This window comes from Coregonus clupeaformis, chromosome 7 (assembly GCF_020615455.1).
Source record: "Coregonus clupeaformis isolate EN_2021a chromosome 7, ASM2061545v1, whole genome shotgun sequence".
Classification (NCBI taxonomy): domain Eukaryota; kingdom Metazoa; phylum Chordata; class Actinopteri; order Salmoniformes; family Salmonidae; genus Coregonus; species Coregonus clupeaformis.
The window spans coordinates 72,884,912-73,016,334 of NC_059198.1; the positions used below are offsets into that span (position 1 = coordinate 72,884,912).

Genomic DNA, 131,423 nt, shown 5'->3' on the forward strand with positions numbered 1-131,423 from the left:
CTCCCAACTTCCACCTCAGAAAGTTCCACCTCACTTTTTAAGAGATCTGTGCCTCAAGTGGGGGGTGCCAAGCATTTTTGGGGGTGGGCCCGGCCCCCTATGGCCCGCCCATAGCGACGGGTGTGGTCCTCTTAAGCACGTTATTTCAATATTTCCTAGCTCTGAATTGACGCAGGTTACACTTTTGCAAAGCTACTCGGTTAAAAATAAGAGCATGAATGACAATAAAGGTATGACTTGAATTATATGCATAATGATGTAGTAAACAATATCGCTCAGCGTGGGAACTTTTGGTGGGGGGGGGAAGTAGCCTTTATAAGTCTCCATGGCGGGTAAAGACCATCACTTCGTTGTCTTGTTGGGAATAGTAATAATTCATGACAGTACGCATTGTATTAGTCTAACAGTTGTTTTTCATTTTGTTTCCCACATTAAACAGACATTTGAGAAGGATTTTGAGAAGCGAATTGCTTTCAGTTGTACCAATGATGCACAGACACACTAAAGCTGTACAGTGTAGTTAGAAAAGTCAGTTTACATTATTTGCAGATGTGTTCCCTTTTATTTACAAATCGAAAAATGTAACATTTGAAATGAATGTGGCAGAACAGTTAAGCCAAGAGTTCCTGTGGGAGTCTTCTCCTTCAGTCTTTTTTGCCTCCTATGCCTCGTTTCCCATTAGATGGGATTTTCCCAATGCCAACTTCACCTGAGACAGCCACTATCCAGTGTCATGTGTTGCTGAATTACAGATCTCGCTATCCCAATGTCGCTGCTGTACATGGTGCTGAAATATCCCATCTCGGCTATTTGCATACATAGGACCATCCACACTTGACACCACACACACAAGTTAATGCTTTTTCTCTCACACACTTTTGAACATTGCACAACCTGCAACAAGACACTGAAACAACACTTAATTTCAAGTTTGTTTTTTTCTGAATAAGATGAAATCAATGTGTGGAAGGAGATTGGACAATGTATAGGCATTCCCTATAGCTGTTTTTGACTGGAGCATGATCAGATTGCTTTGTTTGAGCCAGAATGGAAATTTGGTCTGAGAAACGACGCCCATTATAGCATGACTATTTCAGACAGAATTCATTTTATGTTATCTGTAAAAATATAAATAAGGCAATGTTTATATGACCCCATTTCAAACAGTCACTTATTTATCACTTTCTTGCAGATATACAGTGCATTCAGAAAGTATTCATACCCCTTAACTTATTCCACATGTTGTTTTCTTACAGCCTGAATTCAAAATTGATTCAATTATAATATTTTCTCTCACACAGCTACACACAATACCCCATAATGACAAATTGAAAACACGCTTTTGACATTTTTGCAAATGTATTGGGAATTACATACAGAAATATCTCATTTACATAAGTATTCCCACCCCTTAGTCGATTAAAGCTGTGTGACGACCCTCCCACTCTGTCTGCCGTATTCTCTCTTTGCTCTTGTTTCTTTATTAGGATGCCGGTGGGCGGAGTTGGGAGGGTCGTCAGCTACATGGGAAACACCTGGGCCGGGTGTGTCCCAGCATAAATGGACCTCTTCCACATTCATGAAAGAGACTCTCTCCAGGCAGATACTTTGACTTTGGTTGTGGTATTTTTGTGGTCTTTTTGGTTGTTTGCTTTGGCACCTCTCAACACTTTTCCATATTACATTTATGCAAGCAAACACTCACTTACACTACTGATTACTGATTACACACCCCATTGTTATTTCAGTTAGTTTACTTTAGTTAATAAATATATACTTTAAGTATTCCTTGTCTCCACGTGTCTCCCTTTTGTTACGAACTTGAGCCGGTTCGTGACAGCTGTGTCTTACTTGGTAAATCTCCAAGAGCTTTGCACAACTGGATTGTAAAATGTATGCATTATACATTAAATAGACAGCCATTTTATTTTTTGCCATAGGTTTTCAAGCCGAATTAAGTCAAAACTGTAACTAAGCCACTCAGAAACATTCAATGTCGTCTTGGTAAGCAACTCCAGTGAATATTTGGCCTTGTGTTTTAGGTTATTGTCCTGCTGAAGAGGGAATTTGTCTCCCAGTGTCTGTTGGAAAGCAGACTGAACCAGGTTTTCCTCTAGGAATCTGCCTGTACTTAGCTCTATTCCGTTTCTTTTTATCCTAAAAAAGTCTCTATTCCTTGCCAATGACATGCATACCCATAACATGATGCAGCCACCACCATGCTTGGAAATATGAAGAGTGGTACTCAGTGATGTGTTGTGTTGGATTTGCCCCAAACATTACGCTTTGTATTCAGGGCATAAAGTTCATTTCTTTGCCACATTATTTGCAGTTTTACTTTAGTGCCTTATTGCAAACACAATGCATGTACAGGTTTCCTTCTTTTACATTTACATTTTAGTCATTTAGCAGACGCTCTTATCCAGAGCGACTTACAGTTAGTGAGTGCATACTCTGTCAATTAGGTTAGTATTGTGGAATAACTACAATGTTGATGATTCATCCTCAGTTTTCTCCTATCAAAGCATTAAACTTTCTAACTGTTTTAAAGTCACCATTGGCCTCATGGTGAAATCCCTGAGCGTTTTCCTTCCTCTCTGGCAGCTGAGTTAGGATGGACACCTGTATTTTTGTGGTGACTGGGTTTATTGATACACCATCCAAAGCGTAATTAATACCTTCACCATGCTCAAAGGAATATTCAATGTCTGCTTTATTTGTACCCACCGCATTCTTATTGGCAGACTAAATAGCCTTGGTTTCTCAAATGACTGCCTCGCCTGGTTCACCAACTACTTCTCAGATAGAGTTCAATGTGTCAAATCGGAGGGCCTGTTGTCTGGACCTATGGCAGTCTCTATGGGGGTGCCACAGGGTTCAATTCTTGGGCCGACTCTTTTCTCTGTGTATATCAATGACGTCGCTCTAGCTGCTGGTGACTCTCAGATCCACCTCTACGCAGACGACACCATTTTGTATACATCTGGCCCTTCATTGGACACTGTGTTAACAAACCTCCAAACGAGCTTCAATTCCATACAACACTCCTTCAGTAGCCTCCAACTGCTCTTAAACACTAGTAAAACTAAATGCATGCTCTTCAACCGAACGCTGCTTGCACCCGCCCACCCGACTAGAATCACTACTCTCGACGGGTCTGACCTAGAGTATGTGGACAACTACAAATATCTAGGTGTCTGGTTAGACTGTAAACTCTCCTTCCAGACTCACATAAAGAATCTCCAATCCAAAGTTAAATCTAGAATCGGTTTCCTATTTCGCAACAAAGCCTCCTTCACTCATGCTGCCAAACATGCCCTCGTAAAACTGACTATCCTACCGATCCTTGACTTCGGCGATGTCATTTACAAAATAGCCTCCAACACTCTACTCAGCAAATTGGATGTAGTCTATCACAGTGCCATCCGTTTTGTCTCCAAAGCCCCATATAATACCCACCACTGTGACCTGTACGCTCTTGTTGGCTGGTCCTCACTACATATTCGTCGTCAAACCCACTGGCTCCAGGCCATCTATAAATCACTGCTAGGCAAATCCCCGCCTTATCTTAGCTCATTGGTCACCATAGCAACACCCACCCGTAGTCTGCGCTCCAGCGGGTATATCTCACTGGTCATCCCCAAAGCCAACACCTCCTTTGGCCGCAGTTCCTTCCAGTTCTCTGCTGCCAATGACTGGAACAAATTGCAAAAATCTCTGAAGCTGGAGACACTTATCTCCCTCACTAACTTTAAGCATCAGTTGTCAGAGCACCTTACCGATCACTGCACCTGTACACAGCCCATCTGAAATTGGCCCGCCCAACTACCTCATCCCTATATTGTTATTTATTTTGCTCATTTGTACCCCAGTATCTCTATTTGCACATCATCTCTTGCACATCTATCATTCCAGTGTTAATACTAATTGTAATTATTTTGCACTATAGCCTATTTTATTGCCTTACCTCCATAACTTGCTAAATTTGCACACTGTATATTATATGTATTTCTGTTGTATTTTTGACTTTGTTTTGTTTTACCCCATATGTAACTCTGTGTTTGTTTTTATCGCACTGCTATGCTTTATCTTGGCCAGGTCGCAGTTGTAAATGAGAACTTGTTCTCAACTGGTTTACCTGGTTAAATAAAGGTGAAATAAATAAATAAAATAAAAATCTACCAAAAGGTGCCCTTCTTTGTGAGGCATTGGAAAACCTCCCTGGTCTTCATGGTTGAATCTATGTTTGAAATTCACTGCTCGACTGAGGGACCTAATAGATAATTGCATGTGTGGGGTACAGAGATTATGTAGTCGTTCAAAAATCACTATTATTGCACACATAGTGAGTCCATCTAACTGATTATGTGACTTGTTAAGCACATTTTTACTCCTGAGCTTATTTAGGCTTGCCATAACAAAGGGGTTGAAAACGAATTGATTAGATTACTAGATACTAGACTCTGTCAATATGTTTTTGGAAGTGGCTCTGCATTTCTTGCATACATATCATATTTATGTAAGGATTATGATGACTTTCTAAAAGGACAAAGCTGTTTCTGTGTGTTCCCTTGTCTCCACTGTCACCACATCCCTCGATGCGTGCAAACAGAGCATCTATATCAGGGATGGGCAACTCCAGTCCTCGGGACCTGATTGGTGTTACACTTTTTCCCCAGCCCCAGCTAACACGTTTGACTCTAATAATCAAGTGCTCATGGGTTTCAGTTTAGAATGCAATAAGTTTAATCATCTGTGTTTGCTAGGGATGGGGAAAAAGTGTGACACCACTCCGACCCCCAAGGACTGGAATTGTCCATCCCTGATCTATATGGTAGGACCAGTACCAGACCTGAATGAATGTGTCTGTTTTGAATATTCACGGAGACAGAATGATGTGGTTGATAGCAGAGACGTCACGCCCAAAGGGGGCACAGGGTCACTTGCCCCCTCAGATTTGTGATGTTTAAATTTGTCTTGTTATATTTTCTCTGTCATACTACTAACCATGAAGTTGGCTTTAGCTAGCCCAGATAATATCCCAATCTCCCAACCTAATAACTACACTGAACAAAAATATAAACGCAACATGTAAAGTGTTGGTCCCATGTTTCATGAGCTGAAATAAAAATCCCAGAAATGTTCCATTCTCACAAAAAGCTTATTACTCTCAAATTGTGTACACAAATTTGTTTACATCCCTGTAAGCGAGCATTTCTCCTTTGCCAAGATAATCCATCCACCTGACAAATATGGCATATCAAGAAGCTGATTAAACAGCATGATAATTACACAGGTGCACCTTGTGCTGAGGACAATAAAATGCCACTCTAAAATGTGCAGTTTTGTCACACAACACAATGCCACAGATGTTTTGAGGCAGCGTGCAATTGGCTTACGGACTGCAGGAATGTCCACCAGAGCTGTTGCCAGATACGTTTATGTTAATTTCTCAACCATAAGCCAAGGCGGCTTTAGAGAATTTGGCAGTACTTCTAACTGGCCTCACGACTTCAGACCACTTGTAAAGCAGCGTATGGGCGAGCTGTTGGCTGATGTCAACGTTGTGAATGCTCCATGGTGGCAGTGGGGTTATTGTATGGGCAGGCATAAGCTACGGACAATGAACACAATTGCATTTTATCGATGACAATTTGAATGCACAGAGATACCTTGGGATAGTGTACGTGCACAAAGTGAGTTTGTAACATGTATATCATTCTTACTTGTTGTTCTTTATAGTTACTACCATTGCCTATTGTAAGTTGCCTCTCTGTGTTTTACTGTGTTGTGTAATACTCCGCAGGTAGCATTATGCCATTAATACAGCCCTTCCTTTGTTAATAGCGTTGTTGCTCTACTTGTGCTATCAGTTATTGTGCATATTCATTACCCCTGTTATCTGTCCATTACAGGACCACTATCATTCCACTACCTTTCCATGTCCATTTCATCCGTGTGTGTCAATAAAGTATCCTTGAATGTAACTCTGAGGTTGCCTTATTCCATTCTTACCGGGGGAGGTGAAAGCGCAACCTGGTCTCAGAACATTTCGTATTATTCTGTATGTACAAAGCTGTGATCAAGGCAAAGGGTGGCTACTTTGAAGAATCTCAAATCTGAAATATATTTTGATATGTGTAACACGTTTTTGGTTACTACATGATGCCATATGTGTTATTTAATAGTTTTGATGACTTCACTGTTATTCTACAATGTAGAAAATACACAAGACACAGAGGAGGAGAAACTATCCAACACCCTGGGAGAGAGAACGAGTGACCTCAGTCGAACTCACAGCCAGAAAGATGGGTTAGATACAGGAGAGGAAGAGGTTACCCTGGATGCCATCACCCCTGCTCCTGTGAGCAAGGAATGAGAGGGGAAGCCTTCTAATCAGGCCAACGGGCAGGCTGAGCAAGAGGTCATAGTGATAATGATTCACACCCAGAGAGAGACAGACAACCCATACAACCTCTTGGCTGAGATTAACCACACAGAGGTAGAGGCAGAGGGCCTTCAGGGCAAGCCAGTCAGCCTGCCTGCTCTGATCCTCAAGTCAATTGTATTTAAATTCATATTCATTAAAGATTTTTAGTCAAGACTTGAAAAGTGCCATTTATTTCAAATGATAATTATTCAGTGTCTGCAACCCTCAAGAACCAGGGTGAGTCTGGGTCCCCCTTTAACTGGGCAAACACAACTTGCATATCGTCATAGACTAGGCCTAAACGTTAATCTTTTAACCTTGCTTAAATAAAACAATGCATTTTTAATAGTGAGAAAGAGTTGCGCTTTTCCTTTTATATTATGATTAAGGTTTTTGGTTGCACCTCGACTCAACGTTGGTTGAGCGCCCTCCACTTTTTTGTCAAATAATACATCTAAAAAAAATGTAATAAGTAAATCATTAAAAGCATTAAAATTGGGATTGGATGTTTCCCACTTATTTATACAACCTACTCCACAAAGTTTAGAGAAATGTTCTGAAATTAATTAAGAATTAAAAAGAAGAAAATCAGAATTGAAGGCAACTATAATGCAAAGAATTTAATGGTCTATGGTTCAATCCTGTTTCTGGTCTAATGAATAATTAATATTGTTTCTCCTCTTCCTTGTGGCAAGCGCAGCAGCACACTGCCCTCCAAAGCCTGCAAAAAAAACGCCGGACTGCCCCTTTCCTCGCCCTGCATGGAACATCCAGGGTCACGTCCTTGGTGACGTGTGGGGTGACGTCCAGGGTGACCACAGCAACATCCTCTGGAAAGGGACAAAAGCGGGGCAGAATGTAAATAAATGCAAACCGTAGGTTCTAAACACTGGCCAGTTGAATGGGATCTTTTATTTCAGCTCATGAAACATGGGACCAACACTTTACATGTTATCATGATGAACGGCACCTGTCAGAGTGCTTTCTATAAGTCTTACTCACCTGCTTGGATGTCAGATGGCAGAGTGGCGTAGACGGCCACCATGAGAGGCTTTTCTTCAGGTGTGACGTCCGCAACCTCCAAGAGTGAAGAAGCAGGGTATTTATCTGTGTTAGGGGTGAGGTCCAAAACCTCCAGCTGAGAACAAGCCGGATCTGCCTCTGTGTTAGGGGTGATGTCCACAACCTTCAGGTGGGTAGAAGCCGGGTCTGCCTCTGTGTTAGGGGTGATGTCCACAACTTCCAAGTGGGACGAGACGGGTTCTGCCTCTGTGTTAGGTGTGACGAACACAATCTCCAAGTGGGAAGAGACGGGTTCTGCCTCTTTGTTAGGGGTGATTTCCACAACCTCCAGGTGAGAAGAAGCCGGGTCTACCTCTGTATTAGGGGTGATGTCCACAACCTTACGGTGGGAAGAAGCCGGGTCTGCCTCTATGTTAGGGGTGATTTCCACAACCTCCAGCTGGGAATAAGCCGGGTCTGCCTTTGTGTTAAATGTTATGTCCACAACCTCTAGGTGGGAAGAAGCAGGATCTGCCTCTGTGTTAGGGGTGATGTCAACAAGCTCCAGGTGGGAAGAAGCAGGATCTGCCTCTGTGTTAGGGGTGATGTCAACAAGCTCCAGGTGGGAAGAAGCAGGATCTGCCTCTGTGTTTGGGGTGATGTCCACAAACTCCAGGTGGGAAGAAGCCGGGTCTGCCTCTGTGTTAGGGGTGATGACCACAAACTTCAGGTGGGTAGAAGCCTTCTTAGCCTCTGTGTTAGGGGTGATGTCCACAAGCTCCAAGTGGAAAGCAGCCAGGTCTGCCTCTGTGTTAGGGATGATTTCCATAACCTCCTGGTGGGAAGAAGATGGGTCTGCCTCTGTGTTAGGGGTGATGTCCACAAGCTCCTGGTGGGAAGAAGCCAGGTGTGCCTCTTTGTTAGGAGTGATGTCCACAACCTCCAGGTCGGAAGAAGCAAGGTGTGCCTCTTTGTTAGGGGTGATGTCCACAACCTCCAGGTGAGAAGAAGCCGGGTCTGCCTCTGTGTTAGGGGTGATGTCCACAACCTCCAGGTGGGAAGATGCTGGGTCTGCCTCTGAGTTATGGGTGATGTCAACAACCATACGGTGGGAAGAAGCCGGGTCTGCCTCTGTGTTTGGGGTGATGTCCTCAAGCTCCAGGTTGGAAGAAGCCGGGTCTGTCTCTGTGTTTGGGGTGATGTCCACAAGCTCCAGGTTGGAAGAAGCCGGGTCTGTCTCTGTGTTAGGGGTGGTTTCCACAACCTCCTGATAGGAAGAAGCCGGGTCTAACTCTGTGTTAGGGGTGATGACCACAACCTCCAGCTGAGAAGAATCCGGGTCTGCCTCTGTGTTATGGGTGATGTCCACAACCTCCAGGTTGGAAGAAGCAGGGTCTGACTCTGTGTTAGGGGTGATGTCCACAACCAATGGGTGGGAAGAAGCTGGGTCTGCCTCTGTGTTATGGGGGATTTCCACAACCTCCAGGTGGGAAGAAGCCTGGTCTGCATCTGTGTTTGGGGTGACAATTAACATCCTGATTGGCTCTACTACTACAAGGCACCAGGATGTCATGACAAAATACATCTGTCAGAGTGCTCTCTATGAGTGCTACTCACCTGCTTGGATGTCAGCTGGTAGTGTGGCGGAGACGGCCACCACTAGGACAGGGGGAACTGGCAGGGTGTCTGCAGTAGGCTGGAAGTAGCTTTTCACCTCGTCCGCCACAAAGGCACAGACAGAGCTCATAAAAAAAGGGGTTGTGAGGTCATCCAGGGAGAAGGACTGGCTGATTCTCCCGAGGATCGACCTCACAGAGTCAAAAGCAGCAGCCCGGGAGAAAGGGGTGTGAGGAGAAGAGGCCTTCAACATGCTGGAGAGCTTCTCCCCTACGGCCACCACCATGCTCACAGCCATCCCGCTTAGGAGGATGGGGTGATCTGAATGGCCTTCCTCTGGCTGAAGCCACAGGGCCAGGAGGATCCTGGGCACCAGCTCCACCACCACCTGGGATGGGCTGAGCAGGTTGCTACAGGGCTTATTGGACAGCTTGTCCAGAATGCTCCTCACAGCTCTCTCCACGATGCTGTGGACCTTAGGGTCGCTGAAATCAACAAAAAGCAGCAGAGAAAGCTAAAAGATGTGCAATGTTCACACAGAAAACACTGCCCTAGTTTTTTTCTGCATAGCTCCAGATGTGTAGATGAATGGAGCAAGCCGTATGCAGGGCAGTACATGGAACTCACATGTCAGCGCCAGCTGGAGAGGTGGGGTGCATAGAGCGGCGGAGCTTGCAGACAGCCTCGTGCTCCATGTCAATCATTTTTAGGCAGGTGTTTACTTCCCAGGTCTGCCGTAGGAAACAGGAAGTCCCATTAGTGTAATTTCACAACAGATATATTCTGCTGTACTAACTAGTTGTTGAAAGGCTAGAAAAGAGCTCACTGACTGATAGTCTAAGTCTCTAACTCTCATTCTCTTACCAGCCGAGCGAGTTCGTTCCCCTCCTCCAGGGTTTCCTTCCACACCCTTCAAATAAAACACAAAGCATTTCAACTTTCCTGGCTTCCTATTTATCTGTTGTTTATTTTACCCACACCTCCTGGAGTGCTGCTGGTGACAGAGAATGGCAGTGAAGGTGAGAGCTGACGTGGTACTCACCTCTCCCTAAGGGATTTTTTGCCCTGAGACACCAGCCAGTCGCTCATGTGCTCCATGGTGACATGGGGCGAGACCTGGCCTCGACTCTGGAGCAGCAGATAGTGGACCATGAGCTTCTTCTGCAAGATGAGGTAAGGTGTGAGACCGTGCCACTAAAGACCATATAATGTGCTTTCAGAAGGGCCTCTCGCAACATTTCACAACTGCTCACAATTTGCAAGTGATATTAAAGGACTCTTATGACCATCTTCTCTAAACTGTCTTGAAATAAAACTCTTGTTTTGGGATTAAATCTATCTCTTTTTTTCTGTGGTTACTGTTTTTGTGGGATGAATCTTACCTGTTTATTGTAATATGCTTCCTCCCAGCAGGCCTGCAGAGTCTGAAAATAAAGGCTGCTTCTACAGAATTCCTTTGAAGATAATTAAAATAATTATGCTTTATTAGGTACATTATGCACAGGCATTTACAGTATGCCAAAAGGAATATCTCCTAAGATTACCTTAGTGGGACCATAAGTGAACTCAGGAATGCTCCCAACCCTATCCATGGTCAGAGGGGGACGAAATGCAGCGCTATAAATATACGGGATGCTCTAGAGATAACAGGAATGACTTAAAGTCGCGAATGATCAATGCCTGTGGTGTTGTCCAATATGCTGCGCTGAGAATTGAGTTGTAGGCGATATTTGGATATGTTTGGCGCAATATACATGTTTACATTCTATTGCCATGGAGAAATTGAGTTTCTAGAACCTGTTTTCTTCTATGTCTTTATTTCGTGAAATATTAAGATCTTTATTTTGTCATAATGTGTATATGAGGACGTTGGAGCCCGTTCCGATTCATGACGTGGTTATCCAGGTGCATGTTGCATAGACCTACTAATCCAACCTTGCCTTACAAGTTAAATTAAATTAGTATATATGCCTATACAAATCTATTGACCACATCCATTTAAATCAATGATTGTCAATTGAAAATGTGGTTGTTGTGTTATCCTGTTGTGCGTGTCAGGTGTCCTCTTAAGCACGTTATTCCAATATTTCCTAGAATTGACGCAGGTTACACTTTTGCAAAACTACTCGGTTAAAAATGAGAGCATGAATGACAATAAAGGTATGACTTGAATTATATGCATAATGATGTAGTAAACAATATCGCTCAGCGTGGGAACTTTTGGTGGGGGGGAAGTAGCCTTTATAAGTCTCCATGGCGGGTAAAGACCATCACTTCGTTGTCTTGTTGGGAATAGTAATAATTCATGACAGTACGCATTGTATTAGTCTAACAGTTGTTTTTCATTTTATTTCTCACATTAAACAGACATTTGAGAAGGATTTTGAGAAGCGAATTGCTTTCAGTTGTACCAATGATGCACAGACACACTAAAGCTGTACAGTGTAGTTAGAAAAGTCAGTTTACATTATTTGCAGATGTGTTCCCTTTTATTTACAAATCGAAAAATGTAACATTTGAAATGAATGTGGCAGAACAGTTAAGCCAAGAGTTCCTGTGGGAGTCTTCTCCTTCAGTCTTTTTTGCCTCCTATGCCTCGTTTCCCATTAGATGGGATTTTCCCAATGCCAACTTCACCTGAGACAGGCACTATCCAGTGTCATGTGTTGCTGAATTACAGATCTCGCTATCCCAATGTCGCTGCTGTCCATGGTGCTGAAATATCCAATCTCGGCTATTTGCATACATAGGACCATCCACACTTGACACCACACACACACAAGTTAATGCTTTTTCTCTCACACACTTTTGAACATTGCACAACCTGCAACAAGACACTGAAACAACTCTTCAAACAAACAATCACTTATTTATCACTTTCTTGCAGATATACAGTGCATTCAGAAAGTATTCATACCCCTTAACTTATTCCACATGTTGTTTTCTTACAGCCTGAATTCAAAATGGATTCAATTATAATATTTTCTCTCACGCAGCTACACACAATACCCCATAATGACAAATTGAAAACACGCTTTTGACATTTTTGCAAATGTATTGGAAATTACATACAGAAATATCTCATTTACATAAGTATTCCCACCCCTGAGTCGATTAAAGCTGTGTCTTACTTGATAAATCTCCAAGAGCTTTGCACAACTGGATTGTAAAATGTATGCATTATACATTATATAGACAGCCATTTTTTTTTTGCCATAGGTTTTCAAGCCGAATTAAGTCAAAACTGTAACTAAGCCACTCAGAAACATTAAATGTCGTCTTGGTAAGCAACTCCAGTGAATATTTGGCCTTGTGTTTTAGGTTATTGTCCTGCTGAAGAGGGAATTTGTCTCCCAGTGTCTGTTGGAAAGCAGACTGAACCAGGTTTTCCTCTAGGAATCTGCCTGTACTTAGCTCTATGCAGTTTATTTTTATCCTAAACAAGTATCTAGTCCTTGCCAATGACATGCATACCCATAACATGATGCAGCCACCACCATGCTTGGAAATATGAAGAGTGGTACTCAGTGATGTGTTGTGTTGGATTTGCCCCAAACATTACGCTTTGTATTCAGGGCATAAAGTTCATTTCTTTGCCACATTATTTGCAGTTTTACTTTAGTGCCTTATTGCAAACACAATGCATGTACAGGTTTCCTTCTTTTACATTTACATTTTAGTCATTTAGCAGACGCTCTTATCCAGAGCGACTTACAGTTAGTGAGTGCACTTCCTTCCTCTCTGGCAGCTGAGTTAGGATGGACACCTGTATTTTTGTGGTGACTGGGTTTATTGATACACCATCCAAAGCGTAATTAATACCTTCACCATGCTCAAAGGAATATTCAATGTCTGCTTTTGTCACGATCGTCTGAAGGAGGAGACCAATGCGCAGCGTTGCGAGTGAACATGATGACTTTATTAACTTAAAGCAACCACGAAGAAAACAACAAATGACGATCCGTGAAGTTCTATACTGAATACTACTAACAGCAACAAAGAAACAATAACCCACAACACAAAGTGAACTCACACAGTATAAATATGGCTCCCAATCAGAGATAACGAGCCGACAGCTGACACTCGTTACCTCCGATTGGGAGTCATACGACTAATCAAGAACAATTAACCAAACATAGAAAATGCACAACCAGAAATCCCCAACATAGAAATACACCCAAACAATGAAACTAAACAACCCTGGCTCAAATATCAAGGTCCGTGGAGCCAGAGTGTCACATTACCCCCCTAAAGGTGCGACCTCCGGGCGCACCAGCCTCCCAGTCTCGGGGAGGGTCTGGGTGGGCGTCTGTCCCTGGTGGCGGCTCTGGCCCAGGTCGTGGTCCCCACCCCACCTTAGTCACTATCCGCTTCCGTATTCCCTTCCTCATGACCACCCCCCAACTAAACCCCACTGGATTAGGGGCGGCACCGGACTACGGGGCAGTACCGGACTAAGGGGCAGTACCTGACTAGATGGCGGATCCTGGCTGGCTGGCTCTGGCGGATCCTGGCGGGACGGCTCTGGCGGATCCTGGCGGGGACGGCTCTGGCGGATCCTGGCGGGACGGCTCTGGCGGATCCAGGCTGGAACGGCTCTGGCGGATCCTGGCTGGACGGCTCTGGCGGATCCTGGCTGGACGGCTCTGGCGGATCCTGGCTAGACGGTTCTGGCGGATCCTGGCTGGACAGCTCTGGCGGATCCTGGCTGGACGGCTCTGGCGGATCCTGGCAGGACGGCTCTGGCGGATCCTGGCTGGCTGACGGATCTGGCGGATCCTGGCGGGCTGACGGATCTGGCTGCTCGTGGCTGGCTGACGGATCTGGCTGCTCATGGCTGGCTGACGGATCTGGCTGCTCGCGGCTGGCTGACGGATCTGGCTGCTCATGGCTGGCTGACGGATCTGGCTGCTCATGGCTGGCTGACGGGTCTGGCTGCTCATGGCTGGCGGACGGGTCTGGCTGCTCATGGCTGGCTGACGGATCTGGTTGCTCATGGCTGGCTGACGGATCTGGCTGCTCATGGCTGGCTGACGGATCTGGCTGCTCATGGCTGGCTGACGGTCTGGCTGCTCATGGCTGGCTGACGGATCTGGCTGCTCATGGCTGGCTGACGGATCTGGCTGCTCATGGCTGGCTGAAGGCTCTGGCTGATCCTGTCTGGCGGAAGGCTCTGGCTGATCCGGTCTGACGGAAGGCTCTGGCTGCTCCTGTCTGGCGGAAGGCTCTGGCTGATCCTGTCTGGCGGAGAGCTCTAGCGGCTCCGGTCTGGCGGACGGCTCTGAAGGCTCATGGCAGACGGGCGGCTTTGCAGGCTCAGTACAGACGGGCAGTTCAGACGGCGTTGGGCAGACGGGCAGTTCAGACGGCGTTGGGCAGACGGGCAGTTCAGACGGCGTTGGGCAGACGGGCAGTTCAGGCGCCGTTGGGCAGACGGCCAGTTCAGGCCGGCTGGCGACGCACATCGTGGACCTGGTGCGTGGAGTAGGAACAGGCCGGACCGTACCGGGAACACCCACCACTGGCCTTAACTGGGGATCAAGAACGGACCGGACCAGACTGGGAACACACTTCAGTCTCTCATGCCGTGCCACAACAACTTCCCTCCCTCTACTCGCCAATGGCTCCCGTAATCCGATAGCCTTCTCTCCTTTTCTCCCTGTGGCAGCCTCCTGCTGCCCAGGCGCCCAAACCATGTGCCCCCCAAAAAATTTTTGGGAGTAACCACGGGCTTCCAGCCTCGACTCCGCGCTTCCTCTTCATACCACCTCCTCTCGGCTGCAGCTGCCTCCAGCTCTTCACGAGGGCGGTGATATTCCTCCTCAGACCACCTCCTCTCGGCTGCAGCTGCCTCCAGCTCTTCACGAGGGCGATGATGTTCCTCCGGTTGTGCCCAAGGACCCTTTCCAGCCCGAATCTCCTCCCATGTCCAAAAGTCCTTAGGAGGCATCCATAACTCCTGTGTCCAGACCCCTTGCTCCTGGACGCGCTGCTTGGTCCCTTTTTTTGGTGGGTTATTCTGTCACGATCGTCTGAAGGAGGAGACCAATGCGCAGCGTTGCGAGTGAACATGATGACTTTATTAACTTAAAGCAACCACGAAGAAAACAACAAATGACGATCCGTGAAGTTCTATACTGAATACTACTAACAGCAACAAAGAAACAATAACCCACAACACAAAGTGAACTCACACAGTATAAATATGGCTCCCAATCAGAGATAACGAGCCGACAGCTGACACTCGTTACCTCCGATTGGGAGTCATACGACTAATCAAGAACAATTAACCAAACATAGAAAATGCACAACCAGAAATCCCCAACATAGAAATACACCCAAACAATGAAACTAAACAACCCTGGCTCAAATATCAAGGTCCGTGGAGCCAGAGTGTCACAGCTTTATTTGTACCCATCTACCAAGAGGTGCCCTACTTTGCGAGGCATTGGAAAACCTCCCTGGTCTTTGTGGTTGAATCTATGTTTCAAATTCACTGCTCGACTGAGGGACCTTATAGATAATTGTATGTGTGGGGTACAGAGATTATGTAGTCGTTCAAAAATCACTATTATTGCACACATAGTGAGTCCATCTAACTGATTATGTGACTTGTTAAGCACATTTTTACTCCTGAGCTTATTTACGCTTGCCATAATAAAGGGGTTGAAAACTAATTGATTACACTACTAGATACTAGACTCTGTCAATATGTTTTTGGAAGTGGCTCTGCATTTCTTGCATTTCTTGCATACATATCATATTTATTTAAGGATTATGACGACTTTCTAAAAGGACAAAGCTGTTTCTGTGTGCTCCCTTGTCTCCACTGTCACCACATCCCTCGATGCGTGCAAACAGAGCATCTATATCAGGGATGGGCAACTCCAGTCCTCGGGACCTGATTGGTGTTACACTTTTTCCCCAGCCCCAGCTAACACGTTTGACTCTAATAATCAAGTACTCATGGGTTTCAGTTTAGAATGTAATACGTTTAATCAGCTGTATTTGCTAGGGATGGGGAAAAAGTGTGACACCACTCCGACCCCCAAGGACTGGAATTGTCCATCCCTGATCTATATGGTAGGACCAGTACCAGACCTGAATGAATGTGTCTGTTTTGAATATTCACGGAGACAGAATGATGTGGTTGATAGCAGAGACGTCACGCCCAAAGGGGGCACAGGGTCACTTGCCCCCTCAGATTTGTGATGTTTAAATTTGTCTTGTTATATTTTCTCTGTCATACTACTAACCATGAAGTTGGCTTTAGCTAGCCCAGATAGGATCCCAATCTCCCAACCTAATAACTACACTGAACAAAAATATAAACGCAACATGTAAAGTGTTGGTCCCATGTTTCATGAGCTGAAATAAAAATCCCAGAAATGTTCCATTCTCACAAAAAGCTTATTTCTCTCAAATTGTGTACACAAATTTGTTTACATCCATGTAAGCGAGCATTTCTCCTTTGCCAAGATAATCCATCCACCTGACAAATATGGCATATCAAGAAGCTGATTAAACAGCATGATAATTACACAGGTGCACCTTGTGCTGAGGACAATAAAATGCCACTCTAAAATGTGCAGTTTTGTCACACAACACAATGCCACAGATGTTTTGAGGCAGCGTGCAATTGGCTTACTGACTGCAGGAATGTCCACCAGAGCTGTTGCCAGATACGTTTATGTTAATTTCTCGACCATAAGCCAAGGCGGCTTTAGAGAATTTGGCAGTACTTCTAACTGGCCTCACGACTTCAGACCACTTGTAAAGCAGCGTATGGGCGAGCTGTTGGCTGATGTCAACGTTGTGAATGCTCCATGGTGGCAGTGGGATTATGGTATGGGCAGGCATAAGCTACGGACAATGAACACAATTGCATTTTATCTATGACAATTTGAATGCACAGAGATACCTTGGGATAGTGTACGTGCACAAAGTGAGTTTGTAACATGTATATCATTCTTGCTTGTTGTTCTTTATAGTTACTACCATTGCCTATTGTAAGTTGCCTCTCTGTGTTTTACTGTGTTGTGTAATACTCCGCAGGTAGCATTATGCCATTAATACAGCCCTTCCTTTGTTAATAGCGTTGTTGCTCTACTTGTGCTATCAGTTATTGTGCATATTCATTACCCCTGTTATCTGTCCATTACAGGACCACTATCATTCCACTACCTTTCCATGTCCATTTCATCCGTGTGTGTCAATAAAGTATCCTTGAATGTAACTCTGAGGTTGCCTTATTCCCCTCTTACCGGGGGAGGTGAAAGCGCAACCTGGTCTCAGAACATTTCGTATTATTCTGTATGTACAAAGCTGTGATCAAGGCAAAGGGTGGCTACTTTGAAGAATCTCAAATCTGAAATATATTTTGATATGTGTAACATGTTTTTTGGTTACTACATGATGCCATATGTGTTATTTAATAGTTTTGATGTCTTCACTATTATTCTACAATGTAGAAAATACACAAGACACAGAGGAGGAGAAACTATCCAACACCCTGGGAGAGAGAACGAGTGACCTCAGTCGAACTCACAGCCAGAAAGATGGGTTAGATACAGGAGAGGAAGAGGTTACCCCGGATGCCATCACCCCTGCTCCTGTGAGCCAGGAATGAGAGGGGAAGCCTTCTAATCAGGCCAACGGGCAGGCTGAGCAAGAGGTCATAGTGATAGTGATTCACACCCAGAGAGAGACAGACAACCCATACAACCTCTTGGCTGAGATTAACCACACAGAGGTAGAGGCAGAGGGCCTTCAGGGCAAGCCAGTCAGCCTGCCTGCTCTGATCCTCAAGTCAATTGTATTTAAATTCATATTCATTAAAGATTTTTAGTCAAGACTTGAAAAGTGCCATTTATTTCAAATGATAATTATTCAGTGTCCATTACAGGACCACTATCATTCCACTACCTTTCCATGTCCATTTCATCCGTGTGTGTCAATAAAGTATCCTTGAATGTAACTCTGAGGTTGCCTTATTCCATTCTTACCGGGGGAGGTGAAAGCGCAACCTGGTCTCAGAACATTTCGTATTATTCTGTATGTACAAAGCTGTGATCAAGGCAAAGGGTGGCTACTTTGAAGAATCTCAAATCTGAAATATATTTTGATATGTGTAACACGTTTTTGGTTACTACATGATGCCATATGTGTTATTTAATAGTTTTGATGACTTCACTATTATTCTACAATGTAGAAAATACACAAGACACAGAGGAGGAGAAACTATCCAACACCCTGGGAGAGAGAACGAGTGACCTCAGTCGAACTCACAGCCAGAAAGATGGGTTAGATACAGGAGAGGAGGAGGTTACCCCGGATGCCATCACCCCTGCTCCTGTGAGCAAGGAATGAGAGGGGAAGCCTTCTAATCAGGCCAACGGGCAGGCTGAACAAGAGGTCATAGTGATAGTGATTCACACCCAGAGAGAGACAGACAACCCATACAACCTCTTGGCTGAGATTAACCACACAGAGGTAGAGGCAGAGGGCCTTCAGGGCAAGCCAGTCAGCCTGCCAGCTCTGATCCTCAAGTCAATTGTATTTAAATTCATATTCATTAAAGATTTTTAGTCAAGACTTGAAAAGTGCCATTTATTTCAAATGATAATTATTCAGTGTCTGCAACCCTCAAGAACCAGGGTGAGTCTGGTTCCCCCTTTAACTGGGCAAACACAACTTGCATATCGTCATAGACTAGGCCGAAACGTTAATCTTTTAACCTTGCTTAAATAAAACAATGCATTTTTAATAGTGAGCAAGAGTTTTCTATGATGATTAAAGTTTTTTGGTCGCGCCCTCCACTTTTTTGTCAAATAATACATCTAAAAAAAATGTAATAAGTTAATTATTAAAAGCATTAAAATTGGGATTGGGATGTTTCCCACTTATTTATACAACCTACTCCACAAAGTTTAGAGAAATGTTCTGAAATTAATTAAGAATTAAACAGAAGAAAATCAGAATTGAAGGCAACTATAATGCAAAGAATTTAATGGTCTATGGTTCAATCCTGTTTCTGGTCTAATGAATAATTAATATTGTTCCTCCTCTTCCTTGTGGCAAGCGCAGCAGACACACTGCCCTCCAAAGCCTGCAAAAAAAACGCCGGACTGCCCCTTTCCTCGCCCTGCATGGAACATCCAGGGTCACGTCCTTGGTGACGTGTGGGGTGACGTCCAGGGTGACCACAGCAACATCCTCTGGAAAGGGACAAAAGCGGGGCAGAATGTAAATAAATGCAAACCGTAGGTTCTAAACACTGGCCAGATGAATGGGATCTTTTATTTCAGCTCATGAAACATGGGACCAACACTTTACATGTTATCATGATGAACGGCACCTGTCAGAGTGCTTTCTATAAGTCTTACTCACCTGCTTGGATGTCAGATGGCAGAGTGGCGTAGACGGCCACCATGAGAGGCTTTTCTTCAGGTGTGACGTCCGCAACCTCCAAGAGTGAAGAAGCAGGGTATTTATCTGTGTTAGGGGTGAGGACCAAAACCTCCAGCTGAGAACAAGCCGGATCTGCCTCTGTGTTAGGGGTGATGTCCACAACCTTCAGGTGGGTAGAAGCCGGGTCTGCCTCTGTGTAAGGGGTGATGTCCACAACTTCCAAGTGGGACGAGACGGGTTCTGCCTCTGTGTTAGGTGTGACGAACACAATCTCCAAGTGGGAAGAGACGGGTTCTGCCTCTTTGTTAGGGGTGATTTCCACAACTTCCAGCTGGGAATAAGCCGGGTCTGCCTCTGTGTTAAAGGTTATGTCCACAACAACTAGGTGGAAAGAAGCCGGGTCTGCCTCTGTGTTTGGGGTGATGTCCACAACCTCTAGGTGGGAAGAAGCCGGGTCTGCATCTGTGTTAGGGGTGATGTCAACAAACTCCAGGTGGGAAGAAGCAGGATCTGCCTCTGTGTTTGGGGTGATGTCCACAAGCTCCAGGTGGGAAGAAGCCGGGTCTAACTCTGTGTTAGGGGTGATGTCCACAAGCTCCAGGTGGGTAGAAGCCTTCTTAGCCTCTCTGTTAGGGGTGATGTCCACAAGCTCCAAGTGGAAAGCAGCCAGGTCTGCCTCTGTGTTAGGGATGATTTCCACAACCTCCTGGTGGGAAAAAGATGGGTCTGCCTCTGTGTTAGGGGTGATGTCCACAAGCTCCTGGTGGGAAGAAGCCAGGTGTGCCTCTTTGTTAGGGGTGGTTTCCACAACCTCCAGGTTGGAAGAAGCAGGGTCTGACTCTGTGTTATGGGTGATGTCCACAACCAATGGGTGGGAAGAAGCTGGGTCTGCCTCTGTGTTATGGGGGATTTCCACAACCTCCAGGTGGGAAGAAGCCTGGTCTGCATCTGTGTTTGGGGTGACAATTAAAATCCTGATTGGCTTTACTACTACAAGGCACCAGGATGTCATGACAAAAGGCATCTGTCAGAGTGCTCTCTATGAGTGCTACTCACCTGCTTGGATGTCAGCTGGTAGTGTGGCGGAGACAGCCACCACTAGGACAGGGGGAACTGGCAGGGTGTCTGCAGTAGGCTGGAAGTAGCTTTTCACCTCGTCCGCCACAAAGGCACAGACAGAGCTCATAAAAAAAGGGGTTGTGAGGTCATCCAGGGAGAAGGACTGGCTGATTCTCCCGAGGATCGACCTCACAGAGTCAAAAGCAGCAGCCCGGGAGAAAGGGGTGTGAGGAGAAGAGGCCTTCAACATGCTGGAGAGCTTCTCCCCTACGGCCACCACCATGCTCACAGCCATCCCGCTTAGGAGGATGGGGTGATCTGAATGGCCTTCCTCTGGCTGAAGCCACAGGGCCAGGAGGATCCTGGGCACCAGCTCTACCACCACATGGGATGGGCTGAGCAGGTTGCTACAGGGCTTATTGGACAGCTTGTCCTGAATGCTCCTCACAGCTCTCTCCATGATGATGTGGACCTTGGGGTCGCTGAAATCAACAAAAAGCAGCAGAGAAAGCTAAACGATGTGCAATGTTCACACAGAGAACACTGCCCTAGTTTTTTTCTGCATAGCTCCAGATGTGTCGATGAATGGAGCAAGCCGTATGCGGGGCAGTACATGGAACTCACATGTCAGCGCCAGCTGGAGAGGTGGGGTGCATAGAGCGGCGGAGCTTGCAGACAGCCTTGTGCTCCATGTCAATCATTTTTAGGCAGGTGTTTACTTCCCAGGTCTGCCGTAGGAAACAGGAAGTCCCATTAGTGTAATTTCACAACAGATATATTCTGCTGTACTAACTAGTTGTTGAAAGGCTAGAAAGGAGCTCACTGACTGATAGTCTAAGTCTCTAACTCTCATTCTCTTACCAGCCGAGCGAGTTCGTTCCCTTCCTCCAGGGTTTCCTTCCACACCCTTCAAATAAAACACAAAGCATTTCAACTTTCCTGGCTTCCTATTTATCTGTTGTTTATTTTACCCACACCTCCTGGAGTGCTGCTGGTGACAGAGAATGGCAGTGAAGGTGAGAGCTGACGAGGTACTCACCTCTCCCTAAGGGATTTTTTGCCCTGAGACACCAGCCAGTCGCTCATGTGCTCCATGGTGACATGGGGCGAGACCTGGCCTCGACTCTGGAGCAGCAGATAGTGGACCATGAGCTTCTTCTGCAAGATGAGGTAAGGTGTGAGACCGTGCCACTAAAGACCATATAATGTGCTTTCAGAAGGGCCTCTCGCAACATTTCACAACTGCTCCCAATTTGCAAGTGATATTAAGAACTCTTTTGACCATCTTCTCTAAACTGTCTTGAAATAAAACTCTTGTTTTGGGATTAAATCTATCTCTTTTTTTCTGTGGTTACTGTTTTTGTGGGATGAATCTTACCTGTTTATTGTAATATGCTTCCTCCCAGCAGGCCTGCAGAGTCTGAAAATAAAGGCTGCTTCTACAGAATTCCTTTGAAGATAATTAAAATAAGTATGCTTTATTAGGTACATTATGCACAGGCATTTACAGTATGCAAAAAGGAATATCTCCTAAGATTACCTTAGTGGGACCATAAGTGAACTCAGGAATGCTCCCAACCCTATCCATGGTCAGAGGGGGACGAAATGCAGCGCTATAAATATACGGGATGCTCTAGAGATAACAGGAATGACTTAAAGTCGCGAATGATCAATGCCTGTGGAGTCGTCCAATATGCTGCGCTGAGAATTGAGTTGTAGGCGATATTTGGTTATGTTTGGCGCAATATACATGTTTACATTCTATTGCCATGGAGAAATTGAGTTTCTAGAACCTGTTTTCTTCTATGTCTTTATTTCGTGAAAGATTAAGATCTTTATTTTGTCATAATGTGTATATGAGGACGTTGGAGCCCGTTCCGATTCATGACGTGGTTATCCAGGTGCATGTTGCATAGACCTACTAATCCAACCTTGCCTTACAAGTTAAATTAAATTAGTATATATGCCTATACAAATCTATTGACCACGTCCATTTAAATCAATGATTGTCAATTGAAAATGTGGTTGTTGTGTTATCCTGTTGTGCGTGTCAGGGGTCCTCTTAAGCACGTTATTCCAATATTTCCTAGAATTGACGCAGGTTACACTTTTGCAAAACTACTCGGTTAAAAACAAGAGCATGAATGACAATAAAGGTATGACTTGAATTATACGTGTAGTAGTGTGATGTTTCCCCTAGATTATGCACCAAATTGCACACAAGGACAGTTCAAGTAGGCCAGGTCAAGAGGGGATGTTAATAAGTTAATAATAATAATAATTAAATGTGGTTTCTTTATTTAATTACAGCTCCATAGCTAATGTTATTTTTTGGTGTACAAACATTTCTATGTATCTATATTGTAAATACACCTAATTGTAAAAGTTGTGTATATTTTGGTTTGGTCCATCGCGGGTTATCTGTATTTATGTACCCTCTTATTGTTCTCTTTTGCCTGACCTTCAACTAGCAAGGTATGTTGTCCTTGGCGCCGTAATTTGTCAATATAAAACTGTGGTAAAGTTACACAAAGTGCTGTTACGCAACTACAGGTTTTGTTACAATGTGGACAATATAAAGATTTATGTTAACAACTTTCACCGAGCTCGCTAATTAGGGTACCTATTGTAACTCGGGAGTATTTGGGGCAGTGTTTGAGTGAGTTTCTATGTGCTCACGCAGGTGCCCGAGAGCTGTGGCTGCACCAAGGGCTAACCTATTGTGTGTTGTCTCTTCGTGTGCAGGTATGTCTTTTATTTTGTCAGAATTATGTTGTATATCATTTTACTTGTATTGTATAGTGTGGTATTAGGCACTGAATCTGTGCATGCAGCACCTGTTCTCTTTTGCCTGACCTTCAACTAGCAAGGTGCCCGAGAGCTGTGGCTGCACCAAGAGCTAACATATTGTGTGTTGTCTCTTCGTGTGCAGGTCGAATAAAAATGATCCAACCATCAGAATTCCAGTTGTGGCAGTGTCCTAATTACGTGACCTGCCGACTGGTCAGCTCAAGCCGACCGCCGGAGCTGTGCATGTGGATGAGGTGCACGACCTGCGCATGTGAATTTGTTGATGGTTTACTGTAAGTGAATATATACTGTAAACAGTGAAAGTGAATGTAGATATTCATTAGATACAGGTATTCGTGCTTATTTGTATGTTTTGGATGAATTTGTTTATTGCATTTATTTTTTGGGGTATTTGAATGCACTAAATTACATTGTATTTTAGTGCTCTGTTGAGCCATGGAAGATTCTCAAATCCATAAAACGTGTTATGCTGGGGATTCTAGTGTGGGTAGAGGGAGGGGTGTCCTTCCATTTACACCAATTGTACACCTGGGAGTAGTGCGTTTGCTAGTCCTGAGTTTGCAAGCACTGGGAGGGGTAGGCTGTTTGTTCCACCTGACCAGGGTATCCCACCTCTGTCTTTTGATGTACCATCATCCACAGTACTCGGTGATAATAGGGTGGCAGGTAGCTTAGTGGTTAAGAGCGTTGTACCAGTAACCGAAAGGTCGCTGGTTCTAATCCCCGAGCCGACTAGGTGAAAAATCTGTCGATGTGCCCTTGAGCAAGGCACTTAACCCTAATTGCTCCTGTAAGTCGCTCTGGATAAGAGCGTCTGCTAAATGACCAATTATTTATTTATAATGGGACGCCTCCGAGTCAGCTCAGTGACCTTATTAAGCAGATTGGTTCAGAGATAGGAGAATCTATCAGAGCGAGTTTACTGCAGCCTGGGGTTTCAAGTCTTTCTCCTGCCCGTCCCCCTCACCAACCCCAGCAGTTTCCCCTGCCTGAGCAGTGTGGGTCAACCTTTATTGATGCGTCCAAACTGAATCTGGTTGTGAAGTCAGATGTTAGTGCTCCACCTCTTTTTAGGGGTGATGGCTCAGATAAGTACTCTGTCCTGGAGTGGGAGGAGTTAATGGAAGTCTACCTAGAGAAGAGGGGTTACACTGGGTCTGGGAATGTTGGGGAGGTGATGTCTAGGCTCATGGGGAGGGCACGGGATGTGACCAAAGTCTGGAAGCGTAACAACCTTGTTGTCACAGATGTTAAGGCGGTGTTCAGTGTTTTCAAGCAACACTTTGGGGATACTGTCTGCTCAGGTATGCCATTAGCTGATTTCTATTCAATCAAACCATATGCTAATGAGGGTCCAATAGATTTCTGGATTAGGCTTAACAAAGCTGCAGAGGCAGCCGAACAGTACCTTGTGAGTGAGGGCAGGACCTTACCCAATCAGTGCTCAGAGTTGGCAGTCATGTTTGTACGCAACTGTCCTGATAAAAGAGTTGGCCCAGATCAACTAGATCAACTACTAGATCTCTATGATGACAGTGCCTCAGACAGAAAGACAATAATCCTGTCACTGTCGGACACCATGCCTTTACATTTCCCTGAAGCTGTACTTAAATAAAAACAAAGCATTGAAGAAAATACAATCTTTGGAGTTTTGAGTGCATACACTGCTGAATATATGAATTATAAGATGATACAAGATAAAAAACATGTCATAACTGACAGGCTAAATTACATGGCTAGAATGCAAGCATCAAAAGGGAGAACAGCTTTTAAATAGAGAAAATATGTTTATTTATTGCATTATTATTGATCCATTCCAGATTATCTACAATGTCAATCAAACTGTGCTGTATGAATCATATTGCCTCCCAGACTCTCAGGCTGTACTCCGAATGGCACCCTATTCCCTATGGGTCCTGGTCAAAAGTAGTGCACTACATAGGGAAAAGGGTGCCATTTGGGACACAAGCAGCCAGACACACAGGACTCAGGACATGTCAATCACATTACATACATACACAGGCAACAGCATATTGTTCAACAATACTGTATCATGAGGACAGTTACCACATGATGACGTAACATCATTACAGCATTACTGTCAAAGTTAAAGGGACAGACTGCTAAAAAAAAAAGGCTACTTAATATCACTAGACACTGAAATCTTACAGTACTTTTTTATGTCCAGCAAGCAATACTAATTTAGCAGTATTCCATCTTATTATTCTTAATTATGCATTTAATAATCATTTAATTCATGACTAAAGGCATTTGAATTAGAAAGAAGAGATTATGCCATGAAAAAAAAGCCTGGGCCTGAGGCATATCCCCCGTGACCTAGAGATGGCGATAATGAGGCCCTGTCTGGTCAAGTCGGCCGTTCCCTCCCAGCGGCCCTACCAGCCGTGGGACGACGAGGACGAGGTGGACATTTGCGCCCTGAGGCGCACCGCCTACATGTGCCCCATGTACGACCAGGAAGAGAGAAGCGGCAGGGGCAACAAGAGGGTGGCAGTGGAGGCCCTGGACAACATTCCTTTCAGAAGGAAAAAAAAACCCATAATTGAATGCATGAATTTAGCTAAAAACTATAAACCATCATAAAAGCCTTTGGAGTCATACAGTAAAGCTCAGATGAAAGACACCTTGGAGATCCTGATATCTAACACATTGTAATGTTGCTCCTTCTAAACAAAATGGCTGTTTCACCTAGTAGTCCAACACATTGTAATGTTGTTCCTTCTAAACAAAATGGCTGTTTCACCTAGCAGTCCAACACATTGTAATGTTGCTCCTTCTAAACAGAATGGCTGTTTCACCTAGTAGTCCAACACATTGTAATGTTGTTCCTTCTAAACAAAATGGCTGTTTCACCTAGCAGTCCAACACATTGTAATGTTGTTCCTTCTAAACAAAATGGCTGTTTCACCTAGTAGTCCAACACATTGTAATGTTGCTCTTTCTAAACAGAATGGCTGTTTCACCTAGTAGTCCAAGACAGAAGTAGGTGGTCAGTAATGGTTCTTGTTTTACAATTAAGCCAACTGGTTCAGTAAGTCTCAGATTGCATCTAAGATATGTGACTTGAAGGTTATTCCTGAAACAGTGTCCATCCATTTCCAAAAGTGAAAACCCAGCCCACATTTAATAGTAGATACTTGATGTGTTTGTAGACCAAAGAGTGATAAGTTATGAAGAGAACAATGTGGAAGTTGATTCCATTGTCTTCGTTCATCCATCCTTCAGCAGCCAGCCAGTCAGTCTCCACTTGATTCATCAACATCCTGCAATGTCATATTTCGACCAGCAGAGGTCACTGATTCCACTATCTGAATTGTATCACTGTTCAAAAGCGCCAATGTCTTATCCAAGGTTCTTCCTCCATTTCATGGCTTAAGGTAAACAGACATACACATGCATATGGATCCAGAGTATTATTTTATTAAAGCCTTTTATAAAACACATCATCCACAGGCTGATAGTCTTCCATGGTCCCATTGCAAAGTCACGTCCTTTGGAATACGTATAGGAGATACTGGATCTTTCCACGGTCAAAGAAAGCATGTTTCCTTTTGCATAGAAACACTATAATGTTCTCTTATAAGACACTGAAGAAGAATAAAACATCTAAAAGCCCTTTCATGGTTCTAGAACTGTTGTCCAAATAAGCACAACTTTGGCGGTGGGGCCTGCCTCATTGGACACCCAAGTGGACTACCGAAACAAATGGAACCCACCTCCATCATTGGCAGGGAGATAAGAGAGGAGGCTGCAAATAAATATAAACGGGAAAATGGACATGCAATCTTCACAATAAATGATGAAATTAAAAAAAACAAAAAGCGCTATGATGAGGTGATGCAGGAGAAGGACGACTTTGTGACCTATAACACCTCCTTCTTCCATGGATCTTCTGGCTCTCCAGTCTTCGATGACCTTGGTCGAGTGTTTGGCATGCATACTGGTGGCTTTCCCTATGAGGATAAGCGAACACAGAGCACCCAGAGTGTTCTAGAGTACGCCGTCCCACTGCTCAGCATCTTACAGAACTTTGTCATCCATTTGAAGGAGGACAACAATCAGGCAGTTTTGAAAAGAGTTCAGGAAGTGGCACAGAAAAACCTCTTCCTGTTTGAAGCTCTTTTCAAGACAGATGGTGATGAGCCTATGGATGAGTCCTAGGAGATTGTTGCAAATACAGTTAATACAATGCCACCCAGTGGTTATCCTGGGAACAACACAACAATGCCACCCAGTGGTTGTCCTGGGAACAACACAACAATGCCACCCAGTGGTTGTCCTGGGAACAACACAACAATGCCACCCAGTGGTTGTCTTGGGAACAACACAACATCTATTAAGAATTCAGAGATAGGCCGCAAATACTGTAATGTCAGTATTTATGTTCAACCATTGCACTAGTGCCTTTTGGGCATTTTAGGTTATTGATAGATGACCTGTTCTCAGACAAATGTACATGTTTTTTTTTAAATTTTGTATTGTTTTATTTCTCCTTTGTCTGCTGTAATTCTCATCACTGGTTCCTTATTATGTCCTCTGGAATTCTGTGAAGCAGGGCTTTCTTTGAAAAAGAGACTTTGGTCTCAGTGGGCCTTCCCTGCAAAAATAAACGTTTCAGTAAATAAACAGATGAAGACAACTACCTGGATCAGATTGCAACAATCAAACTATTGTTTTATTGTGTTCTACATTTTGATGACTTGATTCAGTTTTCATCACTTGTCTTTGCTTTAACTCGTCTCAATAGATCATGTTGAATAGAGTAATAGATCAATACTTTTGTACTCTTCTTTGTAGTTGCTCGACCAACTCATCAGTTGGTCGGTTCGATTCCCGGGACCACCCATAAGTAAAAAAATAAAATAAAAATGTTATGCATGTATGACTTGTTAGGTCTCTTTGGATAAAAGCATCTGCTAAATGGCATATTATTATATTACTTCATGGACCCGTCATTTTTGCTTTCTTGGTTTGACAGCTTGTAAAGGTTCATCATGAGTACAAGGTGGTAACTGTTATTACATTGGCACACTGTATCATTTAGAAATTGTTACAAGTCATGAAATGAAAACAACCATGCATAAAACCAGTGACAGACTAATCAATAAATATGTCGACAATTACAGCTTGCTTATTGCTTCTTATTGCAAGTGGACCACACAACGGTGTGTCTGATCATTTAACCGGCACAGACCATGGAACTTGAGGAGAGAGAAATAACGTGAATCCGTCACGTGATCTAATGTCCTGGCTGTAGAGCTTGTGATTTATATAGAAATATTTCTATGGTGATTTAGCCCTCAACCTACAGCAGAAGAGGCAACCCTCTCTTCAACATTAGATTGGATGGTCTGCTCCAAACAGTACAGGGTGAGACAGTGGTACATGACTTTTACATAATCTAGTTTCAGTAAAGTGATAAATTAGCAGAATAATGCATACAAATATCATGTCAGTTTTTCAGACAAGAATAGAACAGAAAATTATTGTTATTAATGACAAGTAGTTCAACGACCATTAAATCAGACTTTATTTATTTTGGTGATGTGTTTTTAAAAACCAAAAGAGAATGCACTTAATAATCTAAGCGATTTAAAAATAGATTTAAAAATTTCAACATTTCTTCTCATCAATCACATCTGGATTGATCAGTTTTGCTTATTTCCTGATCATATCTAAGAGAAATGCCTACATAGCTTGGGCCTACTGTATTGGCTGACAAATGACAAGCCTGGCTGCAATTAGGTTGTTCTCCTCTGGTGCAGATTTACAATCCCACAGATATGAGCTTCATTACTTACACACATCAAATACCACACAAATCAAGCACTGTTCAAATAAAATTAAATGTATGTTCAATATCAATGACAAGTCGCAATGTGCAGAGACGGAGTCATCACAGATTTCACCTGCAGAATTTTGATAGGACAGTGTTGTGAAGAGGAGTTTTGATAGGACAGTGTTGTGAAGAGGAGTTTTGATAGGACAGTGTTGTGAAGAGGAGTTTTGATAGGACAGTGTTGTGAAGAGGAGTTTTGATAGGACAGTGTTGTGAAGAGGAGTTTTGATAGGACAGTGTTGTGAAGAGGAGTTTTGATAGGACAGTGTTGTGAAGAGGAGTTTTGATAGGACAGTGATCTGAAGAGGAGTTTTGATAGGACAGTGTAGTGAAGAGGAGTTTTGATAGGACAGTGTTGTGAAGAGGAGTTTTGATAGGACAGTGATCTGAAGAGGAGTTTTGATAGGACAGTGATCTGAAGAGGAGTTTTGATAGGACAGTGTTGTGAAGAGGAGTTTTGATAGGACAGTGTTGTGAAGATTCCCAGGAATATAGACAGCATCTGGAGTGGAGATTCTCGGAGGCTGGTGGATTCTGTGGTTGTCAACAACAACAACAACAACAAGAGGTCATTCATTCCATCCACATTTCATTTCCACAATGGTTCATGCTTACTTCATTAAATCTTACATATACAGTGTGCAGTACTCGGCCTGGGCGGTATATCATATTTGACTATATACCGGTATTGATGCACAGACCGGTTTGGGTTTTTACGTTACCTTCTATAACGGTATTTCAACGTTAGGTTTGTTAAATGAGACGCTATTCCGCCGTGTGTAACGTCCGTTTTTATACTTTCCTCCGCTACTTGAGTCGTCTCTCTCCTCTCCCGCTCTCTCCATGGCGCTTTCCACACAGATCTAGCCCCGCCCCCTGTCACTCAAGTAGCGCAGTTGTTGCTCGACCAGGAGGAGACCACTTCCCTCGTCTTGCGTTCAGACTGCATGGTCAATACAGCACATAGCAACAAGAATTCGATGACAACTATGCTGCTGTTGTATAATTCCACTATTAGTTTGTGTATCTTACTGTTTGCAAACAGCTAGTTTTGTATTTTCTTAGAAAATTGTGGCTAAAATAAATTGTTAACCGCTAATCGCTAGTTGGCTAAACGTCAGGCCAAACGTAGCTAGCTAATACAGGCTGGTACCAGTGCAGGTGTAGACCTAAATCAGCATGTTGTTTGTGCAACAGTATCTTCTAAATCAAAGAGGAATTACGCAAAGCATGAATATGTTAGCTACTTGAAGTAAGAGAAAACATTTCATGTAGCCAAAGATTATAGGGTGCCGCCTGAAAACACTGACCAACACTTTGGTTCCTACCCTGTCAAACAACACTGTATTCAAAGTGCCCACTATTATATTCTAACTACAGAATTAGAAGAATCATTCTATTTCCATGATTCCAACAGTTCACCCAGGTGTTTTGATCTAAATCGCAATATTTGGTAAAAAAATAAGGCTGCGATTGTTTACCCATATCGTGCTGCCCTACATGGCAGTGTGGAAATTATCTCAAATGAGGAAATGCAGAAATGTATGAACATACTGAAGATGGTTATTTTTGGTTGAAGTTTTATTGAACAGTATAAACCAATCAGAATGGAGAAAAACCCATTGAAATCACTTAGAATGTCTGTGTTGCCTCCCTAGGGATGGGCATTTGAAATGATTTCACTATTCAAATAATATCATGCATTTTTCCCAGCTATCCAGATAATGGTTGTTAGGGTGCTATTCAGACATGTGAGTTTTTGGCTAACAGTAGCCTGGCTAACAGCAACAGTGTTTTGGCTAACAGCAACAGTGTTTTGGCTAACAGCAACAGTGTTTTGGCTAACAGTAGCCTGGCTAACAGCAACAGTGTTTAGGCTAACAGTAGCCTGGCTAACAGCAACAGTGTTTTGGCTAACAGTAGCCTGGCTAACAGCAACAGTGTTTAGGCTAACAGTAGCCTGGCTAACAGCAACAGTGTTTAGGCTAACAGTAGCCTGGCTAACAACAACAGTGTTTTGGCTAACAGTAGCCTGGCTAACAGCAACAGTGTTTAGGCTAACAGTAGCCTGGCTAACAGCAACAGTGTTTAGGCTAACAGTAGCCCGGCTAACAGCAACAGTGTTTAGGCTAACAGTAGCCCGGCTAACAGCAACAGTATTTAGGCTAACAATAGCCTAGGCTAACAGCAACAGTGAAAGAGATGTCATAGAACTGATTCTGTTTCAAAATACGTTTTCTGGTGAGTGTTTTGCATTGATCTGTGTCAGTGTTGTGGCCCCTCCGTTGGTGCGCGTCTGTAGACTAACCGCTATTTGAAGTGGGGAAGATAGCGCTTTTAGCCCTCCGGTCAACCCTGACAATGGTATGCTATGATAGTAAAATGCCTTTTCATGTAAAATTAACCCACATCCCATGAGAGACAAATTAGCTTGAAGATATAACAATGACTATGTCCTCAGAACTGTAGGCTCCATTTAAAGTGGCCCAACTGGAAACAACGTTCTGTCAAAGCCACGTGACGTCTGAAGCAGCAGTAGCTCAATGCGCCGTACATAAACACTGCATTCTAAAGTTTGATGTTTTATTAAATTAAGCATTTCAAATGTTATGGTATATCCTTGTGTGTAACAATGTAACATGGATCATTTAATTTATTGTTAAAATAACCGTGCTCATCACTACACTACTCACGAAGCACATTTAGAACTTTTATTATTAGAAAACATCAAATACCGTCAACAATACTGTGATATGATATTTTGGCCATATCACCCATCCCTACCATATCACCCAGCCCTATCATATCGCCCAGCCCTATCATATCACCCAGCCCTATCATATCACCCAGCCCTATCATATCGCCCAGCCCTATCATATCACCCAGCCCTATCATATCACCCAGCCCTATCATATCGCCCAGCCCTATCATATCACCCAGCCCTATCATATCACCCAGCCCTATCATATCGCCCAGCCCTATCATATCGCCCAGCCCTATCATATCACCCAGCCCTGTCATATCACCCAGCCCTATCATATCACCCAGCCCTATCTTATCGCCCAGCCCTATCATATCGCCCAGCCCAATCATATCACCCAGCCCTATCTTATCGCCCAGCCCTATCATATCGCCCAGCCCTATCATATCACCCAGCCCTATCATATCACCCAGCCCTATCATATCACCCAGCCCTATCATATCGCCCAGCCCTATCATATCACCCTGCCCTATCATATCACCCAGCCCTGTCATATCGCCCAGCCCTATCATATCACCCAGCCCTATCATATCACCCAGCCCTGTCATATCGCCCAGCCCTATCATATCACCCTGCCCTATCATATCACCCTGCCCTATCATATCACCCAGCCCTATCATATCACCCAGCCCTATCATATCACCCAGCCCTATCATATCACCCAGCCCTATGCAGTTCTCTATACAGTAGTACAATAAAAACCATCAGTTGTTAGTAACCAAAGCTAAAGAACTGCCATCTAAATAGACTGTTTCTCTACAAATGAAATGATCAGACATACACACCTGCAGGGATGAGCACCGAAGCCTCACATATCTGGTTCTGTAGAGGAAATAGGAAAGGTTGCTTTCTGTTAGTCAAGGGCACTTATATATATATATATATATATTATGATTAACTCTCACTCACACACACACACACACACACACACACACACACACACACACACACACACACACACACACACACACACACACACACACACACACACACTTACAAGACCCCCCACACACACACTGAAGTCAGATTCTGAAAGAGGGAACGTAGCAGTGTGTGTGTGTGGGGGGGGTCACCCCAGGTTTGGAACGTAGCAGTGTGTGTGTGTGGGGGGGTCACCCCAGGTTTGGAACGTAGCAGTGTGTGTGTGTGTGGGGGGGGTCACCCCAGGTTTGGAACGTAGCAGTGTGTGTGTGTTTCCAGGCAATTGTTAACATTTTGTTATTTTTTAAAACGTTTTTATTTGTTTGTCCTACAACACATGCTGACTCTCCTCCTCCACTCTGCTGTTCTGGGGCGCGTTCAGCGGAAAGCAACGTTTTGGAACGTTCAGATAGATATATGCTATGTAATAATAATGTATTACATTTGCAAAAGCGCTTTCCATTATACAAGAAAAATCTCAAAGTGCATAAAATTAAAGATCAACTAGATTTATTTATTTTTAATCACAATTAATAAGATTACAGGACAGAGGGGGGACCTGGGCACTTATCCACAAAGAGTCTCAGAGTAGGAGTGCTGATCTAGGATCTTTCCATATAATATTATTCATTACGATCTAAAAGACAAAACTGAACCTAGATCAGCCCTCCTACTCTGAGAGGCTTAATACATACATCCCCAACAGAACACAGACCAACCCCAACAGAACACAGACCAACCCTAACAGAACACAGACCAACCCCAACAGAACACAGACCATCCCTAACAGAACACAGACCATCCCCAACAGAACACAGACCAACCCCAACAGAACACAGACCATCCCCAACAGAACACAGACCAACCCTAACAGAACACAGACCATCCCCAACAGAACACAGACCAACCCTAACAGAACACAGACCATCCCCAACAGAACACAGACCAACCCTAACAGAACACAGACCATCCCCAACAGAACACAGACCAACCCCAACAGAACACAGACCATCCCCAACAGAACACAGACCAACCCCAACAGAACACAGACCATCCCCAACAGAACACAGACCATCCCCAACAGAACACAGACCAACCCCAACAGAACACAGACCATCCCCAACAGAACACAGACCATCCCCAACAGAACACAGACCAACCCCAACAGAACACAGACCAACCCCAACAGAACACAGACCAACCCCAACAGAACACAGACCAACCCCAACAGAACACAGACCAACCCCAACAGAACACAGACCATCCCCAACAGAACACAGACCATCCCCAACAGAACACAGACCATCCCTAACAGAACACAGACCAACCCCAACAGAACACAGACCAACCCCAACAGAACACAGACCAACCCCAACAGAACACAGACCATCCCTAACAGAACACAGACCAACCCCAACAGAACACAGACCAACCCCCAACAGAACACAGACCATCCCTAACAGAACACAGACCAACCCCAACAGAACACAGACCAACCCCAACAGAACACAGACCAACCCCAACAGAACACAGACCATCCCTAACAGAACACAGACCAACCCCAACAGAACACAGACCAACCCCAACAGAACACAGACCATCCCTAACAGAACACAGACCAACCCCCAACAGAACACAGACCAACCCCAACAGAACACAGACCATCCCTAACAGAACACAGACCAACCCCAACAGAACACAGACCAACCCCAACAGAACACAGACCAACCCCAACAGAACACAGACCATCCCTAACAGAACACATACCATCCTCAACAGAACACAGACCATCTACAACAGAACACAGACCATCAACAACAGAACACAGACCTCCCCAACAGAACACAGACCATCTACAACAGAACACAGACCATCCCTAACAGAACACAGACCAACCCCAACAGAACACAGACCAACCCCAACAGAACACAGACCAACCCCAACAGAACACAGACCATCCCTAACAGAACACAGACCAACCCCAACAGAACACAGACCAACCCCAACAGAACACAGACCATCCCTAACAGAACACAGACCAACCCCAACAGAACACAGACCAACCCCAACAGAACACAGACCAACCCCAACAGAACACAGACCATCCCTAACAGAACACAGACCAACCCCAACAGAACACAGACCAACCCCAACAGAACACAGACCATCCCTAACAGAACACAGACCAACCCCAACAGAACACAGACCAACCCCAACAGAACACAGACCATCCCTAACAGAACACAGACCAACCCCAACAGAACACAGACCAACCCCAACAGAACACAGACCAACCCCAACAGAACACAGACCATCCCTAACAGAACACAGACCATCCTCAACAGAACACAGACCATCTACAACAGAACACAGACCATCAACAACAGAACACAGACCTCCCCAACAGAACACAGACCATCTACAACAGAACACAGACCATCCTCAACAGAACACAGACCATCCCCAACAGAACACAGACCATCCCCAACAGAACACAGACCATCCCCAACAGAACACAGACCATCCCCAACAGAACACAGACCAACCCCAACAGAACACAGACCATCCCCAACAGAACACAGTTTATCAGTGAAGAGTAGCCTACACTGTACAGAACAAGGAATCAAAGGGAGGATCTCAATTGCATTTGTGACGCACGTGAAATGTATGGTCACGTTTGTTTTTTTATTTGTGTTTTTATTTTGTTTAAGAGGAATATTTAACGTTCTGATTCATTCTAGGTATTACTTGAGGCCTCCCAATGGTTTCCAATTGAAATGTACTTATACCTATTGTTGCCAGTAGAAGGAGATAACGGTTCGTTTTGTCTTCACATGTGGAACGGTTTTGAACGAACTGCTGGAACTTCCTCATTCTTCTGAGAGAAGCCTAACTGGAAAGAAGCGAACGTTATCCTGTCGCAACTTTGCTCCTGTTTTACAGGTTGGTACTGTAAACAAACATAATGTTACAAAATAGTATTTGGACAATGTTATCTATATGTAGACGAGTCTGTATAAGAGTTGTGAAGTGTGTACTGGTTAATATAACCGAGTAATTGTGAAATTACTGTATTATAGTGGGGGGGGACTGGTGGCAAGTAGAAACAGTGAGCAGGACACGATGTCGAGAGCAGGACACGATGTCGAGGGCGGGAAGTGAAATGAAAGTGAGTGAGGGAGGGTTAAGTGGACTGGAAGGTGTAGTGAAGAGCTCGGAGCCCGAGCCTTGCATCGAAGGACATGTTATAGAATAATCCGGTCCAGTAGGAGTGACATTTTTGGAGAGTGGATCCTGGCCTTTTTAGCGGATCCACTTGTGGTTTCAGCGTGGGTGGAAAATGAGTTGAGTCAGTGAAGGGAATCTGTAGTGGGTTTGTTCCGCATAGAGGGAGCTGGGAAAATGTATGCACTCACTAACTGTAAGTCGCTCTGGATAAGAGCGTCTGCTAAATGACATACATGTAAATTGTGTTTTGAGAGAAATGTCTGAGTTTGACAGGTGTTGCTCGCGGTTTGAGCAAGAAAACAATAACTGATTCGATAAATTGAACGAAGTGCTGCCCAAAAGCCTATATATGAATGTATGTATCAACGTTCACAGTGAATGCTTTTGTTCATATGTTTTGTGATTTGAATATTACCAAATACATCAGTAAAAAAAATATTGAGCCTATTTAATGCAACCCTTGCTGTTAATAGATCGCAAAGCAGCATACAACTGAGCTAAGCGTTTGGAAATGACAAGTTCACTTTCTCGTCCATAGCCTAAAAACACATATCAAGTGCAAGTACGCTGTTTAGCTCACATCTGAAGGCTGGCGGCCATTTAGGACGGCTACTGCGGATCGCTAAAATATCCTAATGATTTATGATCACGCTTCCTCAATTCAAATATCATGGCGACACTATACCGAAGATGGTTTGGGATGGTTTAGAAACTTGGGAACAAAGCTCGAGTTAATAGTGTAGGCCGTTATCGCCCGGACTTGTTGAAGCAATGTAATAAGAACAATGTGGACCGCAAAAAATGTAAAACATATTTAGCAAATATGGGCAGGCTATTTAACAAACTAGGCTATAACGGACAAACATTGGAGTTGATGACAACGCAATACATAAAAGACCGTAAGGACACAACTTGAAGCAACCACATATTTAGCCTTGGAGCACGTTCTGATTGGCCAGTGTGGGGCCAAGCGTCCACACCCATAACTTGTTTATTCATCAAAACCCAGCTCTTTAGTGAAAACCCTGCCCTTTCAGGTTGTGAAAATATAAAAAATATTTCGGCCACCACCCCCGAACCTATAAGGCTAACGCCAGCGCTAAGATGTACCATTGTGTTAGGTTTGTTAAAATAGGGCCCTGAATGTCACATTAAGGGTGCGTTCGTAAATTCACTCTGGCTATCTACTCCGATTTCAGAGCACTCTCGTCTGTGTACCAGCGCGCAGAATAACTGATGAATTTACGACCGCTCAACACCCGTTGAATATGGCCTGTGTCAGTAAACGTCGGCAACAAACGCGTAATTAAAATGACAACGCTCAGAATTTACGAACGCCCAGAGCGCACTCTGGCACTCCAGATTGCATTTACGAACACACCCTGTACATAATAGTATCGTGGGAATAACACAAGTTTATCAATCCAAAACCTTTCGAAAATTGACCACTGTCTTTTGAACATACCTGTTGTAGGTACTAGTCATGTCATCATAAGAGACTGTTTGGTTCACATTACAGTAATCATTTGGGATTTTCACATATGAATGTACTCAACCAAATTGTAAAATGTAAAACAAGGACATTTTATAATAATTATTATAACTATATCTCTCCCTCTCTCCATTGCCTTCTATAGCTTGACCAAAAAGCCAGTTGCTTTATTAATTTACAACCATTTGGTTTAGCCAGGGCCTATCCAGAAGTTGAGGGTGGGGCAGGTATGCTAGGCTCGCTGCGTAGGGGGGCATTTCTACATTATCTGGTTTAGATGTGATTACCAAAGCAGTAGGCTACTGTACAATCACTTTTGCTAGTTGGATTCATTCAACCAAAACTTAACTGGTCATTGAGTGCCATTGGATCTGGCAATAGGCTCCACTGGTGGGGTGTCCTATTTTACAAGCCAAAGAGAGAAGGTACTGGTTTATCTTGTAGTATTTGGGTCTTTATTGAAAGCCCTCTCTGGGCCCTCTGCTTCCTTGTTCTTCTGCAGTCTACCTGTTCTCCGTCGTTACACAGGTGGAGTGCCTTTTGCCCTTTCGATATTTTAAGTAGAAATGTGCAACAATATTGCATTTTAAAAGACTGTTATATTAAATTAACTGTGCTTTGATATAGTCCCAAATGGAAAATTCAATAAATCCGATTTTTAATATGAATAAAGACTTGCTAAAATAAAGACAGCATTTTACATGTCCCTCCTTATGTTTTTTTCTATTTCTAGGAAGATTTGAACCCACTTAACCCAAACATTTCGCCACTTTTTGACCATCATTGTAAAGCCTAATTACTTTGTTGCTTTGACAGTCATTTTTTGAAGATTTCTAATTATTTAACGTGATGAAATTTACATTTGTCCCTCATTTTAAGATCATCTCTGTTACGTACGTGAACTGAACTCTCATTTTAATACGGTGAAACTTCCTTTATAAATTATTTTTTCAAAAGAAACATTAAACATTTAATATTGAATTCATAGTGTAAAAGCAGATGAGCTGGGGAAAGGGGATCCCTAGTCAGCTGCTCCTAGCTAGGTCATTTCACTGAGTCGACCTTCAACCTCTTGAGATGGGAAAACATGTTTTTTTTATTAAGTTGAACGTGCTCTTTATGACACTGTTACAATTAGCCCGAATTACCCAAAAGGCACTATTGATGGAATGACCCTCTTATCAACCACAATGGACTTAATAAATAACGTTGAATAATTTCACAGGTCATTTCACAGGTCCAATGGCAGCCATGGTGAAGTCTGAGCCGCTTGAGAGCAATGTAAGTGAAGTTATTTTTGTTTTAGTTTTAAGCGTGACTTTGATGGGTCACATAGTAAAAGTATCATCAGCATCAATGACAGAGGGATCTTAGTGGTAGCTTAGTGGTTAAGAGCGTTGTGCCAGTAACCGAAAGGTTGCTGGTTCTAATCCCGAGCCGACTAGGTGAAAAACCTGTCGATGTGCCCTTGAGCAAGGCACTTAACCCTAATTGCTCCTGTAAGTCGCTCTGGATAAGAGCGTCTGCTAAATGACCAAAATAATTTTTATTTATTTATCTTGTTTGTATATATTTATCCTGTTTATTAATATGAGGACTCTGCATGCCAAATATCTCAGAGTACTTTATGCTCACCATTTTAGTAACGTCAGTAACAGAAGAATGTCGATGCCAAAATCAATATTAGATTTTATTTTATAGGTTTATCCACAAACGGAACACTGTCACTCATTCTCCTTCAGTTGCCCAACTCATAACATACTCAAAGAGGAAATCACCTGCACCAAACCTGGAACAATACTGAGAGCACTTGAAACTATTGACACATTCAAGGACCAAATGGACAAGAAGACAATGAAAGGGAAAGACATTGTCATCAAGAGTTGTAAGGGGTACATAGTGAAGCACTTTCCATGTTGGCTGATCAAAGAGGATGACCTTCTCACTATTGAGACTATCACACATGCCACAGGTGAAACTGCAGGGGTCACGGATGAAGAAACAGACAATTATGTAACTTTCTCTGTTGAGACAACAGGAGGGAAAAACAGCAAATCAAAACCAATACTTATAAAGAATTATTGTCAGTCCTACGGACCTCTATGTATCTATGCAAAACAGAAGGAGGAAGTGGAGAAGGCTCTACAAAATGATGGACGCTTCTCAAATATTGTGTTTGAACAAAAATGTCAGCTCTCTGAGCGATTAACAGGGAGCAAGTTTTCAATGGGGCAAATAGCTAAAAAACTGAACGGTCGAAACTTTGAAATCTGTCTGACAAAATATAAGGAGAAAACGGCAACTAAGATGGAAACATCTGACTCCACAATAAAACCCCTTGTAACCTCTGAAGGAGACACCACACAAACATCTCTGTTCGACCCAAGCCCTGTCTCTAAAGGAGACAGCACACAGATGACTCCATCGAAGCTAAGAACTGAAACATCAGATGTAGGGGAGTCCTCTTCGAAAAGAAAGCAGAAACGGAAATGCAGTCCCATGCCAGACCATGGTGAAATATTGAAGATCCTTCGCAACCAGTTTGAGGGTCTGGTGAAGCATATGGAAAGTAGGGGGGAGGACAGCCAGAAGAAGACATTTCCTGAAGAGTTGCATCGGATGAAGCAGGAATTCGGGAAAATCAGACAGACGTTCTCGGAGGTTCACAGACTGAAGAAATTGATTAAACTTGGTGCCGCCGTTTGTCAGGTGATTGTTGGCGGTGTTCAGGACAAGGATGGGAATGTTCAGAGTATTGTGGGGACAGGCTTCGTGCTGTTTGATAACTTCATCCTAACAAATGCACATCTGTTTGGTGAAAATGTAAGCGAAAACATGCAGCTGCATGTTGATGTGTCTGTGAAGTTCAACTACGAAGATCCGACTGGATTGGATGCGAACGTGTTCAAAGCCAAAACCCTGCTGATCGACTTTGAATATGGAAATCAGAAAAAACATTACATGGACTATGCCATACTGGAGTTGTGTCCTCTGAAAAAGAAGCAACAGAAAAAGGTCCATCCTGGTCTCCTCCGTGAATATGGCAAAGTTCCACCAGGCGGTGGGGCCTGCCTCATTGGACACCCAAGTGGACTACCGAAACAAATGGAACCCACCTCCATCATTGGCAGGGAGATAAGAGAGGAGGCTGCAAATAAATATAAACGGGAAAATGGACATGCAATCTTCACAATAAATGATGAAATTAAAAAAAACAAAAATCGCTATGATGAGGTGATGCAGGAGAAGGACGACTTTGTGACCTATTACACCTCCTTCTTCCATGGATCTTCTGGCTCTCCAGTCTTCGATGACCTTGGTCGAGTGTTCGGCATGCATACTCGGTGGCTTTCCCTATGAGGGATAGCGAACACAGAGCACCCAGAGTGTTCTAGAGTACGCCGTCCCACTGCTCAGCATCTTACAGAACTTTGTCATCCGTTTGAAGGAGGACAACAATCAGGCAGTTTTGAAAAGAGTTCAGGAAGAGGCACAGAAAAACCTCTTCCTGTTTGACGTTCTTTTCAAGACAGATGGTGATGAGCCTATGGATGAGTCCTAGGAGATTGTTGCAAATACAGTTAATACAATGCCACCCAGTGGTTGTCCTGGGAACAACACAACAATGCCACCCAGTGGTTGTCTTGGGAACAACACAACAATGTCACCCAGTGGTTGTCTTGGGAACAACAACATCTATTAAGAATTCAGAGATAGGCCGCAAATACTGTAATGTCAGTATTTATGTTCAACCATTGCACTAGTGCCTTTTGGGCATTTTAGGGTATTGATAGATGACCTGTTCTCAGACAAATGTACATATTTTTTTAAACATTTTGTATTGTTGTATTTCTCCTTTGTCTGCTGTAATTCTCATCACTGGTTCCTTATTATGTCCTCTGCAATTCTGTGAAGCAGGGCTTTCTTTGAAAAAGAGACTTTGGTCTCAGTGGGCCTTCCCTGCAAAAATAAACGTTTCAGTAAATAAACTGATGAAGACAACTACCTGGATCAGATTGCAACAATCAAACTATTGTTTTAATGTGTTCTACATTTTGATGGCTTGATTCAGTTTTCATCACTTGTCTTTGCTTTAACTCGTCTCAATAGATCATGTTGAATAGAGTAATAGCTCAATCCGTTGTACTCTTTCTTTGTAGTTGCTCGACCAACTCATCAGTTGGTCGGTTCGATCTCGGGACCACCCATAAGTAAAAAATAAAATAAATGTTATGCATGTATGACTTGTTAAGTCTCTTTGGATAAAAGCATCTGCTAAATGGCGTATTATTATATTACTTCATGGACCCGTCATTTTTGCTTTCTTGGTTTGACAGCTTGTTAAGGTTCATCATGAGTACAAGGTGGTAACTGTTATTACATTGGCACACTGTATCATTTAGAAATTGTTACAAAGTCATGAAATGAAAACAACCATGCATAAAACCAGTGACAGACTAATCAATAAATATGTCGACAATTACAGCTTGCTTATTGCTTCTTATTGCAAGTGGACCACACAACGGTGTGTCTGATCATTTAACCGGCACAGACCATGGAACTTGAGGAGAGAGAAATAACGTGAATCCGTCACGTGATCTAATGTCCTGGCTGTAGAGCTTGTGATTTATATAGAAATATTTCTATGGTGATTTAGCCCTCAACCTACACAGAAGAGGCAACCCTCTCTTCAACATTAGATTGGATGGTCTGCTCCAAACAGTACAGGGTGAGACAGTGGTACATGACTTTTACATCATCTAGTTTCAGTAAAGTGATAAATTAGCAGAATAGTATAAAATATAATGCATACAAAATATCATGTCGCTTTTTTTAGACAAGAATAGAACAGGAAATTATTGTTATTAATGACAAGTAGTTCAACGACCATTAAGTCAGACTTTATTTATTTTGGTGATGTGTTTTTAAAAACCAAAAGAGAATGCACTTGATAATCTAAGCGATTTAAAAAATAGATTAAAAAAAGTTCAACATTTCTTCTCATCAATCACATCTGGATTGATCAGTTTTGCTCATTTCCTGATAATCTCTAAGAGAAATTACTACATAGCTTGGGCCTACTGTATAGGCTGACAAATGACAAGCCTGGCTGCAATTAGGTTGTTCTCCTCTGGTGCAGATTTACAATCCCACAGATATGAGCTATGACCACACAAATCAAGCACTGTTCAAATAAAATACAATTTATGTTCAATATCAATGACAAGTCGCAATGTGCAGAGACGGAGTCATCACAGATTTCACCTGCAGAATTTTGATAGGACAGTGATGTGAAGAGGAGTTTTGATAGGACAGTGTTGTGAAGATGAGTTTTGATAGGAACAGTGTTGTGAAGATTCCCAGGAATATAGACAGCATCTGGAGTGGAGATTCTCGGAGGCTGGTGGATTCTGTGGTTGTCAACAACAACAACAACAACAAGAGAGGTCATTCATCTCATCCACATTTCATTTCCACAATGGTTCATGCTTACTTCATTAAATCTTACATATACAGTATGCAACTCGGCCCAGGTGGTATATCATATTTGACTATATACCGGTATTGATGCACAGACCGGTTTGGGTTTTTACGTTACCTTCTATAACGGTATTTCAACGTTAGGTTTGTTAAATGAGAGCGCTATTCCGCCGTGTCTAACGTCCGTTTTATACTTTCCTCCGCTACTTGAGTCGTCTCTCCTCTCCCGCTCTCCCACGGCGCTTTCCACACAGATCTAGCCCGCCCCCTGTCACTCAAGTGCAGCGCAGTTGTTGCTCGACCAGGAGGAGACCACTTCCCTCGTCTTGCGTTCAGACTGCATGGTCAATACAGCACATAGCAACAAGAATTCGATGACAACTATGCTAGCTGTTGTATAATTCCCACTATTAGTTTGTGTATCTTACTGTTTGCAACGGCTAGTTTTGTCTTTTCTTAGAAAATTGTGGCTAAAATAAATTGTTGGCCGCTAATCGCTAGTTGGCTAAACGTCATGGCAAGCGTAGCTAGCTAATACAGCCTGGTACCAGTGAAAGTGTTGACCTAAATCAGCATGTTGTTTGTGCAACAGTATCTTCTAAATCAAAGAGGAATTACGCAAAGCATGAATATGTTAGCTACGTGAAGTAAGAGAAAACATTTCCATGTAGCCAAAGATTATAGGGTGCCGCCTGAAAACACTGACCAACACTTTGGTTCCTACCCTGTCAAACAACACTGTATTCAAAGTGCCCACTATTATATTCTAACTACAGAATTAGAAGAATCATTCTATTTCCATGATTCCAACAGTTCACCCAGGTGTTTTGATCTAAATCGCAATATTTGGTAAAAAATAAGGCTGCGATTGTTTGCCCATATCTTGCGCCCTACGTGGCAGTGTGGAAATTATCTCAAATGAGGAAATGCAGAAATGATGACGAGTACTGAAGATGGTTATTTTTGGTTGAAGTTTTATTGAACAGTATAAACCAATCAGAATGGAGAAAAACCCATTGAAATCACTTAGAATGTATGTGTTGCCTCCCTAGGGATGGGCATTTGAAATGATTTCACTATTCAAATAATATCATGCATTTTTTTCAGCTGTCCAGATAGTGGTTGTTAGGGTGCTATTCAGATATGTGAGTTTTTGGCTAACAGTAGCCCGGCTAACAGCAACAGTGTTTTGGCTAACAGTAGCCTAGGCTAACAGCAACAGTGTTTAGGCTAACAGTAGCCTAGGCTAACAGCAACAGTGTTTAGGCTAACAGTAGCCCGGCTAACAGCAACAGTGTTTAGGCTAACAGTAGCCTGGCTTACAGCAACAGTGTTTAGGCTAACAACAACAGTGTTTAGGCTAACAGTAGCCTAGGCTAACAGCAACAGTGTTTAGGCTAACAGTAACCTAGGCTAACAGCAACAGTGAAAGAGATGTCATAGAACTGATTCTGTTTCAAAATACGTTTTCTGGTGAGTGTTTTGCATTGATCTGTGTCAGTGTTGTGGCCCCTCCGTTGGTGCGCGTCTGTAGACTAACCGCTATTTGAAGTGGGGAAGATAGCGCTTTTAGCCCTCCGGTCAACCCTGACAATGGTATGCTATGATAGTAAAATGCCTTTTCATGTAAAATTAACCCACATCCCCATGAGAGACAAATTAGCTTGAAGATATAACAATGACTATGTCCTCAGAACTGTAGGCTCCATTTAAAGTGGCCCAACTGTAAACAATGTTCTGTCAAAGCCACGTGACGTCTGAAGCAGCAGTAGCTCAATGCGCCGTACATAAACACTGCATTCTAAAGTTTGATGTTTTATTAAATGAAGCATTTCAAATGTTATGGTATATCCTTGTGTGTAACAATGTAACATGGATCATTTAATTTAATGTTAAAATAACCGCGCTCATCACTACACTACTCACGAAGCACATTTAGAACTTTTATTATTAGAAAACATCAAATACCGTCAACAATACTGTGATATGATATTTTGGCCATATCACCCATCCCTACCATATCACCCAGCCCTATCTTATCGCCCAGCCCTATCATATCGCCCAGCCCTATCATATCGCCCAGCCCTATCTTATCACCCAGCCCTATCATATCACCCAGCCCTATCATACCGCCCAGCCCTATCATATCGCCCAGCCCAATCATATCACCCAGCCCAATCATATCACCCAGCCCTATCTTATCGCCCAGCCCTATCATATCGCCCAGCCCTATCTTATCACCCAGCCCTATCATATCACCCAGCTCTATCATACCGCCCCAGCCCTATCATATCGCCCAGCCCTATCTTATCACCCAGCCCTATCATATCACCCAGCCCTATCATACGCCCAGCCCCTATCATATCACCCAGCCCTATCATATCACCCAGCCCTATCATATCACCCAGCCCTATCATATCACCCAGCCCTATCATATCACCCAGCCCTGTCATTCACCCAGCCCTATCATATCACCCAGCCCTGTCTATATCACCCAGCCCTATCATATCACCCAGCCCTATCATATCACCCAGCCCTATCATATCACCCAGCCCTATCATATCACCCAGCCCTATCATATCACCCAGCCCTATCATATCACCCAGCCCTATCATATCACCCAGCCCTATCATATCACCCAGCCCTGTCATATCACCCAGCCCTATCATATCACCCAGCCCTATCATATCGCCCAGCCCTATCATATCGCCCAGCCCTATCATATCGCCCAGCCCTATCATATCGCCCAGCCCTATCATATCGCCCAGCCCTATCATATCGCCCAGCCCAATCATATCGCCCAGCCCTATCATATCACCCAGCCCTATCATATCACCCAGCCCTATCATATCACCCAGCCCTGTCATATCACCCAGCCCCTATGCAGTTCTCTATACAGTAGTACAATAAAAACCATCAGTGGTTAGTAACCAAAGCTAAAGAACTGCCATATAAATAGACTGTTTCTCTACAAATGAAATGATCAGACATACACACCTGCAGGGATGAGCACCGAAGCCTCACATATCTGGTTCTGTAGAGGAAATAGGAAAGGTTGCTTTCTGTCAGTCAAGGGCACTTCTATATATATATATATATATATTATGATTAACTCTCACTCACACACTCACACACACACACACACACACACACACACACACACACACTTACAAGACCCCCCACACACAAACTGAAGTCAGATTCTGAAAGAGGGAACGTAGCAGTGTGTGTGTGTGGGGGGGTCACCCCAGGTTTGGAACGTAGCAGTGTGTGTGTGCGCGCTCACCCCAGGTTTGGAACGTAGCAGTGTGTGTGTGTGCGCGTCACCCCAGGTTTGGTCTTGAGGTTCTTCAGGTGAGGGACTCTGCAGGTGTACACTAACTACTAACTGCTACTAAATACTAATTATAAACTGGGTGACAGACGTGGTATATTTAAGAAATAAGGCACGGGGATGTGGTATATGGCCAATATACCACTGCTAAGGGCTGTTCTTAACACGTGACGTAACGCAGAGTGCCTGGACACAGCCCTCAGCCGTGGTAAATTGCCCATATACCACAACCCCAGAGGTGCCTTATTGCTATTATAAACTGGTTACCAATGTAATTAGAACAGAGAAAAATATGTTTTGTCATACCCATGGTATACGGTCTAAACTGGGTGGTTCGAGCCCTGAATGCTGATTGGCTTACAGCCATGGTATATCAGACCGTATACCACGGGTATGACAAAACATTTTGTAATTCTCTGATTACGTTAGTAACAGTTTATAATAGCAATAAGGCACCTCGGGGTTTGTAGGATATGGCCAATATACCGCTGCTAAGGGCTGTATCCAGGCACAACACAACAAACAACCCTTAGCCATGATATATTGGCCATATACCACAAACCCCCTGAGGTGCCTTATTGCTTAACTATACTAGTAACACACCCCAGCTGTACTCTCTAACTACTAACTATACTAGTAACTCACCCCAGGTGTACTCCTCTAACTACTAACTATACTAGTAACTCACCCCAGGTGTACTCTCTAACTACTAACTTATACTAGTAACTCACCCCAGGTGTACTCCTCTAACTACTAACTATACTAGTAACTCACCCCAGGTGTACTCCTCTAACTACTAACTATACTAGTAACTCACCCCAGGTGTACTCCTCTAACTACTAACTATACTAGTAACTCACCCCAGGTGTACTCCTCTAACTACTAACTATACTAGTAACTCACCCCAGGTGTACTCCTCTAACTACTAACTATACTAGTAACTCACCCCAGGTGTACTCCTCTAACTACTAACTATACTAGTAACTCACCCCAGGTGTACTCCTCTAACTACTAACTATACTAGTAACTCACCCCAGGTGTACTCCTCTAACTACTAACTATACTAGTAACTCACCCCAGGGTACTCCTCTAACTACTAACTATACTAGTAACTCACCCCAGGTGTACTCCTCTAACTACTAACTATACTAGTAACTCACCCCAGGGGGTACTCCTCTAACTACTAACTATACTAGTAACTCACCCCAGGTGTACTCCTCTAACTACTAACTATACTAGTAACTCACCCCCAGGTGTACTCCTCTAACTACTAACTATACTAGTAACTCACCCCAGATGTACTCCTCTAACTACTAACTATACTAGTAACTCACCCCAGGTGTTCTCCTCTAACTACTAACTATACTAGTAATACACCCCAGGTGTACTCCTCTAACTACTAACTATACTAGTAACTCACCCCAGGTGTACTCCTCTAACTACTAACTATACTAGTAACTCACCCCAGGTGTACTCCTCTAACTACTAACTATACTAGTAACTCACCCCAGGTGTACTCCTCTAACTACTAACTATACTAGTAACTCACCCCAGGTGTACTCCTCTAACTACTAACTATACTAGTAACTCACCCCAGGTGTACTCCTCTAACTACTAACTATACTAGTAACTCACCCCCAGGTGTACTCCTCTAACTACTAACTATACTAGTAACTCACCCCAGGTGTACTCCTCTAACTACTAACTATACTAGTAACTCACCCCCAGGTGTACTCCTCTAACTACTAACTATACTAGTAACTCACCCCCAGGTGTACTCCTCTAACTACTAACTATACTAGTAACTCACCCCAGGTGTACTCCTCTAACTACTAACTATACTAGTAACTCACCCCAGGGTACTCCTCTAACTACTAACTATACTAGTAACTCACCCCAGGTGTACTCCTCTAACTACTAACTATACTAGTAACTCACCCCAGGTGTACTCCTCTAACTACTAACTATACTAGTAACTCACCCCAGGTGTACTCCTCTAACTACTAACTATACTAGTAACTCACCCCAGGTGTATTCCTCTAACTACTAACTATACTAGTAACTCACCCCCAGGTGTACTCCTCTAACTACTAACTATACTAGTAACTCACCCCAGGTGTATTCCTCTAACTAACTAACTATCCTAGTAACTCACCCCAGGTGTACTCCTCTAACTACACTAGTAACTCACCCCAGGTGTACTCCTCTAACTACTAACTATACTAGTAACTCACCCCAGGTGTACTCCTCCTAACTACTAACTATACTAGTAACTCACCCCAGGTGTATTCCTCTAACTACTAACTATACTAGTAACTCACCCCAGGTGTACTCCTCTAACTACTAACTATACTAGTAACTCACCCCAGGTGTACTCCTATAACTACTAACTATACTAGTAACTCACCCCAGGTGTACTCCTCTAACTACTAACTATCCTAGTAACTCACCCCAGGTGTACTCCTCTAACTACTAACTATACTAGTAACTCACCCCAGGTGTACTCCTCTAACTACTAACTATACTAGTAACTCACCCCAGGTGTACTCCTCTAACTACTAACTATACTAGTAACTCACCCCAGGTGTAGGTCTTCTAGATTCTTCAGGTGGCTGGACTCTGCAGGTGTACTCCTCTCCGCTGGCTGGTTTGAAGGCAACACTCTTGGTGAGGTGGAACTGCCAGCCCTGTTCGAAGGCCAGGTCTGTCTGCTTGGCGTCGGGGATCTCCACGCCGTTCTGCAGGAGCTGGATGCTGATGTCAGGGGGGTGGAAGCCACTCACGTGACAGATCAGGGTGTTGTCCTTCCCATAATCCCCTGGGTTACGGCTGTACACCTGCACCTTGGGGGGAGCTACAGGAGGGAGGAGGGAATGGTACACAGTCAGGCAGTCAGGTAGTCAGGTAGGTATGCAGACAGAGACACACACACAGTCAGGTAGGTATGCAGACAGAGACACACACACAGTCAGGTAGGTATGCAGACAGAGACACACACAGTCAGGTAGGTATGCAGACAGAGAAACACACAGTCAGGTAGGTATGCAGACAGAGAAACACACAGTCAGGTAGGTATGCAGACAGAGAAACACACAGTCAGGTAGGCACACACACACACACACACACACATGCAGTATCACAAAAGTTGATTATCTTATTCTCACTATAAAAATAAAATAGTCATCTCTGCTCAATTAACATTTGCTTAAAAGCGTAACCCATGTAAAGTACAAATTTGCTGTCGACTTAAGACATTTGCCAGTCGGCCGGCCGGCCAGGTAGATAGGGAGAGTCGAAGGTCGAGAGCCATGCGTCGTCCGAAACACGACTCTGCCAAGCTGCACTGCTTCTTGACACACTGCTCGCTTGACCCGGAAGCAAGCCGCACCAATATGTCGGAGGAAACACTGTCCAACTGACGACCGAAGTCAGCTTGCAGGCGCCCAGCCCGCCACAAGGAGTCGCTAGAGCACGATGGGACAAAGACATCCCAGCTGGCCAAACCCTCCCCTAACCCGGACGATGCTGGGCCAATTATGCACCACTCCATGGGTCTCCCAGTCAGGGCCGGCTGTGTAAAACCAATTTTGATGGGATTTCTCTTCCTCAAACACCAAGACAATATAATTATCATAATCCTGAACCAGCTCTCTGGATTCTGTTGAATGGCTTTCTTTGAGCCCGTCCTTTGGGAAAGCACCTGGTTTAACCAGTACCTTTCCACTGGGTGTGTCTTTTAATATTCAACATTGCGCATGTGTAAAAACATACGTACTTATGCAAATACGTACAGCTATGAAAGCAATGATCACTGACAGAACTTCCTCTTTCAACACAGGTCTCAGATCAACCAACGCAGTAACACAGGTAGGTTACTAAACATTTATATAATACTTTTGAATAGAACATTAACAAACAGGCTATGTTGCAATTTCAATTTAATCCTCCAGAAACGACAGAACAAATAATGCAACAAATATTGTGGTTAAATTCAAATATACTAATTGACAAAAAACCTTTATTTTTTGACAGAATGTTTAAAAAAAGGTATAATCTTCGTAAATGATATCATAGGTAGGACTGGTGGAGTTATGCGCACATGCAGCTAACAAAAACATATGGAAATGTCTGCTCTACCCAAAATTACAACCAAATAATTGCAGCCTTACCGCAAAAGTGGAAGAGGAAAGTGGAAGGGGGAGAAAGTAAGGAACTTGTCTGTCGGCCTTTTTTATAACTGGCTCTACATTGTCACTGACAGTAGGACTGTTATCGTAGGCTGTGAGGTGAACTAGTCTACATTGTCACTGACAGTAGGACTGTTATCGTAGGCTGTGAGGTGAACTAGTCTACATTGTCACTGACAGTAGGACTGTTATCGTAGGGCTGTGAGGTGAACTAGTCTACATTGTCATGACAGTAGGACTGTTATCGTGGGCTGTGAGGTGAACTGGTCTACATAGTCACTGACAGTAGGACTGTTATCGTAGGCTGTGAGGTGAACTAGTCTACATTGTCACTGACAGTAGGCCTGTTATCGTAGGCTGTGAGGTGAACTAGTCTACATTGTCACTGACAGTAGGACTGTTATCGTAGGCTGTGAGGTGAACTAGTCTACATTGTCACTGACAGTAGGCCTGTTATCGTAGGCTGTGAGGTGAACTAGTCTACATTGTCACTGACAGTAGGACTGTTATCGTAGGCTGTGAGGTTTCTATTATAAAGATACAATGAGAAGGGAAAGGTTGGCATGAGGATGTCCAGTTGATAGTCTATCATAAAGTGTTAGTAATGAAGGCAGTAGTTGCTAACAACAAATGTTGACCTTGGTTTAGCCAGTACCTTTCCACAGGGTGTGTCTAATAATATGTATCATTGCGCAGGTATAAAACATACATACGTACGTACAGCTATGAAAGCAATGATCACTGCCACAACTTCCTCTTTCAACACAGGTCTCAGATCAACAACGCAGTAACACAGGTAGGTTACTAAACATTTACATAATACTTTTGAATAGAACATTAACAAACAGGCTCTACATTGTCACTGACAGTAGGACTGTTATCGTAGGCTGTGAGGTTTCTATGATAAAGATACAATGAGAAGGGAAAGGTACAGGTACAGGTTGGTGTTGTTAGTGTTTATGTATTTTAATTTTTTTGTGAGAGTAAACCATGATAATATGAAACATGTACAGGGAGGAAAGTGTGTTTGACTAAATGTTCTAAAACAAAGGGAAAGAGAGAATCCAAAATGTGGTCCCCATTCAAATCACATTTGACCTGTCATGACAAGTGAAAACTAGTCTACTGATGTAGTGAGAACCCATGAGTAGACGACCATCCTGACCCACCATCCTGACCCACCGTCCTGATCCACCATCCTGATCCACCATCCTGACCTACCATCTTGATCCACCATCCTGACCCACCGTCCTGACCCACCGTCCTGACCCACCGTCCTGACCCACCATCCTGATCCACCATCCTGATCCACCATCCTGACCCACCATCATGATCCACCATCCTGACCTACCATCTTGATCTACCATCCTGATCCACCATCCTGACCCACCATCCTGACCTACCATCCTGACCCACCATCCTGATCCACCATCCTGATCCACCATCCTGACCCACCATCCTGACCCACCATCCTGACCCACCATCCTAATCCACCATCCTGATCCACCTTCCTGATCCACCGCCCTGACCTACCATCCTGACCCACCATCCTGATCCACCATCCTGACCCACCATCCTGATCCACCGCCTGACCTACCATCCTGATCCACCATCCTGACCCACCATCCTGATCCACCATCCTGACCTACCATCCTGACCCACCATCCTGATCCACCATCCTGACACACCATCCTGACCCACCATCCTGACCCACCATCCTGATCCACCATCCTGACCTACCATCCTGACCCACCATCCTGACCCACCATCCTGACACACAATCCCGACCCACCATCCCGATCCACCATCCCGATCCACCATCCTGATCCACCATCCTGACACACCATCCTGACCCACCAGCCTGACCCACCATCCTGATCCGCCGCCCTGACCTACCATCCTGATCCACCATCCTGAACCACCTTCCTGATCCACCATCCTGACCTACCATCCTGACCCACCATCCTGATCCACCATCCTGACACACCATCCTGACCCACCATCCTGACCCACCATCCTGACCTACCATCCTGACCCACCATCCTGATCCACCATCCTGACACACCATCCTGACCCACCATCCTGATCCACCATCCTGACCCACCATCCTGATCCACCATCCTGACACACCATCCTGACCCACCATCCTGATCCACCGTCCTGACCTACCATCCTGACCCACCATCCTGATCCACCACCCTGAACTACCATCTGACCCACCATCCTGACCCACCATCCTGATCCACCATCCTGACCCCACCATCCCGATCCACCATCCCGATCCACCATCCCGATCCACCGCCCTGACCTACCATCCTGACCCACCATCCTGACCCACCATCCTGAACCACCATCCTGATCCACCATCCTGACCCACCATCCTGACCAACCATCCTGATCCACAATCCTGAAACACCATCCAGATCCACCATCCTGACCTACCTATCCTGACCCACCGTCCTGATCCACCATCCTGACCCACCATCCTGACCCACCATCCTGATCCACCATCCTGACCCACCATCTGATCCACCATCCTGACACACCATCTGATCCACCATCCTGATCCACCATCCTGACCCATCATCCTGATCCACCATCCTGAACCACCATCCTGATCCACCATCCTGAACACCATCCTGATCCACCATCCTGATCCACCATCCTGACCCACCATCCTGATCCACCATCCTGATCCACCATCTCTGATCCACCATCCTGACCCACCATCCTGATCCACCTTTCTGATCCACCATCCTGACCCCACCATTCTGACCCACCATCCTGATCCACCATCCTGACCCACCATCCTGACCACCATCCTGATCCACCATCTACCTACCATCCTGATCCACCATCCTGACCCACCATCCTGCCCTACCATCCTGATCCACCATCCTGACCCACCATCCTGACCTACCATCCTGATCCACCATCCTGACCCACCATCCTGACCCACCATCCTGATCCACCATCCTGATCACCTTCCTGTTCCACCGCCTGACCTACCATCCTGACCCACCATCCTGATCCACCATCCTGACCCACCATCCTGACCCACCATCCTGACCCACCATCCTGACCCACCATCCTGACCCACCATCCTGACCCACCATCCTGATCCACCTTCCTGATCCACCGCCCTGACCTACCATCCTGACCCACCATCCTGATCCACCATCCTGACACACCATCCTGACCCACCATCCTGATCCACCGCCCTGACCCACCATCCTGATCCACCATCCTGACCCACCATCCTGACACACCATCCTGACACACCATCCTTACCCACCATCCTGATCCACCATCCTGTCCTACGATCCTGACCCACCATCCTGATCCACCATCCTGACCCACTATCCTGATCCACCATCCTGACCTACCATCCTGACCCACCGTCCTGATCCACCATCCTGACACACCATCCTGACCCACCATCCTGACCCACCATCCTGACCTACCATCCTGATCCACCATCCTGATCCACCATCCTGACACACCATCCTGACCCACTATCCTGATCCACCATCCTGACCCACCATCCTGATCCACCATCCTGACACACCATCCTGACCCACCATCCTGACCCACCATCCTGATCCACCGTCCTGACCCACCATCCTGACCCACCATCCTGATCCACCACCCTGATCTACCATCCTGACCCACCATCCTGACCCACCATCCTGATCCACCATCCTGACCCACCATCCCGATCCACCATCCCGATCCACCATCCCGATCCACCGCCCTGACCTACCATCCTGACCCACCGCCCTGACCCACCATCCTGACCCACCATCCTGACCCACCATCCTGAACCACCATCCTGATCCACCATCCTGATCCACTATCCTGATCCATCATCCTGATCCACCGTCCTGACCCACCATCCTGACCCACCATCCTGATCCACCACCCTGAACTACCATCCTGACCCACCATCCTGACCCACCATCCTGATCCACCATCCCTGACCCACCATCCCGATCCACCATCCCGATCACCATCCCGATCCACCGCCCTGACCTACCATCCTGACCCCCGCCCTGACCCACCATCCTGACCCACCATCCTGACCCACCATCCTGACCCACAGTCCTGATCCACCATCCCGACCCACCATCCCGATCCACCATCCCGATCCACCATCCCGATCCACCGCCCTGACCTACCATCCTGACCCACCATCCTGACCCACCATCCTGAACCACCATCCTGATCCACCATCCTGACCCACCATCCTGACCAACCATCCTGATCCACCATCCTGAAACACCATCCAGATCCACCATCCTGACCTACCATCCTGACCCACCGTCCTGATCCACCATCCTGACCCACCATCCTGACCCACCATCCTGATCCACCATCCTGACCCACCATCCTGATCCACCATCCTGACACACCATCCTGATCCACCATCCTGATCCACCATCCTGACCCATCATCCTGATCCACCATCCTGACCCACCATCCTGATCCACCATCCTGACACACCATCCTGATCCACCATCCTGATCCACCATCCTGACCCACCATCCTGATCCACCATCCTGACCCACCATCCTGATCCACCATCCTGATCCACCATCCTGACCCACCATCCTGATCCACCTTTCTGATCCACCATCCTGACCCACCATTCTGACCCACCATCCTGATCCACCATCCTGACCCACCATCCTGACCCACCATCCTGATCCACCATCCTGACCTACCATCCTGATCCACCATCCTGACCCACCATCCTGCCCTACCATCCTGATCCACCATCCTGACCCACCATCCTGACCTACCATCCTGATCCACCATCCTGACCCACCATCCTGACCCACCATCCTGATCCACCATCCTGATCACCTTCCTGATCCACCGCCCTGACCTACCATCCTGACCCACCATCCTGATCCACCATCCTGACCCACCATCCTGATCCACCATCCTGACACACCATCCTGACCCACCATCCTGACCCACCATCCTGACCCACCATCCTGATCCACCTTCCTGATCCACCGCCCTGACCTACCATCCTGACCCACCATCCTGATCCACCATCCTGACACACCATCCTGACCCACCATCCTGATCCACCGCCCTGACCCACTATCCTGATCCACCATCCTGACCCACCATCCTGATCCACCATCCTGACACACCATCCTGACACACCATCCTTACCCACCATCCTGATCCACCATCCTGTCCTACGATCCTGACCCACCATCCTGATCCACCATCCTGACCCACTATCCTGATCCACCATCCTGACCTACCATCCTGACCCACCGTCCTGATCCACCATCCTGACACACCATCCTGACCCACCATCCTGACCCACCATCCTGACCTCCATCCTGATCCACCATCCTGATCCACCATCCTGACACACCATCCTGACCCACTATCCTGATCCACCATCCTGACCCACCATCCTGATCCACCATCCTGACACACCATCCTGACCCACCATCCTGACCCACCATCCTGATCCACCGTCCTGACCCACCATCCTGACCCACCATCCTGATCCACCACCTGAACTACCATCCTGACCCACCATCCTGACCCACCATCCTGATCCACCATCCTGACCCACCATCCCGATCCACCATCCCGATCCACCATCCCGATCCACCGCCCTGACCTACCATCCTGACCCACCGCCTGACCCACCATCCTGACCAACCATCCTGACCCACCATCCTGAACCACCATCCTGATCCACCATCCTGATCCACTATCCTGATTCATCATCCTGATCCACCGTCCTGACCCACCATCCTGACCCACCATCCTGATCCACCACCCTGAACTACCATCCTGACCCACCATCCTGACCCACCATCCTGATCCACCATCCTGACCCACCATCCCGATCCACCATCCCGATCCACCATCCCGATCCACCGCCCTGACCTACCATCCTGACCCACCGCCCTGACCCACCATCCTGACCCACCATCCTGACCCACCATCCTGACCCACCGTCCTGATCCACCATCTGACCCACCATCCCGATCCACCATCCCGATCCATCCGATCCACCGCCTGACCTACCATCCTGACCCACCATCCTGACCCACCATCCTGACCCACCATCCTGATCCACCATCCTGACACACCATCCTGACCCACCATCCTGATCCACCATCCTGACACACCATCCTGATCCATCATCCTGATCCATCATCCTGACACACCATCCTGATCCATCATCCTGACCTACCATCCTGACCCACCATCCTGATCCACCATCCTGATCCGTCGTTTCAGAAACGAGAGCACAAAAGTAAAATGAGTCCTCAGTATGTCCACAAGACATTGAAAATACACCTTTTTGGTTGAAAAGATAACTCTTAACCAATCTTGCTCACTGGGCTTTCTCTTCTTCAAACACCAAGACAGTATCATCATCATGAACCACAACAGTAGAACATCAGTGGTCTGTACATCAGGTGAACACAACAGCATTACATGAATGGTCAACAGAAGTTGAGCTTGACTTCAATAAAGAAACACCAGAATCAGAATTAGAACAACGTAGCACTCCTAGTTTGAAGAAAGCAAAGTCTCAAGTCTTTGGCATTGTGGTGATGCTGGTCCCACTATGATGGTCATCGCAGGCCTCTGTTTATCAATCAATTCCTTTCTTGAAATAATTGTTTTCACTTGTTTGTGCCAGTCACTTCTAATTGCAGAATAAATAAACCTATACATGTAAATGGATGCCATAGTTGTAGACAATCTACAATCACAATTTACTTTGCAACTAGTTGGAGTCATTCAATTTAACTCATTGAAAGAGAGAAGAAAGGTACTGGTTTATCTTGTTGTATTTTGTTCTTTATAAAAAAATCGACCTGTTATTATCAATCGTAAAATATTAAATAATATTTGTTGATTAATGATTTCACAGGTCCAATGGCAGCCAAGGTGAAACCAGAGCCTCTTGACAGCAATGTAAGTTAATAAGTTAATGTGTTTATCTTTTAATCATGTTCATGTTCGTTATCTTATGTAAGCTGCACTACAATTCAGTTTTCTTTACTGTAAACTGACAAAGTGCTCCATTGTGTAAAATACATTATTTTAGTTTTAGTTTTTGATGGGTCACATTAAATAAATAAAATAATAATAAAAGCATCATATTTACTTTTTTTTTTGTTCAAAAATCTAAGTTGTTGTTCAGGATGACTAATATGAATGACAATTATGGGAGAATGTAATTGATACGCTACATGATCAAAAGTATGTGGACACCTGTTCATCAAACATCTCATTCCAAAATCATGGGCATTAATATGGAGTTAGTCCCCCCCTTTGCTGCTAAAACAGCCTCCACTCTTCTGGGAAGGCTTTCCACTAGATGTTGGAACATTGCTGCAGGGACTTGCTTCCATTCAGCCACAAGAGCATTAGTGAGGTCGGGCACTGATTTTGGGCGATTAGGAATGGCTCGCAGTCGGCATTCCAATTCATTCCAAAGGTGTTCGATGGGGTTGAGGTCAGGGCTCTGTGCAGGCCGGTCAAGTTCTTCCACACCGATCTCGACAAATCATTTCTGTATGGACCTGGCTTTGTGCACGGGGGCATTGTCATGCTGAAACAGGAAAGGTCCTTCCCGAACTGTTGCCACAAAGTTGGAAGCACAGAATCGTCTAGAATGTCATTGTATGCTGTAGCGTTAAGATTTCCCTTCACTGGAACTAAAGGGCCTAGCCCGAACCATGAAAAACAGCCCCAGACCATTATTCCTCCTCCACCAAACTTTACAGTTAGCATTATGCATTCGGGCAGATAGCGTTCTCCTGGCATCCACTAAACCCAGATTTGTCCAGACTACCAGATGGTGAAGCCGGATTCATCACTCCAAAGACGCGTTTCCACTGCTCCAGAGTCCAATGGCGGCAAGCTTTACACCACTCCAGCCCGCGCCCGACATTGCACATGGTGCATCCTGTAGCTCAGTTGGTAGAGCATGGCACTTTGCAGCGCCAGGGTTGTGGGGTTCGTTTCCTACGGGGCCAGTATGAAAAAATGTATGCACTCACTAACTGTAAGTCGCTCTGGATAAGAGCGTCTGCTAAATGACTAAAATGTAATCTTAGGCTTGTATGCGGCTGCTCGGCCATGAAAACCATTTCTTGAAGCTCCGCGAACAGTTCTTATGCTGACGTTGCTTCCAGAGGCAGTTTGAAACTCTGTAGTGAGTGGTGCAACCGAGGACAGATTATTTTTACGTGCTACGTGCTTCAGCACTCAGCGGTCCCGTTCTGTGAGCTTTTGTGGCCTACAACTTCGCTGCTGAGCTGTTGTTGCTCCTAGACGTTTCCACTTCACAATAATAGCGCTTACAGTTGACCGGGCATAGCCCAAATCCACTCATTTGAAGGGGTGTTCACATACTTTTGTATATATAGCGAATGTGTATCCATATTATCATGATAAACATGGTATTTCATGTTCTAAAAGTCAATATTTTATTTTCTTTAGAACCTTCAAATTCCTGTTATTTTTCTGTTTCAGAGTGATTCACCGTCAGACCAAATGGCTCCAAAGATGGAGAAGATGAAGATGCCTGAGCCTAACGATAGCATGGTCAGTATAATGTTTATAACACATTCATTTTAAGTATTGATCAATACATGTTTTGTTTTCAGCTAATAATAAAAGTAATAGATAATTATTGACAGCTTTATGCATTATTTTTTAAATGAGAGAAATGTATCTTTTGTGGATAAAAGTGTCTGCTAAATGGCATATATTATATTATAAAAGCACATGCTATATTGCTATGCATGAGCTGGAAACATATACAGAGCCTTCAGAAAGTGTTCAGACCCTTTGCTATGACGCTCCAAATAGAGCTCAGGTGCATCCAATTTCCTTTGATCATCCTTGAGATCACTAGAACTTGATTGGAGTCCACCTGTGGCCAATTCAATTGTTTGAACATGATTTAGAAAGAAACACATGTCTATATACAGTACCAGTCAAAAGTTTGGACACACCCACTCATTCCAGGGTTTTTCTTTATTTTTACTATTTTCTACATTGTAGAATAATAGTGAAGACATCAAAACTATGAAATAACACATATGGAATCATGTAGTAACAAAAAAGTGTTAAACAAATCAAAATATATTTCATATTTGAGATTCTTCAAATAGCCACCCTTTGCCTTGATGGCAGCTTTGCTCACTCTTGGCATTCTCTCAACCAGGTTCAAGAGGTAGTCACCTGGAATGGATTTCAATTAACAGGTGTGCCTTCTTAAAAAGTTAATTTGTGGAATTTCTTTCCTTCTTAATGCGTTTGAGCCGATCAGTTGTGTTGTGAAAAGGTAGGGGGTGGTATACAGAAGATAGCTCTATTTGGTGAAAGACCAAGTCCATATTATTGCAAGAACAGCTCAAATAAGCAAAGAGAAATGACAGTCCATCATTACTATAAGACATGAAGGTCAGTCAATACGGAACATTTCAAGAACTTTAAATGTTTCTTCAAGTGCAGTCAAAAAACCATCAAAGCGCTATGATGAAACTGGCTCTCATGAGGACGGCCACAGGAAAGGAAGACCCAGAGTTACATCTGCAGCAGAGCATAAGTTCATTAGAGTTACCAGCCTCAGAAATTGCAGCCCAAATAAATGCTTCACAGAGTTCAAGTAACAGACACATCTCAACATCAACTGTTCAGAGGAGAATGCGTGAATCAGGCCTTCATGGTCGAGTGCTGCAAAGAAACCACTACTAAAGGACACCAATAATAAGAAGAGACCTGCTTGGGCCAAGAAACACAAGCAATGGACATTAGACCAGTGGAAATCTGTCCTTTGGTCTGGAGTCCAAATGTGAGATTTTGGTTCCAACCGCTGTGTCTTTGTGAGACGCAGAGTAGGTGTACGGATGATCTCTGCATGTTTTGTTCCCACCGTGAAGCATGGAGGAGGAGGTGTGATGGTGTGGGGGGTGCTTTGCTGGTGACACTGTCAGTGTTTATTTAGAATTCAAGGCACACTTAACGAGCATGGCTACCACAGCATTCTGCAGCGATATGCCATCCCATCTGGTTTGCGCTTAGTGGGACTATCATTTGTTTTTCAACAGGACAATGACCCAAAACACACCTCAAGGCTGTGTAAGGGCTATTTAACCAAGAAAGAGAGTGATGGAGTGCTGCATCAGATGACCTGGCCTCCACAATCCCCTGACCTCAACCCAATTGAGATGGTTTGGGATGAGTTGGACCTGAGTGAAGGAAAAGCAGCCAACAAGTGCCCAGCATATGTGGGAACTCCTTCAAGACTGTTAAAAAAGCATTCCAGGTGAAGCTGGTTGAGAGAATGCCTAGAGTGTCACGTCTACTCCCGCTCCCCCTCTCTGGCGCTCGTTGTCACCAGTTCACTCATCATTACGCATACCTGCCACCATCGTTACGTGCACCTGCACTTAATTATGGGACTCACCGGGACTTCATCACTGTTTAATGACCTCCCCTATATCTGTCTGTTCCTCAGTTTGATGTTGTTTTGTCCATTGTCTTCCGTCCATTCTTGCTTCTCGTCTCCCAGCGTCCTTACAAAGAAATAGGGCTATCTTCTGTATACCTTGTCACAACACAACTGATTGGCTCAAACATATTAAGAAGGAAAGAAATTCCACAAATTAACTTTTAAGAAGGCACACCTGTTAATTGAAATGCATTCCAGGTGACTACCTCATGAAGCTGGTTGGGAGAATGCCAAGAGTGTGCAAAGCTGTCATCAAGGCAAAGGGTGGCTACTTTGAAGAATATAAATTCTAAAATATATTTAGATTTGTTTAACACTTTTTTGGTCACTACATGATTCCATATGTGTTATTTCATAGTTTTGATGTCTTCACTATTATTCTACAATGTAGAAAATAGTAAAAAATAAAGAAAAATCCTTGAATGAGTAGGTGTGTCCAAACTCTTGACTGGTACTGTAAGTTCCCACAGTTGATAGTGCATCTCAGAGCAGAAACTATACCAGGAAGTCCATGGAACTGTCCGTAGATCTCCGAGAATTGTAATGAGGCATATATCTATCTGGGGGAGGGTATAAAACAATTGCTAGAATGTTGAAAGTTTCCAAGAGCACAGGCTCCATCATATGGAAATTGAGGTGACCAAGAACCCAATGACCACTCTGCCAGAACTACAGAGTTCCTTGGCTGAGAAGGGAGAACCTGCCAGAAGGACAATAGTCTCTACAGCGCGACACCAATCTGGGCTTTATGGGAGGGGTGCCAAACAGAAGCCACTCCTGAGAAAAACGCACATGAGAGCACGCCTGGAGTTGGCAAAAAGGCACGTGAAAGACTCTGAGATCATAAGGCAAAAGAATATTATATATATATATACTAAGACAGAGACACACACACAGTCAGGTAGGTATGCAGACAGAGAAACACACACAGTCAGGTAGGTATGCAGACAGAGAAACACACACAGTCAGGTAGGTATGCAGACAGAGACACACACAGTCAGGCAGGTATGCAGACAGAGAAACACACAGTCAGGTAGGTATGCAGACAGAGAAACACACACAGTCAGGTAGGTATACAGACAGAGAAACACACACAGTCAGGTAGGTATGCAGACAGAGACACACACAGTCAGGTAGGTATGCAGACAGAGAAACACACACAGTCAGGTAGGTATGCAGACAGAAACACACACAGTCAGGTAGGTATGCAGACAGAGACACACACAGTCAGGCAGGTATGCAGACAGAGAAACACACACAGTCAGGTAGGTATGCAGACAGAGAAACACACACAGTCAGGTAGGTATTCAGACAGAGAAACACACACAGTCAGGTAGATATTCAGACAGAGAAACACACACAGTCAGGTAGGTATTCAGACAGAGAAACACACACAGTCAGGTAGGTATTCAGACAGAGACACACACACAGTCAGGTAGGTATGCAGACAGAGAAACACACACAGTCAGGTAGGTATGCAGACAGAGACACACACACAGTCAGGTAGGTATGCAGACAGAGACACACACACAGTCAGGTAGGTATGCAGACAGAGACACACACACAGTCAGGTAGGTATGCAGACAGAGAAACACACAGTCAGGTAGGTATGCAGACAGAGAAACACACACAGTCAGGTAGGTATGCAGACAGAGACACACACACAGTCAGGTAGGTATGCAGACAGAGACACACACACAGTCAGGTAGGTATGCAGACAGAGACACACACACAGTCAGGTAGATATTCAGACAGAGAAACACACACAGTCAGGTAGGTATTCAGACAGAGAAACACACACAGTCAGGTAGGTATTCAGACAGAGACACACACACAGTCAGGCAGGTATGCAGACAGAGAAACACACACAGTCAGGTAGGTATGCAGACAGAGAAACACACACAGTCAGGTAGGTATTCAGACAGAGAAACACACACAGTCAGGTAGGTATTCAGACAGAGAAACACACACAGTCAGGTAGATATTCAGACAGAGAAACACACACAGTCAGGTAGGTATTCAGACAGAGACACACACACAGTCAGGTAGGTATGCAGACAGAGACACACACACAGTCAGGTAGGTATGCAGACAGAGACACACACACAGTCAGGTAGGTATTCAGACAGAGAAACATACACAGTCAGGTAGGTATTCAGACAGAGACACACACACAGTCAGGTAGGTATGCAGACAGAGAAACACACACAGTCAGGTAGGTATTCAGACAGAGAAACACACACAGTCAGGTAGGTATGCAGACAGAGACACACACACAGTCAGGTAGGTATACAGGCAGAGACACACACACAGTCAGGTAGGTATGCAGACAGAGAAACATACACAGTCGGGTAGGTATGCAGACAGAGACACACACACAGTCAGGCAGGTATGCAGACAGAGACACACACACACAGTCAGGTAGGTATGCAGACAGAGACACACACACAGTCAGGTAGGTATGCAGACAGAGACACACACACAGTCAGGTAGGTATTCAGACAGAGAAACATACACAGTCAGGTAGGTATTCAGACAGAGACACACACACAGTCAGGTAGGTATGCAGACAGAGAAACACACACAGTCAGGTAGGTATTCAGACAGAGAAACACACACAGTCAGGTAGGTATGCAGACAGAGACACACACACAGTCAGGTAGGTATACAGACAGAGACACACACACAGTCAGGTGGGTATGCAGACAGAGACACATACACAGTCGGGTAGGTATGCAGACAGAGACACACACACATTCAGGTAGGTATACAGACAGAGACACACACACAGTCAGGTGGGTATGCAGACAGAGACACACACACAGTCAGGTAGGTATGCAGACAGAGACACACACACAGTCAGGTAGGTATTCAGACAGAGAAACACACACAGTCAGGTAGGTATTCAGACAGAGAAACACACACAGTCAGGTAGGTATTCAGACAGAGAAACACACACAGTCAGGTAGGTATGCAGACAGAGACACACACACAGTCAGGTAGGTATGCAGACAGAGACACACACAGTCAGGTAGGTATGCAGACAGAGACACACACACAGTCAGGTAGGTATGCAGACAGAGACACACACACAGTCAGGTAGGTATGCAGACAGAGACACACACACAGTCAGGTAGGTATTCAGACAGAGACACACACACAGTCAGGTAGGTATGCAGACAGAGAAACACACACAGTCAGGTAGGTATGCAGACAGAGACACACACACAGTCAGGTAGCTATGCAGACAGAGACACACACACAGTCAGGTAGTTATGCAGACAGAGACACACACACAGTCAGGTAGATATTCAGACAGAGAAACACACACAGTCAGGTAGGTATTCAGACAGAGAAACACACACAGTCAGGTAGGTATTCAGACAGAGACACACACACAGTCAGGCAGGTATGCAGACAGAGAAACACACACAGTCAGGTAGGTATGCAGACAGAGAAACACACACAGTCAGGTAGGTATTCAGACAGAGAAACACACACAGTCAGGTAGGTATTCAGACAGAGAAACACACACAGTCAGGTAGATATTCAGACAGAGAAACACACACAGTCAGGTAGGTATTCAGACAGAGACACACACACAGTCAGGTAGGTATGCAGACAGAGACACACACACAGTCAGGTAGGTATGCAGACATAGACACACACACAGTCAGGTAGGTATTCAGACAGAGAAACATACACAGTCAGGTAGGTATTCAGACAGAGACACACACACAGTCAGGTAGGTATGCAGACAGAGAAACACACACAGTCAGGTAGGTATTCAGACAGAGAAACACACACAGTCAGGTAGGTATGCAGACAGAGACACACACACAGTCAGGTAGGTATACAGGCAGAGACACACACACAGTCAGGTAGGTATGCAGACAGAGATACATACACAGTCGGGTAGGTATGCAGACAGAGACACACACACAGTCAGGCAGGTATGCAGACAGAGACACACACACAGTCAGGTAGGTATGCAGACAGAGACACACACACAGTCAGGTAGGTATGCAGACAGAGACACACACACAGTCAGGTAGGTATTCAGACAGAGAAACATACACAGTCAGGTAGGTATTCAGACAGAGACACACACAGTCAGGTAGGTATGCAGACAGAGAAACACACACAGTCAGGTAGGTATTCAGACAGAGAAACACACACAGTCAGGTAGGTATGCAGACAGAGACACACACACAGTCAGGTAGGTATACAGACAGAGACACACACACAGTCAGGTGGGTATGCAGACAGAGACACATACACAGTCGGGTAGGTATGCAGACAGAGACACACACACAGTCAGGTAGGTATACAGACAGAGACACACACACAGTCAGGTGGGTATGCAGACAGAGACACACACACACAGTCAGGTAGGTATGCAGACAGAGACACACACACAGTCAGGTAGGTATGCAGACAGAGAAACACACACAGTCAGGTAGGTATTCAGACAGAGAAACACACACAGTCAGGTAGGTATTCAGACAGAGAAACACACACAGTCAGGTAGGTATGCAGACAGAGACACACACACAGTCAGGTAGGTATGCAGACAGAGACACACACAGTCAGGTAGAGTATGCAGACAGAGAAAACACACACAGTCAGGTAGGTATTCAGACAGAGAAACACACACAGTTAGGTAGGTATGCAGACAGAGAAACACACACAGTCAGGTAGGTATGCAGACAGAGACACACACACAGTCAGGTAGGTATGCAGACAGAGAAACACACACAGTCAGGTAGGTATGCAGACAGAGACACACAGTCAGGTAGGTATGCAGACAGAGAAACACACACAGTCAGGTAGGTATGCAGACAGAGAAACACACACAGTCAGGTAGGTATGCAGACAGAGAAACACACACAGTCAGGTAGGTATGCAGACAGAGACACACACACAGTCAGGTAGGTATGCAGACAGAGAAACACACACAGTCAGGTAGGTATGCAGACAGAGACACACACACAGTCAGGTAGGTATGCAGACAGAGAAACACACACAGTCAGGTAGGCACACACACACATGCAGTATCACAAAAGTTGATTATCTTATTCTCACTATAAAAATAAAATAGTCATCTCTGCTCAATTTACATTTGCTTAAAAGCGTAACCCATGTAAAGTACAAATTTGCTGTCGACTTAAGACATTTGCCAGTCGGCTGGCTATCGTAGGCTGTGAGGTGAACTAGTCTACATTGTCACTGACAGTAGGACTGTTATCGTAGGCTGTGAGGTGAACTAGTCTACATTGTCACTGACAGTAGGACTGTTATCGTAGGCTGTGAGGTTTCTATGATAAAGATACAATGAGAAGGGAAAGGTACAGGTACAGGTTGGTGTTGTTAGTGTTTATGTCTTTATATCAGGTAATTCATAAAATTATAATGATGAGTTGGTACATATACAAGGAGGAAAGTGTGTTTGACTAAATGTTCTAAAACAAAGGGAAAGAGAGATCCAAATGTGGTCCCCATTCAAATCACATTTGACCTGTCAAGACAAGTGAAAACTAGTCTACTGATGTAGTGAGAACCCATGTTATAATTGATATGTGGTTGTGTTTATTTTTGTTCAAACTGTAAACTTTCTTTTGTTGAGTCCATTAAATGATGTTAAATTCATTGGGACAGTAAGTTCTAATAACATTGAGGGCTAAAGCGGTTTCTAGCACCTGTTCAGCTGACTTTATGATTCATGCTCAGGGAAGTGACCTAGCATGTTTACTCTATCGATTAGGACTATGATGAGTATGGAAGGTATTTGAATAGTACGCCAGCTGTCTTATCACATTGAAACAGGTTGGCATGAGGATGTCCAGTTGATAGTCTATCATAAAGTGTTAGTAATGAAGGCAGTAGTTGCTAACAACAAATGTTGACCTTGGTTTAGCCAGTACCTTTCCACAGGGTGTGTCTAATAATACGTATCATTGCGCAGGTATAAAACATACATACGTACGTACAGCTATGAAAGCAATGATCACTGCCACAACTTCCTCTTTCAACACAGGTCTCAGATCAACAACGCAGTAACACAGGTAGGTTACTAAACATTTATATAATACTAGTATTGTGGAGTAACTACAATGTTGTTGATCTATCCTCCATTTTCCTTATTTTAAGTAGAAATGTGCAACAATATTGCATTTTAAAAAGCCTGTTATATTAAAATAACTGTGCTTTGATATAGTCCCAAATGGAAAATTCAATAAATCCGATTTTTAATATGAATAAAGACTTGCTAAAATAAAGACAGCATTTTACATGTCCCTCCTTATGTTTTTTTCTATTTCTAGGAAGATTTGAACCCACTTAACCCAAACATTTCGCCACTTTTTGACCATCATTGTAAAGCCTAATTACTTTGTTGCTTTGACAGTCATTTTTTGAAGATTTCTAATTATTTAACGTGATGAAATTTACATTTGTCCCTCATTTTAAGATAATCTCTGTTTCGTACGTGAACTGAACTCTCATTTTAATACGGAGAAACTTCCGGAAAAAAAAAAAAAAAAAAAAAAAGTGTAAAAGCAGGTGAGCTGGGGAAAGGGGATCCCTAGTCAGCTGCTCCTAGCTAGGTCATTTCACTGAGTCGACCTTCAACCTCTTGAGATGGGAAAACATGTTTTTTTATTAAGTTGAACGTGCTCTTTATGACACTGTTACAATTAGCCCGAATTACCCAAAAGGCACTATTGATGGAATGACCCTCTTATCAACCGCAATGGACTTAATAAATAACGTTGAATAATTTCACAGGTCATTTCACAGGTCCAATGGCAGCCATGGTGAAGTCTGAGTCGCTTGAGAGCAATGTAAGTGAAGTTATTTTTGTTTTAGTATCATCATCAAAAGTATCATCAGCATCAATGACAGAGGGATCTTAGTGGTAGCTTAGTGGTTAAGAGCGTTGTGCCAGTAACCAAAAGGTCGCTGGTTCTAATCCCCGAGCCGACTAGGTGAAAAACCTGTCGATGTGCCCTTGAGCAAGGCACTTAACCCTAATTGCTCCTGTAAGTCGCTCTGGATAAGAGCGTCTGCTAAATGACCAATTTATTTTTATTTATTTATCTTGTGTCTATATATTTACACTGTTTATTAATATGAGGACTCTGCATGCCACGTATCTCAGAGTACTTTATGCTCACCATTTTAGTAACGTCAGTAACAGAAGAATGTCGATGCCAAAATCAATATTAGATTTTCTTTTATAGGTTTATCCACAAACGGAACACTGTCACTCATTCTCCTTCAGTTTCCCAACTCATAACATATTCAAACAGGAAATCACCTGCACCAAACCTGGAACAATACTGAGAGCACTTGAAACTAATGACACATTCATGGACCAAATGGACAAGAAGACAATGAAAGGGAAAGACATTGTCATCAAGAGTTGTAAGGGGTACATAGTGAAGCACTTTCCATGTTGGCTGATCAAAAAGGATGACATTCTCACTATTGACACTGTCACACATGCCACAGGTGAAACTGCAGGGGACACGGATGAAGAAACAGACAATTATGTAACTTTCTCTGTTGAGACAACAGGAGGGAAAAACAGCAAATCAAAACCAATACTTATAAACAAACAACTTCAGTCCTACGGACCTCTATGTATCTATGCAAAACAGAAGGAGGAAGTGGAGAAGGCTCTACAAAATGATGGACGCTTCTCAAACATTGTGTTTGAACAAAAATGTCAGCTCTCTGAGCGATCAACAGGGAGCAAGTTTTCAATGGGGCAAATAGCTAAAAAACTGAACGGTCGAAACTTTGAAATCTGTCTGACAAAATACAACGAGAAAATGGCAACTAAGATGGAAACATCTGACTCCACAATAAAACCCCTTGTAACCTCTGAAGGAGACACCACACAGATGACTCCATCGAAGCTAAGAACTGAAACATCAGATGTAGGGGAGTCCTCTTCGAAAAGAAAGCAGAATCGGAAATGCAGTCCCATGCCAGACCATGGTGAAATATTGAAGATCCTTCTCAACCAGTTTGATGGTCTGGTGAAGCATATGGAAAGTAGGGGGGAGGACAGCCAGAAGAAGACATTTCCTGAAGAGTTGCATCGGATGAAGCAGGAATTCGGGAAAATCAGTCAGAAGTTCTCGGAGGTTCACAGACTGAAGAAATTGATTAAACTTGGTGCCGCCGTTTGTCAGGTGATTGTTGGCGGTGTTCAGGACAAGGATGGGAATGTTCAGAGTATTCAGGGGACAGGCTTCGTGCTGTTTGATAACTTCATCCTAACAAATGCACATCTGTTTGGTGAAAATGTCAGAAAAAACATGCAGCTGTTTGTTGATGTGTCTGTGAAGTTCAACTACGAAGATCCGACTGGATTGGATGCGAACGTGTTCAAAGTCAAAACCCTGCTGATCGACTTTGAATATGGAAATCAGAATAAACATTACATGGACTATGCCATACTGGAGCTATGTCCTCTGAATACGAAAAAACAGAAAAAGGTCCCTCCTGGTCTCCTCCGTGAATATGGCAAAGTTCCACCAGGCGGTGGGGCCTGCCTCATTGGACACCCAAGTGGACTACCGAAACAAATGGAACCCACCTCCATCATTGGCAGTGAGATAAGAGAGGAGGCTGCGAATAAATATAAACGGGAAAACGGACATGCAATCTTCACAATAAATGACGAAATTAAAAAAAAAACAAAAAGCGCTATCATGAGGTGATGCAGGAGAAGGACGACTTTGTGACCTATAACACCTCCTTCTTCCATGGATCTTCTGGCTCTCCAGTCTTCGATGACCTTGGTCGAGTGTTCGGCATGCATACTGGTGGCTTTGCCTATGAGGATAAGCGAACACAGAGCACCCAGAGCGTTATAGAGTACGCCCTCCCACTGCTCACCATCTTACAGAACTTTGTCATCCGTTTGAAGGAGGACAACAATCAGGCAGTTTTGAAAGAGTTCATGAAGAGGCACAGAACAACCTCTTCCTGTTTGAAGCTCTTTTCAAGACAGATGGTGATGAGCCTATGGATGAGTCCTAGGAGATTGTTGCAAATACAGTTAAGTCCTGGGAACAACACAACAATGCCACCCAGTGGTTGTCCTGGGAACAACACAACAATGCCACCCAGTGGTTGTCTTGGGAACAACACAACATCTATTAAGAATTCAGAGATAGGCCGCAAATACTGTAATGTCAGTATTTATGTTCAACCATTGCACTAGTGCCTTTTGGGCATTTTAGGGTATTGATAGATGACCTGTTCTCAGACAAATGTACATATTTTTTTAAACATTTTGTATTGTTGTATTTCTCCTTTGTCTGCTGTAATTCTCATCACTGGTTCCTTATTATGTCCTCTGCAATTCTGTGAAGCAGGGCTTTCTTTGAAAAAAGAGACTTTGGTCTCAGTGGGCCTTCCCTGCAAAAATAAACGTTTCAGTAAATAAACTGATGAAGACAACTACCTGGATCAGATTGCAACAATCAAACTATTGTTTTAATGTGTTCTACATTTTGATGGCTTGATTCAGTTTTCATCACTTGTCTTTGCTTTAACTCGTCTCAATAGATCATGTTGAATAGAGTAATAGCTCAATCCGTTTGTACTCTTCTTTGTAGTTGCTTGACCAACTCATCAGTTGGTCGGTTCGATTCCCGGGACCACCCATAAGTAAAAAATAAAATAAATGTTATGCATGTATGACTTGTTAAGTCTCTTTGGATAAAAGCATCTGCTAAATGGCGTATTATTATATTACTTCATGGACCCGTCATTTTTGCTTTCTTGGTTTGACAGCTTGTTAAGGTTCATCATGAGTACAAGGTGGTAACTGTTATTACATTGGCACACTGTATCATTTAGAAATTGTTACAAAGTCATGAAATGAAAACAACCATGCATAAAACCAGTGACAGACTAATCAATAAATATGTCGACAATTACAGCTTGCTTATTGCTTCTTATTGCAAGTGGACCACACAACGGTGTGTCTGATCATTTAACCGGCACAGACCATGGAACTTGAGGAGAGAGAAATAACGTGAATCCGATCACGTGATCTAATGTCCTGGCTGTAGAGCTTGTGATTTATATAGAAATATTTCTATGGTGATTTAGCCCTCAACCTACTGCAGAAGAGGCAACCCTCTCTTCAACATTAGATTGGATGGTCTGCTCCAAACAGTACAGGGTGAGACAGTGGTACATGACTTTTACATCATCTAGTTTCAGTAAAGTGATAAATTAGCAGAATAGTATAAAATATAATGCATACAAAATATCATGTCGCTTTTTTTAGACAAGAATAGAACAGGAAATTATTGTTATTAATGACAAGTAGTTCAACGACCATTAGGTCAGACTTTATTTATTTTGGTGATGTGTTTTTAAAAACCAAAAGAGAATGCACTTGATAATCTAAGCGATTTAAAAAAAAAAATAGATTAAAAAGTTCAACATTTCTTCTCATCAATCACATCTGGATTGATCAGTTTTGCTTATTTCCTGATCATATCTAAGAGAAAAGACAACATAGCCTGGGCCTACTGTATTGGCTGACAAATGACAAGCCTGGCTGCAATTAGGTTGTTCTCCTCTGGTGCAGATTTACAATCCCACAGATATGAGCTTCATTACTTACACACATCAAATACCACACAAATCAAGCACTGTTCAAATAAAATACAATTTATGTTCAATATCAATGACAAGTCGCAATGTGCAGAGACGGAGTCATCACAGATTTCACCTGCAGAATTTTGATAGGACAGTGATGTGAAGATGAGTTTTGATAGGACAGTGTTGTGAAGATTCCCAGGAATATAGACAGCATCTGGAGTGGAGATTCTCGGAGGCTGGTGGATTCTGTGGTTGTCAACAACAACAACAACAAGAGGTCATTCATCTCATCCACATTTCATTTCCACAATGGTTCATGCTTACTTCATTAAATCTTACATATACAGTATGCAGTACTCGGCCTGGGCGGTATATCATATTTGACTATATACCGGTATTGATGCACAGACCGGTTTGGGTTTTTACGTTACCTTCTATAACGGTATTTCAACGTTAGGTTTGTTAAATTGATACGCTATTCCGCCGTGTGTAACGTCCGTTTTTATACTTTCCTCCGCTACTTGAGTCGTCTCTCTCTCTCCCGCTCTCTCCACACAGATCTAGCCCCCGCCCCTGTCACTCAAGTAGCGCAGTTGTTGCTCTCGACCAGGAGGAGACCACTTCCCTCGTCTTGCGTTCAGACTGCATGGTCAATACAGCACATTGCAACAAGAATTCGATGACAACTATGCTGGCTGTTGTATAATTCCACTATTAGTTTGTGTATCTTACTGTTTGCAAACCGGCTAGTTTTGTCTTTTCTTAGAAAATTGTGGCTAAAATAAATTGTTAGCGCTAATCGCTAGTTGGCTAAACGTCAGGCCAAACGTAGCTAGCTAATACAGGCTGGTACCAGTGAAGGTGTTGACCTAAATCAGCATGTTGTTTGTGCAACAGTATCTTCTAAATCAAAGAGGAATTACGCAAAGCATGAATATGTTAGCTACGTGAAGTAAAGAGAAAACATTTCATGTAGCCAAAGATTATAGGGTGCCGCCTGAAAACACTGACCAACACTTTGGTTCCTACCCTGTCAAACAACACTGTATTCAAAGTGCCCACTATTATATTCTAACTACAGAATTAGAAGAATCATTCTATTTCCATGATTCCAACAGTTCACCCAGGTGTTTTGATCTAAATCGCAATATTTGGTAAAAAATAAGGCTGCGATTGTTTGCCCATATCTTGCAGCCCTACGTGGCAGTGTGGAAATTATCTCAAATGAGGAAATGCAGAAATGTATGAACGTACTGAAGATGGTTATTTTTGGTTGAAGTTTTATTGAACAGTATAAACCAATCAGAATGGCGAAAAACCCATTGAAATCACTTAGAATGTATGTGTTGCCTCCCTAGGGATGGGCATTTGAAATGATTTCACTATTCAAATAATATCATGCATTTTTTTCAGCTGTCCAGATAGTGGTTGTTAGGGTGCTATTCAGATATGTGTTTTTGGCTAACAGTAGCCTGGCTAACAGCAACAGTGTTTTTGTCTAACAGTAGCCTGGCTAACAGCAACAGTGTTTTGGCTAACAGTAGCCCGGCTAACAACAACAGTGTTTAGGCTAACAGTAGCCTGGCTAACAGCAACAGTGTTTAGGCTAACAGTAGCCTGGCTAACAGCAACAGTGTTTAGGCTAACAGTAGCCTGGCTAACAGCAACAGTGTTTAGGCTAACAGTAGCCTGGCTAACAGCAACAGTGTTTAGGCTAACAGTAGCCTGGCTAACAGCAACAGTGTTTAGGCTAACAGTAGCCTGGCTAACAGCAACAGTGTTTTGGCTAACAGTAGCCTAGGCTAACAACAACAGTGTTTAGGCTAACAGTAGCCCGGCTAACAGCAACAGTGTTTAGGCTAACAGTAGCCTGGCTAACAGCAACAGTGTTTAGGCTAACAGTAGCCTGGCTAACAACAACAGTGTTTAGGCTAACAGTAGCCTGGCTTACAGCAACAGTGTTTAGGCTAACAGTAGCCCGGCTAACAACAACAGTGTTTAGGCTAACAGTAGCCTAGGCTAACAGCAACAGTGTTTAGGCTAACAGTAACCTAGGCTAACAGCAACAGTGAAAGAGATGTCATAGAACTGATTCTGTTTCAAAATACGTTTTCTGGTGAGTGTTTTGCATTGATCTGTGTCAGTGTTGTGGTCTGTAGACTAACCGCTATTTGAAGTGGGGAAGATAGCACACCATTGTCAGGGGTTGGACCGGAGGGCCATTAAGCGCTATGATAGTAAAAAATGCCTTTTCATGTAAAATGAACCCACATCCCATGAGAGACAAATGAGCTTGAAGATATAACAATGACTATGTCCTCAGAACTGTAGGCTCCATTTAAAGTGGCCCAACTGTAAACAACGTTCTGTCAAAGCCACGTGACGTCTGAAGCAGCAGTAGCTCAATGCGCCGTACATAAACACTATTAAATTAAGCATTTCAAATGTTATGGTATATCCTTGTGTGTAATAATGTAACATGGATCATTTAATTTATTGTTAAAATAACCGTGCTCATCACTACACTACTCACGAAGCACATTTAGAACTTTTATTATTAGAAAACATCAAATACCGTCAACATTACTGTGATATGATATTTTGGCCATATCACCCAGCCCTATCATATCGCCCAGCCCAATCATATCGCCCAGCCCTATCATATCGCCCAGCCCTATCATATCGCCCAGCCCTATCATATCGCCCAGCCCTATCATATCACCCAGCCCTATCATATCACCCAGCCCTATCATATCACCCAGCCCTATCATATCACCCAGCCCTATCATATCGCCCAGCCCTATCATATCACCCAGCCCTATCATATCGCCCAGCCCTATCATATCACCCAGCCCTATCATATCACCCAGCCCTATGCAGTTCTCTATACAGTAGTACAATAAAAACCATCAGTGGTTAGTAACCAAAGCTAAAGAACTGCCATATAAATAGACTGTTTCTCTACAAATGAAATGATCAGACATACACACCTGCAGGGATGAGCACCGAAGCCTCACATATCTGGTTCTGTAGAGGAAATAGGAAAGGTTGCTTTCTGTCAGTCAAGGGCACTTTTATATATATATATATATATATATATATATATATTATGATTAACTCTCACTCACACACTCACACACTCACACACACACACTTACAAGACCCCCCACACACAAACTGAAGTCAGATTCTGAAAGAGGAAACGTAGCAGTGTGTGTGTGTGCGCGCTCACCCCAGGTTTGGTCTTGAGGTTCTTCAGGTGAGGGACTCTGCAGGTGTACACTAACTACTAACTGCTACTAAATACTAATTATAAACTGGGTGACAGACGTGGTATATTTAAGAAATAAGGCACGAGGGGATGTGGTATATGGCCAATATACCACTGCTAAGGGCTGTTCTTAAGCACGACGCAACGCAGAGTGCCTGGACACAGCCCTTAGCCGTGGTATATTGCCCATATACCACAAACCCCAGAGGTGCCTTATTGCTATTATAAACTGGTTACCAATGTAATTAGAACAGAGACAAAATATGTTTTGTCATACCCATGGTATACGGTCTAAACTGGGTGGTTCGAGCCCTGAATGCTGATTGGCTTACAGCCATGGTATATCAGACCGCATACCACGGGTATGACAAAACATTTATTTTTAATTCTCTGATTACGTTAGTAACCAGTTTATAATAGCAATAAGGCACCTTCAGGGGTTGTGGGATATGGCCAATATATCACGGCTAAGGGCTGTATCCAGGCACAACACAACAAACAACCCTTAGCCGTGATATATTGGCCATATACCACAAACCCCAGAGGTGCCTTATTGCTTAACTATACTAGTAACTCACCCCAGGTGTACTCCTCTAACTACTAACTATACTAGTAACTCACCCCAGGTGTAATCCTCTAACTACTAACTATACTAGTAACTCACCCCAGGTGTACTCCTCTAACTACTAACTATACTAGTAACTCACCCCAGGTGTACTCCTCTAACTACTAACTATACTAGTAACTCACCCCAGGTGTACTCCTCTAACTACTAACTATACTAGTAACTCACCCCAGGTGTACTCCTCTAACTACTAACTATACTAGTAACTCACCCCAGGTGTACTCCTCTAACTACTAACTATCCTAGTAACTCACCCCAGGTGTACTCCTCTAACTAACTATACTAGTAACTCACCCCAGGTGTACTCCTCTAACTACTAACTATACTAGTAACTCACCCCAGGTGTACTCCTCTAACTACTAACTATACTAGTAACTCACCCCAGGTGTACTCCTCTAACTACTAACTATACTAGTAACTCACCCCAGGTGTACTCCTCTTACTACTAACTATACTAGTAACTCACCCCAGGTGTACTCCTCTAACTACTAACTACACTAGTCACTCACCCCAGGTGTACTCCTCTAACTACTAACTATACTAGTAACTCACCCCCAGGTGTACTCCTCTAACTACTAACTATACTAGTAACTCACCCCAGGTGTACTCCTCTAACTACTAACTATACTAGTAACTCACCCCAGGTGTACTCCTCTAACTACTAACTATACTAGTAACTCACCCCAGGTGTACTCCTCTAACTACTAACTATACTAGTAACTCACCCCAAGTGTACTCCTCTAACTACTAACTATCCTAGTAACTCACCCCAGGTGTACTCCTCTAACTACTAACTATACTAGTAACTCACCCCAGGTGTACTCCTCTAACTACTAACTACACTAGTAACTCACCCCAGGTGTACTCCTCTAACTACTAACTACACTAGTAACTCACCCCAGGGGTACTCCTCTAACTACTAACTATCCTAGTAACTCACCCCCAGGTGTACTCCTCTAACTACTAACTATCCTAGTAACTCACCCCAGGTGTACTCCTCTAACTACTAACTATACTAGTAACTCACCCCAGGTGTACTCCTCTAACTACTAACTATACTAGTAACTCACCCCAGGTGTACTCCTCTAACTACTAACTATACTAGTAACTCACCCCAGGTGTACTCCTCTAACTACTAACTATACTAGTAACTCACCCCAGGTGTACTCCTCTAACTACTAACTATACTAGTAACTCACCCCAGGTGTACTCCTCTAACTACTAACTACACTAGTAACTCACCCCAGGTGTACTCCTCTAACTACTAAATATACTAGTAACTCACCCCAGGTGTACTCCTCTAACTACTAACTATACTAGTAACTCACCCCAGGTGTACTCCTATAACTACTAACTATACTAGTAACTCACCCCAGGGGTACTCCTCTAACTACTAACTATACTAGTAACTCACCCCAGGTGTACTCCTCTAACTACTAACTATACTAGTAACTCACCCCAGGTGTACTCCTATAACTACTAACTATACTAGTAACTCACCCCCAGGTGTACTCCTCTAACTACTAACTATACTAGTAACTCACCCCAGGTGTAGGTCTTCAGATTCTTCAGGTGGCGGACTCTGCAGGTGTACTTCTCTCCGCTGGCTGGTTTGAAGGCAACACTCTTGGTGAGGTGGAACTGCCAGCCCTGTTCGAAGGCCAGGTCTGTCTGCTTGGCGTTGGGGATCTCCTCGCCGTTCTGCAGGAGCTGGATGCTGATGTCAGGGGGGTGGAAGCCACTCACGTGACAGATCAGGGTGTTGTCCTTCCCATATCCCCCCTGGGTTACGGCTGTACACTTGCACCTTGGGAGGAGCTGCAGGGGGAGGAGGGAATGGTACACAGTCAGGTAGTCAGGTAGGTATGCAGACAGAGACACACACACAGTCAGGCACACACACACACACACACACACACACACACACACACACGCAGTATCACAAAAGTTGATTATCTTATTCTCACTATAAAAATAAAATAGTCTCTGCTCAATTTACATTTGCTTAAAAGCGTAACCCATGTAAAGTACAAATTTGCTGTCGACTTAAGACATAAGTTAAGGAAATATATAATTGTTTTCCACGAACGTCGTGGGTGAGGCCTTTCAAATGAAGTTCGTACACAAGACAATCCCATCAACAGGCTAATTAATCATAATGACCAAGTCATAGTTTTACTTTACTTACATTCTTTTGCGTTTATGTTCACCAACACGACGCAGAAAGCAACTACGGACAAACCGTTTTCATGATTTCTTTTCCCAAGTCTTTCCAATGCTGAAAAATATATCAAACTGCACCAAACGGACAAGTCGCAAACGGTGAGATGAAACTGAAAGTAAAATAGATATTTTACTGCGACGCAGTGAAGCCGCACCCACACGATTTATGCACCAATTGAAAATCGTACTTCACAGTTGCTACGTCGTCTTTAGATGTTTCTTTAGGAAGCCTGATGCAGTCAGTTACAAAGTTGATGCAGTCTTCATTTTATCAGTTACAATGTTGCACACGTAATGCATTGAGAGAAAGTATGGTGAAAGGCCATGTACAGTATAGCCATAATAAAGTATGGTGTATGTATACTGAACAAAAATATAAACACAATATGTAAAGTGTTGGTCCCATGTTTCATGAGCTGAAATAAAAGATCCCAGAAAATGTTCCATACGCACAAAAAGCTTATTTCTCTCAAATGTTGTACACAAATTTGCAAGATAATCTATCCACCTGAAAGGTGTGGCATATCAAGAAGCTGATTAAACATCATGATCATTACACAGGTGCACCTTGTGCTGGGGGTAATAAAAGGCAACTCTAAAATGTGCAGTTTTGTCACACAACACAATGCCACAGATGTCTCAAGTTTTGAGGGAGCGTGCAATTGGCATGCTGAATGTCCACCAGAGCTGTTGCCAGAGAATTTAATGTTAATTTACTACCATAAGCCGCCTCCGTCGTTATAGAGAATTTGGCAGTCCTTCCAACCGTCCTCACAACCGCGGACCATGTGTAACCACGCCAGCCCAGGACCTCCACATCCGGCTTCTTCACCTGCGGGATCGTCTGAGACCAGCCACCCGGACAGCTGATGAAACTGTGGGTTTGCACAACCAAATACTTTCTGCACAAACTGTCAGACACCGTCTCAGGAAGCCCATCTGCGTGCTCGTCATCCTCACCAGGGTCTTGACCTGACAGCAGTTCAGCGTCGTAACCGACTTCAGTGGGCAAATAATCACCTTCGATGGCCCCTGGTACTCTGGACAAGTGTGCTCTTCACGGATTAATCCCGGTTTCAACTGTACCAGGCAGATGGCAGACAGCGTGTATGGCAGACGTGTGAGCGAGCAGTTTGCTGATGTCAACGTTGTGAACAGAGTGCCCCATGGTGGCGGTGGGGTTATGGTATGGGCAAGCATAAGCTACGGACAACGAACACAATTGCATTTTATCAACGGCAATTTCAATGCACAGAGATACCGTGACGAGATCCTGAGGCCCATTGTCGTGCCATTCATCCGCCACCATCACCTCATGTTTCAGCATAATATAATGCACTGCCCCATGTCGCAAGGATCTGTACACAGTTCCTGGAAGCTGAAAATGTCCCAGTTCTTCCATGGCCTGCATACTCACCAGACATATCACCCATTGAGCATGTTTGGGATGCTCTGGATCAACGTGTACGACCGCATGTTCCAGTTCCCGCCAATATCCAGCAACTTCGCACCATTGAAGAGGAGTGGGACAACATTCCACAGGCCACAATCAACAGCCTGATCAACTCTATGCGAAGGAGATGTGTCGCGCTGCATGAGGCAAATGGTGGTCACACCCGATACTGACTGTGTTTTCTGATCCACGGCCGTATTTTGTATTTATTTTTGCATCTGTGACCAACAGATGCATATCTGTATTCCCAGGCATGTAAAATCCATAGATTAGGGCCTAATGAATTTATTTAAATTGACTGATTTCCTTATATGAATTGTAACTCAGTAAAATCTGTGAAATTGTTGTATGTTGCGTTTATATTTCTGTTCAGTGTATGATCTGAAATGTCAACATTGTATCATTATTTATTACTATGCTGTGTACCAGTGGTCATCGGCTGGTCGATCTCTAAGCCATTCCTAGTCGATCACCAAACATTTCTGTAAAAAACCCAATGATAAAGCCACAGATAGAACAATGAGACAGATATTTCACCAGATGTATAAATGTGAAGCATCCGTTTAGTGTTTCTTCTCTACCCTATTTGGCCGGCAGCGGGAGAAGATGGAACGAGATGGATTTTGGCCGAAATTCTGCAAATTTTCTCATTGATGAAACATTTGATCTCAATACAGTTTTCTGTTCAAAAACTAGAATATGTTAAGAACAGAGTGGGCTACGTTTTGTAGATTTTACCTTTTGCTAAAGTTTTTTTGTTGTTGTTGCATTGTTTAGGAGTGCAAAGGCGAATTGAGTTATTGCACATGCGCACTTCACAGAGTAGGCGTTCCCTAACGGAAATATGCAGATGCATTCTAGAACACGCCAATAGGATCTTGCTCCCGTGCTTGGCTCTGCCCATCTCCTTGCTTGTTCTGCCCACTAGGACTCATTTGTTCCCATTGGAAACGACAGGCTGTAGTCCATCATGGTTTAGTTATACAAATATTTGATAAAGCCTTGTGTTCCTATTTTTATTGATTCGTTTCGTGCGGTTAACGGTAGGTGCACTTGATTCAGCAAAGTGTTCCCATTTTGAACCATTTCATGTGTCTGACGGTAGGACTCCGCCTACCCGGAAGGTCCAGAGATTTGGGCCTTACTGTTGGCCAATCAGATAGCTCAGATCACCGTGTCTGCAGTTTCCTCTTGCCATAGACTGTAAAAAAGAAGCCTCAAAAGCTCAGCAAAATTGATAACACGCAGGCTCTCTCATTAGCCAGGATTAGGCCAGCAGTAGGCTAATCCTGATTGACGAAGGCGCCATTTTCTGAGCTAAACTGACCAAGACCCACATTCAACAACAACACATTAAACCTCACATAATTCTGCCCCAAAACAATGACAACTTCTCTCAACCAGTGGCGTACCGGGCTTTTTAAGGTGGCGCTGATGCTGCCCTGTGATAAGCAGTGGCCACTTTATCAAAGGCAGGGGCGCAAAATATTTTGCTTGTCTATTCCCAGCGTGCCTTTCCAGGCTGCTGTTGGAGAGACGCATCTCTGCAGCGCTCCACCAAGTTCCGTAGAAATAAAAAAATTGAACATAAATCATGCAGTGGTCCGTCATTCACGGCAGGTGGGGGAGAGACCCACCTGTTTAGCATAAAAAATATATATATATTTTTTTGCCTGTTTTGCATGTTATTTTGGCATTAATATGTGGCACATATCAGTTTGCACTTAAACTTCCCAGTCGGGAACTCAGGCCTCCTTCTAGAGCTATTGAGCTGAAGATCACTGACGTCACGATTCGACCTTGTATTTTATTCGAGTTCCCAGTTGTCTTGAAAGCACCATAAATCCAGAGAATGCCAGACTCTGATGTCAAACTTTGATGACAAAATATGGCCACAAAGGACCGCTGCACCACCTTCCTGTTCCAGTGAGCACAGCACAACAAGGCGAGTCAAAAAAAGTATTGTATGCTGCTGCATAAATGATGTAATATGGCAGGGAGATATGTATACTGTAGCTAAGAAAGTAATACTAAGTGTATGTTGTGTAGTAAGCTGTTAGTAGCCCATGTGCCTCACCCCTAATAATTGGGTCCTTTTCCCCCTCATAATTTAGCCTACTGTTCTGACTAGGTGGTGCACATGTAGCCTATAACCTGTTTTAGAGAAATGTCATCATCGAATATTGTAGAGCTTTCATTGTCTGTTTATATGCCCCCTTTATTTATCCTACGGTTCTGACTTGGGTGTACAGGGAGAATACTGTAAGAACGGCCCAGGTTGTGAATTCTGTCGCTGTACATTTCAAAAGAGCTGAACAAATAGTTATATTGACTACGTCCGTCCGTCCCTAGCTCGCTCATTAATGTCTTAATCGGAATTACGGATTGCCTCTTATCCGCTCGTCGTCCCCCTTATGCCATAGTTTGTACATCTCAATTGTCAGTAGAAACCACATTTGTTTAAGCAAGTCAGCCATATCAGCTGTGTTTTTTTAAAAGGCAGTAAATGAGGGTGAATGAAGTGTTTCGGCTGCCAGACAAGGCTCCGCTTCGATAGCCAGGTGTAGCAGTGGTAAGGTTTTGGGACTGCTATTGGGACTCTGCTGTTGGGAAAGCTTTATGTAGGCCCTAACAGGTTTGTGGGCACCGTTTGTCACCGTTATAGTGCAATTAATGTATTGTTTAGTGTTGTGTTGTGTTGTGTAGTGGCTTTGCTGGCATGCATCTCACATTTTTTTGTTGAGTTTGCCCCACCAAGATGTACATGCTAAAATCGCCACTGAAATCATGTAGCAGATCTAGGATATGGTAGAAAGAGCATGTGGCCTTTTCCGTAGCCTAAAGCCTGGAGAGATCAAATGTATGACAATGTAATGAGACAGACACTTTTTACATCATGCAGGTTTCTCAGATCAAATAGCCTAACCTACAGTGCATTCGGAAAGTATTCAGACCTCTTTGACTTTTTCCACATTTTGTTACGTTACAGCCTTATTCTAAAATGGATTAAATAAATAAAAATAATCTTCAATCTACAGACAATACCCCATAAAGACAAAGCGAAAACAGTTTTAAAATTTTTTTTTAGTAAATGTATTAAACCCTAAAAACAAAAATACATGATTTACATAAGTATTCAGACCCTTTGCTATGAGACTCGAAATTGAGCTCAGGTGCATCCTGTTTCCAATGATCATCCTTGAGATGTTTCTACAACTTGATTGGAGTCCACCTGTGGTAAATTCAATTGATTAGACATGATTTGGAAAGGCACCCACCTGTCTATATAAGGTCCCACAGTTGACAGTGCATGTCAGAACAAACACCAAGCCATGAGGTCGAAGGAATTGTCTGTAGAGCTTCGAGACAGGATTGTTTGAGGCACAGATCTGGGGAAGGGTACCAAAACATTTATGCAGCATTGAGGGTCCCCAAGAACACAGTGGCCTCCATCATTCTTAAATGGAAGAAGTTTGGAACCGCCAAGATTCTTTTTAGAGCTGGCCGCCTGGCCAAACTGAGCAATCGGGGGAGAAGGGCCTTGGTCAGGGAGGTGACCAAGAACCCGATGGTCACTCTGACAGAGCTCCAGAGTTCCTCTGTGGAGATGGGAGAACCTTCCATAAGAACAACCATCTCTGCAGCACTCCACCAATCTGGCCTTTATGGTAGAATGGCCAGACGGAAGCCACTCCTCAGTAAAAGGCACATGACAGGCCACTTGGAGTTTGCCAAAAAGGCACCTAAAGGACTCTTAGACCACGAGAAACAAGATTCTCTGGTCTGATGAAACCAAGATTAAACTCTTTGGCCTGGATACCAAGCGTCACGTCTGGAGGAAACCTGGCATCATCCCTACGGTGAAGCATGGTGGTGGCAGCATCATGCTGTTGGGATGTTTTTCAGCGGCAGGGACTGGGAGACTAGTCAGGATCGAGGCAAAGATGAACGGAGCAAAGTACAGAGAGATCCTTGATGAAAACCTGCTCCAGAGCGCTCAGGACCTCAGACTGGTGCAAAGATTCACCTTCCAACAGGACCCTAAGCACACAGGACCCTAAGCACACAGCCAAGACAACGCAGGAATGGCTTCGGGACAAGTCTCTAAATGTACTTGAGTGGCCCAGCCAGAGCCCGGACTTGAACCCGATCGAACATCTCTGGAGAGACCTGAAAATAGCTGTGCAGCGACGCTCCCCATCCAACCTGACAAAGCTTGAGAGTATCTGCAGAGAAGAATGAGAGAAACTCCATCGACACCAACGCCTTTTGGAGGTCTTTTTTTGGTGCAGTTCTGGACCGGCCTTGATTTCCACATCCACGGACATTGGTTTTTGGTCGGACCAAAACCTAAATTGAACCTACCTTCAACATCTGAAGGTAGGTTCAATTTAGATGTCTTTTCAACGTAATTTTGCTTACTGGGACTATTCACGGGTGGCAGAGCGCCCAGGACCAACCCTGGTTCTGTTTCACTCAAAGATCGAAAAACAGACACTTATTTTTTAAAACCATAATAAAAACAGTGTTCTCTAATTATCAACAATATTCCTTGAAAAAAATACCCTTTTATTAGACTGTTGATAACTGGTCATTTACAGAAACATTCAACGATAGACATAACATTTGATTTTATGGTGTTGATGAAAAATTACTCCAAAGCAAATTATTTGGCCTTTTAAATATATTTTTAAACAAATATCAGATTTGACATTGTTGCCGATTTGTGCTTGTAACTAAAACCACATTAACATTGTGCAAGTGAGGGCGTTTAAAATTACTTGTACATTTTAATATAGTGCTCACACTTAATGGTACCAACTTCAAGGAAATTAAAGGATTATAAGTCCCCACACATCTAAAAATATAATGAGAATACTTGATAAATCCTTGATTATTGTTTTTAAAGAGAATGTGATTCTCAGCCAGAAATACTGGTAGCTTTTCTAGAAGAGGTCACCCACACAACTCTAATCATTTAAGTGTTTAGTGATGATTCTCTAAAACTCAAAACCCTTGAAACTGGTCCTTGGCACAAACACACACAGTCAGGTAGGTATGCAGACAGAGACACACACAGTCAGGTAGGTATGCAGACAGAGAAACACACAGTCAGGTAGGTATGCAGACAGAGAAACACACACACAGTCAGGTAGTCAGGTAGGTATGCAGACAGAGAAACACACACAGTCAGGTAGGTATGCAGACAGAGAAACACACACAGTCAGGTAGGTATGCAGACAGAGAAACACACACAGTCAGGTAGGTATGCAGACAGAGACACACACACAGTCAGGTAGGTATGCAGACAGAGAAACACACAGTCAGGTAGGTATTCAGACAGAGAAACACACAGTCAGGTAGGTATGCAGACAGAGAAACACACAGTCAGGTAGGTATGCAGACAGAGAAACACACAGTCAGGTAGGTATGCAGACAGAGAAACACACAGTCAGGTAGGTATGCAGACAGAGAAACACACACAGTCAGGTAGGTATGCAGACAGAGAAACACACAGTCAGGTAGATATGCAGACAGAGAAACACACAGTCAAGTAGGTATGCAGACAGAGACACACACACAGTCAGGTAGGTATGCAGACAGAGACACACACAGTCAGGTAGGTATGCAGACAGAAAAACACACAGTCAGGTAGGTATGCAGACAGAGACACACACACAGTCAGGTAGGTATGCAGACAGAGACACCCACAGTCAGGTAGATATGCAGACAGAGAAACACACAGTCAGGTAGGTATGCAGACAGAGAAACACACACACAGTCAGGTAGTCAGGTAGGTATGCAGACAGAGAAACACACACAGTCAGGTAGGTATGCAGACAGAGAAACACACACAGTCAGGTAGGTATGCAGACAGAGAAACACACACAGTCAGGTAGGTATGCAGACAGAGAAACACACACAGTCAGGTAGGTATGCAGACAGAGAAACACACACAGTCAGGTAGGTATGCAGACAGAGAAACACACAGTCAGGTAGGTATGCAGACAGAGAAACACACACAGTCAGGTAGGTATGCAGATAGAGAAACACACATAGTCAGGTAGGTATGCAGACAGAGACACACACACAGTCAGGTAGGTATGCAGACAGAGGCACACACAGTCAGGTAGGTATGCAGACAGAGAAACACACACAGTCAGGTAGGTATGCAGACAGAGACACACACAGTCAGGTAGGTATGCAGACAGAGACACACACAGTCAGGTAGGTATACAGACAGAGAAACACACAGTCAGGTAGGTATACAGACAGAGAAACACACAGTCAGGCAGGTATGCAGACAGAGAAACACACAGTCAGGTAGGTATACAGACAGAGAAACACACAGTCAGGCAGGTATGCAGACAGAGAAACACACAGTCAGGTAGGTATGCAGACAGAGAAACACACAGTCAGGTAGGTATACAGACAGAGAAACACACAGTCAGGCAGGTATGCAGACAGAGAAACACACAGTCAGGTAGGTATACAGACAGAGAAACACACAGTCAGGTAGGTATGCAGACAGAGAAACACACAGTCAGGCAGGTATGCAGACAGAGAAACACACACAGTCAGGTAGGTATGCAGACAGAGAAACACACAGTCAGGTAGGCACACACACACACACACACACATTCAGTATCACAAAAGTTGATTATCTTATTCTCACTATACACACAGTGTATCACAGAAGTTGACTATTTTCCTTAGAGTAAGAATATGACATCTCTCTGCTCAGGTAAATGTAGTTGAAGTTTTCAAGATCTTGATCTCATTGATTTCAAACGAACTGGTTAAAATCCTTAAGAGTCTATTTACGCAATCGTTAATCTCACAAAACCCTCTGTAGTGTCCGAACCATTTGGCCTACAAACTATTATGACCCCTCTGTGGAAAGGGGAGACTCTCACGAACACGTTTTGCTCTATGACCCCCATAAGTGTCATGGGACTCTTCAACCAATACAAACAAATGGAAGTATTGAGGTAGTTTTGTGCCAAAAAACATGGGGTTAAATACGTCCCCAAAAAAGTAAATATTTCCTGAGGTCTCTTATATCTCCAAGATATAAAACACACTTCAAAACCTTATGATTTATTTTGAGACTTTTTGCCTTTTATGAATGTGTTATTCAATGCGTTTGTACGGGGTAAATGTTTATCAAATACAAATAAAGTTGCCTAATACTAGGCTTATTGGTCCTCTGTAGCTCAGCTGGTAAGCATGGCGCTTGTAACGCCAAGGTAGTGGGTTCGATCCCCGGGACCACCCCATACACAAAACAATTTATGCACGCATAACTGTAAGTCGCTTTGGATAAAAACGTCTGCTAAATGGCATATTATTATTATTATTATTGTTCACTTAAAACACAGTTAAGGAAATATATCATTGTTTTCACGAACGGCACGGGTGACAAAGACAATGTCATCAGTAATCGTGACGACAAAGTGATATCTGCTTTACTTTATCTACTTCCATTCTTTTGCGTTTATGAACCCCAGGATGACGCAGAAAGCGACCACGGACAAAACAGTTTTCATGATTTCTTTTTCCAAAGTCTTTCCAATGTAAAAAAAATATACAACTGCGCCAAACAAAAACAGACTTCGCAGCTGATGTCTGATGAAAGGTGAAAGTAAAATTACTGTTTTCCTAAAACATAGTAAAGCCGCACCCCCCTTCGATTGATGCACCAATTGAAAATCCTACTTCACAGTTGCTATGCAGGCTTCAACTCTCGATGTTTCTCTAGGTTGATCCAGGGGTCGTCACTAGTTAACACAGCCACAAAGTCATAATTATGGCTGAACCCCGCACATTTCCACCATTTATCTGATTTTAAACCGTAACCATAAGCACACTGCTAACTTTGTACCTATCCTTAACCTGAGACCAAAAAGGTTACAGGGCTAGAAAGGAAACAGCTTTTGTCAAATTAACGTCAGCATTGACTTTTCGTAGCAGGTTAGGAGAATTAACGTAGCAGGTTAGGAGAATTTGGATAAGGTTAGGAAAAGGGTTAGTAAAATGCACACAAAAAAGCTGACCTGACTTTGATAAAAGCTGTATCCCTTCTAGCCATGACCAGGATAAGCTGTATCCCTTCTAGCCATGACCAGGATAGTCAGTTACAAAGTTGATGTAATCTTCACTTTACCAGTTACAATAATGGACATGTATTGCATTGAGAGAAAGAATGGCAATAAAGTATAGTGTATACATGTATGATCTGAAATGTCAACATTGCATCATCACCCATTATATAATGCTGTAGACTACAGCTCTGCATGCATTGCCTACCTGCCTTGACAATGTGAGTAGCTTATTACAAGTACATTACTGATTGAATGATTTACTCATAATAATATAACTTCTCAAAAATGGCTTTTGAACATTACTGAGTCAGTCACAACAAGTCCTTACGTAGACATTTAATCAAGAAATACCAACGAATACAACAAAGTGCATTTTTGTTCAATGATTTTGTATTTCTTTAAATTAAAAACATTTAATCAAATAGCCAATTAATGTAAATAGTTTACAATGTATTTTTTTTTTATAGCAAACTCAACAGAACAGTGTTGTATATCACACCCAAAGACAGAACAAACTAGTATTTATTTTTTTTAAGTAACGAAATTACAGTTCTCTACTTATTTAAAATATTCCTGTAAAAAGGCCCCATTTATTAGACTGTTGATAACTGGTAATTTACAGGAATGTTGAAGGATAGACAGAAGATGAGATGTTATGTTGATAAAAATGACTTCAAACCAAAAAGGACGTTGATATTTACAAGGCACACAAATACATATCACGTGGGCCTCCTATAAAATTATTTGGGCTTTAAAAAAATATGTATATGTTGATCAAATATCTGACTTTACATTGCACTGTTGCCGATTTTTGCTTGTAGATAAAAGCACATTCAAATAGTGCAAGTTATGGAGTTTGTTTTATTTATTTCCATTTTGAGAAAAAAAAGTATTACAATCTAATGGTGCCAATTTCAAGGAAATTAAAGTTTTTTAAAATCCAAAAATAAAATTGATAAAGCCTTGATAATCGTTTTTAAAGAAGTGACTTAGATTGAGAGAATGTGTATCAGCAGTGTTGCTATGTCAATAAACAATCGCTTGCCCAAAATCTAATAATTTTGTGTTTAGTAATCATTTTCAATTCGAAACCCTTGAAACTGGCCCCTTGGCACAAAGTGTTACCAAAAATGAAAACTAAAGCCCATGTTGAGAGGGGAAGTTAAGTCATCTCAGCTCTAGTGTAGGTGTGGTACGGATTGGACGGCCACAGATGGAATGGCACCCTGTTAAGAAAGAAGGGTAAAGGTATAAGGTTTAGTTCTGATTTAATCTAGTTACAGTTAATCTAATTAGATAGTTTCAATAAATAAACTCAGCAGAATACCTACCAGTAAGTCCTGCTCCAGATCCTTACATATCAGCCTCTGGAGAAAAAAACACAACAACACAGAAAGCACTGTTATACATTCAGACTTCCACTAACTAAATGTCTACATGGAATCAGTCTTGTTACTGTAACTAAACCGCTCATCCATTGGTATCTAAATCAACTACCACATAACGCACCTAGCTCTCCAGGGCCCTGTCCAGAAACAACCCCTGTCCTTCCTCCTTAGACACTGAGATCTGAGAGGATTGGCCAGTCAGCTCATGACTGCTGTACTAGCCCACTGTATTCAGCATCATTGTAATCCATTACGATTTTATATTATTTTTATATCTCGTGCTCCTCTGCTGCAAAAACCAAATTGCCCTCTCTGGGACAAATAAAAAGTGGAAACTTCAACTTGAGTTGTAGTCAATGTGGCACGAAAATTCCATCTAGTCAATCAGAAGGAAAAGGTTCAACCTAAACCAAATTCTTTCAACCTCTCCACAAGTGATTCTAAGGGGTAGGGGGCTTCTGTACAGGGCCCAGGTCTAGTGGTTGGCTTCTGCAGGTGAAAGTCACACATAAACGCAGGAGCCAGGGTTAATCAAGGAGGTGGAAATACTAAAGTAACTCACCCCAGGTGTACTCCTCTAACTACTAACTATACTAGTAACTCACCCCAGGTGTACTCCTCTAACTACTAACTATACTAGTAACTCACCCCAGGTGTACTCCTCTAACTACTAACTATACTAGTAACTCACCCCAGGTGTACTCCTCTAACTATACTAGTAACTCACCCCAGGTGTACTCCTCTAACTACTAACTACACTAGTAACTCACCCCAGGTGTACTCCTCTAACTACTAACTATACTAGTAACTCACCCCAGGTGTACTCCTCTAACTACTAACTATACTAGTAACTCACCCCAGGTGTACTCCTCTAACTACTAACTATACTAGTAACTCACCCCAGGTGTACTCTCTAACTACTAACTACACTAGTAACTCACCCCAGGTGTACTCCTCTAACTACTAACTACACTAGTAACTCACCCCAGGTGTACTCCTCTAACTACTAACTACACTAGTAACTCACCCCAGGGGTACTCCTCTAACTACTAACTATACTAGAAACTCACCCCAGGTGTACTCCTCTAACTACTAACTATACTAGTAACTCACCCCAGGTGTACTCCTCTAACTACTAACTATACTAGTAACTCACCCCAGGTGTACTCCTCTAACTATACTAGTAACTCACCCCAGGTGTACTCCTCTAACTACTAACTATACTAGTAACTCACCCCCAGGTGTACTCCTCTAACTACTAACTATACTAGTAACTCACCCCAGGTGTACTCCTCTAACTACTAACTATACTAGTAACTCACCCCCAGGTGTACTCCTCTAACTACTAACTATACTAGTAACTCACCCCAGGTGTACTCCTCTAACTACTAACTATACTAGTAACTCACCCCAGGTGTACTCCTCTAACTACTAACTATACTAGTAACTCACCCCAGGGGTACTCTTTTAACTACTAACTATACTAGTAACTCACCCCAGGTGTACTCCTCTAACTATACTAGTAACTCACCCCAGGTGTACTCCTCTAACTACTAACTATACTAGTAACTCACCCCAGGTGTACTCCTCTAACTACTAACTATACTAGTAACTCACCCCAGGTGTACTCCTCTAACTACTAACTATACTAGTAACTCACCCCAGGTGTACTCCTCTAACTACTAACTATACTAGTAACTCACCCCAGGTGTACTCCTCTAACTACTAACTATACTAGTAACTCACCCCAGGTGTACTCCTCTAACTACTAACTATACTAGTAACTCACCCCAGGTGTACTCCTCTAACTACTAACTATACTAGTAACTCACCCCAGGTGTAGGTCTTCAGATTCTTCAGGTGGCGGACTCTGCAGGAGTACTCCTCTCCGCTGGCTGGTTTGAAGGCAACACTCTTGGTGAGGTGGAACTGCCAGCCCTGTTCGAAGGCCAGGTCTGTCTGCTTGGCGTCGGGGATCTCCTCGCCGTTCTGCAGGAGCTGGATGCTGATGTCAGGGGGGTGGAAGCCACTCACGTGACAGATCAGGGTGTTGTCCTTCCCATATTCCCCTGGGTTACGGCTGTACACCTGCACCTTGGGAGGAGCTGCAGGAGGGAGGAGGGAATGGTACACAGTCAGGCAGTCAGGTAGGTATGCAGACAGAGACACACACACAGTCAGGCACACACACACACACACACACACACACACACACACACAGTATCACAAAAGTTGATTCTTATTCTCACTATAAAAATAAAATAGTCATCTCTGCTCAATTTACATTTGCTTAAAAGCGTAACCCATGTAAAGTACAAATTTGCAGTCGACTTAAGACATAAGTTAAGGAAATATATAATTGTTTTCACGAACGTCGTGGGTGAGGCCTTTCAAATGAAGTTCGTACACAAGACAATCCCATCAACAGGCGAATTAATCATAATGACCAAGTCATAGTTTTACTTTACTTACATTCTTTTGCGTTTATGTTCACCAACACGACGCAGAAAGCAACTACGGACAAAACCGTTTTCATGATTTCTTTTTCCCAAGTCTTTCCAATGCTGAAAAATATATCAAACTGCACCAAAACGGACAGTCGCAAACGGTGAGATGAAACTGAAAGTAAAATAGATATTTTACTGCAACACAGTGAAGCCGCACCCACTTCGATTTATGCACCAATCGAAAATCCTACTTCACAGTTGCTATGTCGTCTTCTCTAGACGTTTCTTTAGGAAGCCTGATGCAGTCAGTTACAAAGTTGATGCAGTCTTCATTTTATCAGTTACAATGTTGCACATGTAATGCATTGAGAGAAAGTATGGTGAAAGGCCATGTACAGTATAGTCATAATAAAGTATGGTGTATGTACACTGAACAAAAATATAAACACAATATGTATAGTGTTGGTCCCATGTTTCATGAGCTGAAATAAAAGATCCCAGAAATGTTCCATACGCACAAAAAGCTTATTTCTCTCAAATGTTGTACACAAATTTGTTTACATCCCTGTTAGTGAACATTTCTCCTTTGCCAAGATAATCTATCCACCTGAAAGGTGTGGCATATCAAGAAGCTGATTAAACATCATGATCATTACACAGGTGCACCTTGTGCTGGGGGTAATAAAAGGCAACTCTAAAATGTGCAGTTTTGTCACACAACACAATGCCACAGATGTCTCAAGTTTTGAGGGAGCGTGCAATTGGCATGCTTAATGTCCACCAGAGCTGTTGCCAGAGAATGTAATGTTAATTTATCTACCATAAGCCGCCTCCGTCGTTATAGAGAATTTGGCAGTACTTCCAACCGTCCTCACAACCGCGGACCATGTGTAACCATGCCAGCCCAGGACCTCCACATCCGGCTTCTTCACCTGCGGGATCGTCTGAGACCAGCCACCCGGACAGCTGATGAAACTGTGGGTTTGCACAACCAAAGACTTTCTGCACAAACTGTCAGAAAATGTCTCAGGGAAGCTCATCTGCATGCTCATCATCCTCACCAGGGTCTTGACCTGACTGCAGTTCAGCGTTGTAACCGACTTCAGTGGGCAAATAATCACCTTCGATGGCCACTGGTACTCTGGACAAGTGTGCTCTTCACGGATTAATCCCGGTTTCAACTGTACCAGGCAGATGGCAGACAGCGTGTATGGCAGACGTGTGAGCGAGCAGTTTGCTGATGTCAACGTTGTGAACAGAGTGCCCCATGGTGGCGGTGGGGTTATGGTATGAGCAGGCATAAGCTATGGACAACAAACACAATTGCATTTTATCAACGGCAATTTCAATGCACAGAGATACCGTGATGAGATCCTGAGGCCCATTGTCGTGCCATTCATCCGCCACCATCACCTCATGTTTCAGCATAATATAATGCACTGCCCCATGTCGCAAGGATCTGTACACAGTTCCTGGAAGCTGAAAATGTCCCAGTTCTTTCATGGCCTGCATACTCACCAGACATGTCACCCATTGAGCATGTTTGGGATGCTCTGGATCGACGTGTACGACTACGTGTTCCAGTTCCCACCAATATCCAGCAACTTCGCACCCTTGAAGAGGAGTGGGACAACATTCCACAGGCCACAATCAACAGCCTGATCAACTCTATGCGAAGGAGATGTGTCGCGCTGCATGAGGCAAATGGTGGTGTTTTCTGATCCACGCCCGTATTTTAATTTGTTTTTGTATCTGTGACCAACAGATGCATATCTGTATTCCCAGGCATGTAAAATCCATAGATTAGGGCCTAATGAATTTATTTCAATTGACTGATTTCCTTATATGAACTGTAACTCAGTAAAATCTGTGAAATTGTTGCATGTTGCGTTTATATTTCTGTTCAGTGTATGATCTGAAATGTCAACATTGTCATCATTATTTATTACTATGCTGTGTACCAGTGGTCATCGGCTGGTCGATCTCTAAGCCATTCCTAGTCGATCACCAAACATTTCTGTAAAAAAACAACAATGATAAAGCCACAGATAGAACAATGAGACAGATATTTCACCAGATGTATAAATGTGAAGCATCCGGTTAGAGTTTCTTCTCTACCCTGTTTGGCCGGCAGTGGGAGAAGATGGAACGAGATGGATTTTGGCTGCGTTTCTGCAAATTTTCTCATTGATGAAACATTTGATCTCAATACAGTTTTCTGTTCCCAAAACTAGAATATGTTATGAACAGAGTGGGCTACGTTTAGTAGATTTTACCTTTTGCTAAAGTTTTCAAAAATCGCGTTGTTTAGGACCGCAAAGGCGATTTGAGTTATTGCACATGCGCACTTTACAGAGTAGGCGTTCCCTAACGAAATTTGCAGATACATTCTAGAACACGCCAATAGGATCTTGCTCCCGTGCTTGGCTCTGCCCATCTCCTTGCTTGTTCTGCCCACTAGGACTCATTTGTTCCCATTGGAAACGACAGGCTGTAGTCCATCATGGTTTAGTTATACAAATATTTGATAAAGCCTTGTGTTCCTATTTTTATTGATTCGTTTGTGCGGTTAACGGTAGGTGCACTTGATTCAGCAAAGTGTTCCCATTTTGAACCATTTCATGTGTCTGACGGTAGGACTCCGCCTACCCGGAAGGTCCAGAGATTTGGGCCTACTGTTGGCCAATCAGATAGCTCAGATCACCGTGTCTGCAGTTTCCTCTTGCCATAGACTGTAAAAAGAAGCCTCAAAAGCTCAGCAAAATTGATAACACGCAGGCTCTCTCATTAGCCAGGATTAGGCCAGCAGTAGGCTAATCCTGATTGACGAAGGCGCCATTTTCTGAGCTAAACTGACCAAGACCCACATTCAACAACAACACATTAAACCTCACATAATTCTGCCCCAAAACAATGACAACTTCTCTCAACCAGTGGCGTACGGGCTTTTTAAAGTGCGCGCTGATGCTGCCCTGTGATAAGCAGTGGCCACTTTATCAAAGGCAGGGGCGCAAAATATTTTGCTTGTCTATTCCCAGCGTGCCTTTCCAGGCTGCTGTTGGAGAGACGCATCTCTGCAGCGCTCCACCAAGTTCCGTAGAAATAAAAAATTGAACATAAATCATGCAGTGGTCCGTCATTCACGGCAGGTGGGGGAGAGACCCACCTGTTTAGCATAAAAAATATATATTTTTTTTTTTGCCTGTTTTGCATGTTATTTTGGCATTAATATGTGGCACATATCAGTTTGCACTTAAACTTCCCAGTCGGGAACTCAGGCCTCCTTCTAGAGCTATTGAGCTGAAGATCACTGACGTCACGATTCGACCTTGTATTTTATTCGAGTTCCCAGTTGTCTTGAAAGCACCATAAATCCAGAGAATGCCAGACTCTGATGTCAAACTTTGATGACAAAATATGGCCACAAAGGACCGCTGCACCACCTTCCTGTTCCAGTGAGCACAGCACAACAAGGCGAGTCAAAAAAAATGTATTGTATGCTGCTGCATAAATGATGTAATATGGCAGGGAGATATGTATACTGTAGCTAAGAAAGTAATACTAAGTGTATGTTGTGTAGTAAGCTGTTAGTAGCCCATGTGCCTCACCCTAATAATTGGGTCCTTTTTCCCCCTCATAACTTAGCCTACTGTTCTGACTTGGTGGTGCACATGTAGCCTATAGCCTGTTTTAGAGAAATGTCATCATCGAATATTGTGAGAGCTTTCATTGTCTGTTTATATGCCCCCCTTTATTTATCCTACGGTTCTGACTTGGGTGTACAGGGAGAATACTGTAAGAACGGCCCAGGTTGTGAATTCTGTCGCTGTACATTTCAAAAGAGCTGAACAAATAGTTATATTGACTACGTCCGTCCGTCCTAGCTCAGCTCATTAATGTCTTAATCGGAATTACGGATTGCCTCTTATCCGCTCGTCGTCCCCCTTATGCCATAGTTTGTACATCTCAATTGTCAGTAGAAACCACATTTGTTTAAGCAAGTCAGCCATATCAGCTGTGTTTTTTTAAAAGGCAGTAAATGAGGGTGAATGAAGTGTTTCGCTGCCAGACAAGGCTCCGCTGATAGCCAGGTGTAGCAATGGTAAGGTTTTGGGACTGCTATTGGGACTCTGCTGTTGGGAAAGCTTTATGTAGGCCCTAACAGTTTGTGGGCACTGTTTGTCACCGTTATAGTGCAATTAATGTATTGTTTAGTGTTGTGTTGTGTTGTGTAGTGGCTTTGCTGGCATGCATCTCACATTTTTTTGTTGAGTTTGCCCCACCAAGATGTACATGCTAAAATCGCCACTGAAATCATGTAGCAGATCTAGGATATGGTAGAAAGAGCATGTGGCCTTTTCCGTAGCCTAAAGCCTGGAGATCAAATGTATGACAATGTAATGAGACAGACACTTTTTACATCATGCAGGTTTCTCAGATCAAATAGCCTAACCTACAGTGCATTCGGAAAGTATTCAGACCTCTTTGACTTTTTCCACATTTTGTTACGTTACAGCCTTATTCTAAAATGGATTGAATAAATAAAAATAATCTTCAATCTACAGACAATACCCCATAAAGACAAAGCGAAAACAGTTTAAAAATTTTTTTTAGTAAATGTATTAAACCCTAAAAACAAAAATACATGATTTACATAAGTATTCAGACCCTTTGCTATGAGACTCGAAATTGAGCTCAGGTGCATCCTGTTTCCAATGATCATCCTTGAGATGTTTCTACAACTTGATTGGAGTCCACCTGTGGTAAATTCAATTGATTAGACATGATTTGGAAAGGCACCCACCTGTCTATATAAGGTCCCACAGTTGACAGTGCATGTCAGAACAAACACCAAGCCATGAGGTCGAAGGAATTGTCTGTAGAGCTTCGAGACAGGATTGTTTCGAGGCACAGATCTGGGGAAGGGTACCAAAACATTTATGCAGCATTGAGGGTCCCCAAGAACACAGTGGCCTCCATCATTCTTAAATGGAAGAAGTTTGGAACCGCCAAGATTCTTTTTTAGAGCTGGCCGCCTGGCCAAACTGAGCAATCGGGGAGAAGGGCCTTGGTCAGGGAGGTGACCAAGAACCCGATGGTCACTCTGACAGAGCTCCAGAGTTCCTCTGTGGAGATGGGAGAACCTTCCATAAGAACAACCATCTCTGCAGCACTCCACCAATCTGGCCTTTATGGTAGAATGGCCAGACGGAAGCCACTCCTCAGTAAAAGGCACATGACAGGCCACTTGGAGTTTGCCAAAAGGCACCTAAAGGACTCTTAGACCACGAGAAACAAGATTCTCTGGTCTGATGAAACCAAGATTAAACTCTTTGGCCTGGATACCAAGCGTCACGTCTGGAGGAAACCTGGCATCATCCCTACGGTGAAGCATGGTGGTGGCAGCATCATGCTGTTGGGATGTTTTTCAGCGGCAGGGACTGGGAGACTAGTCAGGATCGAGGCAAAGATGAACGGAGCAAAGTACAGAGAGATCCTTGATGAAAACCTGCTCCAGAGCGCTCAGGACCTCAGACTGGTGCAAAGATTCACCTTCCAACAGGACCCTAAGCACACAGGACCCTAAGCACACAGCCAAGACAACGCAGGAATGGCTTCGGGACAAGTCTCTAAATGTACTTGAGTGGCCCAGCCAGAGCCCGGACTTGAACCCGATCGAACATCTCTGGAGAGACCTGAAAATAGCTGTGCAGCGACGCTCCCCATCCAACCTGACAAAGCTTGAGAGTATCTGCAGAGAAGAATGAGAGAAACTCATCGACACCAACGCCTTTTGGAGGTCTTTTTTGGTGCAGTTCTGGACCGGCCTTGATTTCCACATCCACGGACATTGGTTTTTGGTCGGACCAAAACCTAAATTGAACCTACCTTCAACATCTGAAGGTAGGTTCAATTTAGATGTCTTTTCAACGTAATTTTGCTTACTGGGACTATTCACGGGTGGCAGAGCGCCCAGGACCGACCCTGGTTCTGTTTCACTCAAAGATCGAAAAACAGACACTTATTTTTTAAAACCATAATAAAAACAGTGTTCTCTAATTATCAACAATATTCCTTGAAAAAAAATACCCTTTTATTAGACTGTTGATAACTGGTCATTTACAGAAACATTCAACGATAGACATAACATTTGATTTTATGGTGTTGATGAAAAATTACTCCAAAGCAAATTATTTGGCCTTTTAAATATATTTTTAAACAAATATCAGATTTGACATTGTTGCCGATTTGTGCTTGTAACTAAAACCACATTAACATTGTGCAAGTGAGGGCGTTTAAAATTACTTGTACATTTTAATATAGTGCTCACACTTAATGGTACCAACTTCAAGGAAATTAAAGGATTATAAGTCCCCACACATCTAAAAATATAATGAGAATACTTGATAAATCCTTGATTATTGTTTTTAAAGAGAATGTGATTCTCAGCCAGAAATACTGGTAGCTTTTCTAGAAGAGGTCACCCACACAACTCTAATCATTTAAGTGTTTAGTGATGATTCTCTAAAACTCAAAACCCTTGAAACTGGTCCTTGGCACAAACACACACAGTCAGGTAGGTATGCAGACAGAGACACACACAGTCAGGTAGGTATGCAGACAGAGAAACACACAGTCAGGTAGGTATGCAGACAGAGAAACACACACACATTCAGGTAGTCAGGTAGGTATGCAGACAGAGAAACACACACAGTCAGGTAGGTATGCAGACAGAGAAACACACACAGTCAGGTAGGTATGCAGACAGAGAAACACACACAGTCAGGTAGGTATGCAGACAGAGACACACACACAGTCAGGTAGGTATGCAGACAGAGAAACACACAGTCAGGTAGGTATTCAGACAGAGAAACACACAGTCAGGTAGGTATGCAGACAGAGAAACACACAGTCAGGTAGGTATGCAGACAGAGAAACACACAGTCAGGTAGGTATGCAGACAGAGAAACACACAGTCAGGTAGGTATGCAGACAGAGAAACACACACAGTCAGGTAGGTATGCAGACAGAGAAACACACAGTCAGGTAGATATGCAGACAGAGAAACACACAGTCAAGTAGGTATGCAGACAGAGACACACACACAGTCAGGTAGGTATGCAGACAGAGACACACACAGTCAGGTAGGTATGCAGACAGAAAAACACACAGTCAGGTAGGTATGCAGACAGAGACACACACACAGTCAGGTAGGTATGCAGACAGAGACACCCACAGTCAGGTAGATATGCAGACAGAGAAACACACAGTCAGGTAGGTATGCAGACAGAGAAACACACACACAGTCAGGTAGTCAGGTAGGTATGCAGACAGAGAAACACACACAGTCAGGTAGGTATGCAGACAGAGAAACACACACAGTCAGGTAGGTATGCAGACAGAGAAACACACACAGTCAGGTAGGTATGCAGACAGAGAAACACACACAGTCAGGTAGGTATGCAGACAGAGAAACACACACAGTCAGGTAGGTATGCAGACAGAGAAACACACAGTCAGGTAGGTATGCAGACAGAGAAACACACACAGTCAGGTAGGTATGCAGATAGAGAAACACACATAGTCAGGTAGGTATGCAGACAGAGACACACACACAGTCAGGTAGGTATGCAGACAGAGGCACACACAGTCAGGTAGGTATGCAGACAGAGAAACACACACAGTCAGGTAGGTATGCAGACAGAGACACACACAGTCAGGTAGGTATGCAGACAGAGACACACACAGTCAGGTAGGTATACAGACAGAGAAACACACAGTCAGGTAGGTATACAGACAGAGAAACACACAGTCAGGCAGGTATGCAGACAGAGAAACACACAGTCAGGTAGGTATACAGACAGAGAAACACACAGTCAGGCAGGTGTGCAGACAGAGAAACACACAGTCAGGTAGGTATGCAGACAGAGAAACACACAGTCAGGTAGGTATACAGACAGAGAAACACACAGTCAGGCAGGTATGCAGACAGAGAAACACACAGTCAGGTAGGTATACAGACAGAGAAACACACAGTCAGGTAGGTATGCAGACAGAGAAACACACAGTCAGGCAGGTATGCAGACAGAGAAACACACAGTCAGGCAGGTATGCAGACAGAGAAACACACAGTCAGGTAGGTATGCAGACAGAGACACACACAGTCAGGTAGGTATGCAGACAGAGACACACACAGTCAGGTAGGTATACAGACAGAGAAACACACAGTCAGGCAGGTATGCAGACAGAGAAACACACAGTCAGGTAGGTATACAGACAGAGAAACACACAGTCAGGCAGGTATGCAGACAGAGAAACACACAGTCAGGTAGGTATGCAGACAGAGAAACACACAGTCAGGTAGGTATACAGACAGAGAAACACACAGTCAGGCAGGTATGCAGACAGAGAAACACACAGTCAGGTAGGTATACAGACAGAGAAACACACAGTCAGGTAGGTATGCAGACAGAGAAACACACAGTCAGGCAGGTATGCAGACAGAGAAACACACAGTCAGGTAGGTATGCAGACAGAGAAACACACAGTCAGGTAGGTATACAGACAGAGAAACACACAGTCAGGTAGGTATGCAGACAGAGAAACACACAGTCAGGTAGGCACACACACACACACACACACATGCAGTATCACAAAAGTTGATTATCTTATTCTCACTATACACACAGTGTATCACAGAAGTTGACTATTTTCCTTAGAGTAAGAATATGACATCTCTCTGCTCAGGTAAATGTAGTTGAAGTTTTCAAGATCTTGATCTCATTGATTTCAAACGAACTGGTTAAAATCCTTAAGAGTCTATTTACGCAATCGTTAATCTCACAAAACCCTCTGTAGTGTCCGAACCATTTGGCCTACAAACTATTATGACCCCTCTGTGGAAAGGGGAGACTCTCACGAACACGTTTTGCTCTATGACCCCCATAAGTGTCATGGGACTCTTCAACCAATACAAACAAATGGAAGTATTGAGGTAGTTTTGTGCCAAAAAACATGGGGTTAAATACGTCCCCAAAAAAGTAAATATTTCCTGAGGTCTCTTATATCTCCAAGATATAAAACACACTTCAAAACCTTATGATTTATTTTGAGACTTTTTGCCTTTTATGAATGTGTTATTCAATGCGTTTGTACGGGGTAAATGTTTATCAAATAAAAATAAAGTTGCCTAATACTAGGCTTATTGGTCCTCTGTAGCTCAGCTGGTAGAGCACGGCGCTTGTAACGCCAAGGTAGTGGGTTCGATCCCCGGGTCCACCCCATACACAAAAAAATGTATGCACGCATGACTGTAAGTCGCTTTGGATAAAAACGTCTGCTAAATGGCATATTATTATTATTATTATTGTTGTTCACTTAAAACACAGTTAAGGAAATATATCATTGTTTTCACGAACGGCACGGGTGACAAAGACAATGTCATCAGTAATCGTGACGACAAAGTGATATCTGCTTTACTTTATCTACTTACATTCTTTTGCGTTTATGAACCCCAGGACGACGCAGAAAGCGACCACGGACAAAACAGTTTTCATGATTTCTTTTTCCAAAGTCTTTCCAATGTTAAAAAAAATATACAACTGCGCCAAACAAAAACAGACTTTGCAGCTGATGTCTGATGAAAGTGAAAGTAAAATTACTGTTTTCCTAAAACATAGTAAAGCCGCACCCCCCTTCGATTGATGCACCAATTGAAAATCCTACTTCACAGTTGCTATGCAGGCTTCAACTCTCGATGTTTCTCTAGGTTGATCCAGGGGTCGTCACTAGTTAACACAGCCACAAAGTCATAATTATGGCTAAACCCCGCACATTTCCACAATTTATCTGATTTTAAACCGTAACCATAAGCACACTGCTAACTTTGTACCTATCCTTAACCTGAGACCAAAAAGGTTACAGGGCTAGAAAGGAAACAGCTTTTGTCAAATTAACGTCAGCATTGACTTTTCGTAGCAGGTTAGGAGAATTAACGTAGCAGGTTAGGAGAATTTGGATAAGGTTAGGAAAAGGGTTAGTAAAATGCACACAAAAAAGCTGACCTGACTTTGATAAAAGCTGTATCCCTTCTAGCCATGACCAGGATAAGCTGTATCCCTTCTAGCCATGACCAGGATAGTCAGTTACAAAGTTGATGTAATCTTCACTTTACCAGTTAAAATAATGGACATGTTTTGCATTGAGAGAAATAATGGCAATAATGTATACATGTATGATCTGAAATGTCAACATTGCATCATCACCCATTATAATGCTGTAGACTACAGCTCTGCATGCATTGCCTACCTGCCTTGACAATGTGAGTAGCTTATTACAAGTACATTACCTGATTGAATGATTTACTCATAATAACTTCTCAAAAATGACTTTTGAACATTACCGAGTCAGTCACAACAAGTCCTTACTTAGACATTTAATCAAGAAATACCAACGAATACAACATAAAAAGTGCATTTTTGTTCAATGATTTTGTATTTCTTTAAATTAAAAACATTTAAATCAAATAGTTAGCCAATTAATGTAAATAGTTTACAATTTATTTTTTAATCAAACTCAACAGAACAGTGTTGTGTATCACACCCAAAGACAGAACAAACTAGTATTTTTTTTAAAGTAAAGAAATTACAGTTCTCTACTTATCAAAAATATTCCTGTAAAAAGGCCCCATGTATTAGACTGTTGATAACTGGTAATTTACAGGAATGTTGAAGGATAGACAGAAGATGAGATGTTATGTTGATAAAAATGACTTCAAACCAAAAAGGACGTTGATATTTAAAAGTCACACAAATACATATCACGTGGGCCTCCTCTAAAATTATTTGGGCTTTAAAAAAATATATGTTGATCAAATATCTGACTTTACATTACACTGTTACCGATTTTTGCTTGTAGCTAAAACCACATTCAAATAGTGCAAGTTATGGAGTTTGTTTTATTTATTTCCATTTTTAGAAAAAAAGTATTCAAATCTAATGGTACCAATTTCAAGGAAATTAATGTTTTTTTTAAATCCAAAAATAAAAACGCTTGATAAAGCCTTGATGATCGTTTATTAAAGAAGTGACTTAGATTGAGAGAATGTGCATCAGCAGTGTTGCTATGTCAATAAAGAATCGCTTGCCCAAAATCGAATAATGTTGTGTTTAGTAATAATTTTCAATTCGAAACCCTTGAAACTGGCCCCTTGGGTTACCAAAAATGAAAACTAAAGCCCATGTTGAGAGGGGAAGTTAGTTATCTCAGCACTAGTGTAGGGGTGGTACGGATTGGACGGCCACAGATAGAATGGCACCCTGTTAAGAAAGAAGGGTAAAGGTGTGAGTTTTAGTTCTGATTTAATCTAGTTACAGTTAATCTAATTAGATACAGTTTCAACAAATAAATCAATATATGCATGCATGACTAAGTCACTTTGGATAAAATCATCTGCTAAATAGCATATATTATTATTATGAATACATATAAATAAATTCAGCAGAATACCTACCAGTAAGTCCTGATCCTGATCCTTACATATCAGCCTCTGGAGAAAAAACACAACAACACAGAAAGCACTGTTATACATTCAGACTTCCACTAACTAAATGTCTACATGGAATCAGTCTTGTTACTGTAACTAAACCGCTCATCCATTGGTATCCAAATCAACTACCACATAATGCACCTAGCTCTCCAGGGCCCTGTCCAGAAACAACCCCTGTCCTTCCTCCTTAGACACTGAGATCTGAGAGGATTGGCCAGTCAGCTCATGACTGCTGTACTAGCCCACTGTATTCAGCATCATTGTAATCCATTACGATTTTATATTATTTTTATATCTCGTGCTCCTCTGCTGCAAAAACCAAATTGCCCTCTCTGGGACAAATAAAAAGTGGAAACTTCAACTTGAGTTGTAGTCAATGTGGCACGAAAATTCCATCTAGTCAATCAGAAGGAAAAGGTTCAACCTAAACCAAATTCTTTCAACCTCTCCACAAGTGATTCTAAGGGGTAGGGGGCTTCTGTACAGGGCCCAGGTCTAGTGGTTGGCTTCTGCAGGTGAAAGTCACACATAAACGCAGGAGCCAGGGTTAATCAAGGAGGTGGAAATACTAAAGTAACTCACCCCAGGTGTACTCCTCTAACTACTAACTATACTAGTAACTCACCCCAGGTGTACTCCTCTAACTACTAACTATACTAGTAACTCACCCCAGGTGTACTCCTCTAACTACTAACTATACTAGTAACTCACCCCAGGTGTACTCCTCTAACTATACTAGTAACTCACCCCAGGTGTACTCCTCTAACTACACTAGTAACTCACCCCAGGTGTACTCCTCTAACTACTAACTATACTAGTAACTCACCCCAGGTGTACTCCTCTAACTACTAACTATACTAGTAATTCACCCCAGGTGTACTCCTCTAACTACTAACTATACTAGTAACTCACCCCAGGTGTACTCCTCTAACTACTAACTACACTAGTAACTCACCCCAGGTGTACTCCTCTAACTACTAACTACACTAGTAACTCACCCCAGGTGTACTCCTCTAACTACTAACTACACTAGTAACTCACCCCAGGGGTACTCCTCTAACTACTAACTATACTAGAAACTCACCCCAGGTGTACTCCTCTAACTACTAACTATACTAGTAACTCACCCCAGGTGTACTCCTCTAACTACTAACTATACTAGTAACTCACCCCAGGTGTACTCCTCTAACTATACTAGTAACTCACCCCAGGTGTACTCCTCTAACTACTAACTATACTAGTAATTCACCCCAGGTGTACTCCTCTAACTACTAACTATACTAGTAACTCACCCCAGGTGTACTCCTCTAACTACTAACTATACTAGTAACTCACCCCAGGTGTACTCCTCTAACTACTAACTATACTAGTAACTCACCCCAGGTGTACTCCTCTAACTACTAACTATACTAGTAACTCACCCCAGGTGTACTCCTCTAACTACTAACTATACTAGTAACTCACCCCAGGGGTACTCTTTTAACTACTAACTATACTAGTAACTCACCCCAGGTGTACTCCTCTAACTATACTAGTAACTCACCCCAGGTGTACTCCTCTAACTACTAACTATACTAGTAACTCACCCCAGGTGTACTCCTCTAACTACTAACTATACTAGTAACTCACCCCAGGTGTACTCCTCTAACTACTAACTATACTAGTAACTCACCCCAGGTGTACTCCTCTAACTACTAACTATACTAGTAACTCACCCCAGGTGTACTCCTCTTACTACTAACTATACTAGTAACTCACCCCAGGTGTACTCCTCTTACTACTAACTATACTAGTAACTCACCCCAGGTGTACTCCTCTAACTACTAACTATACTAGTAACTCACCCCAGGTGTACTCCTCTAACTACTAACTATACTAGTAACTCACCCCAGGTGTACTCCTCTAACTACTAACTATACTAGTAACTCACCCCAGGTGTAGGTCTTCAGATTCTTCAGGTGGCGGACTCTGCAGGAGTACTCCTCTCCGCTGGCTGGTTTGAAGGCAACACTCTTGGTGAGGTGGAACTGCCAGCCCTGTTCGAAGGCCAGGTCTGTCTGCTTGGCGTTGGGGATCTCCTCGCCGTTCTGCAGGAGCTGGATGCTGATGTCAGGGGGGTGGAAGCCACTCACGTGACAGATCAGGGTGTTGTCCTTCCCATATTCCCCTGGGTTACGGCTGTACACCTGCACCTTGGGAGGAGCTGATAGGAACACAAAAGGAAAGGCCACAGGGAGATTCATAGGTTTTCATTCGTTCAAGTTGTATTATGCCATTTGCAGGTATTGGAATACATAAATATATTAATTGACATTTCACACAGGTATGCTATATATTTTCACCAAGTTATTTCCTAGTAAAGTACACTTAGGGACAAAGGTCTGAGTTATCAGCCATTTGTGATGGTTCTGACCCATACTGGCTGCCAAAGACAGCAACCATTTCAAATCAAATCAAATGTTATTGGTCACATACGTGTTTAGCAGATGTTATTGCGGGTGTAGCGAAATGCTTGTGCTTCTAGCTCCAACAGTGCAGTAATATCTAATTTATGATGGCCCTGACCCATAATGGCTGCCATAGACGGCAACCATTTCAGTCAAAGTGAAAGTAAAATCTGGAGGGGATTTCCAACCATAACAAAATGTGACATCATGTCATTGTTGGCCTACACCAGGTAAGATATAACCGATCTACTGAAACAATCACTTATATTCTGATCAAGGTTAAAAACTTTACATTAGGTGACGTGTTCAACACACATCTCACGACAATGTACATGCATGCCAGCAAATAGTTGAGGCCTACATTAAAAATCAAGGATTAGGATGTAGAAATAATGATTATCTATCAAAAATGGCAAAGGGTTCATTCAAATTATTTAGGTAGGGCTCGAGGTTTTGGTGTATTCCCTCCCACATGACATGATCATCGAAGGTAGGGTTTACTACAAGAAAGTGTTTTATAAACTCAAAAAAAAAAAAGTAATCAATTTTGTATAGAAATAAATACCCTAGTAAAAAACGTTAAAAACTAAAATATAAACAGCCTACAAACAACCTGATGGCAAGAAATCGATAATGCCATGCATTTCCAAACGTTGCGTTGACTTTATAAATCAAGATACTTACATTCTTTGGACTCCACAGCGCTGTAAATGAGCCCAAGTACAACGATTGACAGAATAGACTTCATTTTTTTTTGGTCTAATCCGTAATTATTCGTACTCAAATAAACCAGAGAATGGCTAGCTGTCTGTCTGAACCTGGCTGTAGAAATAACCTAACTGAAAGTATGTCCGACAGTCGTATAAATGCTCTCTAGGACCGCCTCTTCTCTCTTTTTAAAAGCCAATCAAAAATGGTGTATTTCAGTTGCTAGGCTAAAGAAAGCGGCACAGGTTAGATTGTTTATTGGGGAGGACTATAGTCTGGAAATAACCTGAAATCCAGGTGAGTTACCATCGTCGCACTTTCGATTTAACATGGATGTCATGAGATAATGTTATTTCACTTAGCATCCATTTTGAGAAAAAAATAAAAATAGAATAAAAAAGAATAGTAGAAGTGCTAGCTTTTCAATATTTTATGCCTCCATTTATCTAATATATTAGTAATTACAGTGAAAAGCTGCAATAATGGTTACACACCATTACTGAATACGATATTACAATGCATGTATGTCTTTTAAAAAATATACGTGTATTTCTAAGGTATTTTCGGATTATTTTTTTTACAAAGAGAGCGGGAGGATGACAGTGGGGAAATATAGTTTGTGTCCGGCAGTAGGACGGATTTGAACCCATGCTGACACCGTAGACATACCAATTTGAGTTTCAACATCAAGTTGAGCATAGTCTACGGTCGTGGTCGAAAGATTTGAGAATTACATTTACATTTTAGTCATTTAGCAGACGCTCTTATCCAGAGTTAGTGAATACATATTTTTTTTATACTGGCCCCCCGTGGGAATCGAACCCACAACCCTGGCGTTATGGCAAGGTGCTCCATCATGCTGGAAAAGGCATTGGTCGTCACCAAACTGTTATTGGATGGTTGGGAGAAGTTGCTCTCTGAGGATGTGTTGGTACCATTCTTTATTCATGGCTGTGTTCTTAGGCAAAATTGTGAGTGAGCCCACTCCCTTGGCTGAGAAGCAACCCCACACATGAATGGTCTCAGGATGCTTTACTGTTGGCATGACACAGGACTGATGGTAGCGCTCACCTTGTCTTCTCCGGACAAGCTTTTTTCCAGATGCCCCAAACAATCAGAAAGGGGATTCATCAGAGAAAATGACTTTACCCCAGTCCTCAGCAGTCCAATCCCTGTACCTTTTGCACAATATCAGTCTGTCCCTGATGTTTTTCCTGGAGAGAAGTGGCTTCCTCGCTGCCCTTCTTGACACCAGGCCATCCTCCAAAAGCCTTCGCCTCACTGTGCGTGCAGATGCACTCACACCTGCCTGCTGCCATTCCTGAGCAAGCTCTGCACTGGTGGTGCCCTGATCCCGCAGCTGAATCAACTTTAGGAGATGGTCCTGGCACTTGCTGGACTTTCTTGGGTTGATTGAACCGCTCTCCTTGAAGTTCTTGATGATCCGATAAATGGTTGATTTAGGTGCAATCTTACTAGCCGGATTATCCTTGCCTGTGAAGCCATTTTTGTGCAAAGCAATTATGACGGCACATGTTTCCTTGCAGGTAACCATGGTTAAGAGGAAGAACAATGATTTCAAGCACCACCCTCCTTTTAAAGCTTCCAGTCTGTTATTCTAACTCAATCAGCATGACAGAGTGATCTCCAGCCTTGTCCTCGTCAACACGCTCACCTGTGTTAACGAGAGAATCACTGACATGATGTCAGCTGGTCCTTTTGTGGCAGGGCTGAAATGTAGTGGAAATGTTTTTTGGGGGGATTAAGTTAATTTTCATGGCAAAGAGGTACTTTGCAATTCATCTGATCACTCTTCATAACATTCTGGAGTATATGCAAATTGCCATCATAAAAACTGAGGCAGCAGACTTTGTGAAAATTTGTATTTGTGTCATTCTCTAAACTTTTGACCACGACTGTTCTCTACTGTTTTAATAGTTTCCTGAAAATGACCCCTTTTGCCGACAGTTAGTGGTGTGTTTTGGTATTGCAGGTTTCACAGAAATCACGAGCCATGTCACATGACGAACGTTTACAAACCAAGCCGGAAGTGGACTGAACTGACGCACGTCTACGGAAACAGCTGAGCAAGGGCCCCAAAACACAAAACATCAGACAGTATTTTACTCTCAATTAAAGCTGGATCAAGATGACTACACCTGAAAAATACCCTCGGTCTTCTATTGAAGATGATTTCAACTATGGGACAAACGTTGCGACTGCGAGTGTGCAAATCCGAATGGGTAAGATAAGACTCGTTGTAGTCTATTTACTTAGCTAGCCTAGCTGATGATGGTTGCTAACAAGCAAGCCATCTTATCAATATATCTAGATCATGCCTTGCCAAATGAAATAAACGATGTGATATTTATTGTGGTGGTATCTAACTAAATGACAGAATCAAATAAATCTGCTGGTCTAGAATTTAACTAAATTAAATCATGATGTCAGTAAGCTAGCTATCGATCTATTCTCTCTCCCCTGAACAGATTTCCTGCGCAAGGTGTACACCATCCTGTCCCTTCAGATCATCCTGACCACGGCTACCTCTGCTCTCTTCATGTTCTGTGACACCATCAAGGACTTTGTCCATTCAAGGTAAATTGTGAACTATTAGTAGGCCTACATAATTCAATGGGCATATCTGGGAAACACTGTGGTAGACGGGTAACAATATTGTTATGACAGATATTAGTACATTCGGATAGTTGCATGCATACACCACTAGTGCTGTAACCATGGTAATCGCCGGTTATGGATGAAGACCGGCATGAAAATAAAATAACAGAGCCCTATACACCAGTATTGTGCATGTATTCATATACTGTGAGGAGACATGCACTTTGGCTACGACTACATAGAATTACTACCCTACTATAATACTAATCTCTCCAGCCTGGGTGTCAAGTCTGTTTCTGCCATCTTGCCCAACTCCTTATGGAACATGCAGTGGAGAATGCAAGAGACAAGAGCACAACCAGATGTGCAGTAGTATAATCTGTCCAACACTGTGCCTGGTTGGCTTGGTTCTGACTTTCTCATTGGTTCTGTCCCCCCCCCCCAGTCCAGCTGTAGTGTTGGTGTCAGCCATCGGCTCCCTGGTGTTGATCGTTGCCCTAGCCTTCTACAGACATCAACACCCCATTAACCTATACCTGCTTGCCGCATTCGTAAGTTCTGATTTGCACAGGCTACGTCCCAAATGGCACCCTATTCCCTATATAGTGCACTACTTTTTGACTAGGGCCCATAGGGTTCTGGTTAAATGTAGGGCACTATGTAGGGAATTAGTTTAACCTAACATTGTTTTCTTTGTCTCTTTCAGACTCTGTTGGAGTCCGTCTCTGTTGCTACCGCAGGTGAGTTCTGCCCCGCTTGATGTCAAGTCATCTCTTGTAAAGTTGTATTTTATGTTTTCGTTGAAAATATCCAACGCCTCTATATAAACAACGTTTAATTCATTCTGTTTGTGTCTCAAGAAATAATCAATTAGTTAATTTACTGTGAGACACCTCTGATCACATTAGTAATATGATATTATTTATAGCTTATGGTTCTCCTCAGGAAATATATCAGTTTCCATAGCAACACCACAGGCTTCACTCCGTGCCTGCATCTGACATGGCACCCTATTCCCTATAAAGGACACTACTTAGTGCACCCTATTCCCTATAAAGGACACTACTTAGTGACCCTATTCCCTATAAAGGGCACTACTTAGTTATAGGGAATAGGATGCACTAAGTAGTGTCCTTTATAGGGAATAGGGTGCACTAAGTAGTGTCCTTTATAGGGAATAGGGTCACTAAGTAGTGTCCTTTATAGGGAATAGGGTCACTAAGTAGTGTCCTTTATAGGGAATAGGGTCACTAAGCAGTGTCCTTTATAGGGAATAGGGTGCACTAAGTAGTGTCCTTTATAGGGAATAGGGTGCACTAAGCAGTGTCCTTTATAGGGAATAGGGTGCACTAAGTAGTGTCCTTTATAGGGAATAGGGTCACTAAGTAGTGTCCTTTATAGGGAATAGGGTCACTAAGTAGTGTTCTTTATAGGGAATAGGGTGCACTAAGTAGTGTCCTTTATAGGGAATAGGGTGCACTAAGCAGTGTCCTTTATAGGGAATAGGGTGCACTAAGCAGTGTCCTTTATAGGGAATAGGGTACACTAAGTAGTGTCCTTTATAGGGAATAGGGTGCACTAAGTAGTTTCCTTTATAGGGAATAGGTGCACTAAGCAGTGTCCTTTATAGGGAATAGGGTGCACTAAGCAGTGTCCTTTATAGGGAATAGGGTCACTAAGTAGTGTCCTTTATAGGGAATAGGGTGCACTAAGTAGTGTCCTTTATAGGGAATAGGGTGCACTAAGTAGTGTCCTTTATAGGGAATAGGGTGCACTAAGCAGTGTCCTTTATAGGGAATAGGGTCACTAAGTAGTGTCCTTTATAGGGAATAGGGTACACTAAGTAGTGTCCTTTATAGGGAATAGGGTGCACTAAGTAGTTTCCTTTATAGGGAATAGGTGCACTAAGCAGTGTCCTTTATAGGGAATAGGGTGCACTAAGCAGTGTCCTTTATAGGGAATAGGGTCACTAAGTAGTGTCCTTTATAGGGAATAGGGTGCACTAAGTAGTGTCCTTTATAGGGAATAGGGTGCACTAAGTAGTGTCCTTTATAGGGAATAGGGTGCACTAAGTAGTGTCCTTTATAGGGAATAGGGTGCACTAAGCAGTGTCCTTTATAGGGAATAGGGTCACTAAGTAGTGTCCTTTATAGGGAATAGGGTGCACTAAGTAGTGTCCTTTATAGGGAATAGGGTCACTAAGTAGTGTCCTTTATAGGGAATAGGGTGCACTAAGTAGTGTCCTTTTATAGGGAATAGGGTCACTAAGTAGTGTCCTTTATAGGGAATAGGGTCACTAAGTAGTGCCCTTAACAGGAAATAGGGTGCCATTTCAGATGCAGGCCATGTTGTTTGTTCCCTCCTATACATTGTGAATCAACCATGTGTTTGTGTTGGTCCCTGTAGTGACCTTCTATGAGTACTCCATCGTGCTCCAGGCCTTCTTCCTCACAGCAGCGGTGTTCCTTGGGCTGACTGCCTACACCTTCCAGTCTAAGAGAGACTTCAGTAAACTGGGAGCTGGGTAAGAGGCCTTAAACTCCTGTCAGAGACCTGGCTGCGTCCGAAATGTAGGGAATAGGGTCCCATTTCGGATGCAGACCTACCTGTTAGCTGCTACACTGCTACATATATATTACCTGTTAGCTGCTACACTGCTACATATATATTACCTGTTAGCTGCTCACTGCTACACTGCTACATATATATTACCTGTTAGCTGCTCACTGCTATACTGCTACATATATATTACCTGTTAGCTGCTACACTGCTACATATATATTACCTGTTAGCTGCTCACTGCTACACTGCTACATATATATTACCTGTTAGCTGCTACACTGCTACATATATATTACCTGTTAGCTTCTCACTGCTACACTGCTACATATATATTACCTGTTAGCTGCTCACTGCTACACTGCTACATATATATTACCTGTTAGCTGCTCACTGCTACACTGCTGCATATATATTACCTGTTAGCTGCTACACTGCTACATATATATTACCTGTTAGCTTCTCACTGCTACACTGCTACATATATATTACCTGTTAGCTGCTCACTGCTACATATATATTACCTGTTAGCTGCTACACTGCTACATATATATTACCTGTTAGCTTCTCACTGCTACACTGCTACATATATATTACCTGTTAGCTGCTCACTGCTACACTGCTACATATATATTACCTGTTAGCTGCTCACTGCTACACTGCTACAGATATATTACCTGTTAGCTGCTCACTGCTACAGATATATTACCTGTTAGCTGCTCACTGCTACACTGCTACATATATATTACCTGTTAGCTTCTCACTGCTACACTGCTACATATATATTACCTGTTAGCTGCTACACTGCTACATATATATTACCTGTTAGCTACTCACTGCTACAGATATATTACCTGTTAGCTGCTACACTGCTACATATATATTACCTGTTAGCTGCTCACTGCTACACTGCTACATATATATTACCTGTTAGCTACTCACTGATACACTGCTACATATATATTACCTGTTAGCTGCTCACTGCTACACTGCTACAGATATATTACCTGTTAGCTGCTCACTGCTACAGATATATTACCTGTTAGCTGCTCACTGCTACATATATATTACCTGTTAGCTACTCACTGCTACACTGCTACATATATATTACCTGTTATTATAGCTGCTCACTGCTACACTGCTACATATATATTACCTGTTATTATAGCTGCTCACTGCTACACTGCTACAGATATATTACCTGTTAGCTACTCACTGCTACACTGCTACATATATATTACCTGTTAGCTACTCACTGCTACACTGCTACAGATATAGTACCTGTTATTATAGCTGCTCACTGCTACAGATATATTACCTGTTAGCTGCTCACTGCTACAGATATATTACCTGTTAGCTGCTCACTGCTACATATATATTACCTGTTAGCTACTCACTGCTACAGATATATTACCTGTTATTATAGCTGCTCACTGCTACAGATATATTACCTGTTATTATAGCTGCTCACTGCTACAGATATATTACCTGTTATTATAGCTGCTCACTGCTACAGATATATTACCTGTTAGCTACTCACTGCTACACTGCTACATATATATTACCTGTTAGCTACTCACTGCTACACTGATACAGATATAGTACCTGTTATTATAGCTGCTCACTGCTACACTGCTACATATATATTACCTGTTATTATAGCTGCTCACTGCTACACTGCTACAGATATATTACCTGTTAGCTACTCACTGCTACACTGCTACATATATATTACCTGTTATTATAGCTGCTCACTGCTACAGATATATTACCTGTTAGCTGCTCACTGCTACAGATATATTACCTGTTAGCTACTCACTGCTACACTGCTACAGATATATTACCTGTTATTATAGCTGCTCACTGCTACAGATATATTACCTGTTATTATAGCTGCTCACTGCTACATATATATTACCTGTTATTATAGCTGCTCACTGCTACACTGCTACATATATATTACCTGTTAGCTACTCACTGCTACACTGCTACATATATATAAATTACCTGTTAGCTACTCACTGCTACAGATATATTACCTGTTAGCTACTCACTGCTACATATATATTACCTGTTATTATAGCTGCTCACTGCTACAGATATATTACCTGTTATTATAGCTGCTCACTGCTACAGATATATTACCTGTTATTATAGCTGCTCACTGCTACATATATATTACCTGTTATTATAGCTACTCACTGCTACACTGCTACAGATATATTACCTGTTAGCTGCTACACTGCTACAGATATATTACCTGTTAGCTACTCACTGCTACACTGCTACATATATATTACCTGTTAGCTACTCACTGCTACACTGCTACAGATATATTACCTGTTATTATAGCTGCTCACTGCTACAGATATATTACCTGTTATTATAGCTGCTCACTGCTACAGATATATTACCTGTTATTATAGCTGCTCACTGCTACAGATATATTACCTGTTAGCTGCTCACTGCTACAGATATATTACCTGTTAGCTGCTCACTGCTACATATATATTACCTGTTATTATAGCTGCTCACTGCTACACTGCTACAGATATATTACCTGTTATTATAGCTGCTCACTGCTACAGATATATTACCTGTTAGCTGCTCACTGCTACATATATATTACCTGTTAGCTACTCACTGCTACACTGCTACAGATATATTACCTGTTATTATAGCTGCTCACTGCTACAGATATATTACCTGTTATTATAGCTGTTCACTGCTACACTGCTACTGCTACACTGCTACAGATATATTACCTGTTATTATAGCTGCTCACTGCTACAGATATATTACCTGTTATTATAGCTGCTCACTGCTACAGATATATTACCTGTTATTATAGCTGTTCACTGCTACACTGCTACTGCTACACTGCTACAGATATATTACCTGTTATTATAGCTGCTCACTGCTACAGATATATTACCTCTTATTATAGCTGCTCACTGCTACAGATATATTACCTGTTATTATAGCTGCTCACTGCTACAGATATATTACCTGTTATTATAGCTGCTCACTGCTACACTGCTACTGCTACACTGCTACAGATATATTACCTGTTATTATAGCTGCTCACTGCTACAGATATATTACCTGTTATTATAGCTGCTCACTGCTACAGATATATTACCTGTTATTATAGCTGCTCACTGCTACAGATATATGACCTGTTTATTTAGAGGTGATTTGTAAACACCCAGAGCTAGCCTGGTCCCAGATGTGTTAGTGCTGTCTCATGTTATGACCATAGGAGCCACTAAGACCCCTTCTTATTTTAGTCCTTTATTTTGTATTTTACCGCCCTTTTTCTCCCCAATTTCCGATCTTGTCTCACCGCTGCAACTCCCCAACGGGCTCTGGAGAGGCGAAGGTTCTCATGAGCCAGAGCCCGTTGGGGAGTTGCAGCGGTGAGACAAGATCGGAAATTGGGGAGAAAAAGGGCGGTAAAATACAAAACATGACCCGCCTAACCGCGGTCCTTAACACCCGCCAGCTTAACCCGGAAGCCAGCCACACCAATGTGTCAGAGGAAATACCGTTCACCTGGCGACCGAGGTCCGCCTGCAGGCACCCGGCCCGCCACAAGGAGTCGCTAGAGCGTGATGAGCCAAGGAAAGCCCCCCCGGCCAAACCCTCCCCTAACCCGGACTACGCTGGGCCAAACCCTCCCCTAACCCGAACTACGCTGGGCCAAACCCTCCCCTAACCCGGACGACGCTGGGCCAAACCCTCCCCTAACCCGGATGACGCTGGGCCAATTGTGCCCCGTCCTATGGGACTCACGGCCGGTTGTGGCACAGCCCGGGAATGAACCCGGGTCTGTAGTAACGCCTCTAGCACTGTGATGCAGTGCCTTAGACCGCTGCACCACTCGGGAGGCCCCTTCTTGATAAAGCTTCACACACAACTGTATCGACAACAGGATCCACAACTGTATTGTTGTCAACTGCAGACAAGGTGTAATAGGTATCCAATGGTTGAACACTAGGAACAGAATCTGAACCTTCATTTTGTTCCAGACTGTTCTCTGGCCTGTGGATCCTGATCATCGCTGGTTTCATGAAGGTGAGTTTAGTCCTTTTCACTGTTTCTGTTTACTGTTAAAATCTGGTTTCCTTCAGGTAGTGGTTACTACTACAGTAGAGGTGGTTTCCTTCAGGTAGTGGTTACTACAGTAGAGGTGGTTTCCTTTAGGTAGTGGTTACTACTACAGTAGAGATGGTTTCCCTCAGGTAGTGGTTACTACAGTAGAGGTGGTTTCCTTCAGGTAGTGGTTACTACAGTAGAGGTGGTTTCCTTCAGGTAGTGGTTACTACTACAGTAGAGGTGGTTTCCTTCAGGTAGTGGTTACTACAGTAGAGGTGGTTTCCTTCAGGTAGTGGTTACTACTACAGTAGAGGTGGTTTCCTTCAGGTAGTGGTTACTACAGTAGAGGTGGTTTCCTTCAGGTAGTGGTTACTACTAGAGTAGAGGTGGTTTCCTTCAGGTAGTGGTTACTACAGTAGAGGTGGTTTCCTTCAGGTAGTGGTTACTACAGTAGAGGTGGTTTCCTTCAGGTAGTGGTTACTACTACAGTAGAGGTGGTTTCCTTCAGGTAGTGGTTACTACTACAGTAGAGGTGGTTTCCTTCAGGTAGTGGTTACTACTACAGTAGAGGTGGTTTCCTTCAGGTAGTGGTTACTACTACAGTAGAGGTGGTTTCCTTCAGGTAGTGGTTACTACAGTAGAGGTGGTTTCCTTCAGGTAGTGGTTACTACTACAGTATAGGTGGTTTCCTTCAGGTAGTGGTTACTACAGTAGAGGTGGTTTCCTTCAGGTAGTGGTTACTACTACAGTAGAGGTGGTTTCCTTCAGGTAGTGGTTACTACTACAGTAGAGGTGGTTTCCTTCAGGTAGTGGTTACTACAGTAGAGGTGGTTTCCATCAGGTAGTGGTTACTACTACAGTAGAGGTGGTTTCCTTCAGGTAGTGGTTACTACAGTAGAGGTGGTTTCCTTCAGGTAGTGGTTACTACAGTAGAGGTGGTTTCCTTCAGGTAGTGGTTACTACTACAGTAGAGGTGGTTTCCTTCAGGTAGTGGTTACTACAGTAGAGGTGGTTTCCTTCAGGTAGTGGTTACTACAGTAGAGGTGGTTTCCTTCAGGTAGTGGTTACTACAGTAGAGATGGTTTCCTTCAGGTAGTGGTTACTACAGTAGAGGTGGTTTCCTTCAGGTAGTGGTTACTACAGTAGAGGTGGTTTCCTTCAGGTAGTGGTTACTACTACAGTAGAGGTGGTTTCCTTCAGGTAGTGGTTACTACTACAGTAGAGGTGGTTTCCTTCAGGTAGTGGTTACTACTACAGTAGAGGTGGTTTCCTTCAGGTAGTGGTTACTACTACAGTAGAGGTGGTTTCCTTCAGGTAGTGGTTACTACAGTAGAGGTGGTTTCCTTCAGGTAGTGGTTACTACTACAGTAGAGCTGGTTTCCTTCAGGTAGTGGTTACTACTACAGTAGAGGTGGTTTCCTTCAGGTAGTGGTTACTACAGTAGAGGTGGTTTCCTTCAGGTAGTGGTTACTACAGTAGAGGTGGTTTCCTTCAGGTAGTGGTTACTACAGTAGAGGTGGTTTCCTTCAGGTAGTGGTTACTACTACAGTAGAGGTGGTTTCCTTCAGGTAGTGGTTATTACTACAGTAGAGGTGGTTTCCTTCAGGTAGTGGTTACTACTACAGTAGAGGTGGTTTCCTTCAGGTAGTGGTTACTACTACAGTAGAGGTGGTTTCCTTCAGGTAGTGGTTACTACTACAGTAGAGATGGTTTCCTTCAGGTAGTGGTTACTACAGTAGAGGTGGTTTCCTTCAGGTAGTGGTTACTACAGTAGAGGTGGTTTCCTTCAGGTAGTGGTTACTACTACAGTAGAGGTGGTTTCCTTCAGGTAGTGGTTACTACAGTAGAGGTGGTTTCCTTCAGGTAGTGGTTACTACTACAGTAGAGGTGGTTTCCTTCAGGTAGTGGTTACTACTACAGTAGAGATGGTTTCCTTCAGGTAGTGGTTACTACAGTAGAGGTGGTTTCCTTCAGGTAGTGGTTACTACAGTAGAGGTGGTTTCCTTCAGGTAGTGGTTACTACTACAGTAGAGGTGGTTTCCTTCAGGTAGTGGTTACTACAGTAGAGGTGGTTTCCTTCAGGTAGTGGTTATTACTACAGTAGAGGTGGTTTCCTTCAGGTAGTGGTTACTACTACAGTAGAGGTGGTTTCCTTCAGGTAGTGGTTACTACAGTAGAGGTGGTTTCCTTCAGGTAGTGGTTACTACAGTAGAGGTGGTTTCCTTCAGGTAGTGGTTACTACTACAGTAGAGGTGGTTTCCTTCAGGTAGTGGTTACTACAGTAGAGGTGGTTTCCTTCAGGTAGTGGTTACTACTACAGTAGAGGTGGTTTCCTTCAGGTAGTGGTTATTACTACAGTAGAGGTAGATCATTACCACTCTTTTCAACATCCATTATTTCTACATTATCCATTAAGTAGTCATTCCTCATTGACGCCTTGTCGTGTCAGTCAGTCATCCATCTATCATCCATCCATCCTTAATCCATCCGTCAATCCATCTGTCCACAGTTTAATCTGAGTCTCCTCTCTTCCCTCCCTCTCCCCTCCCCACTCCCTCTCCACCCCCCCTAGCTCTTCTTCCAGAACGACACGGTGGAGCTGGTGTTTGCCGGTGCAGGTGCTCTGTTGTTCTGTGGTTTCATCATCTATGACACCCACCTCCTGATGCACCAGCTGTCCCCCGAGGAGCACGTCCTAGCCTCCATTAACCTGTACCTGGACATCGTTAACCTCTTCCTGCACATCCTCCGCATGCTGGACTCCATGAAGAAGAACTGAGCTTCTGTTACATATTTAGTGCACTACACACTATTCCCTGTTTAGTGCACTACACGCTATTGGGCTCTGGGTGAAAAGTAGTGCACCATGAAGGGGAATCGTTTGTGGTTTGCGACGCACCCTATTAGTGTTTACTGTTGCTTAGCGCACAGGGCGACTTGGGATCGATTCATTTCTCAATTCAGTACATTTTCTTGAATTTAGAAAATCCTCATAGAAAAGAAATGGGCATTTTATCGATTCACGTCCTGAATTGAAAACTGATTTGCCTCCCAAACTCTGATAGCCAACCCTGCTGTAGATCCTACCAGTGAATGTGAAACGCTGACCCGCCATCTAAGTTTAACCCCGGGAATAATATTATTATTACATTTTTGTTTTAGCATTTCTGGAACTTGATGTGTTTTAGATTTATGCTGTTCGTTCTGTTCTGTTTATTATCCTGAATGTTTAAAAATAATAATGTTTAATTGTGGGTGCTCGCTCAGTGAATGATACCTTTCTGAATATTCAAGCATACGGATTGTGTAAGGTTGTTTTGGGTGATGGTGTAAAATAGCAGAACACATTTTTTGGGGGAAATACTTTAGTCTAACTTCCATCCGCTAGCTTGCTGGTATTCTTCTGAATTTCAACACATAAAAACATCCCTTAGTTAGTCTCCATAATAATAGATAAATACACTCATTGGCCAGTGTATTAGGTCCATCTGGTACCGGGTCGGACCCCCAGTGTATTAGGTCCATCTGGTACCGGGTAGGACCCCCAGTGGATTAGGTCCATCTGGAACCGGGTCGGACCCCCAGTGTATTAGGTCCATCTGGTACCGGGTCGAACCCCAAGTGTATTAGGTCCATCTGGTACCGGGTCGAACCCCCAGTGTATTAGGTCCATCTGGTACCGGGTCGGACCCCCAGTGTATTTGGTCCATCTGGTACCGGGTCGGACCCCCAGTGTATTTGGTCCATCTGGTACCGGGTCGTCCCCCCAGTGTATTAGGTCCATCTGGTACCGGGTCGGACCCCCAGTGTATTAGGTCCATCTCTAACCATTTTCGTGAACGGGGTGGTGTACCTAATAAACTGGCCACTGAGTGTAGAGATCTGATCATTCTAGAAAGACTTAAATAGTAGTCACAGTAAAGTTTTATAAAATACAGTATTCTGCACTATAGACTTAACCAGGACACCTGAGAAAATGTATCAAACATAGCACCCTATTCCCTATGTAGTGCACTACTTTTGACCAGTGGCAGCGTCCCAAACTGCACCCTATTCCCTATGTAGTGCACTACTTTTGACCAGAGCCCCTATGAGTCATTTTGGGACGGAGCTTTGATATGCCAGCAAACAAGAGGGATTGCTCTTGGACCGGGAAACATGTTCAACCAGTTAGCTATTTATAGTAGAATAACACCACGTCAGTTGTCAGGATAAAGGGAATCTGAAGAACACTACAGATTTGGATAATAAGAGGTCTCCATTTGAGATCATGTAAATACTATGAAGGGATTTTCACTAGGCTCTATATTATGTTTCTGCAGTCATTCATTTATTAACAAGCCCGCAAGTGCAATACCAAGTTGTCAGGTGGAGAGCAGAGTAGTTGCACGTCTATTTGGTGACCTGTGAATGCACTGTCAATTGTACATGCTTTGATTTCGTTTCTTGATTAAATTGTGGAGTTGAGTGTTTTAAATTGTTGCACTATAGATTTTCATGTAGATAGATGTCTGCTTCCGCTAACTCAGTTGAACCAGTTATACCACTAGACAACACTCCCCTATACAGAACCAGTTATACCACCAGACCAGGTGAACACTCCCCTATACAGAACCAGTTATACCACTAGACCAGGTGAACACTCCCCTATACAGAACCAGTTATACCACTAGACCAGGTGAACACTCCCCTATACAGAACCAGTTATACCACTAGACCAGGTGAACACTCACCTATACAGAACCAGTTATACCACTAGACCAGGTGAACACTCCCCTATACAGAACCAGTTATACCACTAGACCAGGTGAACACTCCCCTATACAGAACCAGTTATACCACTAGACCAGGTGAACACTCACCTATACAGAACCAGTTATACCACTAGACCAGGTGAACACTCACCTATACAGAACCAGTTATACCACTAGACCAGGTGAACACTCATCTATACAAAACCAGTAGACCAGGTGAACACTCACCTATACAGAACCAGTTATACCACTAGACAACGCTCACCTATACAGAACCAGTTATACCACCAGACCAGGTGAACACTCCCCTATACAGAACCAGTTATACCACTAGACCAGGTGAACACTCCCTATACAGAACCAGTTATACCACTAGACCAGGTGAACACTCACCTATACAGAACCAGTTATACCACTAGACCAGGTGAACACTCCCCTATACAGAACCAGTTATACCACTAGACCAGGTGAACACTCCCCTATACAGAACCAGTTATACCACTAGACCAGGTGAACACTCCCCTATACAGAACCAGTTATACCACTAGACCAGGTGAACACTCACCTATACAAAACCAGTAGACCAGGTGAACACTCCCCTATACAGAACCAGTTATACCACTAGACCAGGTGAACAATCCCCTATACAGAACCAGTTATACCACTAGACCAGGTGAACACTCCCCTATACAGAACCAGTAGACCAGGTGAACACTCACCTATACAGAGCCAGTAGACCAGATGAACACTCACCTATACAGAACCAGTAGACCAGGTGAACACTCATCTATACAAAACCAGTAGACCAGGTGAACACTCACCTATACAGAACCAGTTATACCACTAGACAACGCTCACCTATACAGAACCAGTTATACCACCAGACCAGGTGAACACTCCCCTATACAGAACCAGTTATACCACTAGACCAGGTGAACACTCCCCTATACAGAACCAGTTATACCACTAGACCAGGTGAACACTCACCTATACAGAACCAGTTATACCACTAGACCAGGTGAACACTCCCCTATACAGTACCAGTTATACCACTAGACCAGGTGAACACTCCCCTATACAGAACCAGTTATACCACTAGACCAGGTGAACACTCCCCTATACAGAACCAGTTATACCACTAGACCAGGTGAACACTCCCCTATACAGAACCAGTTATACCACTAGACCAGGTGAACACTCCCTATACAGAACCAGTTATACCACTAGACCAGGTGAACACTCCCCTATACAGAACCAGTTATACCACTAGACCAGGTGAACACTCACCTATACAGAACCAGTTATACCACTAGACCAGGTGAACACTCCCCTATACAGAACCAGTTATACCACTAGACCAGGTGAACACTCCCTATACAGAACCAGTTATACCACTAGACCAGGTGAACACTCACCTATACAGAACCAGTTATACCACTAGACCAGGTGAACACTCACCTATACAGAACCAGTTATACCACTAGACCAGGTGAACACTCATCTATACAAAACCAGTAGACCAGGTGAACACTCACCTATACAGAACCAGTTATACCACTAGACAACGCTCACCTATACAGAACCAGTTATACCACCAGACCAGGTGAACACTCCCCTATACAGAACCAGTTATACCACTAGACCAGGTGAACACTCACCTATACAGAACCAGTAGACCAGATGAACACTCACCTATACAGAACTAGTAGACCAGGTGAGCGCTCACCTATACAGAACCAGTAGACCAGGTGAGCGCTCACCTATACAGAACTAGTAGACCAGGTGAGCGCTCACCTATACAGAACCAGTAGACCAGGTGAGCGCTCACCTATACAGAACCAGTTATACCACTAGACAACACTCCCCTATACAGAACCAGTTATACCACTAGACCAGGTGAACACTCATCTATACAAAACCAGTAGACCAGGTGAACACTCACCTATACAGAACCAGTTATACCACTAGACAACGCTCACCTATACAGAACCAGTTATACCACCAGACCAGGTGAACACTCCCCTATACAGAACCAGTTATACCACTAGACCAGGTGAACACTCCCTATACAGAACCAGTTATACCACTAGACCAGGTGAACACTCACCTATACAGAACCAGTTATACCACTAGACCAGGTGAACACTCCCCTATACAGAACCAGTTATACCACTAGACCAGGTGAACACTCCCCTATACAGAACCAGTTATACCACTAGACCAGGTGAACACTCATCTATACAAAACCAGTAGACCAGGTGAACACTCACCTATACAGAACCAGTTATACCACCAGACCAGGTGAACACTCCCCTATACAGAACCAGTTATACCACTAGACCAGGTGAACACTCCCCTATACAGAACCAGTTATACCACTAGACCAGGTGAACACTCCCCTATACAGAACCAGTTATACCACTAGACCAGGTGAACACTCCCCTATACAGAACCAGTTATACCACTAGACCAGGTGAACACTCCCCTATACAGAACCAGTTATACCACTAGACCAGGTGAACACTCCCCTATACAGAACCAGTTATACCACTAGACCAGGTGAACACTCACCTATACAGAACCAGTTATACCACTAGACAACGCTCACCTATACAGAACCAGTTATACCACTAGACCAGGTGAACACTCCCCTATACAGAACCAGTTATACCACTACACCAGGTGAACACTCCCCTATACAGAACCAGTTATACCACTAGACAACACTCCCCTATACAGAACCAGTTATACCACTAGACCAGGTGAACACTCCCCTATACAGAACCAGTTATACCACTAGACCAGGTGAACACTCCCCTAAACAGAACCAGTTATACCACTAGACCAGGTGAACACTCCCCTATACAGAACCAGTTATACCACTAGACCAGGTGAACACTACCCTATACAAAACCAGTTATACCACTAGACCAGGTGAACACTCACCTATACAGAACCAGTTATACCACTAGACCAGGTGAACACTCCCCTATACAGAACCAGTTATACCACTAGACCAGGTGAACACTCCCCTATACAGAACCAGTTATACCACTAGACCAGGTGAACACTCCCTATACAGAACCAGTTATACCACTAGACCAGGTGAACACTCCCCTATACAGAACCAGTTATACCACTAGACCAGGTGAACACTCCCCTATACAGAACCAGTTATACCACTAGACCAGGTGAACACTCCCCTATACAGAACCAGTTATACCACTAGACCAGGTGAACACTCACCTATACAGAACCAGTTATACCACTAGACCAGGTGAACACTCCCCTATACAGAACCAGTTATACCACTAGACCAGGTGAACACTCCCCTATACAGAACCAGTTATACCACTAGACCAGGTGAACACTCACCTATACAGAACCAGTTATACCACTAGACCAGGTGAACACTCACCTATACAGAACCAGTTATACCACTAGACCAGGTGAACACTCATCTATACAAAACCAGTAGACCAGGTGAACACTCACCTATACAGAACCAGTTATACCACTAGACAACGCTCACCTATACAGAACCAGTTATACCACCAGACCAGGTGAACACTCCCCTATACAGAACCAGTTATACCACTAGACCAGGTGAACACTCACCTATACAGAACCAGTAGACCAGGTGAACACTCACCTATACAGAACCAGTAGACCAGGTGAACACTCACCTATACAGAACCAGTAGACCAGATGAACACTCACCTATACAGAACCAGTAGACCAGATGAACACTCACCTATACAGAACTAGTAGACCAGGTGAGCGCTCACCTATACAGAACCAGTAGACCAGGTGAGCGCTCACCTATACAGAGCTAGTAGACCAGGTGAGCGCTCACCTATACAGAACCAGTAGACCAGGTGAGCGCTCACCTATACAGAACCAGTTATACCACTAGACAACACTCCCCTATACAGAACCAGTTATACCACTAGACCAGGTGAACACTCATCTATACAAAACCAGTAGACCAGGTGAACACTCACCTATACAGAACCAGTTATACCACTAGACAACGCTCACCTATACAGAACCAGTTATACCACCAGACCAGGTGAACACTCCCCTATACAGAACCAGTTATACCACTAGACCAGGTGAACACTCCCCTATACAGAACCAGTTATACCACTAGACCAGGTGAACACTCACCTATACAGAACCAGTTATACCACTAGACCAGGTGAACACTCCCCTATACAGAACCAGTTATACCACTAGACCAGGTGAACACTCCCCTATACAGAACCAGTTATACCACTAGACCAGGTGAACACTCATCTATACAAAACCAGTAGACCAGGTGAACACTCACCTATACAGAACCAGTTATACCACCAGACCAGGTGAACACTCCCCTATACAGAACCAGTTATACCACTAGACCAGGTGAACACTCCCCTATACAGAACCAGTTATACCACTAGACCAGGTGAACACTCCCCTATACAGAACCAGTTATACCACTAGACCAGGTGAACACTCCCCTATACAGAACCAGTTATACCACTAGACCAGGTGAACACTCCCCTATACAGAACCAGTTATACCACTAGACCAGGTGAACACTCCCCTATACAGAACCAGTTATACCACTAGACCAGGTGAACACTCACCTATACAGAACCAGTTATACCACTAGACAACGCTCACCTATACAGAACCAGTTATACCACTAGACCAGGTGAACACTCCCCTATACAGAACCAGTTATACCACTAGACCAGGTGAACACTCCCCTATACAGAACCAGTTATACCACTAGACAACACTCCCCTATACAGAACCAGTTATACCACTAGACCAGGTGAACACTCCCCTATACAGAACCAGTTATACCACTAGACCAGGTGAACACTCCCCTATACAGAACCAGTTATACCACTAGACCAGGTGAACACTCCCCTATACAGAACCAGTTATACCACTAGACCAGGTGAACACTGCCCTATACAAAACCAGTTATACCACTAGACCAGGTGAACACTCCCCTATACAGAACCAGTTATACCACCAGACCAGGTGAACACTCCCCTATACAGAACCAGTTATACCACTAGACCAGGTGAACACTCCCCTATACAGAACCAGTTATACCACTAGACCAGGTGAACACTCACCTATACAAAACCAGTTATACCACTAGACAACGCTCACCTATACAGAACCAGTTATACCACCAGACCAGGTGAACACTCCCCTATACAGAACCAGTTATACCACTAGACCAGGTGAACACTCACCTATACAAAACCAGTAGACCAGGTGAACACTCCCCTATACAGAACCAGTTATACCACTAGACCAGGTGAACACTCCCCTATACAGAACCAGTTATACCACTAGACCAGGTGAACACTCCCCTATACAGAACCAGTAGACCAGGTGAACACTCACCTATACAGAACCAGTAGACCAGGTGAACACTCACCTATACAGAACCAGTAGACCAGGTGAACACTCACCTATACAGAACCAGTAGACCAGATGAACACTCACCTATACAGAACCAGTAGACCAGATGAACACTCACCTATACAGAACCAGTTATACCACTAGACCAGGTGAGCGCTCACCTATACAGAACTAGTAGACCAGGTGAGCGCTCACCTATACAGAACCAGTAGACCAGGTGAGCGCTCACCTATACAGAACCAGTTATACCACTAGACCAGGTGAACACTCCCCTATACAGAACCAGTTATACCACTAGACCAGGTGAACACTCCCCTATACAGAACCAGCTATACCACTAGACCAGGTGAACACTCCCCTATACAGAACCAGTTATACCACTAGACCAGGTGAACACACCTACAGTGCCTTGCAAAAGTATTCAGACCCCTTGGATCTCTTCACAATTTATTGTGTTATAAAGTGGGATTAAAATTGATTTTTCATTTTTTGTCAACAATCAACACAGAATACTCTGTAATGTCAAAGTGGAAGAAAAATCATATTTTTTAAAAGATCAATTCATAATTAAAATATAGTCATTGCATAAGTATTCAGATCCTTTGTTTAGGCAAGCCTAAATTAGTTCAGGAGTACATTTTGGCTTAACAATTCACATAATACGTTACATGGACTCACTCTGTGTGAAATAATAGTGGTTGACAACTGCCTCCTTCGTTTTAAGTGTGGTGGTGGTGGCTGCATCATGGTACTGTCTGGGTATGGGCAAATACTGGGGATTCAGGATTTTAAAAAAACGGGAAGGAGCTAAGCACAGGCTAAATCCTAGAGGAAAACCTGCTTCAGTCTGCTTTCCACCAGACACTGGGAGATGAAGTCACCTTTCAGCAGGACAATAACCTAAAACACAAGGCCAAATCTACACTGGAGTTGCTTACCAAGAAGACAGTGAATGTTCCTGAGCGGCCAACAGTTTTGACTTAAATCTGCTTGAAAATCCATGGCATGTTTAGAAAATTGCTATCAAGCCATGATCCCCAACATCTTGACAGAGCTTGAAGAATTATAAAAAAGAATAATGGGCTAATGTTGTCCAATCCAGGTGTCCAAAGCTCTTAGAGACTTACCCAGAAAGACTCACAGCTGTAATCGATACCAAAGGTGATTCTAACATGTATTGACTCAGGGAGCTGAATACTTATGCGATGACTATATTTATGTTATAAAATGTGTATTAATCTAAATAAAAGTAATTCCACTTCGACATTACAGAATATTTTGTGTAGATTGTTGACAAAAAAAAAAGATTAAATCCATTTGAATCCCACTTTGTAACACAATAAAAGGTGAATAAATCCAAGGGGTCTGAATCCTTCTGCAAGGCACTGGATTATACTGTAGAAACAAGGCTTGGCTGATAAGTAGGAGCAGGCCCACTGTGTTGCTCTGTGATAATGTTTGGTCACAAGTTCCATTCAAATACTCTAAGCCTAAATATGTTGTTCATACATTCTATACTCTTGAGTCTTTTGAGGAAGGGGAAGGCTAACCTGATCTCAGATCTCGTCTTTACCACAGGAGTGTCAATGATCATATCAGTATCAATGACCATAGGCGTGTCAATGACCATAGGAGTGTCAATGATCACAGGAGTGTCAATGACCACAGGAGTGTCAATGATCACAGGAGTGTCAATGACCACAGGAGTGTCAATGATCACAGGAGTGTCAATGATCATAAGAGTATCAATGATCACAGGAGTGTCAATGACCACAGGAGTGTCAATGACCACAGGAGTGTCAATGACCACAGGAGTGTCAATGACCACAGGAGTGTCAATGATCACAGGAGTGTCAATGACCACAGGAGTGTCAATGATCACAGGAGTGTCAATGATCATAAGAGTATCAATGATCACAGGAGTGTCAATGACCACAGGAGTGTCAATGACCACAGGAGTGTCAATGACCACAGGAGTATCAATGATCACAGGAGTGTCAATGACCACAGGAGTGTCAATGATCACAGGAGTGTCAATGATCATAAGAGTATCAATGATCACAGGAGTGTCAATGACCACAGGAGTGTCAATGACCACAGGAGTGTCAATGACCACAGGAGTATCAATGATCACAGGAGTGTCAATGACCACAGGAGTGTCAATGACCACAGGAGTTGGTAAGACGGCACAAATAGATCTGGGACCAGGCTAGGAAACAACATAAAGCACTGTGCTCACATACTCTTCATACTTAGAGTCACCAACGAGTTCAGGGTAGGGACAAGTTTCATTCAAATGCTCTAAGCTTACATATCTTGTGAACACATTCTTGAGTCACCAACGAGTTCAGGGCAGGGATAAGTTACATTCAAATGCTCTAAGCTTACATATCTTGTGAACACATTCTTGAGTCACCAACGAGTTCAGGGCAGGGATAAGTTACATTCAAATGCTCTAAGCCAGTGGTATTCAAACTGTTTCTGTGGGGACCCCATTTTTTCCTCAAGAATTTATTGCGACCCCACCCCAAAGCTAATGACACGATAGATACATTAAAATGTTTACATCAACAAATAACCTTAAATTCATTGCATTTTAATCTCTTATCAAAATGAAAAGAAACAAATAAATACATTTATTCAATAAACATTTTTTTTTTTTTTTTATCTTTCTCAAAAACGTTATTTTTTTTGTCTCATACAATAATATGTACTCTTAATTGGCGACCCCACTGCAGTTCCCCCGACTCTGACTACCACTGTTCTAGAGACACCAAAGAGTCCAGAGGAGGGGAAAATAAAGGATACATTTGGTCAAACAGAAAGTCCATGATTCAGGGCCTGTATGCATAACGCTTCTCACAGTAGGAGTGCTGATTTAGGTTCAGGTCCCCCTGTCCATGTCATCTGATTCACTGTGATCTAAATGACACAACTGATCCTAAATCAACACTCCTATTCTGAGACGGTTGATGAGCCCCAGCTCCTTCAGTAGGTCAGGCCGTTGTCTGAGGTCTGTCTTCAGTGACTCAGGGATGTCCAGTCGGCCGTAGTCCTCCTCTTCTACCAGTTTACGGATTAGCATCAGACACAACTCCTGGAGAGAGTACACTGGAACACAGAGAGAAACAATTATGTCTTTGACACTTGACGTGTGTTTTTACATCACTCCTGGACAGAGTTGGTCCCGTGTCTGTCAACACTCCTGGACAGAGCTGGAGCCAAATCTGTCAACACTCATGGACAGAGTTGGTCCCAAATCTGTCAACACTCCTGAACAGAGGTGGTTCCATATCTGTCAACACTCCTGGACAGAGTTGGTCCCAGATCTGTCAACACTCCTGGACAGAGCTGGTTCCCAAATCTGTCAACAGTACTGGACAGAGTTGGTCCTAGATCTGTCAACACTCCTGGACAGAGTTGGTTCTAAATCTGTCAACACTCCTGGACAGAGCTGGTCCCAGATCTGTCAACACTCCTGGACAGAGCTGGTCCCAGATCTGTCAACACTCCTGGACAGAGCTGGTCCCAGATTCACAAAACACTTCTTATGCAAAAACTTAAGAAGCATCTTAAGAAGAAAAAAAAGAGGTTCATAAGATAGTTTGTAAGTGCAATTCCTCAACAATATCTTAAGTTTTAATGATTTTCTTTATAACTTCTAAAATATCTTCTTATGGATTTCTTAACTATCTTCTTAAGATGTCTGTTGCTAGTCAACCGATTTAGCTAGCTATCTAGCTAGCAATGGCAATCATGTTAGCATATTTCTTACTAAGATTGCTGTTCTAAAACATGTTCTTGGGTTTAAAATAATCAATACTGAAACTTTCAGATGAAGTTTGTGAGTGAATTAAACATGTTCAATTGCTTTCAATTGCTTTTTCTCTCACTGCCCTGAGTTTAAGACAAGGGGTTAGCTATCTTGGAATTAAGAACATTTCCAATTACTTTCTTTTCAAGAATCTAATTTCTTTTTAACTTTTTGCTTAAGGAGAAACATTATAAATGGCGCAAGAAAATTTCCAATAACCTTTTTGAGGAATAGCAACTTTGCTTAACTTTCTTCTTAAATATATAGTTTAGGAAAAAATGGCAGTTAAGATGAAACGTCTTCTTAAGAAGGTTTTGTGAATCTGGGCGGTTGACGGGAAGCACACAGAGAGGGACGCACCTGGGGCAGTTAGGACGACATTCAGAAACTTGGGGCTACCGTCCTCTTCATATTCGGTGGCAGCTGCTGGCATATAAACGTCCTGCTGATCAGCTACAAGTTTCGCCCCATTTCGAGAGGCTCTGAAAACCCACGGATGCGCTGCGGAGAGTGGAATGAGATTGAGGGAAATTACATGTCATGCGAAATAGTTTAGGCTATAGGCTATAACGCATTCAATTCGACATTTGGGAAAGGCATATAGCTGAATTACATTACGTGTTAAACTTAATAAAGAATTTGAGTAACACAAGAAAGACAAAATAACGGAAAGACAGAAGGTTGTGTTGCATGAGGGAGGGACTCACTCAGAAATGTGTCCATATGTAATAACCCGCTCGGTCGTATATCGCCATATGAAACTGGATGTCCGGAAAAATCCAACCACCATGCTCGGGCGCTTCGTGTCGACCTGTTAATAAAATTAACGTGGGTTTGGACATCAGAATTTAGAGACCGGAGAGCTTTATTTTCGCCACTGACTACTTCTTGCTCATCCATGACGATATAAACACTCGGAATGCCACGACGATGTCGTTCCCTAAACGAACCAGAAGAGAGCGCTGTTGTTCAGCGCTCTGACGAGTCAGACATTGAAATGTCATTCTGGTGACCAGATGTGGTGTGGTGGGTTGTGTTGCTCAAGCCTCCACTATTCCCATCATTGATGCATAAAACCCAATATTATCATATTTGCAAGTAGCTGAGTAATGCTTTGTTGGGGTATAACTGTCCCCTTGGTTCAGCCCATAGCTGAGTAATGCTTTGTTGGGGTATAACTGTCCCCTTGGTTCAGCCCATAGCTGAGTAATGCTTTGTTGGGGTATAACTGTCCCCTTGGTTCAGCCCATAGCTGAGTAATGCTTTGTTGGGGTATAACTGTCCCCTTGGTTCAGCCCATAGCTGAGTAATGCTTTGTTGGGGTATAACTGTCCCCCTTGGTTCAGCCCATAGCTGAGTAATGCTTTGTTGGGGTATAACTGTCCCCTTGGTTCAGCCCATAGCTGAGTAATGCTTTGTTGGGGTATAACAGTCCCCTTGGTTCAGCCCATAGCTGAGTAATGCTTTGTTGGGGTATAACTGTCCCCTTGGTTCAGCCCATAGCTGAGTAATGCTTTGTTGGGGTATAACTGTCCCCTTGGTTCAGCCCATCGCTGAGTAATGCTTTCAGCCCATGATGGTATTTTGCTTCTGAGGTTTCCTGCTTCGACCAATTAAATCACTGTAACAAATAGCAGGATAAAACAATGATGACAGTCATTTAAATGTCAATACTCATTTAAATGTCAATACTCATTTCAATACTATTTCAATAACAGGGAGCTCATCAACACAGTTGGAGGTAGTATCTACCTGATGGGTGGGGGACCTGCTTTCCAATACCCTCCCTACCTTCAGCTGATCTGTCCTTGCCATCCCAAGGAGACTGGCTATAAGACCAGTTACCCTTCGTATCGTTTGGCCTCGCAGTGTACTTATCCAGTCCTGAATGGCACCCTATACCCTAGTGCACTACCTCTGACCAGCACCTTGTATCCCTCAGAACCGTTAAGGTGTCAAGCAAACATCACAGACCCAAACCTCGCATGGTACGCTACCCAGCAAAGAACTGACACACACACACACACACACGCACGCACACACACACACACACACACACACACACACATATTTAAAGGAAATCAAAGGAGAATGGGGGAAAATAGACTTCTGGAAGAGAAGCACGCCCTGGGCCCGTATCAATCATATTTTATTTATAAAGCCCTTTTTACATCATCAGAT

General features: G+C 43.5%; 7 protein-coding genes and 3 long non-coding RNA genes across 17 annotated transcripts; 4 read left to right on the forward strand and 6 right to left on the reverse strand.

Annotated features, from left to right (window-relative positions):
* The first annotated feature begins 35,386 nt into the window (after positions 1-35,386).
* Positions 35,387-39,658, forward strand: LOC121555420. The gene is made up of 3 exons (XR_005997909.2): positions 35,387-35,814; positions 38,817-38,872; positions 39,293-39,658. It is a non-coding gene; the product is annotated as an uncharacterized LOC121555420 (long non-coding RNA).
* A 3,121-nt stretch (positions 39,659-42,779) lies between these two features.
* Positions 42,780-86,915, reverse strand: LOC121555419 (beta-2-microglobulin-like). The gene is made up of 5 exons (XM_045221523.1): positions 86,809-86,915; positions 48,986-49,260; positions 46,070-46,106; positions 42,948-43,002; positions 42,780-42,917 (listed from the first exon to the last, which is right to left on the reverse strand). Exons 1-5 carry the CDS (start codon positions 86,870-86,872, stop codon positions 42,809-42,811), a joined length of 540 nt encoding a protein of 179 aa, XP_045077458.1. The 5' UTR covers positions 86,873-86,915; the 3' UTR covers positions 42,780-42,808.
* LOC123491265 lies at positions 50,086-67,180 on the forward strand. Its single transcript, XR_006661264.1, has 3 exons — positions 50,086-50,273; positions 51,362-51,389; positions 67,153-67,180. It is a non-coding gene; the product is annotated as an uncharacterized LOC123491265 (long non-coding RNA).
* LOC121560572 (serine protease FAM111A-like) lies at positions 67,911-70,069 on the forward strand. The gene is made up of 2 exons (XM_045221521.1): positions 67,911-67,957; positions 68,357-70,069. Exons 1-2 carry the CDS (start codon positions 67,919-67,921, stop codon positions 69,845-69,847), a joined length of 1,530 nt encoding a protein of 509 aa, XP_045077456.1. The 5' UTR covers positions 67,911-67,918; the 3' UTR covers positions 69,848-70,069.
* Positions 71,804-79,773, reverse strand: LOC123491262 (beta-2-microglobulin-like). The gene is given in 5 exon segments (XM_045221529.1): positions 71,804-71,996; positions 74,741-74,777; positions 77,191-77,428; positions 77,430-77,464; positions 79,749-79,773. Coding segments are annotated over 4 exon segments (297 nt in total). The 5' UTR covers positions 79,759-79,773; the 3' UTR covers positions 71,804-71,996; positions 74,741-74,763.
* An 833-nt stretch (positions 86,916-87,748) lies between the features above and the next one.
* On the reverse strand, positions 87,749-100,910 carry LOC123491261 (beta-2-microglobulin-like). Of its 3 annotated transcripts, none has more exons than XM_045221526.1 (4): positions 100,756-100,910; positions 90,648-90,920; positions 88,759-88,794; positions 87,749-88,653 (listed from the first exon to the last, which is right to left on the reverse strand). In XM_045221526.1, the coding sequence occupies exons 1-3, from the start codon at positions 100,817-100,819 to the stop codon at positions 88,781-88,783; spliced, it is 351 nt and encodes a 116-aa protein (XP_045077461.1). In that variant the 5' UTR covers positions 100,820-100,910; the 3' UTR covers positions 87,749-88,653; positions 88,759-88,780. The 3 variants fall into 3 exon arrangements, with proteins under 3 accessions (XP_045077461.1, XP_045077463.1, XP_045077462.1); XM_045221528.1 differs by lacking the exon at positions 100,756-100,910 and adding an exon at positions 93,224-93,272; XM_045221527.1 differs by lacking the exon at positions 100,756-100,910 and adding an exon at positions 91,288-91,439.
* Positions 100,911-101,682: 772 nt separating this feature from the next.
* On the reverse strand, positions 101,683-106,106 carry LOC121560573 (beta-2-microglobulin). Its single transcript, XM_041873516.2, has 4 exons — positions 105,942-106,106; positions 104,741-105,013; positions 102,775-102,810; positions 101,683-102,580 (listed from the first exon to the last, which is right to left on the reverse strand). The coding sequence occupies exons 1-3, from the start codon at positions 106,003-106,005 to the stop codon at positions 102,797-102,799; spliced, it is 351 nt and encodes a 116-aa protein (XP_041729450.2). The 5' UTR covers positions 106,006-106,106; the 3' UTR covers positions 101,683-102,580; positions 102,775-102,796.
* Positions 106,107-107,977: 1,871 nt separating this feature from the next.
* LOC121555432 (protein lifeguard 4) lies at positions 107,978-119,718 on the forward strand. Its single transcript, XM_045221524.1, has 7 exons — positions 107,978-108,208; positions 108,455-108,563; positions 109,030-109,135; positions 109,291-109,324; positions 110,991-111,108; positions 115,175-115,220; positions 117,814-119,718. The coding sequence occupies exons 1-7, from the start codon at positions 108,115-108,117 to the stop codon at positions 118,018-118,020; spliced, it is 714 nt and encodes a 237-aa protein (XP_045077459.1). The 5' UTR covers positions 107,978-108,114; the 3' UTR covers positions 118,021-119,718.
* LOC121555436 lies at positions 111,115-114,452 on the reverse strand. Of its 6 annotated transcripts, XR_006661258.1 has the most exons (4): positions 113,773-114,452; positions 113,659-113,703; positions 111,483-113,594; positions 111,115-111,409 (listed from the first exon to the last, which is right to left on the reverse strand). It is a non-coding gene; the product is annotated as an uncharacterized LOC121555436 (long non-coding RNA). The 6 variants fall into 6 exon arrangements; XR_006661259.1 differs by having other exon boundaries at positions 111,483-114,152; positions 114,212-114,452; XR_006661257.1 differs by having other exon boundaries at positions 111,483-113,024; positions 113,215-114,452.
* A 7,581-nt stretch (positions 119,719-127,299) lies between the features above and the next one.
* LOC123491260 (von Hippel-Lindau disease tumor suppressor-like) lies at positions 127,300-130,165 on the reverse strand. Its single transcript, XM_045221525.1, has 3 exons — positions 129,950-130,165; positions 129,603-129,743; positions 127,300-128,539 (listed from the first exon to the last, which is right to left on the reverse strand). The coding sequence occupies exons 1-3, from the start codon at positions 130,140-130,142 to the stop codon at positions 128,370-128,372; spliced, it is 504 nt and encodes a 167-aa protein (XP_045077460.1). The 5' UTR covers positions 130,143-130,165; the 3' UTR covers positions 127,300-128,369.
* Positions 130,166-131,423: the final 1,258 nt, after the last annotated feature.

What these genes read in the sequence shown, in the direction of transcription:
- LOC123491260 (XM_045221525.1), bottom strand. Translation starts at nt 130,142, where the DNA reads ATGGATGAGCAAGAAGTAGTCAGTGGCGAAAATAAAGCTCTCCGGTCT. An exon ending in ACATATGGACACATTTCTGA is followed by an intron (nt 129,744 to 129,949) that starts GTGAGTCCCTCC and finishes CACTCTCCGCAG; the next exon opens with CGCATCCGTGGGTTTTCAGA. An exon ending in TGTCGTCCTAACTGCCCCAG is followed by an intron (nt 128,540 to 129,602) that starts GTGCGTCCCTCT and finishes TCTGTGTTCCAG; the next exon opens with TGTACTCTCTCCAGGAGTTG.
- LOC123491261 (XM_045221526.1), bottom strand. Translation starts at nt 100,819, where the DNA reads ATGAAAACTGTTTTGTCCGTGGTCGCTTTCTGCGTCGTCCTGGGGTTC. An exon ending in GTTCATAAACGCAAAAGAAT is followed by an intron (nt 90,921 to 100,755) that starts GTAAGTAGATAA and finishes TCCCTCCTGCAG; the next exon opens with CTCCTCCCAAGGTGCAGGTG.
- LOC121555432 (XM_045221524.1), top strand. Translation starts at nt 108,115, where the DNA reads ATGACTACACCTGAAAAATACCCTCGGTCTTCTATTGAAGATGATTTC. An exon ending in AAGGACTTTGTCCATTCAAG is followed by an intron (nt 108,564 to 109,029) that starts GTAAATTGTGAA and finishes CCCCCCCCCCAG; the next exon opens with TCCAGCTGTAGTGTTGGTGT. An exon ending in TCATCGCTGGTTTCATGAAG is followed by an intron (nt 115,221 to 117,813) that starts GTGAGTTTAGTC and finishes CACCCCCCCTAG; the next exon opens with CTCTTCTTCCAGAACGACAC.
- LOC121560573 (XM_041873516.2), bottom strand. Translation starts at nt 106,005, where the DNA reads ATGAAGTCTATTCTGTCAATCGTTGTACTTGGGCTCATTTACAGCGCT. An exon ending in CGCTGTGGAGTCCAAAGAAT is followed by an intron (nt 105,014 to 105,941) that starts GTAAGTATCTTG and finishes TGTTCCTATCAG; the next exon opens with CTCCTCCCAAGGTGCAGGTG.
- LOC121560572 (XM_045221521.1), top strand. Translation starts at nt 67,919, where the DNA reads ATGGCAGCCATGGTGAAGTCTGAGTCGCTTGAGAGCAAT. An exon ending in CTGAGTCGCTTGAGAGCAAT is followed by an intron (nt 67,958 to 68,356) that starts GTAAGTGAAGTT and finishes TTTCTTTTATAG; the next exon opens with GTTTATCCACAAACGGAACA.
- LOC121555419 (XM_045221523.1), bottom strand. Translation starts at nt 86,872, where the DNA reads ATGAAAACTGTTTTGTCCGTGGTCGCTTTCTGCGTCATCCTGGGGTTC. An exon ending in GTTCATAAACGCAAAAGAAT is followed by an intron (nt 49,261 to 86,808) that starts GGAAGTAGATAA and finishes TCCCTCCTGTAG; the next exon opens with CTCCCCCCAAGGTGCAGGTG. An exon ending in CTGTCTATATTCCTGGGAAT is followed by an intron (nt 42,918 to 42,947) that starts CTTCACAACACT and finishes ATCAAAACTCAT; the next exon opens with CTTCACAACACTGTCCTATC.